Source organism: Bos javanicus, chromosome 15, assembly GCF_032452875.1.
Source record: "Bos javanicus breed banteng chromosome 15, ARS-OSU_banteng_1.0, whole genome shotgun sequence".
Taxonomy (NCBI): domain Eukaryota; kingdom Metazoa; phylum Chordata; class Mammalia; order Artiodactyla; family Bovidae; genus Bos; species Bos javanicus.
In genome coordinates, this window is record NC_083882.1 from 78,908,653 (window position 1) to 79,047,401 (window position 138,749).

A 138,749-nucleotide genomic window follows, 5' to 3' on the forward strand; every position below is an offset into this window, starting at 1 on the left:
CTACTGTACTCCATTTAGAATAGCTAAAGTGAATAAGAGTTTCAAATACTGGTGAAAATGTGGAGCAAGTTAAATGCTTATGCATTTCAGATAAGAGTACAGGGTTAAAAAACTTTGAAAATAGTTTAGCAGTATCTTATGAAGTTACAGAAGCACTTCCCAGACTATTATGCTACAGAAACTGTGGTAGCAGTTTAAGCCTTGAAGTCAGTGGCAATTTGTTGTGCAGCATGGAAAATAATATCCAACAAGGTTGCTAGCTCTGGGTGACTAGGGTGTAGATACTGGCTCCAAAGCTAGTCCAGGGTACAAAGGTGTCAGCAACGGGGGGAAGATGCATTGTGGAACTCAAGCCTAACTCAGTTAAAGAATAACCATGCAGACTTGTGGGATTTTGGATCAAGACCATACTGTGTACAATCATACTATGCCTGATGGGAAACAGCCTCTGGTGTGTTATGCCTTCCTGGTAGAGTCTGGAAAGTGTTAGTCAGGTTGTCAGGAGCCTATGGAAAGCATCTGTTGCTGCTGTTTAGTTGCTAAATTGTGTCCAAAGCTTTTGTGTATCCATAGACTGCAGCCCCCCAGGCTTCCCTGTCCAAAATATTTCCCAGGCAAGAATACTGGAGTGGGTGGCCATTTTCTTTACCAAGGGTTATTCCTGACTCCAAGCAGGGTTAGAACCTACGTCTCCCTCTCTGCAGGTGATTTTTTTTTTTTTTAACACCGAGCCACCAGGCAAGACAGTTGGGTCTATTTGTGTGATATTTCAATATAGTAGAACCAATGGATTGATTGACACTCTGAGGTTTTAGAGATTTTAACGTGTTTCCAAAATGCATTTTCCGTTTTTAAGAGACTATATTATTTAACTGTATTAATATAAGCTTGAAAGTATGGATTGCTTATATGTAGAAGAAAACACAATTTAGTTTCAGTAAGAACATCACTGTTTCTGAAGACAATAATATTTATTTAAGTTAAGCAATTGAATCAGAGACCAAATTATATTGCTTATACCTCTCAAAACACATGCACTTCATACATAGACTGGGAAAGAAAAATCACACAATAAATATATATAATAACAGTTAATACTCTGAACATTTTATTTTATTTATCTTTTGTTTTGGGTTTTATTGTAGTCACCAAGTTTTCTTATTCAGTTCATGTATTTTTAATAATTATTTTAAAAGAAATTTATGAAATGGGCTATTTGAGGTGCCTTCTCCAGTGATTCAGAAGGAACTACCTTTTGCAAATTGCCACATGAAAAAAGCATTCAAGCTAACCTATTGATGTGTGATATAAAAATAAATAGCTCAAGAAATACTCCAGGATCTAAATCAAACAGCAATCATTGGAAAACTTGAAGATAGAGCTTTATTTTCTTCAATGTCCATTTATGTTTTCCAAAATGTGAAAATTCTTGTGGTGACTCATGACCTCTGCCTTTTCGATGACCTTCAGTTTGAACATAATGATAGAAGTACTACGGCCTCTAAAAATACTCCTCCTGCTTTTTAAAATAAATTTGAGTGCTGTTTTCATTTAATGTTATATTACTCTCACTAAACACAGCACAGACCTTCAGAATGGTGGAATTGTGAAAAACATGTTTTTATACAACCCTATAGAAAATGTTTGTCTCTAACTCTAAACTAAATTCAATTTCTGTCACTCATGATCAACTTCAAAGCTAACTCATCACTAGCAGGCTGTGTTAATTCAAACAAGTGTCTTAACTCATATATGCTTCCATTTCCCTTTGTAAAATATGAGATTGCTTGTTTTGAAATTCAAAGTATTTCTTTTCCAAAGTCTTATTTAGTGGTCAACACTAAGGTACCAATATTTTAACACAATGTCTGCTGCGCAATAAATGAGATATCCATGTACTGTCATCATTATCATTGTTATCATTTTATGATCACTGTCTCAGATTTTCTCCAATAACAATTCTGTGGTTTGCTGAAGGAAATCAGAGTGCCGGAGCCATGTTCACCCTCTTGGGCTTCTCAGAATACCCTGACCTCCAGGTTCCCTTGTTCCTGGTTTTCCTCACCGTCTATGCAGTCACCGTGGTGGGGAACCTGGGCATGATCATCATCATCAGGATCAGTCCCAAACTCCACACCCCCATGTACTTTCTTCTCAGTCATTTGTCCTTTGTTGATTTCTGCTATTCCACCACAGTTACACCCAAACTCTTGGAGAATTTGGTTGTGGAAGACAGAACCGTCTCATTCATGGGATGCATCATGCAACTCTGCTTGGCTTGTATGTTTGCAGTGGCACAGACATTCATGTTGGCAGTGATGGCCTATGACCGATTTGTGACCATTTGTAAGCGTGGCCGAGAGGAGCTACCCCACATCTGAGGTCAGGGGCAGAAGCCGGGAGGACCCCAGGCCCAAAGGGCAGTGGCCAAAAGGAGTTACACCACGTCTGAGGTCAGGTGCAGCAGCAGAGAGTGCCAGGCTGCGACGGCACACGAACGGCCCAGAGGAGCTATCCCGTGTCTGAGGTCAGGGGGTGCGGCTGAGAGGAGCTACCCCTCACCCGAGGTCATGGGTGGCAATGAGAGGAGTTACCCCACATCCGAGGTCAGGAGTGGCAGCTGGGAGGAGCAACCCCACGCTGGAGGCCAGGGGCGGCCAGGAGGTCCAACCCTGCATCCAGGGATCGTGGCTGTGCAGGCGCAGGAGGGCCTAAAGAAGCTATCCCACGCTGAAAGTCAGGAACGGTGGCAGTGAGGAGATACCCCTCATCCAAGGTAAGGAGCAGTGGCTGTGCTTTGCTGGAGCAGCCGTGAAGAGATACCCCACACCCAAGGTAAGAGAAACCCAAGTAAGATAGTAGGTGTTGCAAGAGGGCATCAGAGGGCAAACACACTGAAACCATACTCACAGAAAACTAGTCAGTCTAATCACACTAGGACCACAGCCTTGTTTAACTCAATGAAACTAAGCCATGCCCGTGGGGCAACCCAAGATGGGCGGGTATGGTGGAGAGATCTGACAGAATGTGGTCCACTGGAAAAGGGAATGGCAAACCACTTCAGTATTCTTGCCTTGAGAGCCCCATGAACAGTATGAAAAGGCAAAATGATAGGATACTGAAAAAGGAACTCCCCAGGTCGGTAGGTGCCCAATATGCTACTGGAGATCAGTGGAGAAATAACTCCAGAAAGAATGAAGGGATGGAGCCAAAGCAAAAACAATACCCAGTTGTAGATGTGACTGGTGATAGAACCAAGTTCTGATGCTGTAAAGAGCAATATTGCATAGGAACCTGGAATGTCAGGTCCATGAATTAAGGCAAATTGGAAGTGGTCAAACAAGAGATGGCAAGAGTGAATGTCCACATTCTAGGAATCAGTGAACTGAAATGGACTGGAATGGGTGAATTTAACTCAGATGACCATTACATCTACTACTGCGGGCAGGAATCCCTCAGAAGAAATGGAGTTGCCATCATGGTCAACAAAAGAGTCCGAAATGCAGTACTTGGATGCAATCTCAAAAATGACAGAATGATCTCTGTTCGTTTCCGAGGCAAACTATTCATTATCACACTAATCCAAGTCTATGCCCCAACCAGTAACACTGAAGAAGCTGAAGTTGAACGGTTCTATGAAGACCTACAAGACCTTTTAGAACTAACACCCAAAAAAGATGTCCTTTTCATTATAGGGGACTGGAATGCAAAAGTAGGAAGTCAAGAAACTCCTGGAGTAACAGGCAAATTTGGCCTTGGAATACGGAATGAAGCAGGGCAAAGACTAATAGCGTTTTGCCAAGATAATGCACTGATCATAACAAACACCCTCTTCCAACAACACAAGAAAAGACTCTACACATGGACATCACCAGATGGTCAACACCAAAATCAGATTGATTATATTATTTGCAGCCAAAGATGGAGAAGCTCTATACAGTCAGCAAAAACAAGACCAGGAGCTGACTGTGGCTCAGACCATGAACTCCTTATTGCCAAATTTAGACTTAAATTGAAGAAAGTAGGGAAAACCACTAGACCATTCAGGTATGACCTAAATCAAACCCCATACGACTATACAGTGGAAGTGAGTAATAGATTGAAGGGCCCAGATCTGATAGATAGAGTGCCTGATGAACTATGGAATGAGGTTTGTGACATTGTATAGGAGAAAGGGATCAAGACCATCCCCGTGGAAAAGAAATGCAAAAAGGGCAAAGGCTGTCTGGGGAAGCCTTACAAATAGCTGTGAAAAGAAGAGAAGTGAAAAGCAAAGGAGCAAAGGAAAGATATAAGCATCTGAATGCAGAGTTCCAAAGAATAGAAAGAAGAGATAAGAACGCCTTCCTCAGCGATCAATGCAAAGAAATAGAGGAAAACAACAGAATGGGAAAGACTAGAGATCTCTTCAAGAAAATTAGAGATACCAAGGGAACATTTCGTGCAAAGATGGGCTCAATAAAGGACAGAAATGGTATGGACCTAACAGAAGCAGAAGATATTAAGAAGAGATGGCAAGAATACACAGAAGAACTGCTCAAAAAAGATTTTCATGACCCAGATAATCACGATGGTGTGATCACTGATCAAGAACCAGGCATCATGGAATGTGAAGTCAAGTGGGCCTTAGAAAGCATCACTACGAACAAAGCTAGTGGAAGTGATAGAATTCCAGTTGAGCTATTCCAAATCCTGAAAGATGATGCTGTGAAAGTGCTGCACTAAATATGCAAGAAAATTTGGAAAACTCAGCAGTGGCCACAGGACTGGAAAAGTCAGTTTTCATTCCAATCCCAAAGAAAGGCAATGACAAAGAATGCTCAAACTACTGCACAATTGCACTATCTCACACGCTAGTAAAGTAATGCTCAAAATTCCCCAAGCCAGACTTCAGCAATATGTGAACCGTGAACTTCCTGATGTTCAAGCTGGTTTTAGAAAAGGCAGAGGAACCAGAGATCAAATTGCCAACATCCGCTGGATCACGGAAAAAGCAAGAGAGTTCCAGAAAAACATCCATTTCTGCTTTATTGACTATGCCAAAGCCTTTGACTGTGTGGATCACAATAAACTGTGGAAAATTCTTTAAGAGATGGGAATACCAGACCACCTGACCTGCCTCTTGAGTAATCTGTATGCAGGTCAGGAAGCAACAGTTAAGAACCGGACATGGAACAAGAGACTGGTTCCAAATAGGAAAAGGAGTATGTCAAGGCTGAATATGTCACCCTGCTTATTTAACTTATATGCAGGGCACATCATGAGAAACGCTGGACTGGAAGAAACACAAGCTGGAATCAAGATTGCTGGGAGAATTATCAATAACCTCAGATATGCAGATGACATCACCCTAATGGCAGAGTGAAGAGGAACTAAAAAGCCTCTTGATGAAAGTGAAAGTGGAGAGTGAAAAAGTTGGCTTAAAGCTCAACATTCAAAAAACGAAGATCATGGCATCTGTTCCCATCACTTCATGGGAAATAGATGGGGAAACAGTGGAAACAGTGTCAGACTTTATTTTTCTGGGCTCCAAAATCACTGCAGATGGTGATTGCAGCCTTGAAATTAAAATACGCTTACTACTTGGAAGGAAAGTTATGACCAACCTAGATAGCATATTCAAAAGCAGAGACATTACTTTGCCAACAAAGGTTCATCTAGTCAAGGCTATGGTTTTTCCTGTGGTCATGTATGGATGAGAGAGTTGGACTGTGAAGAAGGCTGAGCACTGAAGAATTGATGCTTTTCAACTGTGGTGTTGGAGAAGACTCGAGAGTTCCTTGGACTGCAAGGAAATCCAACCAGTCCATTCTGAAGGAGATCAGCCGTGGGATTTCTTTGGAGGGAAAGATGCTAAAGCTGAGACTCCAGTACTTTGGCCACCTCATGCGAAGACTTGACTCATTGGAAAAGACTGTGATGCTGGGAAGGATTGGGAGCAGGAGAAGGGGAAGGCAGAGGATGAGATGTCTGGATGGCATCACTGAGTCGATGGACGTGAGTCTGGGTGAACTCCGGGAGTTGGTGATGGACAGGGAGGCCTGGCATGCTGTGATTCATGGGATCGCAGATGGACAGGACTGAGCAACTGAACTGAACTGTAAGCCTCTACTCTACACAGTGGTCATGTCCCCAAAGCTCTGTGCATCGTTAGTGGCCTATCCCTACATGTGGGGTGTAGTCTCCTCCCTGACACTCACCTGTTTTCCCCTGGAATTATCCTTCTGTGGGTCTAACATCATAAATAATTTTCTCTGTGAGCAGTCTGCCATTGTCTCCATCTCCTGCTCTGACCCCTTCATCAGCCAAGTGCTCTATTTTGCCACCGCCATATTCAGTGAGGTGAGTAGCCTGGCAATTAACCTCACTACTTATGTTTCCATTTTTGGCACAAAGGACATTATTTTCTTGTCTGTTATACACAGAGTTAGGAGAAAATCAAGTTGTTTTACTGTATGTATGATTTTTTTCTATTTTCTGTTTCTATACCATACATAATATTAGCTAGAGGTATTTTTGTAGATGATCTTTATCAGGTTGAAGGAATTTTCTTATATATCTTGTTTACTGCTACATAGGTAATCATTTTTTTTTCTTTCCATCTGAGTCATTGTTTATTTTCCTATCATATACTGTGATATTTTATTTTCTAATATTTCACTCAGTATTTCTGTCAAGAAGTACATTAGTTATCTTGATCTATGTTTTCTGTTTGTTTGTTTGTTTATAGCATCTTTGTCTGGTGTTGGTGCTGATGGTTGTTGATTAGTTACTAAGTTGTATCTGACTGTTCTGCAACCCCATGGACAGTAGCCTGCCAAGCTCCTCTTTCCATGGGATTCTCCAGGCAAGAATACTGGAGTGGATTGCCATTTCCTTCTCCAGGGGATCTTCCTGATACAGGAATAGAACATGTGTCCTCTGCCTGCAGATAGATTCTTTACCTCTGAACCACCAGGGAAACCCATGAAACACCAGAGATGGACAAAAACTCAGAAAATGAACCGAAATATTGGAGGTGGCCCCTCCTCACTGTCAGAGATACCCACACGCTTTCTTTCGTGGTGTGCCTCTCTGCCTTGCTTCGATCTTAACTAAACAGTTTCTTTGTGTGCTCTCCCACTTGTTTTGCTATGTCTCTAAAAATAAACTTCGTACCTTCATTTACAATTTTTGACTCCTTGAGAAATGCATTTTTTACTGGGGGACAATATATATATATATATATATATATATATATATACACACACACACACACACATATATGTATATATACAATATATATAAAGACTATATATATATATATAAATATATATATGTATACTTATGGCTGCCAGTAACCTGCATCTCAGCTATCAGTTTTTAAACTATGGAGTTCACACATTCTAAACTAATTAATCATTTTCAGGTTTTGCACATTGCTGATTGAGTTGTCTTTGCCTCTTCAACCAAATCCTGAGCTCCTGAAGGTCAGGAAGCAGGCCAAAGAATTCTATCATTGTGCTTGCACTACGCCGGGTTCTAGATATTTGTAGCTGAAAATCAAATCCAGAAATCTTTGGTTTCTATCATAGAGGTTTCTTAGAACCTCTGTCAGAAGCTCCTGGGAAATCAGTTGAACTCACGGATATTTGGCAGAGAAACCCAGGAATGTTCATTTTAAACAAGCGTCTTGGAATATTCTTATGTACATGGATGTTTGGGAATTAGAGAGCTGTCAAATACAAATAAACACAATCCTAAGTACATATTTCACACAAGGTATAGGCAAGATAGTAACAGCATCAAGTTTAAATAACATTTCCAGTTTTATTTCTTCCTCTAGCCCCTCCTCCCCTTCCTGTCTGAATCATCCTTCTGGAGCAAAATTCTAATCAAGTCCTTCCTTCAACGGACACCTTCCCAGTTGTGAGACTATAAAACCCATGATCATAAACTTATCCTTTAAGAATCTTAATGGCCCAGATGCAAAATGACGTAACTTTTTAACTAAGAGCACAAACTCTGGGGCCAGACTGACTGAATTCAAATCCCAATGCCTCCGGTTTGACTATGAGCTATATTAATGGGATGAAGAAAAAGTGTTGCATATATCTCTTATTGCTCTGTTTATTCAAATATCCATGCACGTGTTTTTGTGCTATTTATTACTTAAATGCTTGACAGAATTTACCATTTAATAGTATGGGCCTGCAGAGAAGGCAATGGCACCCCACTCCAGTATTCTTGCCTGGAAAATCCCGTGGACAGAGGAACCTGGAAGGCTGCAGTTCATGCGGTCGCTGAGGGTTGGACACGACTGAGCGATTTCACTTTCACTTTTCACTTTCATGCATTGGAGAAGGAAATGGCAACCCACTCCAGTGTTCTTGCCTGGAGAATCCCAGGGACAGGGGAGCCTGATGGGCTGCCGTCTATGGGGTCGCACAGAGTCGGACACGACTGGAGTGACTCAGCAGCAGCAGCAGCAGCAGTATGGGACTGAGATTCTCCTTACAGGAAGATTTTGAACTGAAAATGCAATTTCATAGGAAGGTAGAGGCTATTCATATTTTGTATTTCATCTTTGGTAAGTTTATTTGTATGGTTCCAATGATTTTCTACATCAACTAAGTAGTCAAATTTTTGGAAGAAAATTGTACATAATACTCCCTAATTATTATTTCAACATTGACAGCATCTGTAATGAAGTCCCATTTTTTTCTTGAGTAGCAATTGTGTTATGATCTGTTATTTGTAATCCATTTATCTAACAGATGATTGATTTTATGTATCATTTTAAACATCAGAATTTTAGTTTTGCTCAATCCCTTTTTTCTATTTCACTGTCCATTTTATATTTTGTTGATCACCATTCTCATCTTTTCCTCCTATTTATTGTGAGATTAAAAACTATGTTTGCTTTTTTATCTTCTTAATATGGAATCACAGATCATCAGATTTCTTCTCTTAAGTAATACATTCAAGCAAGTTGGTGCTATTTTAAATAGAATGAGGTATTAATAGAGAGAGTACAAAAATATTGACCTCATGAGTGACAAGTAGAACTCTAAACTAGTCCTTAAAATTCCCCACCATTTGGTGTACACATATCTTCAACTAGGCATTCAATTACATATTAATCTGGGAGCTGCTAGCAAATAATTTTAAATTATAACTAGTTTAAATCAGTTGATCATAAGAAAAGAAGACTATCCTGATTGGTGGGTCTCATATAATCTGATGATTTGTTAAAAATGCTTGCTGCTGCTGCTGCTGCTAAGTCGCTTCAGTCATGTCTGACTCTGTGCAACCCCATAGATGGTTGCCCACCTGGGATTCTCCAGGCAAGAACACTGGAGTGGATTTCCATTTCCTTCTCCAATGCATTAAAGTGAAAAGGGAAAGTGAAGTTGCTCAGTCGTGCTTGAATCCCTCTTTAAAGCAATGCATGAATTATAAGAGGGTGTTGAAAGAGAGGTTTGAAGTGTGAGAGTCACTTGAATGGAGAAAACAAAGAGGATATCTAGGAGTAGATTCTAGGAACTGTGAATAACCCCAAAACAGATGTCAAGGAAACAATACCCTATTCCTACAACTTCAAGGAACTGAATTATTCCAACAACATGAATAGCTTGGAAGAGAACCAATTTCTAGATGAAAAACTTGATGACACTTTGATTTCAGCCTTGCGATAACTTGAATAGAGGGACCAGGTGCATTGTGCCTAACTTCGGGCATACAAAATTGTGAATTAATAAATGAGTGTTTTTCAAGCCACTGAATCTGCAGCAGTTTATTATGATGAAATAGACCTTTCATATACCACATAATTGATAGGTTTTATCAATTGCATTATTTAAAAATGTATATTCAACAAGTTTTAATAAAACAGGGAAACACTGGGATACAATAATAACTGCAAATGGCATAATATTATATTTCTATTCAGTGTGATATTGAATGTGTTTTTTACAAAAATGTAGATGTCCAAATAAGAAAACTTAGAGGAAAGACTGAAATAAACATAACACAGAAACAACACTATGAATAGTAATTGTGATTTTCTCTTTCTGAATTTTGGAATTCACATCGTCTATGATAAATATAAATATAAACAGGCTGATTGCTAGTGTTATTTTTCTAAGTTGAGAAGATAAACATGCTCAAGCTTCCTATATGATTAAATGATTAAAAAAAAATTATACTCTAAATGAGGAGTATGGGATTTTCTTTAAATTGTCTTGTTTGCAGCTCATGGAAAACACCCCAATCACAATAGTCTGGGGTGTGAATCCCCAAAGTCATTCAGGTAGACATAAACATACAGCATGTTCCCTGAGTTTAGTCACAAGTACGGCTCACCCTCGGGAGTGTTTCTATTTTTTAGTGAGAACAAAACGTAATTTTCTTGATGACTTTACTGAAATATACTTTGGAAGAGGTTCCAATAGTCTTATTAGAAGCTGCAACAATTTTAATTAAATGTAAGTATTTTTGTTAAACACTTTTCAAGATTTTTATTTAAAGAAGTCTTCAGTAATTCACTCTGTATAATTCAATCTATAAAGACTACATGGCTTCTGGTGAGTTGTTTAAGTGATTTACTTTAATTCTGATGTGGGAAACTCTGAAATTAATAATGTTTTTGGCAGAGAAACACCTATGCAACCCTAGTAGCAATGAAATGGTCTTCATTTAATTCATTTCAGGGGAAGACTACAAGATATTGAACTTATTTGTTATATCTTTAAGATTCATGGGACACATTTAGTTTTGAACTTTACTTATACAGCTGAATGAAGTCCTTGATGGACATTCAAGTAGTAGTATTAGTTTTCAATTAAAAATTAAAAAAAATAGAGAAATATTAAAAACAAATCTGTAAAACTGTAGAGAAATATGCCAGACTTTGCATTAAATTTTTTGAGTTTAAAATCATGCAGGTGAAAGCAAGTTGGAACAGTACAGCAAACTTGAGTTCTGAATTAAGCCCCAAAGTAGTCTGAAATATGTTGCCTGGTATTTGGTATTAAAAGGTAATAATGATTTTATATACCAAAAAGAGTGTATTTTGTGCACAAAAATAAAAATTGCTGCAGTGAGTAAAACAAAAGAAGTAGCTATCAAGCAGTCTAGATACTGCAGTGATACTTTGCATTCTAAGTCTCTTCAGTCCTTTCTGACTCTTTATAAACAACCCTATGGACTGTAGCCTGCCAGACTCCTCTGTCCATAGGATTTCAAGCAAGAATACCAGAGTGGGTTTCCATACACTCCTCCAGGGGATTTTCCCAACCCAGGGCTAGAACCCCTGTCTCTTATGTCTGCTGCCTTGGTAGTTTAGTTCTTTTAGACATCACAGAAATCCAGACAGAAGAGTTCAGATTATAGGTAATTTGTATGGAGATGATTTTGAATATGGGTAAGCATTTGAGCATGATTTTAAGAAGATTGAATGAAAATTAGTCCTGAAGGATGGCTGTAGGTAGGGTAGATAAAGACAGCTGCTGAATAGAGGTGTGGTGGGTAGCAATAAAGATGGGAGTGTATTTAGAAGAATATGTTCATTTTGCCCTGATTACATTTTTCACAGCCTTAACCTTGGATGGAAAGGAAATCATAGAGATACAGACAAGGACGGGAAAAATGGACAAAATAAAGCTTATGCCTTGATGGCTTGAGACATTAATGGAAATATGCAGCTAAGAAGGAAACATTAGAAATTAGTAAGAAAAATATTTCCTCTGTGTATGCATTTTTTTCTACTTCTTAGTCACTATTTGAACCACTTCAGACTTCGTAAAATTATAGATGGTGCTACATTGTAGAATATTTTGAGGTTATATATTTCAAATTCAAATTAAACATGAAAAACAACATTAGAAATATAAGAGAAGAAACTATCTTTGGTGGGGGCCATTTATTACATGTGAAATTAAAGTCTTAAATGTTTTAGGAAATAAAGTTGGATTCCCCTTATAGCTCAGCTTGTAAAGAATCTGCCTGCAATGCATGGGAACCCAGTTTGATTCCTGGGTCGGGAAGATCTGCTGGAGAAGGGATAGGCTACCAACGCCAATATTTATGGTCTTCCTTTGTAACTCAGCTGGTAAAAAATCTACGTGTAATGTGGGAGACCTGGGTCAATCCCTGCTTTGGGAAGATCCCCTGGAGAAGGGAGTGGCTACCCACTCCAGTATTCTAAACTAAATTTGATGTGGGGCAATTATTACATGTGAAATTAAAGTCTTAAATGTTTTAGAAAATAATTCAGTAATTTAAGTTATATTTTATACATAATTGTGTAGTAAAAACAAATTTTTAGAATTATATTCTAAAGGTAGGGTTTCAGAGAGCTTAACTTGTCAGAGACATAATAATAAGTGACTGAGGTTTAATTTGAAGGCAAGTTGACCTGATTAAAGAGTCTAGATTGTTAACAAGACATCATTCATATTCTCTAGGAGATACAATATGAGATCTTTTACCAAGGGTTGGCCAGTTGGTAAAATCATTAGGAAAGGTAAACCTGAGGCTTCTCTGATGAGATGGGTGCTGAATCTCTAAGTTGTATGACTTGCGACTCCATGGACTGTAGCCCGCCAGGCTCCTCCGTCCATCAGATTTCACCAGCAAGGATACTGGAGTGGGTTGCCAGTTCTGTCCCCTGCGGATATTCCTGACCGAGGATTGAACTCATGTCCCTTGCCTCTCCTGCACTATCAGGAGGATTCTTTACCACCACACTAATGGGGAAGCCTCTCTTTGATCGGAGAGCACTAAGGAAAAGTGAGAGAAAAACAGGACATCTTGAGCAGTTAGAATGGCCTGAGCAAACATAAGAATTTGCAAGTGCAATCAACAAGTTCAATTAAATGAAGCTAAAGAAAGGAATTATCCATGTAGAAAAAAGGGAGACAGAGCTGAGAAGGTTGAGAAAATTGAAACAAAGACAAATTATGAGTCACTGTGACACTCAGTTCTCTCCAGTCCATCCTCTCCTTGCCCCTCCATCAGAAGCTGACTTGCACTCTCCACACCTGTAGACACATGGTATACCGTTTGGGCTCCAACTGTGTCTTATTTGCATTCCTGGGAAATTCCAGACTTCACCACTGCAGACCAGTCCCCTGTCCAGGCTGGGTAAAAAATACCCTCTATTTCTGTCATGTCTGGTTGCTTAGGGTGAACTCTCTGGTTTTCCCTGGCAGGAACCATAATGATGGACATGAGAAATCAGAGTGCTGGAATCACCTTCATCCTCTCGGGCTTCTCAGAATACCCGCAGCTCCAGGTGCCCCTCTTCTTGGTCTTCTTGGCCGTCTATACTGTCTCTGTGGTGGGGAACCTGGGTATGATTGTGATCATCAGAATCAATCCCAAACTTCACACCCCCATGTACTTCTTTCTCAGACATCTCTCCTTTGTGGATTTTTGTTACTCTTCTGTAACCACACCCAAACTCTTAGAGATCTTGGTTGCGGACACAAGGACTATCTCCTACGTGGGTTGCATGATGCAATTCTTCCTTGGTTGCACACTTGTGATTACGGAGACGTTCATGTTAGCAGTGATGGCCTATGACCGGTTTGTGGCTGTTTGTAACCCCCTGCTCTACACACTTGCTATGTCTCCTAAGCTCTGCAGCCTCCTGGTCGCTGGAACCTACACATGGGGTGGACTGTGTTCCTTGACTATCACGTGTTCTCTTTTGAAGCTGACCTTCTGTGGTTCTAATGTCATACATCACTTTGGCTGTGAGTATTCTGCCATCATCTCTGCCGCTTGCTCTGACTCTTATTTCAGTCAGATGACATGTTTTATCATTACTACTCTCAATGAGGTGTGTAGCCTCCTGATTATCCTTGCCTCTTATATTTTCATAATTGTCACAATCATCAAGCTACCCTCAGCTGGTGGACTCCGAAAAGCCTTCTCCACCTGTGCCTCCCACCTGACCGCCATCACCATTTTCCATGGGGTCATGCTTCTTCTCTATTGTGTACCCAACTCCGGAAGCTCATGGCTCTTCATCAAAGTAGCCACTGTGCTTTACACAGTAGTGATCCCCATGCTAAATCCCCTTATCTACAGCCTTAGAAATAATGATGTGTGGGAGACCATCAGAAAATTAGTCAACACCAAAATGTTTCTCACCCAATGTAATTTTGAGTGAGAAGAGAGATAGAGGAAAGCACTTTCTTTATTTTTATTTTTTAATATTAATTTATTTATTTTAATTGGAGGTTAATTACTTTACAATATTGTATTGGTTTTTTCATACATCAACATGAATCCGCCACAGTATACACGTGTTCCCCATCCTGAACCCCTGTCCATCCTCCCTCCTTGTAACATCCCTCTGGGTCGTCTCAGTGCACCAACCCCAAGCATCCAGTATCATGCATTGAACCTGGACTGTCAATTTGTTTCATATATGATATTACACATGTTTCCACGTCATTCCCCCAAATCATCCCACCCTCTCCCTCTCCCACAGAGTCCAAAAGACTGTTCTTTGTGCTTTATACAGTGTGTTGATGGTTATTACATTTTCCTTCGAATGTGTGCTTCTCCGCTGATTAGTGTCCTACTCTTTGTGACCCGTTCTCTGTCCATGGGGAATCTCCAGTCAAGAATACTGGAGTGGGTTTCCATGCCCTCCTCCAGGGGATCTTCCCAAGCCAGGGATGGAACTCATGTCTCCCAAAGTGCAAGTTGATTCTTTAGTGTCTGAGACACAATGGGATACAATCTCTTGAGAAAATTTTATATATATATATATATATATATATATACACACACACACACATACATATATATATCACATGAATATAATGTGATTTTTAAACTGTACTGTGATTTTAAAATCTCACCTTCAGTTTAAAAGAAAAAAAGAAATAAAATTATGTTTATGTCTCACATTCAGAGTGTTTTAGGCAAAATAAATAATGATCGTCTAATGCTGTCCATGGGCTTCCCTGTGGCTTAGATGGTAAAGAATCTGCCTGGAATATGGGAGACCTGGGTTGTTTCCCTGGGTAGGGAAGATCCCCTAGAAGAGGGCATGACAACCCACTCCAGTATTCTTGCCTGGAAAATGCCCACGGGCAGAGGAGCCTGGTGGACTACAGTCCATGGGGTCATAAAGAGTTGGATACAACTGAGCAACTAAGCACAGCACAGCAAAAGGCTGTCCACATTCTAAAATCCTCAGAATTTGCAAATGATTTCTGTTCCATGTCTTTTTTCTGTTTCTCTTCCTTTCCTTTCTCTTTTTCTGTCAAATTATGAAATGTGATAAATAGGTAGACAAGTAATTTTGTATAATCATCCTGTATGTTACTTTCTTCAAGAAATTAAAGACATTATCAGTTCTTCACAGCATATCTGTAAGCATTTTTCTAGTCACTGTGCCTCTCTGATGCCTCTAGAAGCAAACTCCATTGCGGTGTTCAGAGATTTTTCTTCTAAACAGAGAATAGGTTATGAGAATTAAAACTTAACTTTATCACTTTTTAAATTTGTATTATTAAAACTTTAGAGTATATTCCCTTATGTCTGGCTTTTTTGGCTCAGCATTTTGTTTGAAAAGAATTTTTAAGTGATTGACTGTAACAGTAGTTCCATTTTTGGTGCTGAAAAATTTCCACAAAATAAATACATTGATATGATAATATGTTTATTCATACTACTACTACAAATGGAATTTGGCTACTTCTTCTTCTTTATTGATGTATTATTTATTTACAGTGTTATAATAATTTTAGATGCACAACATAGTGATTCATTATGTTTTTAGATTATACACTATTAAAACTTAGTGGCTCAGTGGGTAAAGAACCTGCCTGCAATGCAGGCAATGCTAGAGATATGGGTTTGATTCCTGGGTGGGGAAGATCCCCTGGAGGAGGGCACGACAACCCAATCCCATGGGCAGAGGAGCCTGGTGGGCTAGAGTCCATGGGGTTGCAAAGAGTTGGACACAACTGAAGTGACTGAGCACAGCACAGCACACAAAGGATAATAGGTAAAACTTACGGCGCTAGACAGCGGTATCCTTGTAGCTTATCTATTTTATACAGAGTATTTTGTATAGTTTATACTCCAAAATTGCCCCTCCTCCTTTCCTCTATAAAGTCTGCAAATAATTGCAAGTCTCTCAAACAATTGTTGGAGAGAATTAAAGGGAAATATTGTGCATTGTGGGTGAGAATGTAAATTGGTATAGCCAATTGCATACTGTATGGAAAACAGTATGGAGTTTTGTACACACACACACACAAAAGGTAAAAATAGAACTACCATATGAGCAGCAATTTCACTCCTGGCTATTTCACCTTTTTTGTCTTTAATGGAAATGCTGCATGAACATTTTTACAGAAGTATGTGCTAGTGCCGGGGTCCAGCCCCGGCTGATCCAGAGTATTCGAAGGGGAGACGGCATTGGCGACCTATTCAAATGGTAATTAGAGATATAAAGAGTGATAGAATGAGGATAGCTCAGTAGGAAAATTCAGTGGAGAAAAGAGGCTGAGTAGCTTGGTTTACGTGGGAGACCAATAAAACTTGAAGACAAGAAGTTTGCACCACTTACGTAGGCCGCAGGCGCCCTCTCGAATAGCGGAAGGTGCCCCACCCTAGACACCTGCTCAAGTGGGTCTTAGAAGCCCAGGCATAATTAGTAAGCATGGTGGGTTCCGCGCTCCAGATGGAGACTTCAGCCAGAATTTAAAGGGAAGAATGACATGGGGAGACCAAGCATTGGTGAGCAAGGCCCATAGCTTTATTTTATATACCCTAAGTTACACATAGAGGATAATAGGGGATGCAAAGTCAGCAGTTTTTGATCCTTATCAAAAACCAGGGTTTCTTTCCTGCAAATTTATCGTATACAAATGGTTTAGGTGATTTACATCATCTTCTGGCCAGAAGGCCTACTCACATTTTATGACTCTTGACAAGGACTTATCAACAAAGACTTATTTTCTTTAAGAGTAATTATTTTAAGGTTTGGCGCCATCTTCCAAAGATAAAATTGCATTCCTATAGGGCGGATGTGTAATGGGTTTATAACAAAGGAAAGAATTTATTACCTTAAGGGTCTAAAGTTACTAACACCAAGGCCACTACTTATTTTTTCTACATACCAACTATTAATTAATACATATTCAAGGATACAATTCAGGGGATGTGAAAACTTGGCAGCAAGCATTGGCTCATCAATGAAATCTTTTACTAGTTTTATTCTGACAGTTTCTAACTCTCTGAGAGGGTGTAAGCTATTTGAATATCTTAAGCTTCCCCGTGCCTCTCAAGGCTGGGAGACCGTAAACATTCTTATGCATAGCTGTAGGAGTCCGGGTAAACTTGTCAGGCGAGTTAGAGAGCCATCTGAGGGGTTTGGATTTAAATACTCCTAATTGCCCAGGAACTTTATTAATTGGAGCTGTAAGTTAACTCTTTGACAGAGAGAGCGAGATGGTGGTGGGGAACAGCCCCCAGTAAAGTCAGAGATGAGAGCACAAAGCAATAAAGTAGGCAGACTCTGGGTTTTGGGGGGTAGATGCTCTAGAATATCCGGGGAGACTCCAGAGGCTCGATCCCGCCTTTGCATACGCCGAGCCTCCTTCTTCATGACCTTTGTCACGAGCGGAATGTCTCTCGCCGGCTCCCGGCATGCTAGATTGCACATGAGCACTCACTGTGGGAGGTATGCCCTGTCTCTGAGTGTTCTGGATGGAAGGGAGCTTGTTTCCGATATTGTGCTTGGTGCCATCAAACAATTTTCCAGTGTAGATGGATTCATTTAAATTCCAGCTATATTTTATGTGGGTTCTAATTATTGTCCATTCTTGCCAACATTTAATATGGTCATCAGTTCAGTTCAGTTCAGTCACTCAGTCGTGTCCGACTCTTTGTGACCCCATGAATCGCAGCACGCCAGGCCTCCCTGTCCATCACCAACTCCCAGAGTTCACTCAGACTCACGTCCATCGAGTCAGTGATGCCAGTCTGTGAGTAGGGGTACTTCATTTTGGTGATGAATTCAATTCCACTTTACTAATGTAGCTGAATTCCTATAATTTAGTTATTAGTCATTTGATTCGTTTTACTTCTATGTGAAGGGCCTATTCAGGTTTTTTTTAAAACCTATTTTTCTATTATGTTGTTAATATTTTATTATGAAATATGTATTTCATTATGCATTGTAAATAAAAGTCCTTTGATGTGTGTATCATGAATATTTTCTCCTAGATTGTGGCTTGTCTATTCACTCTGTTGGTGATGTATTTAGGGGTACACATTTCCTTATGTTTAATGAATTAATGAATCAATGTTTATCAAACCATTTCTTTACACAGTGAAGTGCTTCTAATGTCTTATTTAAGCTCCACTTCTTAACACCAAAATAATAAAGTTATTCATGTTTTATGTGCTAAATTATCAAAAATTTCATACAGTATTATATTTATACTCTACCCCTCTATTATCAATTTGGGGTTTTCTTTTCTCTTTTTACATTGATTTTTAAATTTATTTCAAACAAAGAGTAAAGTTTGATGGAGCATGACTATAAGCTAATTTTATATTTTGACTTATTGGCCTACTTATTACTTATTGGCCTATATTTACCCCAGAAATACTTATTGAAAAATTCACTCATTTTAACACTGCTCTTGGTGCCAGAATATTCATAAAGTAAACGTCAGTATATCTATAGTTCTGTATGCTTCTAGGTGTTTTATAATCAGAACTGCCCTTAACTCATAGGCTTTGACATCACATTGAGCAACTCTTAAAAAGTTACTCTTAATCTTGCAGAGTGTTTAAGATATTCTTTATCTTTACCTGTTAAAACAAACTTTAGAATTATTCTTGTTTAGATTTAGCGTAGAAATACAGTCAAATTGTAGATTGATTTGCAGAGAATGATGTTTGCATCCTCAAGTCTTCTAGATCATAAGCATGCTACATTATTATGTTTATTTATATTTACTTCATGTTTTACAATATAAGATATATCATATTTTTTATAAAGTTCTTACATATTTTTAAAAATCTGGATGTGTGATTATTATTCATACTATTTTAAATGTCATTTGTAAAATGTGTATTGTTTTTCAATTAGGATTCGATGCATTTTGGCAACTCTAAAAATATCTCTTAATAATTTTATAATTTATTTGTAGATTATTTTGGATTTTCAACATGCATATCATACAAATTCTAATCAAATATTTTCTGGATATGTTGTTTCCAGTGTTATTCCTTTTATTTTTTTCTTATGTTTGGTTGACTAGATGAAAACATTAGTACAATTTTGAATAAACAGTAAAAGTGGGTATCCTTGACTTCCTCATCTAACAAGGAAAGTATCAATACTTAACATTTCATGCTTAAAATGTTAAGCAAATTTATCTCATGTATTTTTTTGTATGTGTCTGTTTGTTATATTTTATTTGTAGTGAGTGAATGTTGAATTTATCAACCTAATTTTCCTCATATTAGCTCCTTTAATATTTTGATGTGCTAAGTTATATTTATAAAAAAATTCTAATCAAAATATGTGTTTTTTCCTGAGAATATTACTATAAGCATTATATATTTATCTTTTCCTTAGTTGTTGGTTTAATGCATCAATATTTAATGTATAATTTAAAATTCTATGATCATTAGTAAGATTGTTCTGTAATTTTCTTTTATTGTCCTTTGCTTGTTAGTTTTTACCATCAAGAGTATATTTGTCTCTTAAAACAAAAATGGTAAGACAGTCTTATTATTCAATTCAGTGTATATTATGTAGAAATGAAAAACAGAGTGTGATAGGGAGATACACAAGGACAGTATTCATATCAAAAACACCTATAAGTTAATTGCTATTCAGTTCAATTCAATCACTCAGTTGTGTTCGACTCTACGACCTGATGGACTGCAGCATACCAGGCCTCCCTGTCCATCACCAAGTCCTGGAGCCTACTCAAACTCATGTCGATCGCATCAGTAATGCCATCCAACCATCTCATTCTCTGTCCTCTACTTCTCCCACCCTCAATCTTTCCCAGAATCAGGGTCTTTTCCAATGAATCAGCTCTTTGCATCAGGTGGCCAAATTATTGGAGTTTCAGCTTCAACACCAGTCCTTCCAATCAATATTCAGAACTGATTTCCTTTAGGATGGGCTGGTTGAATCTCCTTGCTCTCCAAGGGACTCACAAGAGTCTTCTCCAACACCACTTGCCTCCTGCAGGTACCTTATCACTAGCGCCACCTGGGAAGCCCTCTATAGTATGCTCAGTTCCAAATGCTCATAAGTGATTGTTCAAGTAGAGTCTGTTTTATACCATGCCAACCCTCACACTGAACTCAGTGACGTACAATATCCATACTGACATACTCACTGACATAATAGCTTGAAATATAAAAACATGAAACACCTTGTAAGGAAGTTAATAGGCTCCAAATATTGTAGTGCTCAATCCACTGTTAATAAATATATTTCTATTAAATCATGTATGTGCCTATTCAATACCACCTTCCAAGAAAATTCTTTTTTGAAAATCTAATGTAAAGAGATAATTACTCTTTATCCCCTTAATGTTAATTTTTTCCTTAGAAACAGATGATATGTTAAATACATGCAATAATTTATTTGTCTCATCCCTTTCTCCCTCTATACATTCCAAGAGAGTAGAAATTTCTGGTATTATTATTGTATATCTCTAATGCCTAGAAATTTACCTAGAAAACACATTTAGCCTTCAATGAATACTTGCTGGATGAATAAAAATTAAAATTTCTGACTAAATTCATCATATTTAGTACGGTGCTCACCTAGGTAAGGGAGCTTCTTTGGTGGCTCAGATGTCAAAGAATCCCCCTGCAATGCAGGAGACCCAGGTTCAATCCATGGGTCAGGAAGATGCCCTGGAGAAAAATGGCAACCCACTCCAGTATTCTTGTCTGGAGAATCCCATGAACAGAGTAGCCTGAGTACAGTCCATGGGGTCACAAAGAGATGGACACGACTAGGTGACTAAGTCTTCACCTGGGGAAGACTTTAGATGATGTCTCCTTAATGAACATAGTTGTCACATGAGATTTAAAAGCTAAAATAACATTAATGATACACTCATTGACTTTTATGAGTGCTTCTATTGCTGAGCACTGTAACTTGGAATATATTTCTTTGTCTAAGTTTAAGTCTTTAGCTGTAGCTGCATACTCTATAAACATTTGACTCTCTTGCAGTTTTCAGAACCACAAAATGACACTTCCATTATCAAAAGGGTCTTTCACAAATAGTCCTTTAATATAGTTTATTAACACTTGTTGTTGTTGCTGTTGCTGTGTCACTTCAGTCGTGTCCCACTCTGTGCGACCCCATGGACTGCAGCCTACCAGGCTTCTCCGTCTATGGGGTTCTCCAGGCAAGAACACTGGAGTGGGTTGCCATTTCCTTCTCCAATGCATGAAAGTGGAAAATGAAAGTGAAGTCGCTCAGTCGTGTCTGACTCTTAGCGACCCCATGGACTGCAGCCTACCAGGCTCCTCCATCCATGGGATTTTCCAGGCAAGAGTACTGGAGTGGGGTGCCATTGCCTTCTCCCTTATTAACACTGGTCATGTTCAATTTAGAGATCTTGCCCTTTCTAAGCTAATACAGATTTCAGAAATTCTGAAGAGTTTATTCAAAATTCTCCAAGTCAGGCTTCAACAATACATGAACCGTGAACTTCCAGATGTTCAAGCTGGTTTTAGAAAAGGCAGAGGAACCAGAGATCAAATTGCCAACATCTGCTGGATCATCGAAAAAGCAAGAGAGTTCCAGAAAAACATCTATTTATGCTTTATTGACTATGCCAAAGTCTTTGTGTGGATCACAACAAACTGTGGAAAATTCTGAAGGAGATGGGAATGCAGACCACCGGACCTGCCTCTTGAGAAACCTGTATGCAGGTCAGGAAGCAACAGTTAGAACTGGACGTGGAACAACAGACTGGTTCCAAGTAGGAAAAGGAGTACGTCAAGGCTGTATATTGTCACCCTGTTTATTTAACTTATATGCAGAGTACATAATGAGAAATGCTGGGCTGCAGGAAGCACAAGCTGAAATCAAGATTGCTGGGAGAAATATCAATAACCTCAGATATGCAGATGACACCACCCTTATGGCAGAAACTGAAGAAGAACTAAAGAGTCTCTTGGTGAAAGTGAAAGAGGAGAGTGAAAAAGTTGGCTTAAAGCTCACCATTCAGAAAACGAAAATCATGGCATCTGGTCCCATCACTTCATGGAATTAGATACGGAAACAGTGGAAACAGTGGCTGACTTAAATTTTTTGGGCTCCAAAATCACTGCAGATGGTGATTGCAGCCGTGAAATTAAAAGATGCTTACTCCTTGGAAGGAAAGTTATGTTCAACTAGACAGCATATTAAAAACAGAGACATTGCTTTGCCAACAAAGGTCTGTCTAGTCAAGGCTATGGTTTTTCCTGTAGTCGTGTATCGATGTGAGAGTTGGACTATAAAGAAAGCCGAGCACCAAAGAATTGATGCTTTTGAAGTGTGGTGTTGGAGAAGACTCTTGAGAGTCTCTTGGTCTGCAAGGAGATCCAGCCAGTCCATCCTAAAGGAGATCAGTCCTGGGCATTCATTGGAAGGACTGATGTTGAAGCTGAAACTCAAATCCTTTGGCCATCTGATGTGAAGAGCTGACTCATTTGAAAAGACCCTGATACTGGGAAAGATTGAGGGCAGGAGGAGAAGGGGACGCCAGAGGATGAGATGGTTGGATGGCATCACCAACTCAGTTGACATTGGTTTGGGTAAACTCTGGGGGTTGTCGATGGACAGGGAGCCCTGGTGTGCTGTGGTTCATGGGGTCGCAAAGAATCGGACACAACTGAGCGACTGAACTGAAGTGAAACTGAGGGTGTTTGTGTCACTCAAGAGCTTTACTACCATTATCTACTTCTCTAGTCACAGATTTGAACGTTGGAGTTTGTCCTTGCTTACTTCATTTTGAATCTTTTCCAAAATCACTTTTTCCATCAGGCACGTCTCTGTTTCCAGGGATATCAGATCTCTTAGGGTTTCACTCTTTTGAGGAGCACTTAAATTCTTGTCTTGTTCCTTATCTTTGAGGGAAAGATTTTACCTTTTCATTATTTAATGTGATGTAAGTGGAGTTTGTCACATATGCCCTTTATTTATGTTGAGATAGGTTTCCTCTCTAGCTGGTTTGCTGAGAATTTAATCATGAAAAAAGTTTGAATTTTGTCATTTGTTTTCTGCATTTATTGATATGATTATATTACTTATACTTGTGTTTGTTAATGTGGTATATCACATTATTCAATTTGCACATGTTGAACTGTCTTTGCATGCTTGGAATAAATAACACTTGATCATAGTGTGTGATCTTTTCAATGCAGTTTTGAATTTGGTTTTCTGATATTTATGTTCATCAGGAATATTCACCCTTTATTTTCATTACTTGTTGTGTTTTGTCTGGTATTGAGATCAAGGTAATGCTGGATTCATAAAGTGAGTTTGAAAGTACTGCCTATGGTTCTATTTTTTTTTTTTTTGGAAAAGTTTAAAAATTATTAATTCTTCAAATGTTAGAATTCACCAGTGAAGCCTTGTGGTCCTGGACTTATCTTTTTTGGGGACCTTTGGATAACTGATTCAATCTCCTTATTAGTAATTTGTCTATTCGGATTTTTTATTTTTTCATTGTTCAGTCTTTGTAGAGTGTTACACTCTAGGAATTAAACAATTTCTTCTAAGTCATTTGATTTTTTTTGGGGGGGGAGAGGGATGTATATTGTTCATAGTAGTTTCTTATGATCCTTGGTTTTTGTGTAGTATCAAGGGTCATATCCCTTCTGCCATTTATAGTACTATTTATTTGAGACTTCTCCCTTATTCTTGATAAATTTAGCTATTTTTTACTCCATTTTGCTTACCTTTTCATAAGTACAGCCTTTATGTTGATTTACTTTTTCTATTTCATTTGTTTTAACTCTGATCTTTGTTTTTTCTTTTCTATTACTAACTTTTGACTTAGCGTGTTCTACTTTTCTAGTTCCTTGGGGTATAAAAGGTCTAGCTTTTTTTTTTTTTTCTTCTTCTTAATGTAAGCATTTTTTCACTGCAAACTTTTCTCTTAAAGCTGTGTTTTTTGTAATTTGTTATTGTACTCTAATTTTTGGCATTATATTTTTCTATTTCCATTTGTCTCAGTATACTTTTTAATTCTTTTTTGATTTCTTCTCTGAACTACTGGTTGTTCAGGGATATGTTTAATCACCATACATTTGCTTTAAACTTATTTCTCTAACTGATTTCTAGTTTTATACTGTTGTGGTTGGGAAAGTGTTTGATATGGTTTAAATTTTCTGTGGCATTCTTGAATGAAGGTCTTACTGTCAGAGTCAGATGATCTGGAGACATGTCAACCCTTAAAGTGTTAGTCACTCAGTCATGTCAGACTCTTTGTGACCTCATGGACTGTAACCCACCAGGCACCTATGTCCACGGAATTCTCCAGGCAAGAATACTGAAGTGGGTAGCCATTCCCTTCTCCAAGGGATCTTTATGACCCAGGGATCAAAGCCAGGTCTCCTATATTCCAGGCAGATTCTTTACCACATCCCTAGGATAGTCATAAAAGCTGAAGTATATCTATGTGTACCAGTTCCTTCCAGGGAGATACTGGTAAATTGAGGTGGGAGGACCTCAGACAATTGAATAAGTCAATTTTAATTTTATAATTCCATTTATAGGACTTAAAATATTCTTACCTTTAGTTCACATCCACTAGATCTCATAACAGCCAGTTTGTATATCAAATGAATCTTTAGATGCCCTGACTTTATTTTTTGGGGCTCCAAAATCACTGCAGATGGTGTCTGCAGCCATGAAATTAAAAGACACTTACTCTTTGGAAAGAAAGTTATGTTCAACCTAGATAGCATATTCAAAAGCAGAGACATTACTTTGCCAACAAAGGTCCGTCTAATCAAGGTTATGGTTTTTCCTGTGGTCATGTATGCATGTGAGAGTTGGACTGTGAAGAAAGCTGAGCACCGAAGAATTGATGCTTTTGAACTGTGGTGTTGGAGAAGACTCTTGAGAGTCCCTTGGACTGCAAGGAGATCCAACCAGTCCATTCTGAAGGAGATCAGCCCTGGGATTTCTTTGGAAGGAATGATGCTAAGCTGAAACTCCAGTACTTTGGCCACCTCATGCGAAGAGTTGACTCATTGGAAAAGACCACGATGCTGGGAAAGATTGAGGGCAGGAGGAGAAGAGGAGGACAGAGAATGATATGGCTGGATGGCATCACTGATTCGATGAACGTGAGTCTGAGTGAACTCCGGGAGTTGGTGTTGGACAGGGAGGCCTGGCGTGCTGCGATTCGTGGGGTCGCAAAGAGTCAGACATGACTGTGCGACTGAACTGAACTGAACTGATACAGGGTAGTCAAATAGAGAGAAATTACCTAACAAGATTACACATTTATATTCTCTAAATTAGCAACAATCCACGAACACTCCATTTTTCTTGGACAATATATCTCAAAAAATGATTTCTACCATGTTTCTGCTGATAAATAATAGTTTTAAAATATTGTGTGTAAATTGAGAAAACATAGCACAGGTGAAAACCCCTGAAGTCTTTTATTTAAAAACAAAAACAAAAACAAAAAAACCTCTTCATAAGTTCTTTCCAGTATGATTCTGTATAAGAGGTCAATGTCTCACAAATGCCCCCTGTGGTAGCCAGAGAACCTTCTTGGGCTTTAATTTCATTCTGAAATGTTTTTGCACAAAGACACTCTACAATGATAGCTAGAAGATCTAAGAAACAGTGTTTTTTTTAAACTTTTGCAACTGTAATAAATAAGTACATGAATTTTACATGCTTCTTCAAATATATGTATTGTTTAGACATGTTGATTCAGTGCTTTAGCATCAGATTCTAGAGCAGAAACCAACAAAATAGATACATATTAAGAATGTATCCAGATGAATGCTCTTTACTTCTAGTGTGATATGTATCTTCTTTATAAATCAGTACCCTGGTATTCACAACCATTTTATATTCTTTCTTAAAATTTATTATATATATGTATTCAAGCCACACACCATATCTTCAGTTAATTTTTATTTTGTTAATTATTTATGTCTAATAAACACTCACAAATGTTATCTACTCTTTTTATTCCTTCCTTTTTCTTTACTTAATTCTCTCTCTCTCTTTCCTTCTCTATTTGTGTCCCAAACATTAGGTAAGTCCTTTGGATAATACAGACAGAATACAGAATCCTTGAGCAAAGATTGTTCACAACCTCATACTGTAGGCCATGATTTCAAAAACAGGACACTATTAAATAGAGTGATTAAAGAAAATGGTTGTTTGTGAACTATAAAAAGGAACATTTAATCAGAGCTAAGAAGGGGAGGAGTTGATAGCTAATTATTAAAGAAATCTATGCAATTTACCAAAGCACTGTAAATTGCTTTCAGTTTTGGATTTCTTAATTCTAAAAAGGTGTGTGTATGTATGTGTCTGTGTGTTCAGTTGCATCCAACTCTTTGTGACCCCAGGGACCACAGCCTGCCAGGCTCCTCAGTACATGGAACTTTCCAAGCAAGAATATTGGATCAAGTTGCCATTTCCTATTCCAGAGGATCTACCTGACCCAAGGGTTAAATCCAACTCTCCTGCATCTCTTGCATTGGCAGGCAGATTGTTTAGCACTGAGCTACTGGGAATCCCCTGAAAAGTTATGTTGTTGTTGTTGTTCAGTCACTCAGTCGTGTCCGACTCTTTGTGACCCCACGGACTGCAGCACACCAGGCTTCCCTGTTTGTTCTTCACCATCTCTCGGAGTTTGCTCAAACTCATGCCCATTGAGTTGGTGATGCCATCCAACCATCTCATCCTCTGTCGTCCCCTTCTCCTCCTGCCCTCAATCTTTCCCAGTATTAGGGTCTTTTCTAATGAGTCATCTCTGTGCATCAGGTGGCCAAAGTACTAGAACTTCAGCTTCAGTTTCAGCATCAGTCCTTCCAGTGAATTTTCAGGATTGATTTCCTCTAGGATTGATTGGTTTGATCTCCTTGCTGTCCAAGGGACTCTCAAGCATCTTCTCCAACACCACAGTTCAAAAGCATCAGTTCTTCAGCGCTCAGCCTTCTTTATGGTCCAACTCTCACACCCATACAGTTCAGTTCAGTCACTCAGTCATGTCCGACTCTTTGCAACCGCATGAATTGCAGCATGCCAGGCCTCCCTGTCCATCACCAACTCCCGGAGTTTACTCAAACTCATGTCCATCGAGTCAGTGATGCCGTCCAGCCATCTCACCCAACTCAAGACCTCTATAAGTGTCAAATTATCTTCCTAGAATAATTTCCTTCCCAAATTTTTGGATCTGACAATTAATATCTCCATTCAAGAAAACCTTTATTCTGCACACTATGTTTTGACATTTGTTCCTAGATTTTTAACCCTACTTTTTTTTTTTAATTAATGAAAGTCTTAAACTTTACTATGAATTGTATGTGTGGTTAGTTAGTAAATGTTTCTTTATTCATCTAGATTATAACGTCCATTTTTATACAAACTAATGGGTTTTTAAAGAAATGTAAAGCACTTAGAGGCAGACAAAGAAGAATTAAATAGTTGCTAAATATTAATACACTTAAAATAATAATGTTTGAATGAATGGATACACAGAAAAAGTATGATAGAATTTGAAGAGCCAGGAAGTTTTACACAGAGTTTCATAGATAAGGTCAAGACATATAATGAAGCATGACAAGTTTTGAAAACTGCAACAATTTCCTATGGCTGAGCTTTAGTATAGATACTCATTTATTAAATAATTTGATAAAATTATATTTCTCGTGTATCATACCATATAATTTTGCAAAAATAATAACTACTATATGTCTGTGTATATGTGTTATATAAATCTTTGAAACCATCTTTTATTTTTTAGTTTTCCTAGGGCATTTTTCACATCCTTGTTACGTAGGCTATAAATCAGGGGATTTAACATGGGAATCATAAGGGTGTAAAACAATGAGGTCATTTTGTCTTGATCTAAAGAGTAGATTGAACTTGGCCTAAAGTACATAAAAAGCATAGTTCCCTGGAAAATTGCCACAGCAGTTAGGTGGGAGGTGCAGGTAGAGAAAGCTTTGAACCTCCCCTCTGCAGAATGGATCTTTGAGACTGCAAGGATGATATAACAGTAAGAGATAAGAACTCCTGAAATTGAGCTCAATTCAATAACACCAAAAACAATAAATACTGTCAATTCATTGACTTGTGTATCAGAGCAGGAAAGAAGGTAGAGTGGAGGTAAGTCACAGAAGAAGTGGTTAATCTCATTTGACCCACAAAAGCATAAGTGGAATGCTAATGTCGTGTGGATCAAAGCATCTGTCATTCCCACAAGGTAAACCCCAGCCACGAGCAGGGAGCACACCCCACTGGACATGCTGAGCGCATAGAGCAAGGGGCTGCTGATGGCCTTGTATCGATCATAGGCCATCACTGCCAGCAGGAGACACTCAGAATCTGCAAAGGTACAGGCAACCAAGAACTGTAGGGCGCAGCCATAGAAGGGGATTGGTTTGTTCTTGGCCAAAAGGTCAACCAGCATCTTGGGCCCAATTGCTGTGGAATAGCAGAGGTCACAGAAAGAGAGGTGGCTGAGGAAAAAGTACATTGGCGTTTGCAGCTGGGGATCCATTCTAATCAAAATTATCATTCCAAGATTTCCCAGAAGATTAATGAGATAAACAACTAGCAACATGGCAAATAAGGTCACTTTCACTTCCAAATCACTGGTAATCCCCAAGAAAATGAATTCAGTCACAGAGGAGCAATTTTCTTTCTCCATTCTTTAATTTTTCTTATCTAAATTTTTGACAAAATGATCAGGAAAAGTATAGATAAATGTATGGACATCTGCAGAATATCTGTAAAGGAGAGCACAGTCTCTTTGTGTAACTGTCATTTTATACTCAGAAAATTACCCAATAATGTACTTACTTTTTGAAGGAACATTTTTACCTACCTGGAAAAATAAAAACAAACAACAACAACAAAAAACACTATATTACACATTGAAAAAGTTTTATCTAAGTCTGCATGTCATTATGATGTATATAAAACTCTATGAGTTTTTCATTTTCCTAGGTTTTTGCCTTCTTATCTCTGGAGGTATAATTGGAAGAATTAATGTCTTATTTTATGTTCAAAATACCATAGAAGAAACACCAGTGTTTGAGACCTGGCTGTAAGTTATAGGATTAAGCATTTTCCATCTCTGGAAATAGTCATTTGGGCACAAAAATTTGTTACCATTGTTATGTTTCTCAAAATACAGCTCAGATAATGTTGGTTTGAAATGATTTTCTATACATTCTAGAGCATATCAGCAACTATTCATAATGAAAATTATGTTACCGTCCTGGTCTAAGTTACCTTCAGCATTTGGTAGACATAAAATAAGCATTATTGGCCTTTACTATAGAAACATGTTGCTCCTTTGTCACAATTCTCATCACTGATCTCTGCTTCGCCCTGGTGCCAGAGGATCAGAGGATGGATCCCTTGACCAGCCAAAGAAAAACGATACAAAGAAGTGAAAACAACAGAATTTAACACACGCACTTGTGTCTCTTTGATTTTAATTGACTTTTATATTAAAAAGAAAATGAGATGAGGTATAATAAACACTTCTGACATGTACAGTGTCCTCCTTGTGTGTATGTATTTGCATGTGTCATGTCTGCATGTATGCACGTCTCTGTTGATATAAGAATTAGCATATTGGTGACAGATTTTCTTTAAGTATATATTGGCATATGATTTACATGGAGTTAAGTTTGCAAATATTGCTATTTATAGTGTTCTGACTATATTATTTTTTAAATAAAATTTTAAAAACTATGTATATGCTTCCCCAGTGACAAAGAGTAAAGGCTTTCCCGTGAATCTAAATTAAAAGTAACTAATTAAACAATCATTTTATAGATGCTAGAGACAGATTCTTCCAGTTCTGAGAAGATAATATTTTCTGACTTTTAAACTCATGAGTTTATTATATTGAATTGGTAGGCATAAGTAATTAATTGATAAATCTCTCATTTTTAAATGCTGTTTTTCTCCTATATTCTTACATCTGGAGATTCAAGAACATACCTGGAATGAGCAGGTCTTTCTGTCCTTGCTACTGATGTCTAAAAAATAAACAGCTAACCTTTTATTTTGCCAGGTAGGATTTGGGGACTTAAGTCTCTGAAGCGTCCATCCTCTGGCTCAGTGTTTGCTAACATTTGGTTAATTATATTTTCTGCTTTGTATTTCCCCCCATGAAAACAGTAACAACCTTTGCAAAAATTAAGCTTTATTTCTTCACTATTGTCAACGTATTGATCTGACAGTATGAAAAATACAGATTATGTTTATTTTAAGCTGCACAGTTACACTGAATCTAAACTCTCCTTACCTAGTCAAAGCAGAGATCTGATGAATTACAAGATTTCCCAACTTAGTAATTTACATCTTCCTATTATTCTTTTTGTTTCTTCTTTTTTGAAATATTCACCTTCCTCATGTCATTTAGGAATATTTCCAGTAATAAAAGTATATGAAGAAATGTCAAAGCAATGCATGAATAGCCAACAGATTTAAATAATCAGTACCTAAAATCAATTCATTTTGATGAATGCAATGATTTGATGTAGTTTGTGGGAATACTTGGATTCCACTAATGAACTTTATAAATGAAAAGTGGGGGAAATGTACTTGTTTTACACCTGCACTATATCTTTTTAGAACAAAGATTGACTCAGGTGTTAAAGCTTTTTTATGACTCATAATTTCCTCTCTTATTAGAGAGGCAAAAACAAGATATCTGCACTAAAGAGAATTGATGATGCATTTAAGTCCTCTTAGGCTTCAAAATCACTGCAGATGGTGACTACAGCCATGAAATTAAAAATTGTGCCTTGGAAGAAAAGGTATGACTAACCTTGGAAGGAAAGTTATGACCAACCTAGATAGTATATTGTAAAGCAGAGACATTACTTTGCCAACAAAGGTCCATCTAGTCAAGGCTATGGTTTTTCCAGGGGTCATGTATGGATGCGAGAGTTGGACTGTGAAGAAAGCTGAGCACTGAAGAATTGATCAGTGCTCACTGATCAAAAACACCACAGCTTTTGAACTGTGGTGTTGGAGAAGACTCTTGAGAGTCCCTTGGACTGCAAGGAGATCCAACCAGTCCACCCTAAAGGAGATCAGTGCTGAATGTTCATTGGAAGGACTGATGCTAAAGCTGAAACTCCAATACTTTGACCACCTGATGCGAAGACTTGACTCATTGGAAAAGACTCTGATGCTGGGAGGGATTGGGGGCAGGAGGAGAAGGGGATTACAGAGGATGAGTTCGAAGGATGGCATCACCGACTCGATGGATGTGAGCTTGAGTGAACTCCAGGTGTTGGTGATGGACAGGGAGGCCTGGCATGCTGCAGTTCATGGGGTCGCAGAGTCGGACATGACTAAGCAACATAACAGCAGCAGCAGCAGCAGCAGCAGCAGGCATAAAATATTTTACTTACAAATTTATTTTCCCAAAACAGTAGCTATTTGTTCTAGAGTCTTGAAATCATTACCTGGAAACCTTACCTGAGATGAGCAGGTCTTGGGTAGCTGAATAAGCAGATAGGCTTTTATTTTACCAGGCACACTGGGACTTAAATCCCTCTGCTAGTGTGTCTAGGTTTTGACAATATGCAAATACATCATTAAATTTATTTCTGCTTCTGTGTATCCCCCTGTGAATTCAGAAATAACTGGGCAAAGTCTGAACTTTTATGCTTCAATATTGTTACCAAATTAATCTATGGTACGAAGAAGACTGCAAAAAGTACGTAAGGTATTCCCCACAGTTACGCTCTATCTGCTCAAAAAGATGCAAAACTTGAGAGTTGTGAGTTAAATTTTATTGGGGGAAAAATGAGGACTGCAGCCTGGGAGACAGCATCTCAGGTAGCTCTGAGAGATTTCTCCAAAGAGGCACTGGGAGAAGGTCAATATATGAAATTTTGATGAAGGGAGAGTTCTGTGCAATCAAATGCTTATTTTACAAATGGTTTTCTGCTGGTTACAAGGAGCTAATGTCTCGTGAAGGGATTTAGTGATTTTTCTAGATATTAAGGGATGCAAGGATTAGGATCATAAAATCAGTTTCTGAAAATCAGTTCGGTTCAGTTCAGTCGCTCAGTCGTGTCCGACTCTTTGCAATCCCATGAAACGCAGCACGCCAGGCCTCCCTGTCCATCACCAACTCCCAGAGTTCACTCAAACTCATGTCCACCGAGTCCGTGATGCCATCCAGCCACCTCATCCTCTGTTGTCCCCTTCTCCTCCTGCCCCCAATCCCTCCCAGCATCAGGGTCTTTTCCAATGAGTCAACTCTTCGCATGAGGTGGCCAAAGTACTGGAGTTTCAGCTTTGCATCATTCCTTCCAAAGAAATCCCAGGGCTGATCTCCTTCAGAATGGACTGGTTGGATCTCCTTGCAGTCCAAGGGACTCTCAAGAGTCTTCTCCAACACCACAGTTCAAAAGTATCAATTCTTCGGTGCTCAGCTTTCTTCACAGTCCAACTCTCACATCCATACATGACCATTGGAAAAACCATAGCCTTGACTAGATAGACCTTTGTTGGCAAAGTAATGTCTCTGCTTTTCAATATGCTCTCTAGGTTGGTCATAACTTTTCTTCCAAGGAGTAAACGTCTTTTAATTTCATGGCTGCAGTCACCATCTGCAGTGATTTTGGAGCCCTCAAAAAGAAAATATCTAACATCTAAAGACCAAGTTCCACCAGTTTCCCTGGGGCACAGAGTGCCTCCCTCTGCACCCTGAATTCCCCTTGGGGGTGTCACAGACCAGCAGCTGCTGCAGCACAGGGTTCAGTCTCCACACAAGCAGATGGCAAACACCCTTGTTGTTGCTCAGTTGTTGGCAAAGATTTTTGTCAAGTGCTAATTCGTAGTTGACACCTTCATAAATATTCTCCTTCTTTAGTCAGAAATAAAATAGATCCTTCTTTTCCAAATTCTTTGGATTGTTCATTGTGTTTTTGAAGCATTCTCTGAAACTACCTCATGTGGAGATATTACTACACTTTGATCATATTTATTTTTATTTAAATGTTACATATATATAAATATATATGCATTTTCATATAACTAGTTCTTTGGGTTTAAATATATTTTCAAGGTTGCTCACCCATCACCATTATCTCCTTCTGGAACATTTGCGTCAATGAGACACTCATGCTAGTGTCTGTCACTACCTCTTCTTCCCTCCCCCAGCTCTGGCAACCACTAGTCTGCTTTCTGAGTCTAAGTAATTGCATATTCTGGCCATCTCACGTAAAAAGAATCATGAAATAATGTGTGTCTATGTGTGTGTTTCTCCTGTCAGATTTCTTTTCTTCAGTTAAATGTCTAAGGTTAAATCATGTCGCTGAATGCATTGGAATTTCGTTTCATTAAATGGCACTACAATATTGCATTTTATAGATACAACACGTTTTATTGATCCATTCTTCAGACAGATGGATGTTGGCTTGTCTCTACTCTTAATCTATTATGAATAATGATGTTTTAACATTTATGTCAACTTTGCCTTTCTAGGCAGCCTTCAAAACCAAACATCAGCTTATTCCCATCCTTCAATCTCATACTGACAGCTTACAGTGAACAATTTCGGAGTTGTGATCTCCAAAGAAGATTTAGCTTCAGGACCAGGGACAAGGCTTGATCACGCAGAGCTTTTGTGTGGCAGAAGTTTTATTACAGTGAAAAAAGACAGAGAAAGCTTCTGACATAGGCATCAGAAGAGGGCGGAGAGTGTCCCACTCACTAGTTTTAACAATCCCTTATATACTTTTACCAAACCCATTCCCCAACATACATCTTAAATTAACAAAAAACATGTATAATATCATATAAGAAATGAATCACCAGTCCAGGTTCGATGCAGGATACAGGAAGCTTGGGGCTGGTGCACTGGGATGACCCAGAGGGATGGTATGGAGAGGGAGGGCGAAAGGGGTTCAGGATGGGGAACATGTGTACACCCATGGTGGATGCATGTTGATGTATGGCAAAACCAATACAATATTGTAAAGTAAAATAAATAAATAAATAATAATAATAATAAATTAAAATAATAATAAAAAATTAAAAAATAAAACTAGAAATAGAAAGATATTACCAGACCCATTCCCACAACATAGGTTTTAAAATAGCAAGATTAGTCAGAAGGTTCTTATTAAGAAGGAGAAACATGTCCTTAAGCAAGATACATTGTTGTTACATAATCATTCAGTTCAGTTCAGTCACCCAGTCGTGTCCGACTCTTTGTGACCCCATGAATTGCACACACCAGGCCTCCCTGTCATCTCCAACACCTGGAGTTCACTCAAACTCACATCCATCAAGTCCGTGATGTCACCCAGCCATCTCATCCTCTATCGTCCCCTTCTCCTCCTGCCTCCAATCCATCCCAGCATCAGAGTTTTTCCAATGAGTCAACTCTTCTCATGAGGTAGCCAAAGTACTGGAGTTTCAGCTTCAGCATCATTCCTTCCAAAGAACCCCCAGGTCTGATCTCTTTTAGAAAAGACTGGTTGGATCTCCTTGTAGTCCAAGGGAATCTCAAGAGTCTTCTCCAACACCACAGTTCAGAAGCATCAATTCTTCAGCGCTCAGCTTTCTTCACAGTCCAACTCTCATATCCATGCATAACCACTGGAAAAATCATAGCCTTGACTAGACAGACCTTTGTTGGCAAAGTAACATCTCTGCTTTTGAATATGCTATCTAGGTAGATCATAACTTTCCTTCCACAGAGTAAGTGTCTTTTAATTTCACGGCTGCAATCATCCTCTGCAGTGACTTTGGAGCCCCAAAAATAAAGTCTGACACTGTTTCCCCATCGATTTCCCATGAAATGATGGGACTAGATGCCATGATCTTAGTTCTCTGTATGTTGAGCTTTAAGCCAACTTTTTCACTCTCCTCTTTCACTTTTATCAAGAGGCTTTTGAGTTCCTCTTCACTTTCTGCCATAAGGGTGGTGTCATCTACATATCTGAGGTTATTGATATTTCTCCTGGCAATCTTGATTCCAGCTTGTGCTTTTTCTAGTCCAGCGTTCTCATGATGTACTCTGCATATAAGTTAAATAAGCAGGGTGATAATATATAGCCTTGACGTACTCCCTTTCCTATTTGGAACCAGTCTGTTGTTCCACGTCCAGTTCTAATTGTTGCTTCCTGACCTGCATGTAGGTTTCTCAAGAGGCAGGTCAGGTGGTCTGGTATTCCCACCTCTTTCAGAATTTTCCACAGTTTATTGTGATCCACACAGTCAAAGGATTTGGCATAGTCAATAAAGCAGAAACAGATGTTTTTCTGGAACTCTCTTGCTTTTGCCGTGATCCAGCAGATGTTGGCAATTTGATCTCTGGTTCCTCTGCCTTTTCTAAAAACAGCTTGAACATCTGGAAGTTCACGGATCACGTACTGCTGAAGCCTGGCTTGGAAAATTTTGAGCATTACTTTATTAGCGTGTGAGTGGAGTGCAATTGTTTGGTAGTTTGAGCATTCTTTGGCATTGCCTTTCTTTGGGATTGGAATGAAAACTGACCTTTTCCAGTCCTGTGGCCACTGCTGAGTTTTCCAAATTTGCTGGCATATTGAGTGCAGCACTTTCCCAGCATCATCTTTCAGGATTTGAAATAGCTCAACTGGAATTCCATCACCTCCACTAGCTTTGTTCTTATTGATGCTTTTTAAGGCCTACTTGACTTCACATTCCAGGATGTCTGGCTCTAGATCAGTGATCACACCATCGTGATTATCTGGGTCATGAAGATCTTTATTGTACAGTTCTTCTGTGTATTCTTGCCACCTCTTCTTAATAAATCTGCTTCTGTTAGGTCCATACCATTTCTGTCCTTTATTGAGCCCATCTTTGCATGAAATATTCCCTTGGTATCTCTAATTTTCTTGAAGAGATCACTAGTCTTTCTGATTCTGTTGTTTTCCACTATTTCTTTGCATTAATCACCAAGGAAGGCTGTTTTATCTTTTCTTGATATTCTTTGGAACTCTGCATTCAGATGCTTATATCTTTCCTTTTCTCCTTTGCTTTTGGCTTCTCTTTAGATCCCAATAGTAAAATATGACCAGTACTCCTGTGGAGATATTGTTGAGGCAAAGCTTCAGTTCAGTCAGTCACTCAGTTGTGTCTGACTCTTTGTGACTCCATGAATTGCAGCATGCCAAGCCTTCCTGTCCATCACCAAATCCTGGAGTTCACTCAAACTCATGTCCACTGAGTCGGTGATGCCATCCAGCCATCTCAGTCTCTGTCATCCCCTTCTCCTCCTGCCCCCAATCCCTCCTAGAATCAGGGTCTTTTCCAATGAGTCAACTCTTCTCATGAAGTGGCCAAAGTATTGGAGTTTAAGCTTCAGCATCAGTCCTTCCAGTGAACACCCAGGACTGATCTCCTTTAGGATGAACTGATTGGATTTCCTTGCAGTCCAAGGGACTCTGAAGAGTCTTCTCCAACGCCACAGTACAAAAGCATCAATTCTTCGGCGCTCAGCTTTCTTCACAGTCCAACTCTCACATCCATTCATGACCACTGGAAGAACCATAACCTTGACTAGATGGACCTTTGTTGGCAAAGGAATGTTTCTGCTTTTGAATATGCTATCTAGGTTGGTCATAAGTTTCCTTCCAAGGAGTAAGTGTCTTTTAATTTCATGGGTGCTATTACCATCTGCAGTGATTTTGGAACCCCCAAAATAAAGTCTGACACTGTTTTCACTGTTTCTGCATCTATTTGCCATGAAGTGATGGGACTGGATGCCATGATCTTAGTTTTCTGAATGTTGAACTTTAATCCAACTTTTTCACTCTGCAAAGCTTAAACCACAACTAATTTTTAATAGTTCCCCATTAAAATCCAGAAGGTGATAAGCTTGTTTCAAAAGAATTTTACTATCATCATTTGCTTCTCTGTTACACATACAGTGTATATAGCATTGTCCTTGATCACCTAATTCTATTCCTATCTTTTGTAATTTCTCCCTCAGTTACTTCCATTTCTTACAGGGTATAAAAATCCCTTGAGTTACATTTTGTTCTGTCAGAACCTTGCTATAGCTTTTTAACAGGGCTGCTCCTCAAAACCATGAGTACTAGCACCATTTTTGATCTACTCCCACTCAACAACTGAAACCTGAATTTGGGTAGCTGCATTATTATTACAAGCTGGATAACCTGATATATCTCACAATGGGATTTGTGTTTCATTAAAAATGAAGATCTTAAATAGCTTAAAAGCTTGTCTTAAGGAGAAAACATATTCCTCAGATATAAGCAAGTGAGGGAAAAAAAAAAAAACTATACTTCGAGTTTCCCTGGTGCCTTGGTGACACTAAAGCAATTCTGTGTAGGCAAATACTACCCAGATCAAGATCTTCTTCAGAATGTAATTATCTGGTCCCCAAATCATAATGATATAAAACGCATTGCATGGTTCTGAACTGAAGTACATTGTAGCTCTCTCCTGCTTTGAGAAAAACTAGGAGAGCCAGTGGTTGTATAAAGACAGTGCTGTTCTACAAACAAGGCAGCAGTTTTAGTAACATAAAGATTAATAAGACATTGAGAGACTCTAGACAGTATGCACTACATGAGTTTCATAAATATATAATGAACACTTGTACATGAAACTTTTCATTTTAAAAATAAAAATTAACAGTCTTCTACAATCTCATAGTGAATGTACTGTGTTTATAGAAAGCCATTTTTAGAGTATAATATACACATTAAAAAGGCATTTTCTAGGTTTAGAAAAGGTAGAGGAACAAGAGATCAAATTGCCAACATCCATTGGATCATCGAAAAAGCAAGAGAGTTCCAGAAAAACATATATTTCTGTTTTATTGACTATGCCAAAGCCTGTGACTGTGTGGATCACAATAAACTGTGGAAAATTCTGAAAGACATGGGAATACCAGACCACCTGATCTGCCTCTTGAGAAGCTCATATGCAGGTCAGAAAGCAACAGTTAGAACTGGACATGGAACAACAGACTGGTTCCAAATAGGAAAAGGAGTATGTTAAGGGTGTATATTGTCACCCTGCTTATTTAACTTATATACAGAGTACGTCATGAGAAATGCTGGGCTGGAAGAAGCACAAGCTGGAATGAAGATTGCCAGGAGACATATCAATAACCTCAGATATGCAGGTGACACCACCCTTATGGCAGAAAGTGAAGAAGAACTAAAGAGCCTCTTGATGAAAGTGAAAGAGGAGAGTGAAAAAGTTGGCTTAAAGCTCAACATACAGAAAACGAAGATCATGGCATCTGGTCCCATCACTTCTTGGGAAATTGATGGGGAAACAGTGGAAACAGTGTCAGACTTTATTTTTTGGGGCTCCAAAATCACTGCAGATGGTGATTGCAGCCATGAAATTAAAAGATGATTACTCCTTGGAGAAAAGTTATGACCAACTTAGACAGCATATTCAAAAGCAGAGACATTCCTTTGCCAACAATGGTCCGTCTAGTCAAGGCTATGGTTTTTCTAGTGGTGTTGTATTGATGGGAGAGTTGGACTATAAAGAAAGCTGAGTGCCAAAGAATTGATGCTTTTGTACTGTGGTGTTGGAGAAGACTCTTGAGAGTCCCCTGGACTGCAAGGGAATCCAACCAGTCCATCCTAAAGGAGATTGGTCCTGAGTGTTCATTGGAAGGACTGATGTTGAAGCTGAAACTCCAATATTTTGGCCACCTCATGCAAAGAGTTGACTCATTGGAAAAGACTCTGATGCTGGGAAAGATTTTGGGTCATAGGAGAAGGGGATGACAGAGGATGAGATGGTTGGATAACATCAGCGACTCAATGGACATGAGTTTGGGTAAACTCTGGGAGTTGGTGATGGACAGGGAGGCCTGGCATGCTGCAGTCCATGGGGCCACAAAGAGTTGGACACGACTGAGCGACTGAACTGATACACGTAGAAGGGTTTCCCAGGTGGCTCGAGTGGTAAAGAATCCTCCTACCAATGCAGGAGTCATAAGAGACTACGGTTCGATCCATGGGTTGTGAAGATCCCCTTGAGAAGGACGTGGCCACCTACTCCAGTATTCTTGCCTGGAGAATCCCTTGGACAGAGAAATTGGGCAGGCTACAGTCCATAGGGTCACATAGAGTCAGACATGTCTGAAGCAACGTAGCATGAATGCATTCATAAATATAGAAAATTTTAATCTAAAAATGTATACTGCAAGGAAACTTTCAAAAATGGAAAGATTCCTACACCCAAAACCAGAAAAAAAGGCACATTGCTAGATTCCCAGAAATTCTCCATGCAGCCACCAGAAATGATGTGCAATGTGATACGGTAGTTTGTATATTTTTGAAGTATACAGTAGTGAAATCATAGAGCTTTTGCTCTTTTATGTCTGGGTTTTTTTCATCAATATTTTATTTGTGAAATTTTTCTACATTATCATATTCAGAAGTCATTCATTCATTCTCATTGTTGTATAGTTTTATTACACACAGACTGTGATAACATTGCTTATCAAGGGTCAGTGAACCTGACTCATAATGTTTTATTAGAGCTGGGGCATACCATTTATTCATATATTATGGACAGGTGCTTTTGTGATACAGGGCAAAACTGTTTAGTTGTGACTAATATTTATGGCCTAAAATCCTAAAATATACACTATTAAATATTTCAAGGGTTTCCCAGGTGGTGCTAGTGGTAAATAACCCAGCTGCCAATGCAGGAGACATAAGAGACACAAGTTTGATCCCTGGGCTGGGAAGATTCCCTGGAGGAGGTCACAGCAACCCACTCTAGTATTCTTGCCTGGAGGATCCCATGGACAGAGGAGCCTGGTGGGTTACAGTCCATGGCATCACAAAGAGTCAGACACAACCGAAGCCACTTAGTATGCACACAAGTACTTCAAAGAAAAGTTTGTCAAGTCATGATCGAATGTGCTGAAACAAATTTGAACTGGTCCCATTTTTACATGATTTCAAATAACCCAATGATGAATATTTCTGTACATGTATTTCAGTGGACGTATTCATTCTTCACCTTGGGCATAATTCTAGGAAAGGTATTTGGGGTTCTCAAACATTTATGTCCAGCTATGGTAATAAGAGACTGTCATGGTGTTTACTAAGTGTGGTGGCAATTCTCAGTCTATTGTCAGTGTGTAAAAGCCACGGCTGATTCACATCCTCAGATACTGCACTTGGTTACACTTTGCCGTTTGGTCAGTCAGTTCAGTCGCTCAGTCATGTCCTACCCTTTGCGACCCCATGGACTGCAGCACGCAAGGCTTCCCTGTCCATCACCGACTCTCAGAGCTTGCTCAAACTCACCTTCATCAAATTGGTGATGCCATCAAAACATCTCATCCTCTGTCGTCCCCTTTTCCTCCTGTCTTCAACCTTTCCCAGCATCAGGGTCTTTTTCAATGAGTCAGTTCTTCACATCAGGTGGTATTGGAGTTTCAGCTTCAGCATCAGTCCTTCCAATGAACATTCAGGACTGATTTCCTTGAGGATTGACTGGTTTGATCTCCTCCTTGCATGATACAATTTCTAACATTTTATTTAAGTTTTATTTACTTCAGTGCTAAATAGTTGGATATCCACTTTTGGGATGAGTATGAGTTTCTGAATCTGAATAACAGAGTACACAATAGGGTCACATTTGAAAATGTTTGCCCTTCTGAAACTTATACTACTTAGATGGCTTTGTGTCACCACTACTTTGGGTTAAACAGACTACACATATCAAACAATTTCTTGTTTGAATATCAAGTGATTCTTTTTCTCTTTTTTTGTAATTTTCAAGTCCTTTCCAATACTGGGGGTGAATTTATACAGAAGTAGAATCATGTTTTATACAGACAGATTGTACCAGCTGGAAAGGACCTTAGAGATAATCTAGCTGAAGCCTCTATTTAACTTCAGGGAACCTGAGGGATAGAAAGGAACAGTGATGTGTTAAATTTAGAGTGGACTTGCTGTCTGGGCCATAGCATGTTTCTAACTAAAGAGAGAGATGTCCAGGGAGGTTAAACGTTGCTGCCTCTGGCTATAACACAGAACCTCCTATTTACTGGTGTACTGAACATTATTACTTCACAATTTATAATGAATATACTTGTGCAACCCATAATTAGTATGCCTCTATCTGTCCTCTATGTTAGACATTTACCCATATCTAACATTGATTTTGCCATATTTACACTTCTTTATTTCAGTGGCAAGGATGAAGGAAGAGGTCAAGATATATGACTATAATATTAACACATGACACACTCATTGATAAATTGCATTTGGATATTGATATTTACCATCACACACTGCACTGGTTGTGTGAGAAGAATGTGGTGTTGAAAGATTAAATGGGAAAAGAATGAAGACTATTGAGATAGACAGAGTGTTAACATACTATATTAGTAAACCAATAATTAATGGCAGAATATTGAAACCATGGGCTTCCCTTGTGGCTCAGCTGGTAAAGAATTCACCTGCAGTGCGGGAGCCCTGGGTTTGATCCCTGGGTTGGGAAGATCCCCTGGAGAAGGGAACGGTTACCCACTCCAGTATTTTGGCCTGGAGAATTCCATGGACTGTTTAGTCCATGAGGTGGCAATGAGTCAGACACGACTGAATGTCTTTCACTCACTCATTGACACCATATTTTATCTGACTTTAATATGTTCCAGTCAATGTTTTCTGCCATGTTACTCCTCATAAGCAACAGTTCAAAAGAAGTTTGAATAAATTAATAAAATATACCAGAAATAGAAACCTATAAACCTTTTATAATATAGCATAGCTATCTTATGGTGTTTTTAACATGCCGTAGTGTTTACAAATACCATCATGAAAGACAAAGGAATTTCATAGGCTTTATTTTTTCATTCTGAAATATTTTTATGTAAGGACATTTTACAATGGCAGCTGGAAAATTTAAGACCATCTGAGGCTTTTAACTTTGCAATTTTAATGTGTAAATAAGAGTGTTCTTCAGTAGTTTATGATATTTGAAATATATGATTGGATTGTAGCCTAGCTTTATCAGCAAACTGATTCAGTATTTTAGCCTTCAGGAAGCCATATCAAAGTCAGATGTAATAGTCAAATATTAAGATGTTATAGCTTCTTACTTGTAGTGCAATTAACAAATACATGTGTCTTTATAAGAATATTATCTTAGTGTCCATTACAATTTTATGCACCTTCCAAAAAACTGTTGTGTATATACATACAATATGTATACACTGTTGTGAGATATGTGTCTATGTGTGTGTGTGTGTTAAGATACTTAACAAATCTTCAGTTAATTTTGTGTTATTGAGACATAATGAAGTGAAGTCTCTCAGTCGTGTCCGACTCTGCAACCCCGTGGACTGTAGCCCACCAGGCTCCTTTGTCCATGGGATTCTCCAGGCAAGAATACTGGAGTGGGTTGCCATTTCCTTCTCCAGGGGATTTTCCCGACCCAGGGATCGAACTCAGGTCTCCTGCATTGTGGGCAGATGCTTTAACCTCTGAGCCACAGGGCTAGTCAATAGTCAAAAAATGTTGCCTACTGTTTTTAGGTAAATTCATGTTTATTTATTTTATATCCCAGGCAAAATTCAGTGCTTGGTTAGCAAGGATGGAATGCTAGTTCTTTAGCAAAGAATGCTCACAAACAGGTGATATAAAGTAATGCCTTAAAAGTGATTGTTTGTAAACCATAGAGAAGTGGGCATTTAACCAGGGTTGAAGATGAGGAGGAAGGAAAGAAATTATCTTGGAAGAAGTGCAGAAGAATTGGTAGTTGATAACAACAGCACAATATTGTACTTTAACAATTAGACAGCTGTTCTGTATGTCTTTAAAATCTAATCTTTAGACATCTTATTTTTATATAACTTTAACTTATATGCAGAGTACATCATGAGAAACGCTGAGCTGGAAGAAGCATAAGCTGGAATCAAGATTGCCAGGAGAAATATCAATAACCTCAGATATGCACATGACACCACCCTTATGGCAGAAAGTGAAGAGGAACTAAAGAGCCTCTTGATGAACGTGAAAGAGGAGAGTGAAAAAGTTGGCTTAAAGCTCAACATTCAGAAAACTAAGATCATGGCATCTGGTCCCATCACTTCATGGCAAATAGATGGGGAAACAGTGGAAACAGTGTCAGACTTTATTTTTTGGGCTCCAAAATCACTGCAGATGGTGACTGCAGCCATGAAATTAAAAGACGCTTACTCCTTGGAAGCAAAGTTATGACCAACCTAGACAGAATACTCAAAAGCAGAGATATTACTTTGCCAACAAAGGTCCATCTAGTCAAGGCTATGGTTTTTCCAGTGGTCATGTATGGATGTGAGAATTGGACTGTGAAGAAAGCTGAGTGCCGAAGAATTGATGCTTTTGTACTGTGGTTTTGGAGAAGACTCTTGAGAGTCCCTTGGACTGCAAGGAGATCCAATCAGTCCATCATAAGGAGATCAGTCCTGCATGTTCATTGGAAGGACTGATGTTGAAGCTGAAACTCCAATACTTTGGCCACCTGATGCAAAGAGTTGACTCTTTGGAAAAGACTCTGATGCTGAGAGGGATTAGGGGCAGGAGGAGAAAGGGACAACAGAGGATGAGTTGGCTGGATGGCATCACCGACTAGATGGACATGAGTTTGGGTGGACTCTGGGAGCCGGTGATGGACAGGGAGGCCTGGTGTGCAAAGAGTTGCAAAGAGTCAGATACGACTGAGTGACTCAAATGAACTGAACTGATTCAAATGTAATTGGCTAATACCATGTTTAATTATAAGTACACAATGTGATATATGTGTACATTGTGAAATGATTACCACAATAAGGTTGATTAACACAAGCTTCATCTCACAGTGTTACCATTTGGGTGTGTGTATAGTGAGGACAGTTAAGGTCTACTTTTTTTTTTTTTGATAATTTCTCAATTTTCCATTATTGTTAACTAGATATACCATATACATTATTTATTTATTTATTTTTAATTTTTTAGTTTTTCTTTTTTTAAATTTTATTTTATTTTTAAACTTTACAAAATAGTATTAGTTTTGCCAAATATTGAAATGAATCTGCCACAGGTATACATGTGTTCCCCATCCTGAACCCTCCTCCCTCCTCCCTTCCCATACCATCCCTCTGGGTCGTCCCAGTGCACCAGCCCCAAGCATCCAGTATCGTGCATCGAACCTGGACTGGCAACTAGTTTCATACGTGATATTATACATGTTTCAATGCCATTCTCCCTCTCCTACAGAGTCCATAAGACTGTTCTATACATCAGTGTCTCTTTTGCTGTCTCGTACACAGGGTTATTGTTACCATCCTTCTAAATTCCATATATATGCATTAGTGTACTGTATTGGTGTTTTTCTTTCTGGCTTACTTCACTCTGTATAATAGGCTCCAGTTTCATCCAGCTCATTAGAACTGATTCAAATGTATTACTCAGCCATTAAAAAGAATACATTTGAATCAGTTCTAATGAGGTGGATGAAACTAGATATACCGTATACATTTAGATTCCCCTAAATTATTCATCAAATAACAAAGTTTATACACTTTTACCAATATCACCAATATCCCTTACAAGAGGTAAGGGTCCTAGCAACATTCAACTCACTCACATCTTTTTTTTTTTTTGACTATAGCACTCAGCTTGCTGGGATCTTAGTTCCCTGATCAGGGATCAAACTGGACCCAGTTAGTGAAAGCACTGAGTTCTAATCACTGGGCTGTCAGGGAGTTTCTGAATTTGACCTTTTAGATTCTACATATTTGTGAGATCATATAGTACTTGTCTTCCTCTCTATTAATATTTCACTTAACACATGACCCCACAGTTATTCCATGTTGTAGAAAACATGACTTCTAAAAGACATAGACATGTACACTCAGTTCAGTCACTCAATTGTGTCCACCTCTTTGTGACCCCATGGACTGCAGCACGCCAGGCCTCCCTGTCTATCACCAATGCCTGGAGTTTACTTAAACTCATATCCATTGAGTCAGTAATGCCACTTTAAGATCTGAATAACTGTCAGATTCTCTGACTACAAACTTTTCATTTCCCAGATTGAATCTTTTTAAGATTTGACTGAATATCTCTATCCAAAGTATCTTTTTGAATAGTTTTAGATATTTTTGTTTTGAAATTATAGCCCTTTATGTTTAGGTCATGATGAATTTGAGGCCAATTATGAATTACTTGACTGTTTTTTTAAATTTGTTTTTAGTACTAACTTCCGTAGTGCAGAAACTATAAGATCTACAATAATATATAAAAAGGCTACAGGCTCAAAGATCACTGAGCAAATGCACAATAAATCTTAGTGTAATTGAAAACAATGTTTTAATTAAACACTGAACAAAAATTACTACAATGAAAAAGACAGAAAAGTTTTTCACATAGTCAAAGTGCTATACGCACACACACACACACACACACACATATAAATCCTTAAAACATAATGAAACAGGAGATGTGTGGGGGAAACAAAGTTAGGATTTAAAACAAATATCACCTTAAGAATTTGAGAAATTATTATTCTCATGTATCCTATCATTTAATTTTAGTAAAACAGTAAACAATATATATATATGAATGCATATGTGTACACAAATGCCTAATACAAATAACTAAAACCATTTATTTTTCAATTTTTCCAGGGCCTGTTTTACATCCTTGTTCCTTAGGCTGTAAATCAGAGGGTTTAACATGGGAATCACGAGGGTGTAAAACAATGAGGTCATTTTGTCTTCATCTAGAGAGTAGGATGAACTCGGCCTGAAATACATGAAGAGCAGAGTTCCCTGGAAAATGGCCACAGCAGTTAGGTGGGAGGTGCAGGTGGAGAAAGCTTTGAACCTCCCTTCAGCAGAGTGGATCTTCAAGACTGATAGGATGATATAACAATAAGAGACAAGGACTCCTGAAATGGAGCTTAATTCAATAAAGCCAAAAATCATGAATATCACTAACTCATTGAGCTGTGTGTCTGAGCAAGATATCAACAGGAGAGGAGGAACATCACAAAAAAAGTGGTTAATCTCATTTGACCCACAGAAGCATAAACGGAATGCTAATGTCGTGTGTATCAAACCATCTATCATTCCCACCAGGTAAACCCCAGCCATGAGCAGGGAGCACACCCCGCTGGACATGCTGAGCGCATAGAGCAAGGGGCTGCTGATGGCCTTGTACCGGTCATAAGCCATCACTGCCAGCAGGAGACACTCAGAATCTACAAAGGTACAGAGAACCAAGAATTGCAGAGCGCAGCCATAGGAGGGGATTGATTTGTTCTTGGAAAATAGGTCCACCAGCATCTTAGGGCCGATGGCTGTGGAATAGCAGAGGTCACAGAAGGAGAGGTGGCTGAGGAAAAAGTACATGGGTGTGTGCAGCTGGGGATCCATCCTAATTAGGGTGATCATTCCAAGATTTGCCAGAAGATTAATGAGATAAACAGGTAGAAACATTGTAAATAGGATCACTTTGTTCTCAGTGTTATCAGTAATTCCCAAGAAAAAGAATTCAGTCAAGGAGGAGCAATTCTCTCTTTCCATTCTTCTTAGATCTTGTGCAAACTTTTGAGAAAGTTATCAAGAAAATCACATATGCATGTTTAATGCTTCTGCACATCAAAAAAAAATCATAAGGAAGAGCATTTTTTTCCCTTAATTGCCTTTTTATACTTAGAAAATAATCCAGTCTTGTACCTACTCTTCAAAGACGCATAACTCTCTATTCTGCAATAATAAAAGGCATATGAGGAAGACCTTTGAGAACGTTTCAAGTGAATCTAGATGCCATTCATGAGGTTGCTACTTTCTTCAAATTCTTCTCTGAGCCTTATTTTTCTTATATCAGAGAGAAGAGCTGGATGATTTTACCTTTCTTCAATTCTTTAAAACCACATGGAAGACACGCCAGTGTTAGCAAGACCAGATTCAAGACTTCGGACTGAGCTTTCCCTGGGTTTAAAAATATTCACTTGAATAAAAAAAAAAAAATGATCACTATTTTTTGTCTCTCAAAAAGACATGACTGGTTTAAGAAGGTTCTTCTTAGTTCCATAAACAGTGAGTACATCACTGACTAGTAATAATAAAAATCATTATGTTACTGGTCTTAGCTTATTTTCTGCTTAGCATCTGGTGAGACATGAAATAAGTTATTACTGACCTGTTCCTAGAAATTTGCTATTGCTTTCCCATAACGCTCATTACCTCTTTGTGGAGAGGTGACCGTCTAGGATGACTCTCTTGACCAGTGGAAGAAAAGAGCTAAAAGGAAGTGAAAACAACAGAATGTACCACATATATTTACATCACTTTAGATTTTAAATGACTTTCAGTTTAATTGAATGTAAATTAGATGAGGGACAATAAATGCTTCTAAAATGCAAAGACCTTGCTCTCTCTGCTGTGTTTGTGTGTATGCCTGTGTATATATCTTAATGTAAGTGAAAGCAATGGACTTTTTCTTTAGACCTAAGTTAATAAAGTACGTGGTCAACATGGAGGATAATTTGTACATGTTTTTGTTTTTAATTGTGGTATGCATACTGTGAAACAAAGCACACCTTAATTGTTTTGTTTCTATAAAACAAAATACACTTTAAATTCATGTACAGTTGCTCATTGAAAAAAGGAGCAAAGACTTTTATGTGATCCAGCAGGAAAATAAAATTACATTATGAATGTTAACAAGTTCAGACAGATTCTTCCAATTTTGTGAAGAACATGGTATTTCTGCCATTAAATGCAGATTTTAGTGAGTATGTAGGCATAAAGTCCTTCACTTACAAACTCTTATTTTCCCCCCAATTTAAATATTTTCTCTTATTTTTCTTCAGTTAGGATCTGGAAACGTACCTGGAAAGAGCAGGTCTTGGGTAGCTGAACAGTAATGAGCATTTGGTCTTTTATTTCACCAGGTATGTTGGGATTTAAATCCCTGTGCTATGGCCCTCAGGCTTTAGTGTTATTCAAACACTTCATTAATTATATTTCTGCTTCCGTATATTCCCCTGGCAGAGGAAGACATGGCTAGATAGCATCACTGACTCAATGGATGTTAATTTGAGCAAACTCTGGGAGATAGTGGAGGAGAGAGGAGCCTGGTGCGCTGCCATCCCTGAGGCTGCCAAGAGTCAGACAGACTTTGAAACAGAACAACCACCACAACATTCCCCTGTGAATTCAGAAACAACTTAGCAGAAGAGGAGTTTTTGTGCTTCATTATTGTGTCCAAATTGCTCTATGGAAGGAAGGGTACTGCAAGTGATTTGTATGGTGTGTGTCAGCTACCCGGAAACTGTCTCCTCCTTCTCTAGTCAAAGAGGAAACTTAGTGAAATTCTAAAAGATCCCCCTTCATCCAACCCTTTTTGATTGTTCATTGTGTTTTTGAAATATTCCCCTTCACTGCCTCATGTTGGAATATTACACTTTGGACATATTTTCTTGTATCTTGAAGTGTAATCCTGCATCATAAAATCATCCTTCTAATGTATACAGTTCTTTGATTTTTAGTGCACTTTCAAGTTTGTTCACTTTTTACTACTATCTACTTCCAGAACATCTTCATCAGCCCACGAAGAAATCTACACCTTCTAGCTCTCACTCTCCTTTCCTTCCTCTCAAGCCTGGCAACTGCTAATCTTCTTTTTGATTCTATGTGGTTTCCTATTATTGGCCTTGCGTAAAAAGAGAATCATGCTGTGTGTGTGTGGGTGTGTGGGCTTTCTGTTAGGTTTATTTTCTTCAGTAAAATATTTTCAAGTTTCATCCATGTTGTTACATGTGTTAGAATTTTGTTTCATTATGTGGCTGAATAGCATTTCATGTTATGGATATAACACACTTTGGCAATCCATTTTTCAGAAGGATGAACACTAGCTTGTTTCTACTTTTCAGCTGATATGACTAATGACACTATAAACATTCCTGTCAATCCCTTTCAAGACAGCCCTCATTACCAAATACCAGCTTTTTCCCATTCTCCAGCCACATATCATCCAAGGACATTTCACTGATTTTGTGACTTCATCACATTGTCTAAAAAGTGCACTCTTTTCTGAATTATGTTTATTTTATTTAAGATTTTTTTTACTACATTAAAGGTCACAGAAATAAAATCAATGGTTGCTTTGTATTCCCTAAACTACATGGTACTAGTATTTGTAAAGGTAGTGGTTTCTAAATATTTATTGCTATGCATTTTTCACTATCAAATGAAGACCAAAGTATAATTGCAAGGATAAAAACATACTTGCTTTGGGAATTTTTCTATGTATAAAGATCATATGAGTGAAGATGTCTCATTTTAAAAATTGTCCATGGTGATGATTTTTGTTTTGCATTTCTTTTTTTATTTATTTTACTTTTTAACTTTAAAATATTGTATTGGTTTTTCCATATATCAACATGAATCTGCCACAGGTAAATCAACAGAGATCTATTATTTTTCTTAAAATAATTTGTTTACTATTTTTATATTAGTTATATATTGGAAATTATATATATATATATACATATATATATATATATATAAATATATATATAAAATTGGAAAAAAATATCTTGGATGTTACACTTTTATGTCCTCCTTAAGTCCTCCTAAACAGATAGCAATGGAGTTCTCCATTCTTCTAAAACATGGTCTACCATCTTGGTATCTGGTGTGATTGGGCTGCTTCCTAAGGTCACAGAAAGTAAAATAATGCCTTAAGTAGATGGTTGCTTGTGGAACGCAAAGAGACAAAGAAAGATGTTTAACCAGGGCTGAAAATGAGGAAAAAGGAAAGGAAATTATCTTAGATGATATGACACAGTGACAGCCCAATAATGTACTTTACCAAGGCTTTTCCCATTGCTCTTTGTAACCTAATTTTCAACTTCCTTTCTTCTTTTTTCCCCTGATTTATTCAGAACTAACTGTCAAATAGCATTTACATCCATTAGATATACAAAGTGATGATTTGAATTATGTTATGCATTGTGAAATGATTACCACACTAAAATTGGTTAACACATTCATCACCTCACATAGTTACCATTGTAGTGTGTGTATAGTGAGAACATTTAAGGTCTACTTTTGTAGTTAATTTCAAGCTTATAATATGGTATTGTTAGCTAGAGTCACCATGTGTATTAGATCCCCAGAACTTATTCATCAAATGTAATAGCAAAAAGTTTGCACACTTTGAACAGCATCACCCATTTCTCCCACCTTCCAACTCCTAGCAACCAATAATCTCTTCCTGTTTCTATGAGTTCATTCTACCTTTGTAGATTCCACATACACATGAGATCATACAGTACTAGCTTTTCCCTGACTGACATAGTTTACTTAGATTAAGATCCTTGCGATGATCCCATGTTGCAGAACACATGACTTCTTTACTGCTGAAGACAGGGGATTCTCTGTTTCAAGACCTGTCCAATTGTCACATCCTCTGACTACTATCTTTTCCTCACCCAAAATGGATCTTTCTTAGATAGGAGACGGAATATCTTTATCCAAAGATGCTTTTACTTTACACTAGTTTTAGATACTTTGCTTTTGGATTTACAGCACTCAATTTTTTTATTCCATGATGACTTTAAGTCTAATTATGACTTACTTGACTATTTAGTTCATTAGTGTCTAATACTAGCACCAGCTTAAGTTCATTAATACAGAATCTAAAAAATGTACTATAAAATATAAAGAACCTAAGTGGTGGAAGATTGCTCAATACATGTATAATGTCTTAGTGAAATTGAAATAATGTTTGAATGGAAAATTACTCCAGAATTAGCACAACTAGAAATGTCAAAAGCTTTTTCAAACATAGCATGTGCCTTATAGAAACTCTGGCTACATACTAAGCATAACATTTGAGGGCAACTGCAGTATCTCTGAAGAGTGGTGTTTAATACAAATAATTATTCATTTAAGAATTTGAGAAAAATTATGTTTCTCATGTATCCTACCATTTAATTGTAATACAGTAAACAATATACTATGTATGTATGCATATATGTACACATATGTAATACAAATAACTAAAAACATAGTTTATTTTTAAATTTTTCTAGGGCCTGTTTTACATCCTTGTTCCGCAGGCTGTAAATCAGAGGGTTTAACACGGGAATCACAAGGGTGTAAAACAATGAGGTCATTTTGTCTTCATCTAGAGAGTAGGATGAACTCGGCCTGAAATACATGAAGAGCAGAGTTCCCTGGAAAATGGCCACAGCAGTTAGGTGGGAGGTGCAGGTGGAGAAAGCTTTGAACCTCCCTTCAGCAGAGTGGATCTTCAAGACTGATAGGATGATATAACAATAAGAGACAAGGACTCCTGAAATGGAGCTTAATTCAATAAAGCCAAAAATCATGAATATCACTAACTCATTGAGCTGTGTGTCTGAGCAAGATATCAACAGGAGAGGAGGAACATCACAAAAAAAGTGGTTAATCTCATTTGACCCACAGAAGCATAAGCGGAATGCTAATGTCGTGTGTATCAAACCATCTATCATTCCCACCAGGTAAACCCCAGCCATGAGCAGGGAGCACACCTCGCTGGACATGCTGACTGCATAGAGCAAGGGGCTGCTGATGGCCTTGTACCGGTCATAGGCCATCACTGCCAGCAGGAGACACTCAGAATCTACAAAGGTACAGAAAACCAAGAATTGCAGAGCACAGCCACAGAAAGAGATTGACTTCTTCGTGGCAAAAAGGTCTACCAGCATCTTAGGGCCGATGGCTGTGGAATAGCAGAGGTCACAGAAGGAGAGGTGGCTGAGGAAAAAGTACATGGGTGTGTGCAGCTGGGGATCCATCCTAATTAGGGTGATCATTCCAAGATTTGCCAGAAGATTAATGAGATAAACAGGTAGAAACATTGTAAATAGGATCACTTTGTTCTCAGTGTTATCAGTAATTCCCAAGAAAAAGAATTCAGTCAAGGAGGAGCAATTCTCTCTTTCCATTCTTCTTAGATCTTGTGCAAACTTTTGAGAAAGTTTATCAAGAAAATCACATATGCATGTTTAATGCTTCTGCACATCAAAAAAAAATCATAAGGCAGAGTATGTTTTTTTTTCCCTTAATTGCCTTTTTATACTTAGAAAATAATCCAGTCTTGTACCTACTCTTTAAAGAGGCATAAATGTCTATTCTGCAGTAATAAAATGCATACGAGGAAGACCTTTGAGAACATTTCAAGTCAATCTAGATGCCATTCATGAGGTTGCTACTTTCTTCAAATTCTTCTCTGAGCCTTATTTTTCTTATATCAGAGAGAAGAGCTGGATGATTTTACCTTTCTTCAATTCTTTAAAACCACATGGAAGACACGCCAGTGTTATCAAGACCAGATTCTAAGACTCCGGACTAAGCTTTGCCTTTGTTTAACAATATTCACTTGAGTCCAAAAAAAAAATAAAAATGATCACTATTTTTTGTCTCTCAAAAAGACATGACTGGTTTAAGAAGATTCTTCTTAGTTCCATAAACAGTGAGTACATCACTGACTAGTAATAATAAAAATCATTATGTTACTGGTTTTACTTATCTTCTGCTTAGCATCTGGTGAGACACGAAATAAGTTATTACTGACCTGTTCCTAGAAATTTACTATTGCTTTCCCATAACGCTCATTACCTCTTTGTGGAGAGGTGACTGTCTAGGATGACTCTCTTGACCAGTGGAAGAAAAGAGCTAAAAGGAAGTGAAAACAACAGAATGCACCACATATATTTACATCACTTTAGATTTTAAATGACTTTCAATTTAATTGAATGTAAATTAGATGAGGGACAATAAATGCTTCTAAAATGCAAAGACCTTGCTCTCTCTGTTGTGTTTATGTGTATGCCTGTGTATATATCTTAATGTAAGTGAAAGCAATGAACTTTTTCTTTAGACCTAAGTTAATAAAGTACATGGTCTACATGAAGGAGAATTTGTACATGTTTTTGTTTTTAATTGTGGTATGTATACTGTGAAACAAAGCACACCTTAAATGATTTGTTTCTATAAAACAAAACACACTTTAAATTCATATACAGTTGCTCATTGAAAAAAGGAACAGAGACTTTTATGTGATCCAGCAGGAAAATAAAATTACATTATGAATGTTAACAAGTTCAGACAGATTCTTCCAATTTTGTGAAGAAAATGTTATTTCTGCCATTAAATGCAGACTTTAGTGAGTATGTAGGCATAAAGTCCTTCACTTACAAACTCTTATTTTTCCCCCAATAAATATTTTCTCTTATTTTTCTTCAGTTAGGATCTGGAAACGTACCTGGAAGGAGCAGGTCTTGGGTAGCTGAACAGTAATGAGCATTTGGTCTTTTATTTCACCAAGTATGTTGGGACTTAAATCCCTGTGCTATGGCCCTCAGGCTTTAGTGTTATTCAAAGACTTCATTAATTATATTTCTGCTTCCGTATATTCCCCTGGCAGAGGAAGACATGGCTAGATAGCATCACTGACTCAATGGATGTTAATTTGAGCAAACTCTGGGAGATAGTGGAGGACAGAGGAGCCTGGTGCACTGCCATCCGTGAGGCTGCCAAGAGTCAGACAGACTTTGAAACAGAACAACCACCACAACATTCCCCTGTGAATTCAGAAACAACTTAGCAGAAGAGGAGTTTTTGTGCTTCATTATTGTGTCCAAATTGCTCTATGGAAGGAAGGGTACTGCAAGTGATTTGTATGGTGTGTGTCAGCTACCCGGAAACTGTCTCCTCCTTCTCTAGTCAAAGAGGAAACTTAGTGAAATTCTAAAAGATCCCCCTTCATCCAACTCTTTTTGATTGTTCATTGTGTTTCTGAAATATTCCCCTTCACTGCCTCATGTTGGAATATTACACTTTGGACATATTTTCTTGTATCTTGAAGTGTAATCCTGCATCATAAAATCATCCTTCTAATGTATACAGTTCTTTGATTTTTAGTGCACTTTCAAGTTTGTTCACTTTTTACTACTATCTACTTCCAGAACGTCTTCATCAGCCCACGAAGAAATCTACACCTTCTAGCTCTCACTCTCCTTTCCTTCCTCTCAAGCCTGGCAACTGCTAATCTTCTTTTTGATTCTATGTGGTTTCCTATTATTGGCCTTGCGTAAAAAGAGAATCATGCTCTGTGTGTGTGTGTGTGGGCTTCCTGTTAGGTTTCAGTAAAATATTTTCAAGTTTCATCCATGTTGTTACATGTGTTAGAATTTTGTTTCATTATGTGGCTGAATAGCATTTCATGTTATGGATATAATACACTTTGGCGATCCATTTTTCAGAAGGATGAACACTGGCTTGTTTCTACTTTTCAGCTGATATGACTAATGACACTATAAACATTCCTGTCAATCCCTTTCAAGACAGCCCTCATTACCAAATATCAGCTTTTTCCCATTCTCCAGCCACATATCATCCAAGGACATTTCACTGATTTTGTGACTTCATCACATTGTCTAAATAGTGTACTCTTTTCTGAATTATGTTTATTTTATTTATTGAAGATTTTTTTTACTACATTAAAGGCCACAGGAATAAAATCAATGGTTGCTTTGTATTCCCTAAACTATATGGTACTAGTATTTGTAAAGGTAGTGGTTTCTAAATATTTATTGTTATGCATTTTTCACTATCAAATGAAGACCAGAGAATAATTGCAAGGATAAAAACATACTTGCTTTGGGAATTTTTCTATGTATAAAGATCATATGAGTGAAGATGTCTCATTTTAAAAATTGTCCATGGTGATGATTTTTGTTTTGCATTTCTTTTTTTTATTTATTTTACTTTTTAACTTTAAAATATTGTATTGGTTTTGCCATATATCAACATGAATCTGCCACAGGTAAATCAACAGAGATCTATTATTTTTCTTAAAATAATTTGTTTACTATTATTTATATTAGTTAGGAAATTATATATATATATACATATATATATATATATAAATATATATACAAAATTGGAAAAAAATATCTTGGATGTTACACTTTTATGTCCTCCTTAAGTCCTCCTAAACTGATAGCAATGGAATTCTCCATTCTTCTAAAACATGGTCTACCATCTTGGTATCTGGTGTGATTGGGCTGCTTCCTAAGGTCACAGAAAGTAAAATAATGCCTTAAGTAGATGGTTGCTTGTGGAACGCAAAGAGACAAAGAAAGATGTTTAACCAGGGCTGAAAATGAGGAAAAAGGAAAGGAAATTACCTTAGATGATATGACACAGTGACAGCCCAATAATGTACTTTACCAAGGCTTTTCCCATTGCTCTTTGTAACCTAATTTTCAACTTCCTTTCTTCTTTTTTCCCCTGATTTATTCAGAACTAACTGTCAAATAGCATTTACATCCATTAGATATACAAAGTGATGATTTGAATACATTGTGAAATGATTACCACACTAAAATTGGTTAACACATTCATCACCTCACATAGTTACCACTATAGTGTGTGTATAGTGAGAACATTTAAGGTCTACTTTTGTAGGTAATTTCAAGCTTATAATATGGTATGGTTAACTGGAGTCACCATGTATATTACATCCCCAGAACTTGTTCATCAAATGTAATAGCAAAAAGTTTGCACACTTTGAACAGCATCACCCATTTCTCCCACCTTCCAACTCCTAGCAACCAATAATCTCTTCCTGTTTCTATGAGTTCATTCTACCTTTGTAGATTCCACATACACATGAGATCATACAGTACTAGCTTTTCCCTGACTGACATAGTTTACTTAGATTAAGATCCTTGCGATAATCCCATGTTGCAGAAAACATGACTTCTTTACTGCTGAAGACAGGGGATTCTCTGTTTCAAGACCTGTCCAATTGTCACATCCTCTGACTGCTATCTTTTCCTCACCCAAAATGGATCTTTCTTAGATAGGAGACGGAATATCTTTATCCAAAGATGCTTTTACTTTACACTAGTTTTAGATACTTTGCTTTTGGATTTACAGCACTCAATTTTTTTATTCCATGATGACTTTAAGTCTAATTATGACTTACTTGACTATTTAGTTCATTAGTGTCTAATACTAGCACCAGCTTAAGTTCATTAATACAGAATCTAAAAAATGTACTATAAAATATAAAGAACCTAAGTGGTGGAAGATTGCTCAATACATGTATAATGTCTTAGTGAAATTGAAATAATGTTTGAATGGAAAATTACTCCAGAATTAGCACAACTAGAAATGTCAAAAGCTTTTTCAAACATAGCATGTGCCTTATAGAAACTCTGGCTACATACTAAGCATAACATTTGAGGGCAACTGCAGTATCTCTGAAGAGTGGTGTTTAATACAAATAATTATTCATTTAAGAATCTGAAAAAAATTATGTTTCTCATGTATCATACCATATAATTGTAATTAAGCAATTACTATGTGTGTAGCCATATGTACAGATATATAATAAAAATATTTAAAAATATAGTTTATTTTTAAATTTTTCTAGGGCCTCTTTTACATCTTTGTTTCGCAAACTATAAATCAGAGGGTTTAACATGGGAATCACAAGGGTGTAAAACAATGAGGTCATTTTGTCTTCATCTAGAGAGTAGGATGAACTCGGCCTGAAATACATGAAGAGCAGAGTTCCCTGGAAAATGGCCACAGCAGTTAGGTGGGAGGTACAGGTGGAGAAAGCTTTGAACCTCCCTTCAGCAGAGTGGATTTTCAAGACTGAAAGTATGATATAACAATAAGAGATAAGAACTCCTGAAATGGTGCTCAACTCAATAAAGCCAAAAATCATGAACATCACTAACTCATTGACCTGTGTGTCTGAGCAAGATAGGAACAGGAAAGGAGGTAAGTCGCAGAAGAAGTGGTTAATCTCATTTGACCCACAGAAACATAAGCGGAATGCTAATGTCGTGTGTATCAGAGCATCTACCATTCCCACCAGGTAAACCCCAGCCATGAGCAGGGAGCAGACCTTGCTGGACATGCTGACCGCATAGAGCAAGGGGCTGCTGATGGCCTTGTACCGGTCATAGGCCATCACTGCCAGCAGGAGACACTCAGAATCTACAAAGGTACAGAAAACCAAGAATTGCAGAGCACAGCCACAGAAAGAGATTGACTTCTTCGTGGCAAAAAGGTCTACCAGCATCTTAGGGCCGATGGCTGTGGAATAGCAGAGGTCACAGAAGGAGAGGTGGCTGAGGAAAAAGTACATGGGTGTGTGCAGCTGGGGATCCATCCTAATTAGGGTGATCATTCCGAGATTTGCCAGAAGATTGATGAGATAAAGAGGTAGAAACATTGTAAATAGGATCACTTTGTTCTCAGTGTTCTCAGTAATTCCCAAGAAAAAGAACTCAGTCAAGGAGGAGCAATTCTCTCTTTCCATTCTTCTTAGTTCTTGTGCAAACTTTTGAGCAAGTGTATCAAGAAAATGACATATGCATGTGTAATGCTTCTGCACATCAAAAAAAAATCATAAGGCAGAGTATGTTTTTTTTTCCCTTAATTGCCTTTTTATACTTAGAAAATAATCCAGTCTTGTACCTACTCTTTAAAGAGGCATAAATGTCTATTCTGCAGTAATAAAATGCATACGAGGAAGACCTTTGAGAACATTTCAAGTCAATCTAGATGCCATTCATGAGGTTGCTACTTTCTTCAAATTCTTCTCTGAGCCTTATTTTTCTTATATCAGAGAGAAGAGCTGGATGATTTTACCTTTCTTCAATTCTTTAAAACCACATGGAAGACACGCCAGTGTTATCAAGACCAGATTCTAAGACTCCGGACTAAGCTTTGCCTTTGTTTAACAATATTCACTTGAGTCCAAAAAAAAAATAAAAATGATCACTATTTTTTGTCTCTCAAAAAGACATGACTGGTTTAAGAAGATTCTTCTTAGTTCCATAAACAGTGAGTACATCACTGACTAGTAATAATAAAAATCATTATGTTACTGGTTTTACTTATCTTCTGCTTAGCATCTGGTGAGACACGAAATAAGTTATTACTGACCTGTTCCTAGAAATTTACTATTGCTTTCCCATAACGCTCATTACCTCTTTGTGGAGAGGTGACTGTCTAGGATGACTCTCTTGACCAGTGGAAGAAAAGAGCTAAAAGGAAGTGAAAACAACAGAATGCACCACATATATTTACATCACTTTAGATTTTAAATGACTTTCAATTTAATTGAATGTAAATTAGATGAGGGACAATAAATGCTTCTAAAATGCAAAGACCTTGCTCTCTCTGTTGTGTTTATGTGTATGCCTGTGTATATATCTTAATGTAAGTGAAAGCAATGAACTTTTTCTTTAGACCTAAGTTAATAAAGTACATGGTCTACATGAAGGAGAATTTGTACATGTTTTTGTTTTTATTGTGGTATGTATACTGTGAAACAAAGCACACCTTAAATGATTTGTTTCTATAAAACAAAACACACTTTAAATTCATATACAGTTGCTCATTGAAAAAAGGAACAGAGACTTTTATGTGATCCAGCAGGAAAATAAAATTACATTATGAATGTTAACAAGTTCAGACAGATTCTTCCAATTTTGTGAAGAAAATGTTATTTCTGCCATTAAATGCAGACTTTAGTGAGTATGTAGGCATAAAGTCCTTCACTTACAAACTCTTATTTTTCCCCCAATAAATATTTTCTCTTATTTTTCTTCAGTTAGGATCTGGAAACGTACCTGGAAGGAGCAGGTCTTGGGTAGCTGAACAGTAATGAGCATTTGGTCTTTTATTTCACCAAGTATGTTGGGACTTAAATCCCTGTGCTATGGCCCTCAGGCTTTAGTGTTATTCAAAGACTTCATTAATTATATTTCTGCTTCCGTATATTCCCCTGGCAGAGGAAGACATGGCTAGATAGCATCACTGACTCAATGGATGTTAATTTGAGCAAACTCTGGGAGATAGTGGAGGACAGAGGAGCCTGGTGCACTGCCATCCGTGAGGCTGCCAAGAGTCAGACAGACTTTGAAACAGAACAACCACCACAACATTCCCCTGTGAATTCAGAAACAACTTAGCAGAAGAGGAGTTTTTGTGCTTCATTATTGTGTCCAAATTGCTCTATGGAAGGAAGGGTACTGCAAGTGATTTGTATGGTGTGTGTCAGCTACCCGGAAACTGTCTCCTCCTTCTCTAGTCAAAGAGGAAACTTAGTGAAATTCTAAAAGATCCCCCTTCATCCAACTCTTTTTGATTGTTCATTGTGTTTCTGAAATATTCCCCTTCACTGCCTCATGTTGGAATATTACACTTTGGACATATTTTCTTGTATCTTGAAGTGTAATCCTGCATCATAAAATCATCCTTCTAATGTATACAGTTCTTTGATTTTTAGTGCACTTTCAAGTTTGTTCACTTTTTACTACTATCTACTTCCAGAACGTCTTCATCAGCCCACGAAGAAATCTACACCTTCTAGCTCTCACTCTCCTTTCCTTCCTCTCAAGCCTGGCAACTGCTAATCTTCTTTTTGATTCTATGTGGTTTCCTATTATTGGCCTTGCATATAAAGAGAATCATGCTCTGTGTGTGTGTGTGTGCTTCCTGTTATTTCAGTAAAATATTTTCAAGTTTCATCCATGTTGTTACATGTGTTAGAATTTTGTTTCATTATGTGGCTGAATAGCATTTCATGTTATGGATATAATACACTTTGGCGATCCATTTTTCAGAAGGATGAACACTGGCTTGTTTCTACTTTTCAGCTGATATGACTAATGACACTATAAACATTCCTGTCAATCCCTTTCAAGACAGCCCTCATTACCAAATATCAGCTTTTTCCCATTCTCCAGCCACATATCATCCAAGGACATTTCACTGATTTTGTGACTTCATCACATTGTCTAAATAGTGTACTCTTTTCTGAATTATGTTTATTTTATTTATTGAAGATTTTTTTTTACTACATTAAAGGCCACAGGAATAAAATCAATGGTTGCTTTGTATTCCCTAAACTATATGGTACTAGTATTTGTAAAGGTAGTGGTTTCTAAATATTTATTGTTATGCATTTTTCACTATCAAATGAAGACCAGAGAATAATTGCAAGGATAAAAACATACTTGCTTTGGGAATTTTTCTATGTATAAAGATCATATGAGTGAAGATGTCTCATTTTAAAAATTGTCCATGGTGATGATTTTTGTTTTGCATTTCTTTTTTTTATTTATTTTACTTTTTAACTTTAAAATATTGTATTGGTTTTGCCATATATCAACATGAATCTGCCACAGGTAAATCAACAGAGATCTATTATTTTTCTTAAAATAATTTGTTTACTATTATTTATATTAGTTAGGTACAAAATTGGAAAAAAATATATCTTGGATGTTACACTTTTATGTCCTCCTTAAGTCCTCCCAAACTGATAGCAATGGAATTCTCCATTCTCCTAAAACATGGTCTACCATCTTGGTATCTGGTGTGATTGGGCTGCTTCCTAAGGTCACAGAAAGTAAAATAATGCCTTAAGTAGATGGTTGCTTGTGGAACGCAAAGAGACAAAGAAAGATGTTTAACCAGGGCTGAAAATGAGGAAAAAGGAAAGGAAATTACCTTAGATGATATGACACAGTGTTGATAGCTGATAGTGACAGCCCAATAATGTACTTTACCAAGGCTTTTCCCATTGCTCTTTGTAACCTAATTTTCAACTTCCTTTCTTCTTTTTTCCCCTGATTTATTCAGAACTAACTGTCAAATAGCATTTACATCCATTAGATATACAAAGTGATGATTTGAATACATTGTGAAATGATTACCACACTAAAATTGGTTAACACATTCATCACCTCACATAGTTACCACTATAGTGTGTGTATAGTGAGAACATTTAAGGTCTACTTTTGTAGGTAATTTCAAGCTTATAATATGGTATGGTTAACTGGAGTCACCATGTATATTACATCCCCAGAACTTGTTCATCAAATGTAATAGCAAAAAGTTTGCACACTTTGAACAGCATCACCCATTTCTCCCACCTTCCAACTCCTAGCAACCAATAATCTCTTCCTGTTTCTATGAGTTCATTCTACCTTTGTAGATTCCACATACACATGAGATCATACAGTACTAGCTTTTCCCTGACTGACATAGTTTACTTAGATTAAGATCCTTGCGATAATCCCATGTTGCAGAAAACATGACTTCTTTACTGCTGAAGACAGGGGATTCTCTGTTTCAAGACCTGTCCAATTGTCACATCCTCTGACTGCTATCTTTTCCTCACCCAAAATGGATCTTTCTTAGATATGAGACGGAATATCTTTATCCAAAGATGCTTTTACTTTACACTAGTTTTAGATACTTTGCTTTTGGATTTACAGCACTCAATTTTTTATTCCATGATGACTTTAAGTCTAATTATGACTTACTTGACTATTTAGTTCATTAGTGTCTAATACTAGCACCAGCTTAAGTTCATTAATACAGAATCTAAAAAAAATGTTCTATAAAATATAAAGAACCTAAGTGGTGGAAGATTGCTCAATACATGTATAATGTCTTAGTGAAATTGAAATAATGTTTGAATGGAAAATTACTCCAGAATTAGCACAACTAGAAATGTCAAAAGCTTTTTCAAACATAGCAAGTGCCTTATAGAAACTGGCTACATACTAAGCATAACATTTGAGGGCAACTGCAGTATCTCTGAAGAGTGGTGTTTAATACAAATAATTATTCATTTAAGAATCTGAAAAAAATTATGTTTCTCATGTATCATACCATATAATTGTAATTAAGCAATTACTATGTGTGTAGCCATATGTACAGATATATAATAAAAATATTTAAAAATATAGTTTATTTTTAAATTTTTCTAGGGCCTCTTTTACATCTTTGTTCCTCAAACTATAAATCAGAGGGTTTAACATGGGAATCACAAGGGTGTAAAACAATGAGGTCATTTTGTCTTCATCTAGAGAGTAGGATGAACTCGGCCTGAAATACATGAAGAGCAGAGTTCCCTGGAAAATTGCCACTGCAATTAGGTGGGAAGTGCAGGTGGAGAAAGCTTTGAATCTCCCCTCAGCAGAGTGGATTTTCAAGACTGAAAGTATGATATAACAATAAGAGATAAGAACTCCTGAAATTGTACTCAGCTCAATGAAACCGAAAACAATGAACAACACCAACTCATTGACCTGTATATCAGAGCAGGAAAGGAGGAAAAGTGGAGGTAAGTCGCAGAAGAAATGGTTAATCACATTTGACCCACAGAAACATAAGCGGAATGCTAATGTCGTGTGTATCAGAGCATCTGCCATTCCCACCAGGTAAACCCCAGCCACGAGCAGGGAGCAGACCCTGCTGGACATGCTGACCGCATAGAGCAAGGGGCTGCTGATGGCCTTGTACCGGTCATAGGCCATCACTGCCAGCAGGAGACACTCAGAATCTGCAAAGATACAGAAGACCAAGAATTGCAGAGCACAGCCACAGAAAGAGATTGACTTGTTCTTGGCAAATAGGTCCATCAGCATCTTAGGGCCGATGGCTGTGGAATAGCAGAGGTCACAGAAGGAGAGGTGGCTGAGGAAAAAGTACATGGGTGTGTGCAGCTGGGGATCCATCCTAATCAGGGTGATCATTCCGAGATTTGCCAAAAGATTGATGAGATAAAAAAGGAAAAACATTGTAAATAGGATCACTTTGTTCTCAGTGTTCTCAGTAATTCCTAAGAAAATGAACTCAGTAAAGGAGGAGCAATTCTCTCCACTCATTCTTCTTTGTTCTTGTCTAAAGTTTTAGCAAGTGATCAAGAAAATGACACCTGGATGTGTAACATTTCTGCACATCTGCAAAATGTCATAAGACAGAGCATGATTTTTTTCTATATTTTTATATTTAGAAAATAATTAATGTCAGGTGTATGTATGCTTGAAGAGGGATAGCTGTATATTAAGCAGTAATAAAAATTATCTGGAATTGAGCTTTGAGAAATAGTGATGTAAATTTAGATATCATTCATGAGGTATGCTACTTTCTACAAGCTCTTCTCTGAGCATTATTTTCCTTATCTCAGTGGGTAGATATCGATAAATTTCACTCTCCTTATCTCTTCAAAATAATTTGTAAGAGACATCAGTGATAGAGAAGCCAGGTTTAAGACATGAGACTAAGAATTTTCTATGCTTGAAAATATTCACTTGAATACAAAAAATTATTAGAAAATATAATCACAAAATTTATGTTTCTCAAAATCACATGATCAATTTAAGAGTCTTTAACTTAGTTACAGAAACAATGAGTATAACACTGACTAGCATTAATAATGGAGAAGGCAATGGCACCCAACTCCAGTACTCTTGCTTGGAAAATCCCATGGATGGAGGAGCCTGGTGGGCTGAAGTCCATGGGGTCTTGAAGAGTAGGATAGGGCTGAGTGACTTCACTTTCACTTTTCACTTTCATGCATGGGAGAAGGAAATGGCAACCCACTCCAGTGTTCTTGCCTGGAGAATCCCAGGGATGGCAGAGCCTGGTGGGCTGCCATCTCTGGGGTCACGCAGAGTCGGACACGACCGAGGCGACTTAGCAGCAGCAGCAGCAGCATTAATAAAAAAAATTATTATGGTACAGATTTTAGTTTATGTTGCATTTAGTATTTGGAGATACATGAAATAAGTATTATTTACCTTTTTGCTAGAAATTTATAATTGCTTTCCCACAATGCTCATTATCTCTTTTTGTAGTAGTTGTAGTCAAGGGATGAATCTATTGACCAGTGGAAGAAAAAAAGTTAAAAGGAAGTAAAAGCAACAGAATGTACCACATACATTTGCATCACTTTAGATTTTAAATCTCCTTTCTGGATTCAATTTATGATAGGAACATATTTCTGTCTCAGTTTGTAAACACTGGACCTTTCAGAGATGGCTTAGTTATTTCAGCACCAAAGTATCAAATCAGTAGTAAAAAAAAAAGATTCAGCATAGCAGTTGGCAGAGGTAATTTGGAGGTAAATGGAGTCCATGAGTGAGAAAACAATAAAAAAGTGTAGGAATAATAGCATGCCATAAAAAAGAAATCTGAAGAAAAAGCCAAATGCTTTTTCTGGGTCATCAACAAGGATTTGTAGGGACTTCCTAGAGGAAGGTGAGCTTCCTGGGGCTGTGGGAGGCCTGGGAGAGAATTAATTAGGCCTGACCTTGGGGCTAAGTCGCTAAGTTGCCTTTCCCCTGTAAAATAACATCCTTCCTGTGGTTGGGAGAAGGCCGGGCCTGCACGCCTGACAAAGTTAAGGCAGTGGTGAAGGAAAGCGGGGAAAGGTTTAGCACGGGGATGGTTCTGTAAGAACAGAGGTTGATGTGGGCAACCAGCTGTCCCAGTTTGTCTGGGATTAAGAAGTCTCCTGAGTGCAGAGCTGTCACTGAGCCTGGACCAGGAAGGCATTAGCAGCCATATGTCTATTCATTGCCAGGTAGCTCATGCTCTTTCCCCTGAAATCTCAGATCCTGTTACCCCATATGAGCTTTCATAAGTATATCAGCAAATGTTACGCAACTCCCCAAAGTACAGGCATAGCTTGTGTAGTTGTGCTTCACTTTATTGGGCTTCTTGCATGCTGTATTTTTCACAGACTGAAGGATTGTGGCACTCCTTCATTGAGCAAGTCTACTGGCATCATTTTTCCAACAGCATTTGCTCACTTTGTGTCTTTGGGTCACATGTTGGTAATGCTCACAATATTTCAAACTTTTCATTATTACTATGTTTGTTATGGTGATCAGTGATCTTTGACGTTACTGTTGTGATTGTTCTGGTATTTTTTAGCAATAAAGTGATTTTAAATAATAAAAAAATCTCCTTTAATTTAATAAAATATAAATGAAAAGAGTGACAATAAATACTTCTAAAACACATAGACTTCTCCCTATGTTGTATGTATGTATTTATGTGTGTGAATGTGTATATACATATTTAATGTATCTGAGAATAGAGTATAAGTAATAGATGTTTTCCTTTAGTTCACTTCAGTTCAGTCGCTCAGTCATATCCGACTCTTTGAGACCCCCAGGGCATATGGTTCATGTGGAGATGAACTTGTACGTGTTTTTATTTTTACTGTGGTACCTACACTATTTTTTAAATAAAACAATATATACCTTAAATTGTTTTTTAATACTTACCAAATGATAAAAAGAGTGAAGGCTTTCCCATGAACCAAGAACAAAATGAAATAAAAGTAATTACGCATGGATACTAACAAGTTCATACTCATTCAGTTCTGAGAAGAAATATTATTACTAGCCATTAAATGCAGATTTTAGAGAATAGGAAGGCATAAAATATTGCATTTACAAAACTTTTTCTCAAAAAGTTAAGTATTTTCTGCTATATTCTTTAAGTTAGGATCTAGAAACCTACCTGAGATGAGCAGGGCTTGAGTAGCTGAACAACAACCAGTGTGTGTTAGTCACTCAGTCGAGTCCAGCTCTTTGTGACCCCATGTGACCCTCTCTGGCTCCTCTGTCCATGGAATTCTCCAGGCAAGAATATTGGAGTGGGTTGCTATTCCCTTCTCCCAGGGATCTTCCCCATCCAGGGATCAAACCTAGGTCTCTTGTACTGCAAGCAGGCGCTTTACCATCTGAGCCACCAGGGAAGAACAACAGGCAGATGGCCTTTTATTTTACCAGGTACGATGGGACTTAAATCCCAGTGCTACTGCCCTTAGGCTTTGATGTTATACAAACACTTCATGAATTATATTTCTCTTTCTCTATATTCCCTTGAGAATTCAAAACAACTTAGCACCAGCTAAGTTTTTGTGCTTCACTGTTGTTACCAAATTGCTCTGTGTTAGGAAGAAAACTGCAAATTTTAGGACTGCTTAACAGTTACCCTGAAACCATTTCCTCCTTCTCTAGTGAAACAGGAAACCTAAGGAAACTCAAAAAAAGGTCCCTCCCTCCATCACTTCTAACTTCTTCACATTATTCACTGTGTTTTTAAAAAAATTCTCTTTCATACCTCATTTAGGAGTATTACTACATTCCTATTGTATTTTCTTTTATATTAAAATATAATACTCATATCACATATACCATAAAATTCACCCTTTTAATGTATATAGGTTATTTTATTTTATTAGTTTTATTGTGTTTTCAAGGCTTTTCAGTCACCACTACTATCTACCTGCAGAACATTTTCATCAGTTCAGTAAGAAGCCCACACCTATTGGCTCTCATTCCCTGTCCCTGCTGACCCCAGCCCTGGCAACCACTTATCCATATTCTGACTCTGAGCAGTTTCTTATTCTCAGTCTTGCATATAAACAGAATTATGCAATATGTGTTGTATTTTTTCTTCTCTCAAGCTTCTTTTCTTCAGTGAAAAATTATCAAGGCTCATCCATGTGTCAGAATCAGGATTCTGTTTCATTGAAGGGCACAATAATATTTCCTTCTATGGATATTACACACTTACTGACCCATTGTTCAGTTGGATAAATGTTGGGTTGTTTCTCCTCTTTATCTGTCATGGATAATGATGCTATGTTATTCTTGTCAATGCTACCTTTCAAGGCAGCCGTCATCACCAAACCTTATCTTACTCCTATCTTCCAACCACATACCAAAGGATATTTCATTGATTTTATGTCTCCCTCACATTCTCTAAACTATGCACTTTTTTTCTGAGTTATGTTAATTTGTTCTTGTAAGAATGTCTGCTAAATTTAAGACCTCATAAATTACAGCAATGATTATTTTGTATTTTCTAAACTTAATGGCACAAGGATTTGAAAAAGTAGTATTTTCTAAATATTTGCCATTAAGTATTTATGACTATAAGGGTAGAAAATAGTGTGCTGTGCTTAGAGTTGCTCAATCATCTCCAACTCTGCAACCTCCTGGACCATAATCAGCCAGGATCCTCTGTCCATGGGATTTTCCCAGCAAGAATACTGATACTCCTCCAGTCTATCTTCCCAAAACCAAGGATGGAACCTGTGTCTCCTGCATCTCCTGCATTGACTGACAGATTCTTTACCACTGAGCCACATGGGAAAACAATGTAAAAAATAGCAGTATACCTGCTTTGAAAATTTTTCTACAGATACAGCTCAATTGTACAAAAAAGGTCTTAATGAGCTGGATAACCACGATGGTGTGGACACAAACTTAGAGCCAGACATCCTAGAGTGTGAAGCCAAGTGGGCCTTGGAAAACAGTACTATGAACAAAGCTAGTGGAGGTGATGGAATTCTTGCTGAGTTATTTCAAATCTTAAAAAGATGTTGTGAAAGTGCTGCATTCAATATGTCAGCAAAATTGGGAAACTCACAAGACTGGAAAAGGTCAGATTTTATTCCAATCTGAAAGAAGGGCAATGGCAAAGAATTCTCAGATCAGATCAGATCAGTCGCTCAGTCGTGTCCGACTCTTTGTGACTCCATGAATCGCAGCACACCAGGCCTCCCTGTCCACCATGCGATTGTGCTCATTACACATGCTTGCAAGGAAATGCTCAAAATCCTTCAAGCTAGGCTTCAACAGACATGAACTAAGAACTTCCAGGTGTACAAGCTGGCTTTAGAAAGGGCAGTGGAACCAGAGATCAAATTGCCAACATCAGTTATTCCAGAAAAAAATATTTACTTCTGCTTCATTGACTGTGCAAAAGCCTTCGACTGTGTGGATCACAATGAACTGTGATGCAAATACCATACCACATTACCTGCCTCCTGATAAACCTGTATGCAGTCAAGAAACAACAGTCAGGATTGGACTTACATCAAGGTTGTATATTGTCACCATGTTTATTTAGTTTGTATATGCAGAGTACTAATTTCCAGATAGGATGAAGCCCAAGCTGAATCAAGATTGCCTTAAGAAATATCAACAACCTCAGATATGCAGATGATACCACTCTAATGGCAGAAATGAAGAGGAACTAAAGAGTCTCTTGATGAAGGTAAAAGAAGAGAGTGAAAACATGTCTTAAAACTCAACATTCAAAAAACAAAGATTACGGCATCTGGTCCCATCACTTCATGGCAAATAGATGGGGAAAAAGTGGAAGCAGTGATAGATTTTATTTTCTTGGGTTCCCAAGTCGCTATGGACATTGAAATTAAAAGATGCTTGCTCCTTGGAAGGAAAGCTATGACAAATGTAGAGAGTGTATTAAAAAGCAGAGATATCACTTTGCTGACAAAGACCCAAACAGCTAAAGCTATGGTTTTCCCAGTAGTCATGTAAGGTTGTGAGAGTAGGACCATAAAAAAGGTTGAGGGTTGAAAAATAGATGCTTTCCAATTGTGGTGCTTGAGAAGACTCTTGAAAGTCCCTTCAACAACAAAGGGATCAAATCAGTCAATCCTGAAAGAAATCAACCCTGAATATTCACTGCAAAGACTGATGCTGATGCTGAAGCTCCAATATTTTGGCTATCTGCTATGAAGAGACCACTCACTGGAAAAGACCTTGATGCTGGGAAAGATTGAGGGCAGGAGGAGAAGGGGGTTACAGTGTATGAGATTGTTGGATGGCATCACTGACTCATTAGACATGAGTTTAAGCAAACTCAGAGAGATACTGGAAGATAGGAGAGCCTGGCATGCTACAGCTCATGGGGTCACAAAGAGTCCAACATGACCTGGCAACTGAACAATAATAACAATATTGGAAAGTGAGGAAAATGTTTGAAAATCATGTATCTATATATCTGACAAAGAACTTGTATCCAAACTTTATGAAAATCTCTCATAAATAATAAAAATCAAATTAATAAAATTTATGCAAAAGATTGGACAAATAATCTCACCAAGAAGATGTATAAATAGCAAGGTCATGTGTAACAGTTTGCTCAGCATCTTTACTTGTTAGGGACTTGACAATAAGGTAAATTAAAAATGCTGATCATGCCTAATTTTCTGTTTTATCTGAATTTTCATTTGGGATTTAACAGGAACAAAGATTATATTTTTATTTGTTTGGGCTACATTTCTATTTGTTTGTGTCATGTTTTTTTGTGTGTTTTTTTCTGTAAACCTAAGAAATTCACCAAGCTAAATTTCATATCATTAGTACATTTTTAATTTGGGAAAAAGATCCATAGGGACAATTGTTGATTCATTTTTAATGTATTGCCATTCTTGGTGTGATCAACCCAATACTCAGATATCTAATGTATTACTGTGGAGATATTGTTAAGAAAAGCTCAAACCACATAGCTAATTGCTAATAATTTTCCACTGGTTAAAATCAAGACACTGATGCATTTATGTCACAAAAGAATTTCAGTGTCATTATTAACCTCTCTGGCACATATTTGCTATATGTAGAATTGTCCTTGATTACCTAATTCTATTTCTATCCAAATTAATTTTCCCTCAGGTACTTCCTGATATTCTGGGATTCAAAAATCCCTAGAGTTGCATTTTATTCCCTCAGAACCTGACTTTAGCTTTCTAACAGCTCCTCAAAACCATGTAGACTATTGTGCCTTCAATCTGTTCCCACCTAGCCACTTAAAACTGAGTTTGGGTAGCTACATTACAATTGTAAGTTGGATAAACTAAAGTATTTCCCAAAGGGATCTATGTCTAATTAAAAATGGAGACCTTAAATAATTGGAAAGCATGTTTCAAGGAGAAAATATATTCCTCTGGTACAAACAAGTGAGAGAAAAACAATCTATACTTAGGGTTTCTCTAGTGCCCCTGGTGACAGTAAAATTGTGTGTAGGCAAATGTCTGCTCAGAAGGTTACCTTTTCAGGACACAGTTGTGTGTTCCTCAAACTTGGAGTATTGAGATGCAGAGTTCACTGCATGATCGGGTACCAAAGTTCATTATGTCCCACTGTTGGTGGGAGAAAGACTAGGAGAACCTGTGAACGGATACAGACTGTGCTGTTCTACAAACAGAGCAACGCTCTAGTAGCATAAAGATTAATTATGCACTGAGATAATCTATGACACAATGCACTACATCATTTTCACAAATATATCAACACTTATTTGCACAAGAAACTGTTAGATAAAAAATAATTAAAATTTAACAACCTGCAGTGAGCATACTTTGTTTATGGAAATTTTCTTTTTAGAGTATGATACACATAAAGAAAACATTCTTCTATAAAAGTATAATACAAGAAAATTTTCAATAATGAAAAGATCTTAATCCCAGAACACCAAAGATAAAACATGCCTAGTGTCTCAGAAACTGTCATCCCACCTCTATCACAAATTGATGTCCAATACAGTACTTTGTGCTTCCCTGATGGCTCAGTGGTAAAGAATCTGCCTGCAATACAGGAGACACGGATTCTGTCCCTGGGTCAGGAAGATCACCTGGGAAGAGGAAATGGCAACAAACTCCAGTATTCTTGTCTAAGGAACCCCATGAATAGAGCAGCCTTGTGGATCTATGGGATTGCAAAAGAGTCAGACAAGACTTAGCAACTAAACTACCACCACCACCACAATAATTTAGTTTTAATAGTTTGAGTTATATAGTAGTATAATCATAGATTTTGTATTTTTGTTTCTGACTTCTTTCACTCAATATTATTTTAATGAAATTTCTCTACACTTTTGTATCTCAAGGCAGTTCATTCATCCTCGTTGTTGTGTAGTTTTCCTAGGTATAAACTTACCACATAGTAATTTATTTAATACAAGAGCATGTGTCAGCATACATGACCTATAAGTTTTCAGTGGAACTAAACATACCATTTATTTACATACTATTCATGGTTGCTTTCATGATTCAGAGAAAACCTGAGGGTTGTGACGAAGTTTATCAACTGTGACCTCTAAAATGTACATTATTTAACACTACTGAAAAGTTTGTTAGGTCTTTAATATGTTGAAGAAAATTGAGTTTAAGAAGAGATTAGTTCTATATTATTATAAATAAAGCAATGAGGAATATTTTGTGTACATCTTTTGGTTGTCATAGTCACTCATTTCTTTTGGGTAACATTCAAAGAATTGCATCTTTCGAGTTGTATGACATGTACATGTCCAGCTATATTAGACCCCCCCTTAGAGATTTACAAAGTGTAGCAACAAGTCTTGTTCTACTGTTAATGTGAAAAGTCATGGTTGTTCCACATCCTCACCAAGAGTGTCTAATTCAAATATTTGCATCTTGCAATTTTTTAGATTGATTGGTTTGATCAATTTGATCAAACCAGTCAATCCTAAGGAAATCAACCCTGGATATTCACTGGAAGGACTGGTGCTGAAACTGAAGCTCCAATACTTTGACCACCTGATGTGAAGAGCTGACTCATTGGCAAAGACTCTGATGGTGGGAAAGAATGAGGGCAAGAGAAGGGGGCGATAGAGGATGAAATCGTTGAATGGCACCACTGTCTCAATGGACATGAGCTTGAGCAAACTCTGGGAGATTGTGAAAGACAGGGAAACATGGCGCTCCAGTTCATGGGGTCACAGATAATTGGACATGACTTAGTTACTGAACAATGAAGAAAAATCTTTCCGATCAGATCAGATCAGATTAGTCGCTCAGTCGTGTCCTACTCTTTGTGACCCCATGAATCACAGCACACCAGGCCTCCCTGTCCATCACCAACTCCCGGAGTTCACTGAGACTCATGTCCATTGAGTCAGTGATGCCATCCAGCCATCTCATCTTCTGTCGTCCCCTTCTCCTCTTGCTCCCAATCCCTCCCAGCATCAGAGTCTTTTCCAATGAGTCAACTCTTCGCATGAGGTAGCCAAAGTACTGGAGTTTCAGCTTTAGCATCATTCCTTCCAAAGAAATCCCAGGGCTGATCTCCTTCAGAATGGACTGGTTGGATCTCCTTGCAGTCCAAGGGACTCTCAAGAGTCTTCTCCAACACCACAGTTCAAAAGCATCAATTCTTTGGTGCTCAGCCTTCTTCACAGTCCAACTCTCACATCCATACATGACCGCAGGAAAAATCATAGCCTTGACTAGACAAACCTTTGTTGGCAAAGTAATGTCTCTGCTTTTGAATATGCTATCTAGGTTGGTCATAACTTTCCTTCCAAGGAGTAAGTGTCTTTTAATTTCATGGCTGCAGTCACCATCTGCAATGATTTTGGAGCCCAGAAAAATAAAGTCTGACACTGTTTCCCCATCTACTTGCCATGAAGTGGTGGGACTGGATGCCATGATCTTCGTTTTCTGAATGTTGAGCTTTAAGCCAACTTTTTCACTCTCCACTTTCACTTTCATCAAGAGGCTTTTGAGTTCCTCTTCACTTTCTGCCATAAGGGTGGTGTCATCTGCATATCTGAGGTTATTGATATTTCTCCCGGCAATCTTGATTCCAGCTTATGTTTCTTCCAGTCCAGCGTTTCTCATAATGTACTCTGCATATAAGTTAAATAAACAGGGTAACAATACACAGCCTTGACGTACTCCTTTTCCTATTTGGAACCAGTCTGTTGTTCCATGTCCAGTTCTAACTGTTGCTTCCTGACCTGCATATAGGTTTCTCAAGAGGCAGATCAGGTGGTCTGGTATTCCCATCTCTTTCAGAATTTTCCACAGTTTATTGGGATCCACACAGTCAAAGTCTTTGGCATAGTCAAGAAAGCAGAAACAGATGTTTTTCTGAAACTCTCTTGCTTTTTCCATGATCCAGTGGATGTGGCAATTTGATCTCTGGTTCCTCTGCCTTTTCTACAACCAGCTTGAACATCAGGAAGTTCACGGTTCACATACTGCTGAAGCCTGGCTTGGAGAATTTTGAGCATTACTTTACTAGCGTGTGAGATGAGTGCAATTGTGAGGTAGTCTGAGCATTCTTTGGCATTGCCTTTCTTTGGAATTGGAATGAAAACTGACCTTTTCCAGTCCTGTGGCCACTGCTGAGTTTTCCAAATGTGTTGGCATATTGAGTGCAGCACTTTCACAGCATCATCTTTCAGGATTTGGAATAGCTCAAGCGGAATTCTATCACCTCCACCAGCTTTGTTTGTAGTGATGCTTTCTAAGGCCCACTTGACTTCACATTCCAGGATGTCTGGCTCTAGGTCAGTGATCACACCATCATGATTATCTGGGTCGTAAAGATCTTTTTGTACAGTTCTTCTGTGTATTCTCACCATCTCTTCTTAATATCTTCTGCTTCTATTAGGTCCATACCATTTCTGTCCTTTAAGGAGCCTATCTTTGCACGAAGTGTTCCTTTGGTATCTCTGATTTTTTTTAGTCTTTTTTTCTTGAAGAGATCTCTAGTCTTTCCCACTCTGTTGTTTTCCTCTATTTCTTTGCATTGATCGCTGAAGAAGGCTTTCTTATATCTTCTTGCTATTCTTTGGAACTCTGCATTCAGATGCTTATATCTTTCCTTTTCTCCTTTGCTTTTCACTTCTCTTCTTTTCACAGCTATTTGTAAGGCCTCCCCAGATAGCCATTTAGCTTTTTTGCATTTCTTTTGCATGGGGATGGTCTTGATCCCTGTCTCCTGTACAATGTCACGAAACTCCATCCACAGTTCATCAGGCACTCTATCTATCAGATCTAGGCCCTTAAATCTATTTCTCACTTCCACTGTATAATCATAAAGGATTTGATTTAGGTCATAGCTGAATGGTCTAGTGGTTTTCCCTACTTTCTTCAATTTAAGTCTGAATTTGACAATAAGGAGTTCATGGTCTGAGCCACAGTCAGCTCCTGGTCTTGTTTTTGCTGACTGTATAGAGCTTCTCCATCTTTGGCTGCAAAGAATATAATAAATCTTTAGATGAATCATAATACTGTGTTTATTTACTGTTAACTTTTAATTTGTTTTACTTATTGGAGGGCTAATAAATTTGGATATCCACTTCTGTGAGGAGTCTATGTGATCCTGAATTTGAATAACAAGCCACACTGAATAGCCATGATTAAAAGCCTGTGGCTTCCTGAAACTCATTGTATCCCCAAAGCTTCATGTCATCACTATTGCAGGTTAATACTGCAATAATATTGCAGTCTAGATTAATAGTATAATTTTTTTTTGCTTTGAAATTAAATGATTTCTTTTTTTTTTTTAATTTTCCAAATTTCTAGTACTTTTCAATAGTAGGCATGGATTTAAACATCATGGATGGAGAAGCCTGGTAGGCTGCAGTCCATGGGGTCGCACAGAGTCAGACACGACTGAAGCGACTTAGCAGCAGCAGCAGCAGCAGAGTCATATGTATTTTGTAGACAAAGAGTGTATCAGCTGGAGACGACATTAAAGTTAATCTAGTTGAATTGTTATTTTACACAGGGGGCTCAGAGACATTGAAAAGAAGTTTTGTTTTAAAGTTAGAGTTGCACTGCTACCTGCATCATAGCACATTTCTAGAGAGAGATAACTGGGGATGTTAAATGTTGCTGCCTCTATATTTAACACAGAAATTTGCACTTATTGAATTGTGAACACTCATACTGCTTTATTTTTACAAATATAGTTATACAGCCAGTGACCCACATGTATCTCTCTGTTTTCTGCATTGGACATATGCTCAAATCTGTCATTGTTGCATCATATTTGTACTTAAGTATTTCAGTGGCAGAGGCTTCTTTTATGGCTCAACACTTAAAGAATCTACCTGCGATTCAGGAGACATAAGAGATGTGGGTTTGATCCCTGGGTCTGGAAGATGTCCTGGAGAAGGAAATGGCAACTCACTGCAGTATTCTTGCCTAGAGAATTCCATGGACAGAAGAGCCTGAAACATTCCATGGGGCTGCAAAGAGTCAGACCTTCCCCTAAATATGTTGTGTATGTAATGTATATACTGCAATATACATATATATTTATACTATTCCTCTGGTAATTTTTTACTGACATATAATTAACACCCAAAAATGTATGCAGTGTTTTAATTTATTAGGTGTCTGTTTATTTTCCTTTTGTGACCCAGACAACATGGAGTGTTTTGGATAACAGTATGGAATGCTCAGTCCTTCAACAAAGAATTCTCACAAATAGGATGAAATAACATAACACTTAAGTAGATGACTGTTCATCACAAAAAGACAGAGACATTAAAACAGGCATGAGAAGAGGAAACAAGGAAAGGAAATTATCATGGAGGAAGTGATGAAGTTGATAGTTGATTAAAAAAAAAAAAAAACTAAGTTGATGGCATCTAGCCCCATTACTGCATGGTGAATAGAAGCGGAAAGTGTGGAAGCAGTGACAGATTTCCTCTTCTTGGGCTCCAAATCACTGTGGAGGGTGACTGCAGCCATGATAGCAGAAGACAATTGCTTCTTGGCAGGAAAGCATTGACAAACCCAGACAGTGTGTTGAAAAGCAGAGCCATTACTCTGCCATATGGTCAAGGATATGGTCTTCCCAGTGGTCACATATGGTTGTGGGAGCTGGACTGTAAAGAAAGCAGAATGACAAAGAATTGAAGCCCTGGAACGGTGGTGCTGGAGAAGACTCCTGAAGGTCCCTTGGACAGCAGGGAGACCAAACCTGTCAATCTTAAGTGAGATCAACCCTGAATATTCACTGGAAGGACTGATGCTGAAGCTGAAGTTCCAATATTTTGGTCATCTGATGCGAACAGATCACTCATTGGAAAAATCCCTGATGCTGAGAAAGATAGAGCAGAAGGAAAAGAGGACATCAGAGGATGAGATGGCTGATTGGCATCACCGATGCAATGAATGTGAAGTTGTGCAAACTCTGGGCCATGGTGAGGGACAGGGAGGCCGGGTGTGCTACAGACCATGGGGTTGCAAAGAGTCGGACGTGACTGAGCGACTGAACAACAACAACGACAGCATGATGATGCACGATACTAATGTTCTGTCCGTTGGACTTTATACCCGTACTACTGTTCCATCCATTGGTCCTTATAGCCTTCTTTCCTTCCTTTTATCCAAGCTTTATCAATTAAAATTGACAAATAGCACATATAAGGTATTCAAAATGAAGATCTGATATATGTATGTGTTGTGAAATGGTCACCACTGTATGGCAAGTAAACAGTTCATTAATTCATAGAGTTAACGTTTAGAGTGTGTGTATGATGAGGACCATTAACATCTATTCTCCTGGCAAATTTCAAGTTTATAACATAGAATTATTATTTAGAGTCATCATATACATTAGATCCCCAGAACTTAAACACTGAATAATAGTAAGTTTGGCCATTATTACTCATTTCGCCCACCTTTGAGACCTTGGAAAAAACCACCAGTCTATTCTCTAATTCTATAAGTTTGAACTTTTAAAATTCAACATATATGTGAAACTATACAGTGTTTACCTTTATCTGTCTGCCTATTTTAGTCAACATAATGCATTTATGGTTCTTCCATAAGTGGTAAACAAAGCTTCTTGAATTCTACAAGACACAGTCTTGTCCCTCTCAAGACCCATCTAATTGTCAGATCCTCTGCCCACTATCATTTTGTCTCCCAAGTAGAATAATTGTTAGATCTAAGACTGAATATATCTATCAAAAGATACACTAGTTTTAGATTTTATTTTGGATTTACAATCCTCATTTTTTACTTCATAATGATTTTGAGATTTCTTATAAGTTATATAGTTATTTAATCAATTAATGCCTCTTATTAGTATTAGCTTATATTCATTTGTATAGAAAGTACAGTATATGCCATAGAACATAAAGAGACTCAAAGATTTCTCAGGAAATTCAATAATTCTTAAGGTAGCTGAAATATTATTCAAATGAAAGAATAAACCCGCAAAATTTAACAAAATTAGAAAATTCTGGAAAGTTTTCAACAAAGGGAAAGCACCATATGTAAATTCTTGATACATGAATCGAAGTATGCAATATTTCAGAACTAAAATATTTCTAAAACTTAGACTTTATAACAACAAATTCTCATTTGAACTGTTTAAGACAACTTTGTTTCTCTTGCATCATGCAGTATAAGTGATTATATATATATATATATATATATGATATAAACACAAAAACAATATGTGTGTACTTGTGACTATGAGAGTGTGTGAAATATAAATCTTTAAAATCACATTTAAAGTTTCAGTTTTTGCAGGGCCTGTTTCACATCCTTGTTCCTTAGGCTGTAAATCAGAGGGTTCAACATGGGAATCACGAGGGTGTAAAACAACGAGGACATTTTGTCTTCATCTAGAGAGTAGGATGAACTCGGCCTGAAATACATGAAAAATACAGTTCCCTGGAAAATTGCCACAGCAGTTAGGTGGGAGGTGCAGGTGGAGAAAGCTCTGAACCTTCCTTCAGCAGAGTGGATCTTCAAGACTGCTAGAATGATATAACAATAAGAGACAAGGACTCCTGAAATGGAGGTCAGTTCAACACAGCCAAAAAAAATGAATAATGCCAATTCATTGACCCGTGTATCAGAGCATGAAAGGGAGAGAAGTGGAGGTAAGTCACAAAAAAAGTGGTTAATCACATTTGACCCACAGAAGCATAAGCGGAATGCTAATGTCGTGTGTATCAAAGTATCTATAATTCCCAACAGGTAAACCCCCGCCATGAGCAGGGAGCACAGCCTGCTGGACATGCTGACCGCATAGAGCAAGGGGCTGCTGATGGCTTTGTACCGGTCATAGGCCATCACTGCCAGCAGGAGACACTCACAATCTATAAAGTTAGAGAAGACCAAAAATTGCAGAGCACAGCCACAGAAGGAGATTGATCTCTTTTTGGCTAAAAGATCCACCAGCATCTTGGGGCCAATAGCTGTGGAATAGCAGAGATCACAGAAGGAGAGGTGGCTGAGGAAAAAGTACATGGGTGTGTGCAGTTGGGGATCCATCCTAATCAAAATAATCATTCCCAGATTTGCCAAAAGGTTAATGAGATAGACAATACCAAACATGATAAATAAGATCATCTTGACTTCAGGCTTATCCGTAATTCCCCACAATATGAACTCAGTTAAGGAGGAGCAGTTTCCTCTTTTCATTCTTCTGTCTTCTTGTCTAAACTTTTGAGGAAATGATCAAGAAAATGATACACTTAAGGGAACCACCTTGGGGTGTTCACAAAATATCTGCAGGGAAGAACACAATTTATTTCTACAATGGTCTTTTTTTTTTTTTTTTTAATATTTTCAGCCTGGTGTCTCTAACATCAGTGTTTTTTGCACACTGTTTTGAAGATGTGATGAGATATCAGTTCATCCAAATATCCCTCTTGATACAAGGAAGGTAGTGCTCAGAGGAACTGAAGAGTTCATGACAACAACCAGTCAATCCCCAAAGGAAATCGGCCCTGATTATTCATTGGAAGGACCCGCTGATGCTGAAGCTGAAGCTCCAATACTTTGGCCACCTGTTGCAAAGAACCAACTCATTAGATTCATTCAACCAATTCATTAGAAAAGATCCTAATGCTGGGAAAGATTGAATGCAGAAGAAGAGGGAGCAGAAGATGAGATGGTTAGATAACATCACCAACTCAACTGACATAGATTTGAACAAACTCCAAGAGACAGTGAAGGACAAGGAAGCCTAGACTGCTGCAGTCCATGGGGTCACAAAGAGTCAGACACGACGTTGTGACTGAACAACAACAACACAGGCAGTAGCATACCTCAGAAATTACATCTAAATTTGCACAGAAGTTTCTCAACTGCCTATCTCAGATATTTTTATTATTATCAGATTGATAGCAATACCTCTTTAAAGAATGCCCATTGATCAAGTCATTTTCTGAGTGTGTGCCTGCATGCGTACTCTGTTTGACTCGTTGTGTTCTCATAGACTGCAGCCCTCCAGGCTCCCTATCCATGGGATTTTCCAGGCAAGATTCTTATCCCGTGGAGAGGGAAGCCTGGTGGGCTGCAGTTCATGAGATCACAAAGAGTGAGACAGAACTTAGCGACAGAGCATACACTCAGAAAATGACTAAGTCGGTGGGCATTCTTTAAAGAGGTATTGCTATCTATCCGATAATAATAAAAAAGACCCGAGATAGATAGCTGAAAAACTTTGTCTATTTCTAGATGTTCTTCCTAACTAAACTACTGCCATAAGCTCTATAATTTCTCTGAGCACTGTATTCTTTGTATCGAGAAGGATATTTAGATGAATTGACATCTTGTTACATTGCCAAAGCAGTGTGAAAAAAAACACCGATGCTAGAGACAGCAGGCTGGAAGTATATGAACAGCCATTTACTATGCTGAAAAAATTCCTTGGATACAAAATTTTATTTTCATTATCATGTTGCACATAAAACATAATTTAAAATATTTATTATTAGTTTTACAATCTATTAGTATACCATGCACTGGTAGCAATGAAAATAATTGTTATTGATCCTAGTCTTTAGTATTTAGTGAGACATGAAATAAGTAGCATTGAAACCTTGCTCGAAAAATTCATCACTGCTTTGCCACATGACTTATTACCTATTTATAGAGTTTCTGTTGCCAAAGGAGGAGTCTCTTAAACAACAAAAAATGCTAAAATGAAGTGAAAACCACAGAATCTAACACCTACTATTGCATCTCTTAGGACTTTAATGGACTTTTATATTATAAAAGTGGAAATAGGTTTAAGGGACAATAAATGCTCCTGCGATACATAGGTTTCTCTGTCTAGTATGTATGCACTATGTGTCTGTCACATGTTTGCATGCAGATTACATGTCTCTGACATACATAAAAACAGTGAGTGTGTAAGGAATTTTTTCTTTTGACCTTAGTAGCTATGGGGCATCACATGAAGATGAATATGCACATTTTAATTTTTAAATTCACCTGTACAGTATATTTTTAAATAAAAGAGAACAAACCCACCAAGCCCCCTTTAAATTCACCTATCTGCTACTCTGATTATAAAAGAAGTAATATCTTTCCTATAAACCAGAATCAAAATAAATTAACTTAATAGTTATATTATGGATATTAACAAGTACAGAATCTGCCAGTTCTGAGAAGAAAATATTGTTCCTGGACATTAAATTACAGAATGTATTCAACTGAGTAAACAGGTATAAAATGTTTTATTTATAAATTGATTTTCCCCCTAATGTGAATGTTTTTGTCCTATGTTCTTTAAATCAGGACCTCAAAACCTACCTGAGATGAGCTGGTCTTAGGTAGCTGAACAGATAGCAGATAGCATTTTATTTTACTAGGTACATTGGGATTTAAATCCCTGGGCCACTGCCTTTGGGTTTTGGTGTTGTACAAACATGTCATTAATTATGTTTCTGCTTCTGCATATTGGCTCATGGATTCAGGGACAAATTTAGCACAGGATGACCTTGTATACATCAATTATTTAGTGACCTTGTCACTAAATTAATCTAGCATAAGGGGGGCTTCCCTCGTAGCTCAATTGGTAAAGGATCTGCCTGCAATTCAGGAGACCCAGGTTTGATTCCTGGGTCAGAAAGATCCCTGGAGAAGGAAATGGCAACCCACTCCAGTACTCTTGCCTGGAAAATCCCATGGATAGAGGAGCCTGGCAAGCTACAGTCCATGGGGTCCCAAGGGTTGTGCACGACTTAGTGACTAAACCACCACCACCAAGGATTAAGCAGTATGAGTGAATATAGAGAGAAATGTTTCCATAATATATGATGAAAATATTTAAAAACCATACATTTGTATATACGACAAAGACTTGTATCCAAAATATATGAACTTTCATCAATAGTAAAAAAAAAAAAAAGAAAGAAAACAAAAAGTGAGCAAAAAAAAATTGAACAAATATTCTCAACAAGATGATAAATAAGCAAAAGGTTAATGCTTAAGAATTTCATTCTTATGTGAATCAATAGGTATTAAGGCAGTGGCATGGAGACGGCAGTGGCACCCCACTCCAGCACTCTTGCCTGGAAAATCCCATGGGCGGAAGAGCCTGGTAGGCTGCAGTCCATGGGGCCTCTAAGAGTCAGACACGACTGAGCGACTTCACTTTCACTTTTCACTTTCATGCATTGGAGAAGGAAATGGCAACCCACTCCAGTATTCTTGCCTGGAGAATCCCAGGGGTGGGGGAGCCTGGTGGGCTGCCGTCTATGGGGTCGCACAGAGTCGGACACGACTAAAGCGACTTAGCAGCAGCAGCAGCAGTAGCAGCAAGGCAGTGGCAATAAAGCCACAATAAGATAACATGACCTAAATGTTAATGGACTGAAATTAAATACTGATCATAACTAATGTTCTGTTTCATCTGAATTCTCATTTGCGAAATACACAGACTTTCTTATCAGTTTGGGTGTTTTCTCAGTTCTTTTCAATTTTTTTGTTTGTTTTTCTACTTTTTTTCTTATGAATCTGAGAAATTATTTATGCTAAAATTCATAAATGTAGTACATGTATAATTTTGTAAAAGTGATTCTCAATTTTTTAAAATGCCTTTATATATGTCATTGTCATTCTTGCCTATGAGGAGCTCAACACTAAAATGTCACCTGTAACCTGTGGAGACATCATTGAGGCAAATCTCAAACCACAATATGATTGCTAATAATTCCCCACTAAAATTAAGAAGGGCTCCCAGGTAGCTCAGTGGTGGATAATCCAACTACCAATGCAGGAGACTCAGAAGACAGATGCTCGATACCTGGGTCAGTAAGATCCCCAGAGGAGGAAATGGCACCCCACTCCAGTATTTTTGCCTGGAAAATTCCATGGACAGAGGAGCCTGGCAGGCTACAATCCAGGGGTTGCAAAGAGTCAGACATGACTGAGCATGCATACACACACACACACACACACACACACACACACATGTGCACACACATACACACACACAAAATCAAGAAACTGATTATGTTTCAAAAGCGTTTTGCTACCATTACTTCTCTGTTACACATATGGTGTATGTAAAATTGTTCTCAATCCCCTAATTCTACTCCTATCCACATTAATTTTTCCCTCAGGTACATCCCTATCTTTAGGGATGCAAAAATCCCTTGGGTTACATTTTGTTCAGCCAGAAGCAAGTGTTAATTTTTTGACAGGCCTGCTCCTCAAAAACATGTGGACTAACATCATTTCTATCTTCCCCCACATAACAATTTAAACCTGAGTTTGGGCAGCTACATTATAAATTGCAAGGTGGGTAACCTAAAATATCTCCCAATGGGGTTGGTGCTTCATTAAAAATGGAGATTTTAAGTAATCAAAAAACATCTTAAGGAGAAAATGTATGCTTCAGATACAAGTGAGGAAAAAAAAGTGATTAGGTTTTTCCTGGTGCCTCTGCTGACACGAAAACAATTTTATGTCGGCAAATACTACCCAAAGGTGATCTTTTTTTTTAATATAATGGTCAGTTCCTCAAACCTCGAGTAGTATGACAGAGAGCTCATTGCATGGTCTGGTATTAAAGTACATTTGAGCTCCCCACTGCTGTGAGAGTGACCAGGAGAGTCAGCGGGTGGACGAACGCAGTGCTGTTCTACAGGCAAGGCAGCGCTTTCAGTGATATAAAGATTAATAATGTACTGAGATACTCTGACACTTATACTCTACATCAATTTCATAAGTCTATATGAATAATCATTTTATATAAGAAAATTTTAGACTTAAAAATATTAATATTTTTATAATCTCATGGAAAAAAAATAAAGACAGTGATTTTAAAGTATAATATACATACAGAAAAAATTTCCATCTAAAAATGTAGATTGCAAAAAATCTTTCAAAAATGGAAAGATTCCTGCACCCAGAACCAAATAAAAAAAAAAAGTATTAGATTCTCAGAAACTGTCTCTACATCCATCAGAAATTGATTTTCCATATGATATGTGAGTTTGTTTATTTTTATTTATTTTTTTATATTTTATTTTATTTTTTAACTTTACAATATTGTATTGGTTTTGCCATATATCAACATGAATCCGCCCCAGGTATACACGTGCTCCCCATCCTGAACCCTCCTCCCTCCTCCCTCCTCCCTCCCAGTACCATCCCTCTGGGTCATCCCAGTGCACCAGCCCCAAGCATCTAGTATCGTGCATCGAACCTGGACTGGCGACTCGTTTCATATATGATATTATACATGTTTCAATGCCATTTTCCCAAATCATCCCACCCTTGCCCTTTCCCACAGAGTCCAAAAGACTGTTCTATACATCAGTGTCTCTTTTGCTGTCTCGTATACAGGGTTATCGTTACCATCTTTCTAAATTCCATATATATGCATTAGTATACTGTATTGGTGTTTTTCTTTCTGGCTTACTTCATTCTGTATAATAGGCTCCAGTTTCATCCATGTCATTAGAACTGATTCAAATGTATTTTTTTAAATTTTTAAGGTACATAGTAGTGAAATCATACAGATTTTACACTCTTATGTCTGACTTTTTTCACTCAAGATTATGTTTCTGAAGTTTTCCCATGCTCTTGTTTGAGGATGTAGTTATTCATTCTCATTGCTGTGTACTTTTCCAGCATACAAACTTATCATAAAGTCATTTGTCTAATCTAAAGCAGGAGTCAGTGAACTCGACCTGTTAAGTTTTATTGGAGCTGTGACACACCATTCATTCATGTATTACGGATGGCTGCTTTTGTGATAGAGGACAAAACAGTTGTACCAAGATTTTATGGTCTACAAACCTAAAATATACATTATTAAATACTTTCAGAAAAGTATGTCAAGTCTTGATCTAATGTATTAAAAGAAATGAGTTGCTTTTGATGTTACACTACTGTAATTAATACAATGGTGAACATTTCTATGAATGTCTTTTGGGTGCATATTCATTCTATATGCTTGGACATACTTCTAGGAATAATATTTTTGGTCTTAGGACATTTATTTGTTCAGCTATAGGAGACTCAGGCAATGGCACCCCACCCCAGTACTCTTGCCAGGAAAATGCCATGGGCGGAGGAGCCTGGTAGGCTGCAGTCCATGGAGTCGCTGAGGGTTGGACACGACTGAACGACTTCACTTTCACTTTTCACTTTCAGGCATTGGAGAAGGAAATGGCAACTCACTCCAGTGCTCTTGCCTGGAGAATCCCAGGGACAGAGGAGCCTAGTGGGCTGCTGTCTATGGGGTTGCACAGAGTCAGACACGACTGAAGTGACTTAGCAGCAGGAGACTCAGACATAGAATCTCACCGGGTGCAGTGTCAAATCTCAATCTACTGTCAGTGCATAAAACCATGCTTGTTTCACATCCTCAGTGTCAAGTCTCAATCTACTGTCAGTGCATAAAACCATGCTTGTTTCACATCCTCAGTGTCAAGTCGCAATCTACTGTCAGTGCATAAAACCATGCTTGTTTCACATCCTCAGTGTCAAATCTCAATCTACTGTCAATGCATAAAAACTATGCTTGTTTCACATCCTCAACAATAGGAGATTCTTGTTTACTATTTGGTGTGTAAATAAGTACTTTTGCCATTTGGTAAATGTCAACACAGCTCTTAACATTTTATTTCACTTCCATTTACTTCAGCACTAATAAAGTCGGATATCTATCTGCTTCTATAAGTGAAAGTTTGCAGCCTCAAGCCAGGAGCTACTCCAGAATTCATGACCTCCAGAGGAAAGGATTTTGATCTGGAGTCAGAGAGGAGGCTTGATCACTTGAAGTTTTTGTGTAATAAAGTTTTATTAAAGTATAAAGGTATAGAGCAAGCTCTGACATCAGAAGGGGGCAGAAAGAGTTGCTAGCGTTTACCAAGGAGTTATATATCTGTTGCAGAATCACCTCAAAACTGAGAGAGCTGTATCAGGCCCCTCTCCCACAACATGCAGTTTTGAGACAGCCCGGGGCACAAGGCGAGTCATCCCCGGCCATAAAACAATTGACATGAACCTTAAAGAAAGGAAGATTTCCAGGCTATTACATAGTTTCATTAGCACAGCTTAAGAGAACATTCCCATGAGTAAGACATAGGGATTTATGAGCCATTATCAGTTCAAGGTTTGAGAAAAGTTAAGTCCAGGCTGAACCAGGGGTCTTCCTGACAACACAAAATTTAAAACAAACCTTCTTTTAATTTTGTACAGAGAGGGAACAAACAAAACAAACAAACATCTGCCACTTGCATTCTATTTTCTCTGCTTGGGGATCCCTAGCCTTCCTGCCTGTTACCCTCTCATAAGGAGTCCATGAGATGTTGAACTTGGATAACAGGGCATGTAAAACAGCTGTTTTTAAAGTTTTTGGCCTCCTAAAACTCACACTGTCTTAATGGCTTCATGTAACTGACATTTCAGGTCAAGTGAGTGAGTGAAAGTCACTCAGTCATGTCCAACTCTTTGCAACCCCATGTACTATACAGTCCATGGAATTCTCCAGGCAGAATACTGGAGTGGGTAGCCTTTCCCTTCTCCAAGGGATCTTCCCAACCCAGGGATCAAACCCAGGTCTCCCTCATTTCAGGCAGATTCTTTACCAGCTGAGACACAAGGGAAGCCCTAGAATACTGGAGTGGGTAGCCTATCTCTACTCCAGGGCATCTTCCCGACCCAGGAATTGAACTGGGGTCTCCTGCACTGCAAGTGGATTCTTTACCAACTGAGATACCCGGCCTATATGTTCAGGTCAATTCTTTGACTGAATGTGAAGTGACTCTTTCTGTTTTTTCTTTATATTCTTTCCACTCATATGGATGGATTTATACCACAATAAAGCCATATTTTATAGAGGCAGATCATACCACCTGAAAAGAGCCTTAGAGGTAATATAGCTTAAACCCCTCTTCTACACAGGGTGATCTGAGGGGTATAAAGCAAGAGTGAGTATTTAGAGTGGTGTTCCTGCCTGGTTTATAGCATGGTTCTAACTAAAGAGAAAGACATCCATGGTGGTTAAAGATTTCTGCCTCTAGCTTTAACCCAGAGAAGGCAATGGCAGCCCACTCCAGTAACTTGCCTGGAAAATCCCATGGATGGAGGAGCCTGGTAGGCTGCAGTCTATGGGGTCTATGGGGTCTCGAAGAGTCAAACATGACTGAACAACTTCACTTTCACGCATTGGAGAAGGAAATGGCAACCCCCTCCAGTGTTCTTGCCTGGAGAATCCCAGGGACAGAGGAGCCTGGTGGGCTGCCCTCTATGGGGTCACACAGAGTCGGACACGGCTGAAGCGACTTAGCAGCAGCAGCTTTAACCCAGATCCTCCTACCTACCGGTGTGTTGAACATTACTGCTTTTCTATTTATAACGAGTATACTTGTACAGCCTGTAACAAGTATGAGTCTGTCCTCTGCATTAGACATTTACCAAATCTAACATTGCTTTGCCATGATTTAGTTCAGTTCAGTCTCTCAGTCATGTCTGACTCTTGGCGACCCCATGGACTGCAACACGCCAGACTTTCTTGTCCATTCCCAACTCCCAGAGCTTGCTCAAACTCATGCCATTGAGTTGGTGATTGCCATGTTTATGCTAAAGTATTTCAGTGGCAAGTATGAAGAAAGAGGTCAAGATATAGGAATTTGACTGTAATATTAAAGCATTACACATATCATTGATAAATTGCAATTGAACAATGATATTTTCCATGAGCCATTGTTGCATGTATGAGGATAAAGTGATGTGAAGACATTATAATGGTAAAGAATGAAGAATACTGAAATTTACAAGCTAGAATAAAGTTTTTGATGTATTGTTCCCTTTTTTTCACAGATTACTCTCAAGAAAGAAGAATCATTTTGCCCATATTCCTATCTGAGTTAGAAATTATTTTTAAAAAATTTCCATAATTTCTCATTAGTTTTTTCAATTTGAGGAGAGGAAACCTACAATTAACTGAATCAGTCAGTTCTATTTTTGGAATTCCATTTAATGGGCTTAAAATTTTCTTCTATTTATATATTCCCCACCAGATACAATATAATGGGGTAGTATTTATGTTGAATTAGTCTTTAGATGGTGACATAAAACTGATTATATATATGAGGATGGATTAATTAGATCCATGTTTATTAATCTCTGAATTAATAGTAGTCCATTGACACCCTATTTTAACTATATTTCTGACTATATTTGCTGCCATTTTGCTGCTCATCAGTTCAGTTCAGTTCAGTCACTCAGTCGTGCCCGACTCTTTGCGACCCCATGGACTATAGCCTACCAGGCTCCTCTGTCCATGGGATTTTCCAGGAAATAGTACTGGAGTGGATACAACAAGTCAAAAGAAGTCTAAGTGAATTGATGAAGTATGCCAGGAGTACACATATTTAAGTCTTTTCTATTATGCAAGAATCATCCTAATTTTTTCACTATGAGAATTTTTCTTAACATGGCATAGTGCTTTACAAATACCACCCTGAACAACAGAGGAATTATGTAGGCTTTATTTTTCCATTCTGAAATATTGTCACATAAGGTCATTTTACAATGGCAACAAGAAAATTGAAGACCATCAGAGGCTTTTAATTGTATAATTGCAATGGATAAATATGTCTCTTTCAGTACATTATGGTATTTTAAATACATGGTCACATCCTAGCTTTCTCAACAAACTAATTTAGTGCTTTAGCCTTCAGGAAACCAGATCAGAAGCAGATAAAATAGTCAAATAGCAAGAACTTAGAGCTTATTCTTTCTAGTGAAATTAATAAGCATGTCTTTATAGTATATTATCCTAATGTTTAAAACTATTTTATGGACCTTCCAAACAAACATGTGTATATGTGTTCAATATGTTAACCATATTCTGATATACATTTTTAAGCTACTTATCAAACCCTCATTTAATTTTGTACTAATGACATATAATTAGCAGTGAAAAAGTGTTGTCTTCTATTTTTAGTTTATTATATATTTGTTTATTTGATCTTCCAGACAACATGTAGTGCTTTGTTTATATAATGCAATGCTCAGTCTTTAGCAAAGAACTCTGATAAACAGGGTGATATAAAGCAATCTTTTACATAGGTGGTTTTTTGTAAACCACAAAGAGACAAAGAGGGGTATTTAATCAGAGCTAAGAGTAAGGAAAATGGGAAGGAAATTGGTGTGCAGAGAGTCACAGAAGAATCGATAGCTGATAATGAAGCACAATTATGTACTTTACCATGATTCTGTCCACTGTCCCTTAACTTCTTTTACTCTTTTTTTTAAACTGTATTCAGATAAAATTGACAAATAACATGCTTATGATATAGGGCATGAAGATTTAATATATGTGTACATTGTGAGATAATTACTACAAAAAGTTAGTTAACACATTCATCAATTTACATAGCTATCATTTTGAGTGTGCCTACCAAGAACACCTTTAAGAACTACTCTCTCAGCAAATTTCAGTCTTACAATACACAATTGTTAACTAGAGTTGCAGTGCACATTAGACCCCCAGAACTTATTCATCAAGTAACAGAAAGTATGTAAACTTTGATCATCACCCATTGCTCCCACCTTTCAGCCGATAGCAACAGCCGATCTACTCTCTATTCCTATGTGCTTGACCAGTTGGATTCTATGTGTTTGTGAGACCGTGCAGTACTTGTTTTCCTCTGTATGGATTATTCCACTTAGCATATGCCCCTCATGGTTCTTCCATGTTGTAGCCAATATAACTTCTAACAGGCATGGACTCGTACACTTCAAAATCTGAGTAACTGTCAGATCCTCTGCCTGCTATTTTTTCATCTCCCAAATTGAATCCTTTTCCGAATATCCAAAGATACCTTTCCTTTAGACTAGTTTTAGATATTTTTACTTTTGAATAATAGAGCACTATGTGTTATCTCATGAAGAATTTCAGGCTTATTATGAATTACTTGACTGTTTAGTTAATACATTATTAATACCAGCTTATATTTAGTAGTATTTAAGCTACAGGATGTATTGTAGTACACAAAGAACTGAAAAGCTCAAAGATCAATGAACAAAATGCACTACATATCTTAGTGTAATTTAAATAGTGCTTGAAAATTAACATATTGAAAAAGTCAGAAAAGTTTTTCCCAGAAACTAATACCACATACAAATTCTGGAAATATAAAGAAGCATGACAGGTGGGGGAAATAGAAATATACTTCAAATAGAAATTATGTTTCTCATGTAACCTCCCATTTAATTTTAATAAGTCAACAATCAGCATATATGCATGGATGTGTATGTGTGTACGTACATAAAATATACAATTTTAAAACCATTTATCCTTCAATTTTTTCAGAGTTTGTTTCACATCCTTGTTCCTTAGGCTATAAATCAGAGGGTTTAACATGGGAATCACAAGGGTGTAAAACAAAGAGGTCATTTTGTCTTCATCTAGCGAGTAGGAAGAACTTGACCTGAAATACATGAAAAGCATTGTTCCCTGGAAAATTGCCACAGAAGTTAGGTGAGAGATGCAGGTAGAGAAAGCTTTGAACCCCGCTTTGGCAGAGTGGATCTTCAAGACTGATAGGATAATATAACAGTAAGAGACAAGAACTCCTGAAATTGTACTCAGTTCAATGAAGCCAAAAGCAGTAAATATCAGTAACTCATTGACCTGTGTATCTGAGCAAGATAGCAATAGAAGAGGAGCAACATCACAAAAAAAGTGATTAATCTCATTTGACCCACAGAAACATAAGCGGAATGCTAATGTCATGTGTATCAACGTCTCTGCTATACTCACCAGGTAAACCCCAGCCATGAGCAGGGAGCACACCCCACTGGACATGCTGACTGCATAGAGCAAGGGGCTGCTGATGGCCTTGTACCGGTCATAAGCCATCACTGCCAGCAGGAGACACTCGCAATCTATAAAGGTATAGAGCACCAATAATTGCAGGGCACAGCCATAGAAGGGAATTGATTTGTTCTTAGCCAATAGATCCACCAGCATCTTGGGGCCAACTGCTGTGGAAATGCTGAGGTCACAGAAGGAGAGGTGGCTGAGGAAAAAGTACATGGGTGTGTGCAGCTGCGGATCCATCCTAATCAGGGTGATCATTCCGAGATTTGCCAGAAGAGTAATGAGATAAACAAGGAGGAACATGGTAAATAGAATAACTTTGGTCTTGGTGTTATCAGTAATTCCCAAGAAAATGAATTCAGTTAAGGAGGAGCAATTCCCTGTGTCCATTCTTCTTTGTTCTTGTGTAAACTTTTGGAGAAAATGATCAAGAAAATGATACTTGCATGTGCGACACTTTTCAGCATCTACAAAATGTCAAAATACAGAATATTTTTCTTGTAAGTATCTTTTTATACTTAGAAAATTATTCAGTCATGCACCCACTCTTTAAAGAGGCATGGCTCTCTATTCTGCAATAATAAAAAAGTCTCTGAGAAAGACCTTTGAGAAATTGGATGTAAATCTAGATGTCATTCATGAGGTTTTTTTTTTGTTTTTTTGTTTTTTTTTACTTTCTATAAGCTCTTCTCTGAGTGTTAGTTTCTTCATCCCAGGGAGCAGATTTAGAGAAATTTGACTCTTTACCTCTTGAGAAAAACCTAGAAGAGACACCAGTGTTAGAGAGACCAGGCCATAAGATATCGGACTGAGCATTTATGAGGGCTGAAAATAGTCACCTAGATACAAAGAACGATAACAATTTTTATGCTTCTCAAAAAAGCATGATTGGTTTCAGAGAATTTTATTTAATTCCAGAAACAGCGAGTACATCAATGACTAGTAATAAAAAATAATTATATTCCTGGATTTAGTTTATGCTATGATCAGTATTTTCTTGGACATGAATTAAGTATTATTGACCTGATTTTCTAGAAATTTATTCTTGCTTCCCCACAATGCTCATTACCTCTTTGTGGAGTGGCAGTTGTCAAAAGGTGAACCTCTTTTAACGAGTGGAAAAAAGAGCTAAAAGGAAGTGAAAACAAGAATTTATTGTATGATTCGCATCATTTTAGATTTTAAATGGCCCGTTAGTTACTAAAGTGGAAATAAGATGAGGGATAATAATGTTTCTAAAATGCATAGACTTTCCTCTTTGTTATATGTGTGTATGTGTATACAGGTTAATGTTTATAAGAATAGAATGGGAGCAATGAACTTTTTTTCCCCTCAGACCTAAGTAAACATGGCACGTGGTCCACATGGAGATGAATTTGTACATGTTTTTATTTTTACTGTGGTACCTACTCTATTTTAATAAAGAAAACATACTTTAAATTCATGTATACATTTTTCCAATGATTAAAAAGTAAATATTTCCTGTGAAGAAAAAGCAAAATAAAATAAACAGTTGCATTCTGGATATTAACAAGTTCAGATTCTTGTGATTCTGAGATCAAAATATTTCTAGCCATTGATTTCAGATTTTCATGAGTAGGCAGGCACAAAAATGTTATGTATTTTCTTCTATATTCTTTAAGTTAGGAACTGGAAACCTACCTGAGATGAGCAGGTCTTGGCTAGCTGAACAATAAGCAGATGGCCTCTTATTTTACCAGGTACATTGGGGCTTAAATCCCTGTGCTACTGCCCCTCTGTTTTGATCTTATGCAAACATTTCATTAATTATACTTCTGCTTCTGTATTTTCCCCTGAGAATTCAGAACAGGCTGCATTTTCATACTTCACTACTGTCATCAAATTGATCTATGGTAAAAAGAAAACTGCAAAATTTTTTTGTATGATGTGCTTCACAGTTATGAAATGGTTTTGTCCTTCTTTAGTTAAAGAGTAAACCTACTGAAACTCAAAAAGATCCTCCCTCCATTATTTTCATTTTGTTAGATTTGTTCATAGTGTTTGAGTCTCCTTCACATCTCATTTAAAGATATTACCACACTTGGTTCATGTTTCAGTATTTACTGAAATGTAATATGTACATTATAAAATTCACCCTTCTAATGTATACAGTTCTTTGTTTTTACTATATTTTTAAGGTTCTTAGGTTATCACCAGTATTTACTTCCACAACATTTTCATTATTACAATAAGAAATCCATATTTATTAGCTGTCACTTTCCCTTCCTTCCTCCTTGAGCCCTGGTAACTACTAATTTACTTTCTGATTCTTTGTGCTTTCCAATTCTCAGCCTCCTTTTTTTAAAATTTTATTTTATTTTTTAACTTTACAATATTGTATTGGTTTTGCCATATATCAACATGAATCCACCACAGGTATACACGTGTTCCCCACCCTGAACCCTCCTCCCTCCTCCCTCCCCGTACCATCCCTGCACGATACTGGATGCTTGGGACTGGTGCACTGGGATGACTCAGCCTCCTTTTAAACAGAAATATGCAACATGCTTTTTGTTTGTTTGTTTTTGTTGTTGTTATTCATCAGCCTTATTTTCTTCATTGAAACATATTCAAGGTTCCTCTATATTGCATATTTATCCTTCTTTGAATTTTTGCCACACTTCACCTGTTTTGACAAACAAAATTAGTGGAAATATTATAAGTCACTTCTGGGTCTTGTCTTGAAGAAGACAGTATGTGAAAGCCATGAATTACTATTACAACTAGCCATCTGATTAAGCAGTGTGGCACATTCTGAGATTACATGAACTGAAAGGGGAGAATTTGGGTTCATCTTTCTAGACATTTTCATCTAATGTCAATTATTAAAGTACTTGCAACCTAGCCAGTCTTTCCACTGAATATTTCATGCAACCTCAGTAAACACGGGAAAGAACAAAATAAGGAGTCAGTGGCCACTTTCTTAAGTTATTTAGTTTTGAAATACAGTTTATGTAGGAAGAGATAACTAGAACAGTGTGCAAAAATAAATCAGAGAAACACGCTTTTGAATATATATAAATGCATGTATATTCAAGGGTTTCTGACTGCCTAACAGAAGATGTGAGTTCGATCCCTGGGTTGGGAAGAGCCTCTGAAGTAGAAAATGGCAACCCACTCCAGTATTCTTGCATGGGAAATTTGGGCAGAGGAGTCTGGCAAGCTATCATCCATGGGGTCACAAAGAGTAAGACATGACTGAGCATACCTGGTCAGTGGTCCTTCTCAAGTTATTTAGTTTTGGCATGTAGTTTATGTAGCAAGAGATTAGTGGAAGAATGTGCAAAAATAAATCAGAGAAGCAAGCTTTTGAATATGTATATATATATATATATATATATATATATATATATATATATATAAATGCATGTATATTCAAAGATTGAGGAAAAATGTTTGAAAACTATCTATCTATCTATATATCTGACAAAGAACTTGTAGCCAAAGTATATGAACAGTCCTCATAGACATTAAGACAACAAACAATCTAATAAAAATGAACAAGTTTTTCAGGGAATGTTTAACAGGAGGATTCCTACGTGCCGTTTCTCATAAATCCTCTGTTCCTTAGTTTCTCTTGTCAGAAACCAGTGGAGTGGCAAGCTGCTCCCAGGACTGAGGTCGTGATGAGACAGGCTTGAATCTCCTTCAGTAATCCTTCTCTTTACGACAAAACTGCTTAGTCTCGATCCTCTTTCTTGAGATATGGACTGTCTCCTGACATTGTGACCATTATTAATCCCTTGTTCCCTTGGTAATGGTTGCTGTACATTTGGTTTTCTGATCTTTATCATTCTCAAAGAAATTTCTTGTACAACAGCCTATATATACTCACAGGAAGATCATTAAAGCACCTTTGCCCCATCAGAGCTTGGATCCCCATATCTTTCTTTCTTTCTCTCTCTCCCCCTCCCTTTGGCTCTCTCTTTCACTTTCTTATCCCTTTCTTTCACTTTCACTCCCTTTGGCTCTCTCTTTCACTTTCACGTCGACTCCAGACCACCAGGTTCCAGTCCACTAAAGGACCCCAACACAAATTAAGTCTCATCAAGAAGATGTACACAAAGAAACTCACTTCAGACCTAGAAACACATAAGAAACTCACTTCAGACCTAGAGACACATACAGACTTAAAATGAGGGGATATAAGAAGATACTCCACATACAAATGAAAATCAAAGGAAGCTGGAAAAGCAATATTCATATCAGACAAAATAGACTTTAAATTAAAGAATGTTAAAAGAGACAAGGAAAGACACTACACAATGACCAAAGGATCAATCCATGAAGAAGACATAACAATTGTAAATATATATGCACTCAATACAGGAACACTTCAATATATAAGGCAAGTGCTAATATCTATAAAAGGAGAAATTAGCAGTAACACAACAATAGTGGGGAACTTTAACACTCAAATTACACCAACGGATGGATCACCCAGGCAGAAAATTAATAAGTAAACCAAGTCTTAAATGACACAACAGACCAGATAGATTTGATATTTGTAGGACATTCCATCTGAAAGAAGCAGAATAAACATTCATCTCAAGTAAACACAGAATATTTTCCACAATAGGTCATATCATGGATCACAAACCAAGACTTGGTAAATTTTTAAAAATTGAAATAATAACAAGCATCTCTTTCCAATGACAATATGAGAAATCCATTACAAGATAAAGCTGTAAAAAACACAAACTTATGGAGGCTAAACTGTATGTGACTAAACAACCAGTATCACTGAAGAATACAAAGAGGAAATCGAAAAATACTTAGAGACAAATGACAACAAAAACAAGACAATCCAAAACCCAAGGTGCTCAGCAAAAACGGTTCTAAGAAGGTAGCTTATTGCAATACAGTCTTACCTCAGGAAACAAGAAAAATCACAAATAAACAACCTTACATTACACTTCAAGCAACTAGAGAAAGAATAAACAAAACCTGAAGTTAATAGAAGGAACCAAAACATAAAGATCAGAGCATAAATAAATGAAAAACATAAAGAAAATAATAACAAAGGTCAGTGAAATTAAAAGCTGGTTCTTTTAGAATATAAAGTTGATAAACCTTCAGTCAGACTCATCAAGAGAAGCAAAGAGAAGACTCAAGTCAATAAAATTAGAAATGAAAGACAAGAAGTAACAACTGACATTACAGATATTTTCCATCAGTCACTGGTGACGTGCACGAGGGATGTGTTATGGAAAGAAGAAGAAAAGTTAGTGATGAGGACTGAAGTAGACAGCCTAGAATACATCAGAGTCTTTTGATTTGCTGTTCCCTATTTTTGTGGAATTTCAAGAATTTTCATGGAATAGAAGAGTAACTCCATGCCATTGCCACAACTTGGATTTGAATTGTGAATTTCCTAAAAAACACTCAATTCTTCTTTAAGTTATCCAATTTCAGATGAGGAAGCCTATTGTAATCAAATGTTGTCTGCTTCAATACTATTTTTGACTTCCATTTAATTGGCTTAATTTTTTTTCATATCATATTTATTAGATCCAATAAAATGGACAAATATGTAGGTCACATCAGTCTTTAGATGCTGTAATATACATCTTTTTGGGGTGTTAGTTCTAAAAGGTCTTGTAGGTCTTCATAGAACCATTCAACTTCAGCTTCTTCAGTGTTACTGATTGGGGCATAGACTTGGATTGCTGTTATATTGAATGGTTTGCCTTGGAAATGAACAGAGATCATTCTGTCATTTTTGAGATTGCATCCAAGTACTGCATTTTGGACTCTTTTGTTGACTATGATGGCTACTCCATTTCTTCTGAGGGATTCCTGTCCACAGTAGTAGATATAATGGTCATCTGAGTTAAATTCACCCATTCCAGTCCATTTTAGGTCACTGATTCCTAGAATGTTGACATTCACTCTTGCCATCTCTTGTTTGACCACTTCCAATTTGCCTTGATTCGTGGACCTGAAATTCCAGGTTCCTATGCAATATTGCTCTTTACAGCATCATACCTTGCTTCTATCACCAGTCACATCCATAGCTGGGTATTCTTTTTGCTTTGGCTCCATTTCTCCACTGATCTCCAGTAGCATATTGGGCACCTACTGACCTGGGGAGTTTCTCTTTCAGTATCCTATCATTTTGCCTTTTCATACTGTTTGTGGGGTTCTCAAGGCAAGAATACTGAAGTGGTTGCCAATCACTTCTTCAGTGGACCACATTCTGTCAGATCTCTCCACCATGACCCACCCATCTTGGGTTGCCCCACAGGCATGGCTTAGTTTCATTGCGTTAGACAAGGCTGTGGTCCTAGTGTGATTAGATTGATTAGTTTTCTGTGAATATGATTTGAGTGTGTCTGCCCTCTGATGCCCTCTTGCAACACCTACCATCTTACTTGGGTTTCTCTTACGTTGGGCATGGAGTATCTTTTCACGGCTACTCCAGGAAAGCACAGCCGCTGCTCCTTACCTTGGACAAGGGGTATCTCCTCACCACTGCCCTTCCTGACCTTCAAGGTGGGATAGCTCCTCTAGGCCCTCCTGCGCCCACACAGCCACGGCTCCTTGGACGTGGGGTGGGTCCACCTGGCCGCCGCCCCTGGCCTTGGGTGTGGGGTTGCTCCTCCCAGCCGCTGCCTTTGGCCCTGGGCTTGGGGGCATGGAGTAGCTCCTCTCGGCCACTGTCCCGACCTCGGAATCTGGGTAACTCCTCTCATTGCTGCCCCTGACCTTGGACGTGGAGTAGCTTTTTATTATAGGGGACTGGAATGCAAAAGTAGGAAGTCAAAAAACACCTGGAGTAATAGGCAAATTTGTCCTTGGAATATGGAATGAAGCAGGGCAAAGACTAATAGAGTTTTGCCAAGAAAATGCACTGGTCATAGCAAACACCCTCTTCCAACAACACAAGAGAAGACTCTCTACAGGGACATCACCAGATGGTCAACACCGAAATCAGATTGATTATATTCTTTGCAGCCAAAGATGGAGAAGCTCTATACAGTCAGCAAAAACAAGACCAAGAGCTAACTGTGGCTCAGACCATGAACTCCTTATTGCCAAATTTAGACATAAATTGAAGAAAGTAGGGAAAACCACTAGACCATTCAGGTATGACCTAAATAAAATCCCTTATGATTATACAGTGGAAGTGAGAAATAGATTTAAGGGCCTAGATAGATACACTGCCTATGGAATGAGGTTTGTGACATTGTACAGGAGACAGGGATCAAGACCATCCGCATGGAAAAGAAATGCAAAAAAGCAAAATGGCTGTCTGGGGAGGCCTTACAAATAGCTGTGAAAAGAAGAGAAGCGAAAAGCAAAGGAGAAAAGGAAAGATATAAGCATCTGAATGCAGAGTTCCAAAGACTAGCAAGAAGAGATAAGAAAGCCTTCTTCAGCGATCAATGCAAAGAAATAGAGGAAAACAACAGAATGGGAAAGACTAGAGATCTCTTCAAGAAAATCAGAGATACCAAAGGAACATTTCATGCAAAGATGGGCTCGATAAAGGACAGAAATGATATGGACCTAACAGAAGTAGAAGATATTAAGAAGATATGGCAAGAATACACAGAAGAATTGTACAAAGAAGATCTTCACGACCCAGATAATCATGATGGTGTGATCACTGACCTAGAGCCAGACATCCTGGAATGTGAAGTCAAGTGGACCTTAGAAAGCATCACTATGAACAAAGCTAGTGGAGGTGATGGAATTCCAGTTGAACTATTTCAAATCCTGAAAGATGATGCTGTGAAAGTGCTGCACTCAATATGCCAGCAAATTTGGAAAACAGCAGTGGCCACAGGACTGGAAAAGGTCAGTTTTCATTCCAATCCCAAAGAAAGGCAATGTCAAAGAATGCTCAAAGTACCGCACAATTGCACTCATCTCACATGCTAGTAAAGTACTGGTCAAAATTCTCCAAGCCAGGCTTCAGCAATACATGAACCATGAACTTCCTGATGTTCAAGCTGGTTTTAGAAAAGGCAGAGGAACCAGAGATCAAATTGCCAACATCCGCTGGATCACGGCAAAAGCAAGAGAGTTCCAGAAAAACATCTATTTCTGCTTTATTGACTATGCCAAAGACTTTGACTGTGTGGATCCCAATAAACTGTGGAAAATTCTGAAAGAGATGGGAATACCAGACCACCTGATCTGCCTCTTGAGTAATCTGTATGCAGATCAGGAAGCAACAGTTAGAACTGGACATGGAGCAACAGCCTGGTTCCAAATAGGCAAAGGAGTACGTCAAAGCTGTATATTGTCACCCTGCTTATTTAACTTATATGCAGAGTACATCATGAGAAACGCTGGACTGGAAGAAGCACAAGCTGGAATCAAGATTGCCAGGAGAAATATCAATAACCTCAGATATGCAGATGACACCACCCTTATGGCAGAAAGTGAAGAGGAACTCAAAAGCCTTTTGACGAAAGTGAAAGTGGAGAGTGAAAAAGTTGGCTTAAACCTCAACATTCAGAAAACGAAGATCATGGCATCCGGTCCCACCACTTCATGGGAAATAGATGGGGAAACAGTGGAAACAGTGTCAGACTTTATTTTTCTGGGCTCCAAAATCACTGCAGATGGTGACTGCAGCCATGAAATTAAAAGACGCTTACTCCTTGGAAGGAAACTTATGACCAACCTAGATAGCATATTGAAGAGCAGAGACATTACTTTGCCAACAAAGTTTCATCTAGTCAAGGCTATGGTTTTTCCTGTGGTCATGTATGGATGTGAGAGTTGGACTGTGAAGAAGGCTGAGCGCCGAAGAATTGATGCTTTTAAACTGTGGTGTTGGAGAAGACTCTTGAGGGTGCCTTGAACTGCAAGGAGATCCAACCAGTCCATTCTGAAGGAGATGAGCCCTGGGTGTTCTTTGGAAGGAATGATGTTAAAGCTGAAACCCCAGTACTTTGGCCACCTCTTGCAAAGAGTTGACTCATTGGAAAAGACTCTGATGCTGGGAGGGATTGGGGGCAAGAGGAGAAGGGGACGACAGAGGACGATATGGCTGAATGGCACCACTGACTCGATGGACGTGAGTCTCAGTTAACTCCGGGAGTTGGTAATGGACAGGGAGGCATGGCGTGCTGCGATTCACGGGGTCACAAAGAGTCGGACACGACTGAGTGACTGAACTGAACTGAACTGAATATACATCTGACATTTAAATGGAGACAAATTAACTAGATTACATGTGTATTTACTGCACAATACCTGCCAATCCACTGATGCCCTGTTTGCCTTAGACTTTAATTTTCAGACAATATTTTCAGTTAGGCTGCCTTTTATGAGCAACAGTTTCAAAAGAATTTGGTGAACTGATAAAATATGGTAGAAATAGAAACCTATACATCTTTTATATAAAATAAATGTTTTTTAAGTTTATAGCTTTTTCCAAAATAAAAAGTTTTCCTAACATGCCATAATGTTTTTCAAATGCCCATAAATTTTTTTATCTCATGATGATTTTGTGGCTTGTTTATTACTAAACTGCTTAGTTCATTAATGTCTACTACTACTATCAGCTTAAATTCATTAGTATAAGTATATATTAGTATAATCTATAAGATGTGCTATAAAATATAAAAAACCTGAGTTCTGAAAGATCGCTCAGTAAATATTTGATTTACTTTATGACAAAACCTTTAAGACATTGCATAATGTTTTAGTGAGACTGAAATAATGTTTGAATGACAAATGAACCAAAAATTAACATAAGTAGAAAAGTCAAAAAGTTTTTCAAAAGCAGTAAGTTCCATATATAAACCCTGCCCACATACTAAGCATGATATCTGAGGAAACTTGCAATGTTTCTTAACAGTGAAGCTGTTCTTAGTCACTCAGTCATGTCTGACTCTTTGCAACCCCATGGATTGTAGCTCACCAGGCTCTTCTCTCTACAGGGATTTTCCGGGCAAGAATACTGGAGTGGGTTGCCATTTCCTCTTTCATTCTTAACAGTGGAGTTTAATACAAATAATTATTCACTTAGGAACTTGATAAAATTGTTTCTCATGTGTCATGCCATAAAATTTTAATTAAAAAATTACTATATGTGTGTGGTTGTAGCCAAGCCACATATGCATAGTACAAATATTTAAAAATATAGCTTAGCTTTCAGTTTTACTAAGGCCTCTTTTACATACTTGTTCCATAGGCTAAATATCAGAGGGCTTAGCAGGGGAATCACAAGAGTGTAAAACAAAGAGGTCATTTTGTCTTCATCTAGAGAGTAGGATGAACTTGGCCTGAAACACGTAAAAAGTAGCATTCCCTGGAAGATTGACACTGCAGTTAAGTGGAAGGTGCAGGTGGTAAAAGCTTTGACTCTCCCTTCAGCAGAGTGGATCTTCAAGACTGAAAGGATGATATAAAAATAAGAGCAAGGACCCCTGAAAGAGTACTAAGTTCAATAAAACCCAAAGCATGACCATCATTAACTCATTGACCTGTATATCTGAGCAGGACAGGGGAAAAAAAATAAAACAGAGGTAAATCACAGAAAAAAATGGTCAATCACATTTGACCCACAGAAACATAAATGGAATGCTAATGGTGTGTGTATCTGAGAAACTGGTATTCCCACCAGGAAAACCCCAGGCATGAGCAGGGAGCACACCCTGCTGGACATGCTGACTGCATAGAGCAAGGGGCTGCTTGACAACCTTGTACTGGTCATAGGTCATCACTGCCAGCAGGAGACACTCAGAATCGGCAAAGATACAGAAGACCAAGAATTGCAGAGCACAACCATGGGAAGACATCGACTTGTTCTTGGCAAATAGGGAGAAATATCAATAACCTCAGATATGCAGATAACACCACCCTTATAGCAGAAAGCGGAGAAGAACTAAAAAGCCTCTTGAAAGTGAAAGAGGAGAGTAAAAAACTTGGCTTAAAATTCAACATTCAAAAAACTAAGATCATGGCATTCTATCCCAACACTTTATAGCAAATAGATGGGGAAAGAATGGAAATGGTGACAGAGTTTATTTTCTTGGGCTCCAAAATCACTGTGGACAGTGACTGCAGTCATGAAATTAAAAGACACTTGCTCCTTGGAAGAAAAGCTATGACCAACCTAGACACCACGTTAAAAAGCAGAGACATTACTTTGTCAACAAAGGTCCATCTAGTCAAAGCTATGGTTTTTCCAGTAGTCACGTATGGATATGAGAGTTGGACAAAAAGAAAGCTGAGCACCAAAGAATTGATACTTTTGAACTGTGGTGTTGGAGAAGATTCTTGAGAGTTCCTTGGACAGCAAGGAGATCCAACCAGTCAATCCTAAAGGAAATCAGTCCTGAATATTCATTGAAAGAAATGATGCTGAAGTGAAGCTCCAATACTTTGGCCACCTGATGCGAAGAACTGACTCATTGGAAAAGACTCTGTTGCTGGGATAGATTAAAGGCAGGAGGGGAAGGGGACAATAGAGGATGAGATGGTTGGATGACATTACCAACTCGATGGACATGAGTTTGAGCAAGCTTTGGGAGTTGGTGATGGACAGGGAAGCCTGGTGTGCTGCAGTCCATGGAGTCCGAAAGGGTCAGATGCGTTTGAACAACTGAACCGAACTGAATTTTGAAATAGTGTTTATGTAGCAAAAGATTTGGAGAAGGCAATGGCAATCGACTCCAGTACTCCAGTACTCTGGAAAATCCCGCAGCGGAAGAGCCTGGTAGGCTACAGTCCATGGGGTTGCTAAGAGTCGAACACGACTGAGCGACTTCCCTTTCACTTTTCACTTTTATACATTGGAGAAGGAAATGGCAACCCACTCCAGTGTTCTTGCCTGGAGAATCCCAGGGACGGGGGAGCCTGGTGGGCAGCCGTCTATGATGTCGCATAGAGTCGGACATGACTGAAGCGACTTAGCAGCAGCAGCAGCAGCAGCAGCATAAGATTGGCCTTCCCTGGTAACACAGATGGTAAAGAATTCTCCTGCAGTAAGGGAGAGCTGGGTTTGATCTCTGGGTCTGGAAGATCCTCTGTAGAAGGGAATGGCAACCCATTCCAGTATACTGGCCTGTGAAATCCCATGGATAGAGGAGCTTGGGGGGCTACAGTTATGGGTCACAAAGATTCAGACATGACTGAGCAACTTTCACTCACTCACAGAAAAAAATAAATATAATCAGAGAGAAATATTTCCATAAAATAGAAAGTATTTAAAACCATTTATCCATATATATGACAAAGAACTTGGATCTACAATATACTAAAAGCTTTCTTCATTGGGGCGTGGAAACTTAAACAAAAAATGACCCCCACAAAAAAATAAAAATTAACAGAAACTGTCAAAAAAAAGAAGATACATAAGTAACAAGTTAATGCATGAGAGTTTGCTCAGCACCATTAGTTATTAAGGTAATGAGGATAAAGCCACAACACAAAAACATAACACAAGTGTCAAATGGACTGAAATTAATATACTGAGCAGAACAAATTCCTTAATTGATTGGAAATCTCATTTGGGAACTAACAGGGACTGGCTTTCTTATCAGTTTGGGTGTTTTTCTTTGTTCTTTTCATTTGTTTTTCTACTTTTATTTTCTACAAATCAGGGAAACCATTTAGCTTAAATCCATGTAATTATTTCATATTTAATTTTGGAAATGAGATTCTTAATGGCAACTTTTGACGTCTTTTTATATGTCATTGTTTTTCTCCATTCTGAGGATGTCAACACTGAAATACCAATTGTACTCCTTTGGAGCTATTGGTGAGGCAAAGTTCAAACCAAAACTAATTGCTAATGTTTTCCCAGTAAAATCAAGAAATTGATGCATTTATGTTTCAGAAGAATTTTACTATCATTCCACTTCTCTGTTTCACATTAGGTATATGTAGAATTGTTCTTGGTCACCTAATTATGGTGGTTGGTCACTCAGTTGTGTCTGACTCTTTGCTATCCTGTGGACTCTATTTGCCAGGCTCATCTATCCATGGGATTCTCCAGGCAAGAATACTCTAGCGGGTTGCCATTCCCTCCTCCAGGGGATCTTCCTGACTCAGGGATCAAACCAGGGTCTCCTGTATTACAGGAAAATTCTTTACTGTCTGAATCACCAAGGAAGCTCTAATTATACTCCAATCCAAATTAATTTTCCCTCAGGAATCCCTGTCTTCTGGGGTGCAACTATTTGTTGCAACAACTATTTTGTTCAGCCAGTACCCAGCTTTAGCTTTTTAACAGGGCTGCTCCTCAAACAGGGCTGCTCCTCAAACCTGCTCCCAGGTGCTGTGAAAATGAGGGGAGAGCTAGTGGGTGGATAAAGACAGTGTTGTTCTACAAGCAAGGTGGCACTTTTAGTAACATAAAGATTAATAATATACTGAGATACTCTAGAAAGTATGCACTACATCCATTACATAAACATATAATAAACCCTCTACAAGAAACTTTTAGAATTAAAAATTAAAATTAATAGTTTCCTACAATCTCATAGTAAAACTACAGTGTTTATGGAATGCCATTTTAGATTATAATATACACATAGAAAATTTTCATCTAAATCAGTACTATTTATGGAATTCCATTTAATGGGCTTAAATTCCCTTCTCTTTATATTATTCCCCCTAGATCCAATAAAATGAGCCAATATTTTCAATGCAGTCTTTAATTGCTGAAATAAATATATATCATAAGTGTGAAAGATGATTAATTAATGTGTTCATTAACTCAATTAATGGCAATCCATCGACTCCCTATTTTGCTTGACTTTATTTATTTATTTATTGGGGGTATGTTTCATTTTATTTCTTTTTTTATTTTATTTTATTTTTTAACTTTACAATATTGTATTGGTTTTGCCATATATCAACATGAATCCTCCATAGGTAAACACGTGTTCCCCATCCTGAACTTTAATACATTCCAGTCAATGTTTTCTGCCATATTTCTCCCCGTAAGTAACAATTCAAAAGACATTTGGCTGAACTGATAAAATATACCAGGAGTAGAAAATTTCAACCTTTTATATTATGCAATTATTGTAAGGTGTTTCCACTGTGAGAACTCTTCCTAACATGCTATCAGTTCAGTTCAGTTCAGTCACTCAGCCGTGTCTGACTCTTTGCGACCCCAAGAATTGCAGCACGCCAGGCCTCCCTGTTCATCACCAACTCCTGGAGTTCACTCAGACTCACGTCCATCGAGTCAGTGATGCCATCCAGCCATCTCATCCTCTGTTGTCCCCTTTTCCTCCTGTCTGCAATCCCTCCAAGCATCAGGATCTTTTCCAATGAGTCAACTCTTTGCATAAGGTGGCCAAACTACTGGAGTTTCAGCTTTAGCATCATTCCTTCCAAAGAAATCCCAGGGCTGGTTTCTTTCAGAATGGACTGGTTGGATCCCTTTGCAGTCCAAGGGACTCTCAAAAGTCTTATCCAGCACCACAGTTTAAAAGCATCAGTTCTCTGGCGCTCAGCTTTCTTCACAGTCCAACTCTCACATCCATACATGACCACTGGAAAAGCCATAGCCTTGACTAGACGGACTTTTATTGGCAAAGTAATGTCTCTGCTCTTCAATATGCTGTCTAGGTTGGTCATAACTTTCCTTCCAAGGAGTAAGCGTCTTTTAATTTCATGGCTGCAGTCACCATCTGCAGTGCTTTTGGAGCCCCCAAAAATAAAGTCTGACACTGTTTTCACAAATACCATTCTGAATAACAAAGGAATTTTGTAGGCATTATATTTCCATTCTGAAATATTTTCACACAAGGGCATTTTACAATGACGTCTAGAAAATTTAAGACAATCAGAGGTCTTTTAACCTTACACTTTTAATGGATAAATAAGAGTGTTCTTCAATACTTTATGGTATTTCAAATATATGTTTTTATCCTCACTTTCTGTGCTTTAGCCTTTAGGAAATCAGATTCAATGTATTTGAAGCATCAAATATCAAGAACTTATAATTTATTACACCTAGAGCAATTAATAAATATGTATGTCTTTATAAAAGTCTGTTAACTTTTGTCCACAACCATTTCTGCATCTTACCAAAACTGTTGTTATATGCATACAATAGTTATAGTCTATTGTGATATATAGGGCTTCCCTGGGGACTCAGCTGGTAAAGAATCCACCTGCATATTGTGATAAATATATATATATATATATATATATATATATATATATATATACACATATATATATATGGCACTTAGCAAACTCTCAGTTAATTTTGTGTTTCTGAGACATAAGTAATAGCCAAAAAAGGTTGTCTAGTATATTTTTTAAATTTTTATTTATTATTATTATTATTATTTACTTTACAATATTGTATTGGTTTTGCCTATATTTGCTTATTTGATGCTTCAGGCAACTGTCAGTGCTTTGGTTAACAAGGATGGAATGCTTTGTTCTTTACCAAAGAATGAGCACAAACAGTGTGATATAAAACAATGCTTTAGGTAAGTGGGTGTTTGTGAACCACAAAGAGACAAAAAAGGGGCACTAAGGGCTGAGAATGAGAGAGAAGGAAGGAAAATCATCTTGGAAGAAGTGCAGAAGAATTGATAGTTGATAACAAAACCATGATATTATATTTTAACAAATCTCTTTCTATATTTTCCGTAGGGCTTTATAATCTAATCTTTAGACTTCTTTCCTTCTCATTTTTTAATATACCTATTTCAAATGTAATTGATATATATATAGTTACATATATATATAGTTATAAGGTATATAATGTGATGAAGTGATATATGTATACTTTGTGAAATGATTATCACAATAAGGTTAATTAATACATGCATAATCAAATCTGTATGCAGGTCAGGAAGCAACAGTTAGAATTGGACATGAAACAACAGACTGGTTCCAAATAGGAAAAGGAGTACCTCAAGGCTGTATATTGTCACCCTGCTTATTTAACTTATATGCACAGTACATCATGAGAAACGCTGGACTGGAAGAAACGCAAGCTGGAATCAAGATTGCCAGGAGAAATATCAGTAATCTCAGATATGAAGATGACACCACCCTTATGGCAGAAAGTGAAGAGGAACTCAAAAGCCTCTTGATGAAAGTGAAAGTGGAGAGTGAAAAAGTTGGCTTAAACCTCAACATTCAGAAAACGAAGATCTTGGCATCCGGTCCCATCACTTCATGGGAAATAGATAGGGAAACAGTGGAAACAGTGACAGACTTTATTTTTTTGGGCTCCAAAATCACTGCAGATGGTGACTGCAGCCATGAAATTAAAAGACACTTACTCCTTGGAAGGAAACTTATGACCAACCTAGATAGCATATTGAAAAGCAGAGACATTATTTTGCCAACAAAGGTCCGTCTAGTCAAGGCTATGGTTTTTTCTGTGGTCATGTATGGATGTGAGAGTTGGACTGTGAAGAAGGCTGAGCGCTGAAGAATTGATGCTTTTGAACTGTCATGTTGGAGAAGACTCTCAAGAGTCCCCTGGACTGCAAGGAGATCCAACCAGTCCATTCTGAAGGAGATCAGCCCTGGGATTTCTTTGGAGGGAATGATGCTGAAGCTGAAACTCCAGTACTTTGGCCACCTCATGCGAAGAGTTGACTCTTTGGAAAAGACTCTGATGCTGGGAGGGATTGGGGGCAGGAGGAGAAGGGGACAACAGAGGATGAGATGGCTGGATGGCATCACTGACTCGATGGACATGAGTCTCAGTGAACTCTGGGAGTTGGTGATGGACAGGGAGGCCTGGCGTGCTGCGATTCATGGGTTCACAAAGAGTCAGACATGACTGAGCAACTGATCTGATCTGATCTGATGATGAGGACAGTTAAAATCTACTCTTTTAGCAAATTTCAAGCTTATAATACAGTATTGTTAACTGGAGTCATCATGTAGATTAAATCCCCTAAACTTGTTCAATAAATAATAGAAAATTTTTGCACTTTGACCAATATCATCCTTTTCTCCTGTCTTTCCGCCCCTAGCAACAACCAATCTACTCTCTACATCTATGAAATTTATTTATTTACTTAGGCTGCACCACAAGGCTTGCAAGGATCTTAGTTCCCTGACCAGGAGTCACACCTGGGCCTGGTCACTGAAAGCACCAAGTCCTATTCATTGGACTTCCAGGGAATTCCTGAGATTTACCTTTTAGATTCTATCTCTATGTGAGATCATGCAGTACTTATCTTCCTCTGTATGGATTATTTTACTTAGTATGTTGCCTTCACGGTTCTTCCATGTTATAGCACATATGACTTCTTCCAACAAACATGGGCTTGTATATTTCACAACCTGAATAACTGTCAAATCCTCTATCTACGATCCTTTCATCTCTCAAATTGAGTCTTATTTAGATTTGGCTGAATATCTCTATTCAAAGATGATTTTATTTTGGACTAGATTTAGATATTTTTGCTTTGAAATTATAGCCCTGTATGTATTATTTCATGATGAATTTGAGGTTATAATGAGTTACTTGACCATTTAGTTAATATGTTATTTGTTTTAGCTTATATTTAGTAGTATTTAAACTGCAAGATTGGAGAAGGCAATGGCAACCCACTCCAGTACTCTTGCCTGGAAAATCCCATGGACGGAGGAGCCTAGTGGTCTCCCTGCAGTCCATGGGGTCACTACGAGTTGAGCACAACTGAGCAATTTCACTTTTACTTTTCACTTTCATGCATTGGGGAAGGAAATGGCAATCCACTCCAGTGTTCTTGCTTAGAGAATCCCAAGGACGGAGGAGCCTGGTAGGCTGCAGTTCATGGGGTCACACAGAGTCAGACACGACTGAAGCGACTTAGCAGCAGCAGCAGCAAACTGCAAGATGTGCTATAATAAACCAATACAATATTGTAAAGTAGTTAGCCTCCAATTAAAATAAATAAATTCATATTAAAAAAAAGAATCTACATGCTCAAAGATCACTGAATAAATGCACAATAAGTCTCAGAATAATTGAAACAATGTTTGAATAAAAACTAAACAAAAATTAGCATAATGGAAAAGTCAGAAATTTTTTTTTTCATTTAAACTAAATGCCATGTAGAAATTCTGGAAAGATAATTAAACATGACATGTGAGAGGAACAATAATAGATTTAAGATTGAGATTTAGTGTAATACTACTTTAAGAAAGTGAAAAATTATGTTTGTCATGTATTCTACCATATAATTTTAATAAATAATCTGTCACTATATGCATGTTTATTCACATACGCCTAACATAAATATTTAAGGCAATTTATTTTTCAATTTTTGTAGGGCCCCTTTCACAGCCCTGTTTTGTATACTGTAAATCAGAGGGTTTAACATGGGAATCACAAGGGTGTAAAACAGCGAGGTCATTTTGTCTTGATCTAGAGAGTAGGAAGAACTTGGTCGGAAATTCATGAAGAGCAGAGTTCCCTGGAAAATTGCCACAGCAGTTAGGTGGGAGGTGCAGGTAGAGAAAGTTTGAATCTCCCGTCAGTGGAGTGGATCTTCAAGACTGATAAGATAATATAACAATAAGAGACAAGGACTCCTGAAATGGTACTCAGTTCAATGAAGCCAAAAATCATGAATATCACTAACTCATTGACCTGTGTGTCTGAGCAAGATATCAACAGGAAAGGAGGAACATCACAAAAAAGTGGTTAATCACATTTGACCCACAGAAGCATAAGCAGAATGCTAATGTCATGTGTATCAAAGCATCTCTTGAGCTACCCTGTAGCTCAGCTGGTAAAGAATAAACCTGTGATATAGGAGACCCCAGTTCAATTCCTGTGCCAGGAAGATTCCCTGGAGAATGGGTAGGCTACCCACTCCAATATTCTTGCACTTCCCTGGTGGCTCAGATGGTAAAGAATCTGCTTGCAATGTGGGAGACCTGGGTTTGATCCCTGGGTTGGGAATAAGCTCTTGGAGAAGGAAATAGCTACCCACCCCAGTATTCTAGCCTGGAGAATTCCATGGACTGTATAGTTCATGGGGTCACAAAGAGTCAGACATGACTGAGTGACTCACTTTCAATTGTTTCTGAAATATATAGACTCATCTCCATTGTGTTTGCATGCATTTATATGTGTGTCACATGTTTGCATGTGTGTGTGTCTTGGATAATATGTGAAAATTGGAATGTGAGTGATGTGTATATTTTTTAGACCTAAAGAATATGACATATTGTTCACATGAAGTTCAGTTTTTCACAGGTTGTTATTTGTAAGATGGAACCTCAACTACTTCTGAAATAAAGCAACAGGAACCTTCAAACTAATGTTTATACTTGGTTGTTGTTGTTGTTTAGTCAGTAAGTCATGTTTGGGACTTTAGCGACCCCCTGGACTGTAGCCCACCAGGCTCCTCTGTCCATGGGATGCTGTATGGTTCAATATCATCTGACCATGGTCAACATGAAGAGTAACAGAATACAGCCCAGTTATTTAACCTGTGCCATTTTGAAATAGTGTCTATATAGCAAACGAAAGCTGAAGCAGTATGAATAGAATATAAGCAGGGGGGAAATGTTTTGTTGGTTATTAATTATTCCTGTTACATAATTTTATGTGATGTGTATATATTTTGTATTATTATGTAATGCTATGTATTATTATGTAATATAGATAGATGTTAGATTTATAGATGAAGTGAATAAAATATTTGCAAAATATTGTTGCAACAAAGAATTTGTAGCTAGACTATACAAAAATGTTTATAAATAATAAAAACACAACCCAATTAAAAATAGGGACATGATTTGAACAGATACCTCACCAATAGATATATAAATGGCAATTAAATAATGACATAATAAATAATGATGATGAAAATAATAATAAACAGCAAAAATATAAGTTATAGAAATGTATTTTGCAATTATATGTGTCCTTTTATGTCCAGACTTCAAGCGAATGTTCTCTGTGATGCTTCCCAATGTCACATCAGTTGACCGGCCATTGAAGACACAGGTTATACACTCAGTAGCTCATTGCATTTCTGAGATATCAGAGAAGGATGTTCCATACTTTCAGTAATACTTACACACATAAACATTAAAGATATGGAGGAAAACAAATACTTGGCTTGTAATTAACCTTTAGTGTGCAAGATGCCACTTAGAAAAAGTTTTCAAATTAATTTGAATTAGATTGGGTATAGAAGGTTCTTGACTTGTTATTGGACAACACTTAAGAAAAGGTATTTGATTTTGTATTATTGCTTTCCTAGCATCCCTGCCTCACACCATCTTGTTGCACTATATGTATTTTAATCGATTAAAGAAATATGTGTATTTAAGATCTATCAAGTGGTTAAAATGATTCAAGCATGATTCTCAGCATTTAGTCCAACATGCAACAGTCACTGATGTAGGTACTATACTCTCCTCATTTTACAGGTCAGGCAATTGAGACAGAAAAATTAAGTAACTTGATCAAAGTGCAATTAACTAGTTGGGTACAAGAGCTAGCACAGAAACCAAAGGAATCTGGCTTCCTCTCTAATCTAGTAATTTTGTAAATGAAATCTTATTAATGAGATATTCTACCCATGAAAACACACAGAGACACAGTGTCTGAGGTTCTTTCTACATCTTTTAAGACAACCTAATACAATCTGCTCTAGAATTAACTCCCAGCTCCTAATGGCTGGGAGTGAGAGACTTTATTTTCTTGAGGCTCCAAAATCACTGCAGATGGTGACTGCAGCCATGAAATTAAAAGACGCTTGCTCCGCAAAACTAATACAATTATGTAAAGTTTAAAAATTAAATAAAATTAAAAAAGCAGAGACATTACTTTGTCAACAAAGGTCTGTCTAGTCAAAGCTGTGGTTTTTCCAGCAGTCATGTGTGGATGTGAGAGTTGGACTATAAAGAAAGCTGAGCACCAAAGAATTGATGCTTGAACTGTCATGTTGAAGAAGACTCTTGAGAGTCCTTTGGCCTGCAAGAATATCAAACCAGTCAATAAAAAAGGAATATTCATTGGAAGGACTGATGCTGAAGCTGAAGCGCCAATACTTTGGTCACCTGACATGAAGAACTGACATTGGAAAAGACTCTGCAGCTGGGAAAGATTGAAGGCGGGAGGAGAAGGAGATGACAGAGGATGACATGGTTGGATGGTATCACCAGCTTGATGGACATGGGTTTGAACAAGCTCCGGGAGTTGGTGATGGACAGGGAAGCCTGGTGTGCTGCAGCCCATGGGGTTGCAAAGAGTCAGACATGACTGAGTGACTGGACTGAACTGAATAGTTGGAAAACTATTCAACTATTACTTTGCAGCAATTTTGAAATTTTTAAATGTTTCCTTTATCTTGGGGCTATGAAATGTGTTTGGCTCTTTGAAAACAAGTGTTTGATAAAATGTTTGTGTGAGAAATTGTGTATACGCTGGCAAGGTTGTTGCAGGCTCTTAGCTACAATTTGTCCCAGGTATTGAAAGGGTAAGGAATCTGCTTGTCAATGCAGGATAAGCAAGAGATACAGGTTCCATCCCTGTGTGGGGAAGATTCCCTGGAGGAGGAAAAGGCAACCTACTCCAGTATTCTTGTTGGGATAATTCCAAGGACAAAAGAGCCTGGCGGGCTATAGTCCATGGGGTCACAAAGAACTGGACACGACTGAGCATACATCCAAATAGAGTTTGTAATCAGGGATTTAGATGAATCCTGGAGCCTTATATCTCAGGAGGAATTTATCTTTGGTTTTAAGACTTTTTTAGCAGCGTCTTTTACGTCTTTGTTTCTCAAACTATAAATCAAGGGATTCAGCACTGGAATGATGATGGTGTAGAACACTGAGATGATTTCATCAGTGTTGGGAGAATACAGGTAGCTGGGTCGTGAGTAAACGAAGAGCAGAGTTCCCTGGTAGATGGCCACGGATGTCAGGTGAGAAGCACATGTAGAGAAGGTCTTCTTCCTCCCACTGGAAGAACGGATCTTTAAGACTGAGAGGAGAATGTAAAAGTAGGAGATGATGATGACAATGAAGCAGATAATTTCCACTGAGCTGCCATATGTGGAGAGAAGCCACTCATTAAGTGATGTGTCTGTGCACGATAACTTAAGCAAGGGAGGGAGGTCACAGAAAAAATGATTAATGACATTTTTATCACAGTATTTCAGAATAAATGCAAAGGATGTGTGCACCAGGGAACTCATATTGCCTCCAAAGTATGACAAGACGATCAACCATATGCAGATGCCCTGAGACATCACAGCTGTGTACAGTAAAGGGTTACAGATGGCGACATAGCGGTCATATGCCATGGCAGCCAAGATAAAGGATTCAGTATCTGCGAAAGTACATAAGAAATAGAACTGCAGGGCACAGCCATGATAGGAAATGGACTTGTTATGAGAGAGGAAGTTGACAAGCATTTTGGGAACGATGACTGAAGAATAGCAAAGGTCTACAAAGGATAGGTTACTAAGGAGAAAATACATGGGGGTTTGAAGGTGCAGATCAACTCTGATTAACATCATCAACCCGATGTTCCCCATTAAAATCAGAGAGTACAAAGTCAGAAACAGGAGAAACAGGACAATCTGCAGTTCAGGGCGAGTAGGAAACCCTAACAGAATAAACTCAGTCACCAAGGTATAGTTTCCATCTAAAAAGTCCATATTCTGTGCTGTTTTCTTCTTATGAGAATTCTAACATCCTAAGATCCTATGTTGATGGAAAGAGAAAAAAAATAGATATAATTATAAGGTTATTTTATTGTTTCAACAAACAAGCAATAAAGTCAAGAGTCCCAGACCAAATCTCCTTCCAAATATAAATTCTGAGAAACATATTTCAGAATTTAGTAGCTTTATCCCATGTTTGATAGTTTTATTTTATTTGTTTAATAGCTAGTTCCACTGGAAGACATGTGCAGATAAATCTCATATTTCTTACTTTTTTTAATTCTCAAGTATAGTACTATAGCTAGTACAGAGGATTAAATGAATAATGAAGTAATAAATGAAATGATGCTAAGAGGAAAAATATATCTATTATTAAAAATATGTTAACTTGAGTACATGTTGTAACAATAACTCTGGAACAATGTACTCCTTCTGCCCAGTATTTGATAGTAGTGTGTTGTACTCTTGACTGTAAATAGGGTGGTGCAATGAGCTATACTTCATCTATTTAAAGAATAATAATGAAAGCAAAAGTGATATTAGTGAAATGAAAGCAAATGTCAGTAAACATCAGCTAACAGCCTGTTTTAGACAGGGATGAGTTTAAGGCAATTCCTTAAATCCTGTCAAGATACTAAGTCAAGGAGATTAAAATAATTAACTGCTTTTCTCTTTGGCATTCTTTATCATTCTTGGCTTCTAGTAAGCACAGCATAAATATTAGATGATTGAGTGAAGTGGGCAAAAAATTAGTAAGTTAACTTCTCATCTTTAAAAATCACTCTATATAGCCTTCTCACTAATTATATTTGTCAGCAAACACAAATAGCTGCCTTTAATTTTTATCCTAGTATAATTCAGGATGTTGAGTCTAAGAATTTTGTCAATTTCTGTTTCTATAATCTCAGAATTTTTCTGGAAGCAAGGAGAATTTGAACTTGACTTTGAAATATAAGATGTTTAATTGTAACTTGAAGGATGACTTGGAAATCTATAAAACAAGCAAGTGAAACCTCCAGTGAGCTTTGTTACTACTGCCACAGTCTGCTAGAACAAATGGTTGGGGTCATTCTCTCACTTATATAAAATTATTGAGACCGCTACAGGGCTAAGAACTTCATTGCTGTAATATCATCTAATCACTAAAAGTGTGCTATAGGATAGGCACAGAAAAATCTAAGAGAATTAGAAGGGTTAGGATGCTGTCTTATGTTATTACCTCAAAGAGTGTGAATGAGATGCAGTACCTTGTTAGGACAGTAGTTAATTTATTCTTATTTTGCCTGTTTTCAAAGTAATCAGAGTGTTCAGAAATGATAAGACCTACATTTAGAGTTAATAAGCATTTGGTTAGAATCTCATATTAACCACATGGACTGTATGACCTTGCACAATTATGTGTGTGTGTATATATATATATATATATATATCAAGAGAGAATCTGCTATACTTAATACATATATGTATATTATTATATATAACATTACATATATTTAAAATATTACTATAATAATGACAATAATATTTCACATGGTTTCTCTGCCAGGTTAAATTAGGAAAACTATCTATACTTTCTTGCTGTCTCACTTTAGATAAACTGGCACATAATAGGTAAAGAGTGAAGATTAGTTTCAATTACTCCACTGCTCTCAGCTCAGCAGTAAAGAATCCATTTGCCAACGCAGGAGATGTGGGTTCAATCCCTGATCTGGGAAGATTTCTAGAGAAGGAAATGGGAACCCACTCCAGTATCCTTGCCTGGAGAACCTCATGGACAGAGAGGCCTGATGGGCTACAGTCCATGGGGTCACAAAGAGTTGGACACGGCTTAACGACTAAACAACAACAGAAATAACCCCACTGCTCTCGCTTATCCCTAGCTAATAATTAGAAATACATCACTAGATTTTTTAAATAATAGTTATCATTTATATAATGATTGTGATGTGAAATACAATATTCTAAACACTTTACATATAATTTATTTAATTGTCACACAGAAATATACTAACAAAACTTCACAGTTAGTTGCTATCACTGTTATCTTTCTCTTACAGTTGAGGGAGCTAAAGCACAGAGAGCTGGAGAGCTAAGACGTGATGAAAATAGGATTGGAGCCCAGGTTCCCACCTCCAAAACTTCAAGACAGATTGGGTGTAAGATTCAAGACAGATTGGTAAGCTAGATTCTTACTATTGATTCCGTATGTTGCATGGGAATATTGAAACTTAATGTTCCAAGTCACTCCACAAGTAGTTGGCAGGTATAATTCAAATTCAGGTATGTGTGAAGTCAAATCTCATGAGGATAACCATGAAGGTGGTTAGAGAATTAATAGTGTGGCCTCCATGAGACAGGCTGTGGTGCGGACTTGCTGAAGGCAGGGCAGAACGACTCAGTTATTTACTAAAAACAGACCATTACTCTCGGGGACTCACAGCAAGCATCTGTCCAATAGACTAAGAAGGGTTTCCCTGTGGCTCAAGCCTTAAAGAATCTGCCGTCAATGCAGGAGAATGCCTACAATTCAGGAGACCTGGGCTTGATCCCTGGTCGGGAAGATTCCCTGGTGAAAGAAATGGCAACCCATTCTAGTATTCTTATCTGGGAAATCTGATGGACAGAGGAGCCTGGCGGAGCTAAAGTCCATGAGGTTGCAAAGAGTCGACAGGACTTAGTAACTAAATCACCTCTACCACCACCACCACCATCCATGTAGAGAAACGTGAATGTAGAGAAGAGAAGCATGAGGGGAAAAGTTGGAGATGAGAGTGAATCTTGGATTCTTGCTTTCAATGGGAATGATGAAAAAGATTCAATCAAACTGAAGTGATTCACTAAATTTTTCACAAGTATATAGCAAAACAGTGTTAGAACAGAAAATAAATTAATTGAAACCATCAGATAGCCAATCATGTTCCAGTTTATGTCTCTTAACAACAAAGCTTATTTAAACAAGGTGAGTGTCTCAGATCCCTGTAGAAACTATAGAAGAATGACACGGGTAGATCTATTTGTGGGTAATATGCTAATACATATGATTTTGTAACTATTTTGACACATGTCAGTGGTCTCAGATCCATAAAAGTCTATTTTTGCATCAGTAAAGCCAGTCTGGTAAACACAGAAGCTACTTACCAAAGAAGGAGACATTTTCCTATTACCCAGATGAATAATTTCACCAATAGGACCAAGGACTTTTATATACACTCCAAAGTCATTAGGGACCTAATAACTGAAGACTCCAAACATGTTCATTTCCAAGAGACTCCTAGGGAATAATTAGTAGGTTATTGTGAATTATTATTTTGAAACAACTTCATAATTATAATAGCAGTTCTGTTAGTGTTAGTTTGAAGAGGCAATTTTTACTCTCAGTAATATTGTGGGTTTTTTTTTTTTTTTTTCTGATACTTGAAATCCCACTAGAGTCCTGCACTCTAATACTGTAGTGGAAAGTGAAGTTGCTCAGCCGTGTCCGACTCTTTGCGACCCTGTGGACTGTAGCCTACCAAGCTTCTCCGTCCATGGGATTCTCCAGGCAAGAATACTGGAGTAGGTTACCATTTCCTTCTCCAGGGCATCTTCCCAACCCAGGGATCGAACCCAGGTATCCCACATTGAAGGCAGACGCTTTAACCTCTGATGCACCAGGGAAGCCCTAGAGGTTCTTTAAATAGTTCATATATTTTAAAATGTAGCTCTCATTTAAATTATTTCAAAAACCACCTGGAAGTTCCTAAAAATGTTACTTGATATCCTCAGCACTGAAATGTAATATTTTTTGTTTCACTGAAGGGTGAGTCCAGTGGAGGCTACTATAGAACCTGTTATCAGTAGGTGCTTTCTGAAAAGATGAAAGGACTTTATTTTTAAAAATTATCTACCTATCTATTTACTTTTGGCTGTGCAGGGTCTTCCTTGTGGTGGATGGCCTTTCTGCAGCTGCAGAGAGTGGGGGTACTTTCCGTTGCAGACCATGGGCTCTAGAACTTGGGCTCTAATATCACAGGCTCAACAGTTGCAGTGCATGGCTTAGATGGCCTGTGGCTTGTGGTTATCTTCCTGGACCAGGGATTGACCCCATGTCCTCTGCAGGGGCAGGTGGACTCTTAACCACTGGACCACCAGGAAAGTCCCAGAGGAGTTTTAAATAAGAGTCTTATGCCTGAGAGCATCAAAAGGAGGCAAAACCATCCCAGTTAATAAATACAGTTTTCCATCATCAACTTGATTGTTCTTATGTGCATTTTGTATGACACTTTCACTAAAACAATGATATTTCAGCTGCTCTCAGAAAAACTTGCAGAACTTTTGGTAATTACACCCTACTAGAGCACCCAAACCGGAAATTTGTGTGGCTACAAACACAGAGCTATCTTCCCTTCATAGCATTTGCCAAATATTAAATTGATTGGAAGTGGGGGGTTAAAGATATATCAAAAACCTCTGAAATACAAGAGTTGACAATTCTATATTACTTTGTGCTGAAGAGACTAAGAAAGCTCAAGTACTTACGTGAAAGTTCTAGATTGCCACACCCTAGTAAGAGGGGTGAACTGGAGATACAGTGCATGTTGCCAAAACCAAAAGAATCAGTTTTCTATTGAATGGAGCTTATCACTCTTAATTGTATCAGAAAAATAATTGAAGCTTCATTGATTTGAGAAATCCTGTAGAACATCTTTGTAGTCTATGGCATGCAATAAACAAATTACTAAGCATGATAACAGGGAAGATTTTATGCCCATACAAGAGGGAAAATGCCAAAAGCAGATACACATTGAATCAAAATTAGAGTTGGCAAGCAAGAATTTTAAAATAATTCTAAAACCATCCTAAAGAAAATTGTCAAAAAAAAAAAAAATTGAAAATGCCAAAGTTGGGAGACATTCCTCAAATGATTGGAAACCTTAGAAAACAAAATAGAATTTAAAAATACATCTAAATTGGCAACTTGTTGTATGGATTTATTGATATATTGAATTTTTAAAAGCAAAGAATTGGATGAAAAGTGACAAGGTCAAAAGGGTTTGTATTAAGGATCTTTGGTTTGAACTTGCAACTAATGTGGTTAAAGGAGGTTATCAGGAAAATCTATGCTACTTCCACTCAAATACTTAAATGCTCACCATGAACCAGCCTTAAGAAAGCAGACTTTCCTAGCAAATGCTCTTTCACATTGGTACTGCTTGAGAGGAATGAACTTAAAAAGTGTTTTCCATTTACCGTAGAGCCTAGAGTTCTTATATCTTTCAGACAATAGATGGCACCAGAGACAAATATCTAATCTAGTTAGTATGCCTCTGAATCAGTTCTGAAAAAGAAACTTTCAGTGTTCTTAAAGATTTTTGTGTAATTGAGATTTCCAATTATGTTAGTACTCTGTTTCTCACTGTGTATGTTTTTTTTTTTTTTTTTTAAGAAATTTAAATTTTCATTTAAGAAATACTCCCATTACTCGGTAAATTGATAACACTCCTCTCTGTGCAGGAAACAGTGACTCTCAGGTTCCAGTAAACCATCATCAAAAAAAAAAAAATGACCTGATTTTTCTCATCCTTGGTGTCAACATCCAGATATTCTTGTTGTTGTTTAGTCTCTAAGTCATGTCCATTTCTTTGCAACTCATGGACTCTAACCCACCAGACTCCTCTTTCCATAGAATTCTCCAGGCAAGAATACCAGAGTGGGTTGCCATTTCCTCCTCCAGGGGATCTTGCTGACCCAGTGATCAAACCTGGGTCTCCTGCACTGTAGGTGAATTCTTTATCACTGGACCACTGGGGAAGCCCAGATATCCCAATCAGATCAGATCAGATAAGTCACTCAGTCGTGTCCGACTCTTTGCGACCCCATGAATCGCAGCACACCAGGCCTCCCTGTCCATCACCAACTCCCGGAGTTCACTCAGACTCACATCCATCGAGTCAGCGATGCCATTCAGCCATCTCATCCTCTGTCATCCCCTTCTCCTCCTGCCCCCAATCCCTCCCAGCATCAGAGTCTTTTCCAATGAGTCAACTCTTCGCATGAGGTGGCCAAAGTACTGGAGTTTCAGCTTTAGCATCACTCCTTCCAAAGAAATCCCAGGGCTGATCTCCTTCAGAATGGACTGGTTGGATCTCCCTGCAGTCCAAGGGACTCTCAAGAGTCTTCTCCAACACCACAGTTCAAAAGCATCAATTCTTTGGTGCTCAGCGTTCTTCACAGTCCAGCTCTCACATCCATACATGACCACAGGAAAAACCATAGCCTTGACTAGACGAACCTTTGTTGGCAAAGTAATGTCTCTGCTTTTGAATATGCTATCTAGGTTGGTCATAACATTCCTTCCAAGGAGTAAGCGTCTTTTAATTTCATGGCTGCAGTCACCATGTGTAGTGATTTTGGAGCCCAGAAAAATAAAGTCTGACACTGTTTCCACTGTTTCCCCATGTATTTCCCATGAAGTGGTGGGACCAGATGCCATGATCTTCATTTTTTGAATGTTGAGCTTTAAGCCAACTTTTTCACTCTCCACTTTCACTTTCATCAAGAGGCTTTTGAGTTCCTCTTCACTTTCTGCCATAAGGGTGGTGTCATCTGCATATCTGAGGTTATTGGTATTTCTCCTGGCAATCTTGATTCCAGTTTGTGTTTCTTCCAGTCCAGCGTTTCTCATGATGTACTCTGCATATAAGTTAAATAAACAGGGTGACAATATACAGCCTTGACGAACTCCTTTTCCTATTTGGAACCCGTCTGTTGTTCCATGTCTAATATGGCAAGTCAGTAAAATACAATTGAATTAAAATTGAAGTCATGTTCTAGAATAAGCATCAAATTATTGCTTATAGTCTCACATATAGGGCTTTTCATGGGAAGCTGTGAGGCAAGTAGATCTCAATAGCCATCAGTCAGAATTTCAAATATTTATGTAGAGGTGTGTCAGACCGTAAAGCATCTGCTCGCGATGAGGAAGACTTGGGTTTGATTCCTGGGTTGGGAAGATCCCCTGGAGAAGGAAATGGCAACCTGCTCCAGTACTCTTGCCTAGAAAATTCCATGGATGGAGGAGCCTGGTGGGCTACAGTTTATGGGGTCGCAAAGAGTCAGACACAACTGAGCGACTTCACTCCCTTAACCACGTTCAAGCATGTATACTGTCCAGATGGTCTCAACATCAAGTTGCTCTCTCAAGACTGCTTGTGTGGTCTTTGAAAATATCTCTCACTGAAGGGGTGATGGACAGAATGTACATTCTATAGCCAAGGCAGAGGGTGAGGAGTACCCAGTTCCAGTTTGCCAGTCAACCAGATGTTGCCTTCTCCAGAGGACCTCCTCCCATGGTCCTAAATGGATCTGTCAAATGAATCCCTTTATGTGCATGATTCCTAAGTTGCTTCAGTTGTGTCCAACTCTTTGTGACCCTCTGGACTGCAGCTCACCAGACTCCTCTCTATATAGGATTCTCTAGGCAAGAACACTGGGGTGGATTGCCATACACTCCCCCAGGGTATCTTCCTGACCCAGGGACTGGACTTGCATCTCCTGCAGCTCAGCAGGCAGACTGTTTACTGCTGAGCCACTGGGGAAGCCTGAATTCGTTTCTACATCATGTCATATCCACATTTCCAGAAACAGTTGAATGCAGTTAATATCTTGAAAAAATTGTATGAGATGGCCGAGCTATTGAGATACCCTATGAGTAGTCAAGTAAAGGTGGCTTGTGTCCCTTTAGAGGTAAAAGCAAACTTCCTCTGAGAGGCAGTTGAAATAGGCACTGAACAGAGCATATTAGCTAAATCTACGGCTGCAAAATATTTAATACTTGCTGGTGGAATGAAGTCAGTAATGTCATTGTTATTGTCTGTGGAGCCTTCATGGTTGGGGCTATGGCATTAAGGTTGTGATCATATGGTGTCATTCATTATTTCCATTTTATGGACTGGCCAAACTGGGTTGTAAAATGGAGGACTATTGGGGGTTAATCACTCCTCTTCCTGAATCAACTTGAACTGGAGAAAGGGGATGGATGAAGGTCGAAGACAAAGCAAGGCCACAAACCAAGGGCATTGCGCGGCTCCTCGGTGCTGGTGGGGGGATGGGTGGGTGGGGGTTGGAGTCCTTTTCCCTGTTCCCTGAAGCTTGTACCCCAGGACTGGGAACACGCTGCCTCTGGACCAGCCTGTACTCTCTGAGCCCAGACAGCCTGACCAGAGGCAAAGTAAAGGTCCTCCTGCCTTTCTGGGGAGGCCAGGGCTGCTGGGGTCTCCATCACCTCCGACTACAGGAGGGTCCAACTTACAGCCATTCTCTCCCAGGTGAACCCCAGCCTGAAGCTGGGGCTGTGCAAGGCTAGCCCCCAGGAGGGAGCTTACACTACAAGCTGCCAGGGTCATCCTGGAGAGTCTGTTCCCCAGGGACGGGCTGAAGTGGCCTGTGCGGCTACAGAAGGATGGGGAAGACCAGAAGAGGAAGGGCTTTCTGCTCCTAATTACTAAAAAAAAAAAAAAAAAAAAAAATTTCCTTCTCCTTCAAATAGTTTGTGTATAATGAGTTTGAGTCTTAGATGACCTCATTTTATTTTACACTGGGCCATTTCAACTTTTCTAAATGTGTGCTTTAAAAGCTGTCCGTAGTCAGATATCAAATATGGAGTCAGACTCCTTGTTACATGTCTCTTGTCATGCAGCGTAGTATACATGTGCAGCTGACCAGTCATATCAGCTTAATTCCTGCCAGTAAAATTTTTGGATAATGGCCTTCTTTCATTTTGTGATCTGTCAATGAATATTGTTGTTGTTTAATCCCTAAGTCATGTCTGACTCTTCTGCAACTTCATGGAGTATATCCCGCCAGGCTCCTCTCTCCATAGGATTCACCAGGCAAGAATACTGGAGAGGATGGCCATTTCCTTCTCCAGGGGAGCTTCCCCACCCAAGGGTTGAATGCTTATACCCTGCTTGGCAGGTGGATTCTTTACCACTGAGCCTCCAAGGAAGCCTGTCGGTGAATATAAATATATACAGATACATATGCACTGCATATATACTTTACGTATTTACATATAAATGTATAAAACTCTTATAACTCAGTAGTAAATCAACAGCACAAGTACAGTGCTAGAACACAATGTGAGCAGATAATTCATCAAAGAAGATATAGAGATGACAAGTTACACCACGAAAAACTCAGTGTGAAATTACTGAGTTTGATTAGGGAAATCAAAATTAAAAAATGAAATATCACTAGACATGTTCAAATTGAAGGAAAAATCTAATAAAAGCAAATTAACAACAACAAAAAAAAGAATGCACAGATAATGCTGCTGAGGATTCAGAACAAGTAAACATCTGTGCATTTCTCGTAGGAATGAAAAATTGAGACAGCTTCTCTGAAGGTTTATGGTTCATTATAAAATTAATTACACACAATTATTATAAAATTATAATAAAACAAAATAATACAAAATATAAAATTATACATTATACAATTAATTACACACTTCCATTTATCCAGAAGTCTCACTTTATATAGAAATGAAAACTTGTATTTACACAGAAATCAGTTACCAAACATTCAGGGCAACTATTACAGTGACATTCTGGAAACAGCCCATGTGTTCTTCATCCAACAAATGGGTAAACAAACTCTGGTACATTACATAGTGTGAGACACTACTAAGAAATATAAATAAACAAACCATATTGATGCAGTCAGCAATATGCTAAATGCTTTATGCAAAGTGAAAATTCAGACTTAAAAGGCTTTATGATTCCATTTTTATGACATTCTGAAGAAGGCATATGAAGAGAGGACTGGCCAGCTGGTGGTAAATTGTTAGGGTATTAACTGCTGCTGCTGCTGCTAAGTCACTTCAGTCGTATCCAACTCTGTGTGACCCCAGAGACAGCAGCCCACCATGCTCCCCTGTCCCTGGGATTCTCCAGGCAAGAACACTGGAGTAGCTTGCCATTTCCTTCTCCAATGCATGAAAGTGAAAAGTGAGAGTGAAGTCGCTCAGGTTGTCTGCTTGAAAGTTACACAGTCGTGTCCGACTCCTAGTGACCCCATGGACTGCAGTCTACCAGGCTCCTCCTTCCATGGGATTTTCCAGGCAAGAGTACTGGAGTGGGGTGCCATTGCCTTCTCCAGGGTATTAACTAGAGAGACAAAAAATGAGAACTTTGGAAAGTTATCAAGCTGTTCTGTATTTTGATCATGTTTTTGGTTACATAACTCTGTGGATTTGTCAGACTTCTCAAAAAGTTTACAACAAAAAAATACATTTTCATTTGCATGCAAATTTAAAATGTTATAGAATATATTTTAAAATGCTATCAATTAATGAAAACATCACTATGGTATTATACATGTCCATTCCCTTGATCCAGTCTAAAGAGGACCTTTTATCTTCATTTACCAATCAATCAACTTTGACAACTACGTTGCCATGGTCAGCCTGTGGGTTGAGAAATAATCTCAGTTAGATGCTGGCAGGAGGTCTTTGTCATTCCTGAGTCACTTGTTTGTCACAGACACTCTCATACACCTAGTCGATACAGTTTGCAAACAGAAACACACAGATGATGACAGTAAATAATGTGAGAACAAAACACGTTTGTTATGTCACAATTGTTCCAATGATACATGCACAATACTGTTAAAATTGTGCTATATTTCAAATACAATAAAGTGATCCTTTCCAAACTAGAGGACAACCCATCTTCTTTATAGGCTATTTATAAATATTTAATTAATTTAATTTTAATGATAAAATTTTAGTCATAGGAACTTATTATCATGATTGTGTGAACATTCAAAGGAAAGGGAGATTGAAACGTAACTATAGGTCAGTACCAATATAGGTATTATTAATCAGAAGCAGAATATATTAAGAAAAGGTGGCAAGAATACACAGAAGAACTAAATACAAAAGATCTTCATGACCTAGATAATTACGATAGTGTGATCACTCACTTAGAGCCAGACATCCTGGAATGTGAAGTCAAATGGGCTTTAGAAAACATCACTACAAACAAAGCTAGTGGAGGTGATGGAATTCCAGTTGAGCTATTTCAAATTCTAAAAGATGATGCTGTGAAAGCAATGCACTCAATATGCCAGAGAATTTGAAAAACTCAGCAGTGGCCACAGGACTGGAAAAGGTCAGTTTTCATTCCAATCCCAAAGAAAGAGAATGGAAAAGAATGTTCAAACTACCACACAATTGCATTCATCTCACATGCTAGCAAAGTAATGCTCAAAATTCTCCAAGCCAGGGTTCAGCAGTATATGAGCTGTAAGTTTCCAGATGTTCAAGCTGGATTTAGAAAAGGCAAAGGAACCAGAGATCAAATTGCCAATATCTGTTGGATCATGGAAAAAAGCAAGAGGGTTCCAGAAAAAATCTACTTCTGCTTTACTGACTATGCCAAAGCCTTTGACTGTGGAGATAACAACAAACTGGAAAATTTTTAAAGAGGTGGGAACACCAGACAATCTTATCTGCCTCCCGAGAAATCTGTATGCAAGACAAGAAGCCACAGTTAGAACTGGACATGGAACAACAGACTCGTTCCAAATCAGGAAAGGAGTATGTCAAGGCTGTATATTATCCCCCTCCTTGTTTAACTTATATGCATGCAGAGTGAAGTGAAATGAAGTGAGAGTCGCTCAGTCCTGTCCTACTCTTTGGGAACACATGGACTGTATACTCCATGGAATTCTCCAGGCCAGGATACTGGAGTAGGTAGCTTTTCCTCAACCCAGGGATATAACCCATGTCTCCTGCATTGCAGGTGGATTCTTTACCAGCTGAGCAACAAGAGAAGCCTGAGTACATCAGGCAGAATGCCAGGCTGGATGAAGCACAGGCTGGAATCAAGATTGCTGGGAGAAATATCAATAACCTCAGATATGCAGATGACACCACTCTTATGGAAGAAAGTGAAGAAGAACTAAAGAGCCTCTTGATGAAAGTGAAAGAGAGTGGAAAAGTTGGCTTAAAACTCAACATTTAGAAAACTAAGATCATGGCATCTGGTCCCAACACTTCATGGCAAATAGATGGGGAAACAATGGAAACAGTTACAGACTTTATTTTTTTGGGTTCCAAAATCACTGCAGATGGTGACTGTAGCCATGAAATTAAAAGACACTTGCTCCTTGGAAGAAAAGTTATGACCAACCTAGACAGCATACTAAAAAGCAGAGACATTACTTTGCTGACAAAGCTCTGTCTAGTCAAAGCTACGGTTTTTCCAGTAGTCATGTATGGATGTCAGAATTGGACCATAAAGAAAGCTGAGCACCAAAGAATATATGCTATTGAACTGTGGTGTTGGAGAAGACTCTTAAGAGTCCCTTGAACTGCAAGGAGATCCAACCAGTCAATCCTAAAGGAGATCAGTCCTGAATATTCATTGGAAGGACTGATACTGAAGCTGAAACTCCAATATTTTGGCCACCTCGTGCGAAGAGTTGACTCATTGGAAAAGACCCTGATGCTGGGAAAGACTGAAGACAGGAGAAGGAGATGACAGAAGATGAGATGGTTGAATGGCATCACAGACTCGACGGACATGAGTCTGGGTAAACTCCGGAAGTTGGTGATGGACAGGGAGGCCTGACGTGCAGCAGGCCTCAAAGAGTCTCAAAGAGTCGGACACGACTGAGCGACTGAACTGAACTGAACTGAATCATAAGCTGTGGAAATAACTTTCCCTACTCTGATTTTACCATTATTTCAAATAATGATGACAGGGTCATATTCTTTGTAAGCCAAATTTCAAATAAAATCTGCAAAGTCTGCACGTTCAACAATGCTTTTTAATATTAAAATCATATAAAAGTAGTAACAAACTGGATGACAAAATAAAACATTTTTTTAAATAGTAGATATTTGTGAAAAAATGCTCTAAAATATCTAGCTATAGGATATTTTAATTATGAAATCTACACCTATAGAAGCATGCGATTCTTTTCTTTAAAATAAGATGTCTTTTACTACTCTCCCTTTGACACCATGAGTATATTAAATTCTTGCAAAGTATTAATGAGATGTGTCTGTAGTCACAGATGATTATATTCATAGAAGTTCATATATCAGATGAAGGTGTGTTGAATACATACATAACAGAGGAAAGCACTCCTTAAGCATTGAAGTGCTCAGTCATAACACATACATTAAAATATCAAAATTTGCACTTCAGAGAAACATTTCCTACCACAGAAGAGCTTCTGCACCAGCTAAAAAGTCACTAAAGAGATACTATCTACTACCACCAAACACTATGAAACATGAATGTGTATTTTCTCCTTTAGAATCATATTCAAGCCTGTGCAATAAAACACATTTTTTTTTAATTCACATGGCAATACTTCTGGTGGGATGGTGTAGCTAGCCATGCGCTTTTAAATAAGCTTATACTCATTTTAATTTTGTTCTTTAAAAGAATGAAAGGAAAAAATAATAACTAAATGACTAGAGAAGATTAAAAACCAGTGATTGAACTTCTGGGACAGCAGTGTTCCACGATTTTGTAAAAGCTTCTTTACTAAGTAATACAAATATATGTAATTAAAAAAAATGATACTGATGAAACTTTGCAGGAAAGGAATGGAGACACGGATGCAGGGAATGGACTTACACAGTGCGGGCAGGAGAGAGTGAGATGAATGGAAAAGTAGCATCAACATATTTACACAGTCAGGTGTGAGATGGATAACTGGAGGGAAGCTGCTGTGTAGCACAGGGAGCCCAGCCTCAGGTGATGACCTGGAGGAATGGGGTGGGGGAGGGGAGGGAGGTGGGGGAGGGAGAGGATATAGGGATAATCATGGCTGCTCTGTGTGGTGTTGGAGAAGACTCCTGAGAGTCCCTTGGACTGCAAGGAGATCCAACCAGCCATCCTAAAGGAAAGCAGTCCTGAATATTCATTGGAAGGATAGATGCTGAAGCTGAAACTCCAATATTTTGGCCACCTGATGTGAAGAACTGACTCATTTGAAAAGACCCTAATGCTGGGAAAGATTGAAGGCAGGAGGAGAAGGGGACGACAGAGGATGAGACGGTTGGATGGCATCACCGACTCAATGGACATGAGTTTGAGTAAACGCTGGGAGTTGGTGATGGACAGGGAGGCCTGTCGTGCTGCAGTCCATGGGGTTGCAAAGAGTTCGACACAACTGCAAGACTGAACTGAACTGAATTGAAAAATACAGTATAAAAAGAAGTGGTTAACTTCTAAACTGGGAAATGTAGAGATCTTTAAAAATTTCTCTGATAACCCTGTGGCCAGTATTTAAAGCATTTTTAAATAAACTCATCACACTACTTTTTTCAGTAATAATTTTCTCGGTGCTGCAATCACATCCTTGTTCTGAAGGCTGTATATCATGGGATTGAACATAGGAGTCACTATGGTGTAGAAGAGAGAGAGCAGTCTGTCAGTTCCTGCAGAATGTCTGGATTTGGGCCTTAGGTATACAATGGCAGCAGATGCAAAGAATAAAAGCACAACCAACAGGTTAGACGAACACGCGGAGAAGGCTTTGGCTCACCCTCTGGCTGTTGGCAACCTCAGAATAGTGGAAATGATTTTGCTGTAAGAGGAAAGGATCAACATAAAAGGTACAGCAACAAACAACAGAGCTACTGCATAGACTGATAGCTCATGTGCAAAAGTGTCTCCACAGGCCAGCTTCAGAATGGGGGGAATGTCACAGAAGAAGTGGCTAATCTCATTCGAATGACAGAAATGCAGAGAGATCTGGCACCTTTGCCCTATCTGCACTGGGATTCCACTGACCCAGGAGCCCACAGTCAGCTGGAGGCACGTCTTTGGGATCATGACAAGGGGATAGTGCAGAGGGTCACAGATGGCCACACAGCGGTCATAGGTCATCACTGCCAGGAGGAAGCACTCAGTGGCCTCCAGCATAAGGAAGAAGCACACTTGGGTGGCACAGTCCAGCACAGAAATGCTTCTGTCTTGAGTCCAAAGGTTGACCAGAATCCTAGGGAGAATGTCGGGCACATAACAGATTTCCAAGAAGGAAAAATTTGCCAGGAAAAAATACGTGGGTTTGTGCAGTGCTGGGTCAAGCCAAGTTATTATTATTAAGAGACTACTCCCAATTAAAATAATGATGTAAGTGATGGTGAACACCCCAAATAATATCCCTTGGCGGTTTGGAAGATCAGAAAACCCTGGTAGTGCAAATTGTATCACTGTGGACATATTGTCTTCTGCTTGCATCTCCTCATATTTCATCTGTGGGAATGATTCAATCAGAGGGGTACTGTCATTTCATTTTTATTGACTCTTTTTGTGTGTGTGTATAAACTAGATTATATGTTTTCTTACTTTTCATTTCCCTATAAAAACCAAACTTATAATGCCAGGTGCTCTAAAAGTACAGAGAAGTATACTTTTATTTATGTATTTATTTATTTTTCCTGTGTAAATTTTATTTTATTTTTTTTTGCAAAGAATTTTTTTTAACTTTACAATATTGTATTGGTTTTGCCATATATCAATATGAATCTGCCACAGGTGTACACGTGTTCCCCATCCAGAACCCTCCTCCCTCCTCCCTCAACTTCAGTCTCTGTTTTCTCTACCATATATTATTGTATTTCTTTGATTCTGAAGACATGTTATTGCAATTGTGCTATTCATCTGAACACTTAAAAATTCAAATTGAAAATTATGTTCAATTGTAACAATGATTTAATGTTTCAACAGATATGCTATTTTCACCTCTCTATTCTGTTTTCCTATTATCAATTCAAAATTAATTTTATTGTTCCTGTACATATTTTGTAAGCCACTTAAAATTATTTTGGGGATAAAGATAGTTAATTTTTAAAATGATGATCTTTCAGTGGTATTTCTAAATCCTGTTTGTCTTTGACATTAGGCATATGTAGCTCTTTTACTATAAAACCAAATTAATGAGCTGACCATTGAGTATTATGTGATACTATTTATTTTTAAAAGGGTGTATTTCAATGTAATGTCTATGAAAGCAACAGTCATAGTTTTTTTTTTAATATATAATTTCTGTTTTTATTCATGCATTTATTTTAGTTTGGCCACATGGCATGTAGGATCCTAGTTCCCAGACTAGGGATCAAATCTGGACCCTTGCAGTGGAATCAGGGAGAGTCAACCACTGGACTAACAGGGAAATTCCAGTAGTCAAAATTTTTAATTCAGATTTTCCAACTTGGAGAAAAGAATCATTAAGCTGATCTTTCTGTCCAGGAACACCCAAGAGATAAGAAGTAGGTATCTCTGGCCCTTATGTTCCAGCTAGGAGTTCTAACTAGAATGCTCACCCCTCACACACTTACTGCATGAAAGAAACATCAGCCACAATTCATCTCTGATCTTCCTAAATTACTCACATCCTTGATAATTGTTCTGCTAGCCCCATTTAATCCATTCATTCTTGTGTGTTTTTTTTGTTTTGTTTTGCATTCTTGTGTCTGTCTGTTTATGTGAATGAGAATATGTTGAATTGAGGTTGCCCGTCTTTGTTAAGTACTTGTCCTTTACTATAGCTAGATTTTAAGATTCTTATGATATTCCAGATGTTCAAGCTCGTTTTAGAAAAGGCAGAGGAACCAGAAATCAAATTGTCAACATCCGCTGGATCGTCAAAAAAGCAAGAGTTCCAGAAAAACATCTATTTCTGCTTTATTGACTATGCCAAAGCCTTTGACTGTGTGGATCACAATAAACTGTGGAAAATTCTGAAGGAGATGGGAATACCAGACCACCTGACCTGCCTCTTGAGAAACCTATATGCAGGTCAGGAAGCAACAGTTAGAACAGGACATGGAACAACAGACTGGTTCCAAATAGGAAAAGGAGTATGTCAAGGCTGCATATTGTTACCCTGTTTATTTAACTTATACGCAGAGCACATCATGAGAATTCAGGGCTGGAAGAAACACAAGCTGGAATCAAGATTGCCAGGAGAAATATCAATAACCTCAGATATGCAGATGACACCACCCTTATGGCAGAAAGTGAAGAGGAACTCAAAAGCCTCTTGATGAAAGTGAAAGTGGAGAGTGAAAAAGTTGGCTTAAAGCTCAACATTCAGAACACGAAGATCATGATATCTGGTCCCATCACTTCATGGGAAATAGATGGGTAAACAGTGGAAACAGTGTCAGACTTTATTTTTCTGGGCTCCAAAATCACTGCAGATGGTGACTGTAGCCATGAAATTAAAAGACGCTTACTCCTTGGAAGGAAAGTTATTACCAACCTAGATAGCATATTCAAAATAAGAGACATTACTTTGCCAACAAACGTCCATCTAGTCAAGGCTATGGTTTTTCCTGTGGTCATGTATGAATGTCAGAGTTGGACTGTGAAGAAAGCTGAGCAGCAAAGAATTGATGCTTTTGAAGTGTGGTGTTGGAGAAGACTCTTGAGAGTGCCTTGGACTGCAAGGAGATCCAACCAGTCCATTCTAAAGGAGATCAGCCCTGTGTGTTCTTTGGAAGGAATGATGCTAAAGCTGAAACTCCAGTACTTTGGCCACCTCATGCGAAGAGTTGACTCAGTGGAAAAGACTCTGATGCTGGGAGGGATTGGAGGCAGGAGGAGAAGGGGACAACAGAGGATGATATGGCTGGATGGCATCACTGACTCAATGGACATGAGTCTGAGTGAACTCCGGGAGTTGGTGATGGACAGGGAGGCCTGGCGTGCTGCGTCATGGGATTACAAAGAGTTGGACATGACTAAGCGAATGAACTGAACTGAACTGAACTGATGATATTCTGTACATCTTTCTATGGAGTATATAGGTATATTTTCTCACAAAAGCAATTTCTTAATTTATTGAATAAATTAAAATGAATCAACTTGATTGTTTCTTTATAATAGTCCCCAAGATGTAAGTGAGGATTTCTACCCAAAATTCAGAACAACCTCCTGTACCCTCCTGTTTTATTTACTTATTTAATTCAGTGTAGACGGTAGTACTTGTATACTGATTAAAATTGCTTGTCGAAAGAATCATCAATCTTTTTAGACCAGTACAGTTCAAGTGTACCTTCTGTAGAGTGTGTGTGTGTCTAGAAATTATACTCTTTTCACCCACTCTTGTAGCAGTTGCAAATTACATCATTTTCAGTATCATACATAACTTCCATGGTATGTGTTAACTAATTTGAAAGTTCACAGAGACAAAGCCACTGCAAAGAAGAGACACACCTATATCCATATTCTCACAGTTTTAAGTGAGGACAAGGATAAACATTTCAGCTACAGAAGTGTAGACACACAAGTGGGGTAGCAGGAACAGTCCATCCAACACTTGAGCACCCTGGGGAATTCCTTTCCCTAGGAAAAAGAAAGCTGAACAGGAATCTATTTTATCAGCTACAATATTTCAGACTACTTATATGTATTTATATTTTACATATAGTATATATTAAGGATCAGAAGGTATTTAAACTTAACTCATTATTATAGAATTTTCCCAATGAAAATGTGATTTTAAGAAATATAAAAATGTTTTAACTGTGTCTTTAGAATGATCAGAAATGAGGGTCTGATAGGTGACATTATTAAGATATGATATTATGTGTATAAGACTATGAAACAGTGCCTATTTTTTTCACTACCTTATCCTAACATCCTTTTCCATGTTTATTCCCCTATTTAATTCAAATTAGAGTGTAATACTTGGATACTGATTAAAATTGCTTGTTGAATGAGCCATCAATATTTTCAGTTCAGTATGCATCACGCCCTACATTTGATGAGTTAACCTCTGCCTTCAAAAACTACCGTCAGTTGTTTTTTTTTTTTTTTAATTGAATCTTCTTTTGATATAAGGTCTTCTCTCATTTTTTGGACTTCTATCTAAATTATTCCTTTCTGTTGAAGTAGGATAGTACATTTTAATATCCCTAGGTCAAGGAGATTTCCTGGAGAAGGGAATGGCTACCTGCTCCAGTATTCTTGCCTGGAGAATTCCATAAACAGAGTAGCCTGGTGGGTTACAGTCCATGGGGTTGCAAAGAGTCGGACATAACTGAGTGACTAACACTTTCACTTTTTCACACAGGGTAGTACATTTGGAAATCATACGGAAACTCGGGTTCAAAAAATAGCCAGAAGAAGTAAAAAAAAAAAAAAAAAAAAACAGAACTTGCAATAAAAAATACCATGTTCTTAATTTACTGAAACCTTTTTTTATTCTTAACTTTGCTTTTCTTTGTCAAATGGAGCAAGATTTTATGAATCTTAAGTGGAATTATCAATGTAAAATCATATTTAAAGTAAGAAATATTAAAGTTATTCAAATCCTACCCAAGTTACTCTTAGTTTTATAAACTCAATCTCATCAAAATTTTCCTTCTCAAATCTTGCAATGTTTCTGCTGGTTTCCAACTTCTGGAATCTTTCAGATAGTACTACTACTACACTCAGAAAGAAGAGCCACAAAATTGTTCAGGTTATGTAGCCACTTTTGTTTTTATCCAAATAATTCATGTTTGCTTTTCTGGTCTTTCAACTGTGTGAGGATTATAATAAGCATGTACATCATGTAACATTAAAATGTATGTGGTGCTATTGAAAGCAGGTTTGTAAAATCGAATTGAAGATAGGAAGTAAAAGTCTAAAATTGGTGACTTCAGAAGTCTAATTCCTTGTGTACTGCCTTCCATGTGTTCACAAAGAGTCGGTCACAACTGAGCGACTGAACTGAACTGAAGTGAACTGAATTCCTTATTTGAAGTTTCTAAAGATTAAAATGAAAACATACCAAAATCTCTTTTGTATTGTCAGATTCAGTTACCATAAAAGTTATTTTTAACAAACAGTATTTGATGTTAATAGGGTGCAAAATCCTTTTAACAAAGTTCATTTGCTATCTTATTCCTTAGTTATATACATTAACTTTAATGAGATATCCCCAGGTTTAATGCATGCAAAAGTCTTAAATACATACTTAAAACATACCAATCACTTAATAAAGGTTAGTGTTTAAATGATTATGATAGTGATGATGTAGAGGTTGGTAAACTTTGATATAGTGGCCCACTATATTATAAAGTACTTTTGTAATTTTTTATTTGATAATATAATGATGTGGGTCAGAAAAGTAAAAAGGCTATCTGAATCAGGGTTTTGAAATAAAAGAATAATAACAACAAAAGTTTCCTTGCTAAATTTTCTGAAATGAGTGTTTTTTGCCTGATGCTACATATAAATAGGTACATTTCAAACTAAATTCTACATTGGACAAAAATGAATCATGCTTACCTGTTTAGATTGAAGCTAAATATAATGCTTACCTTTATTAATTGAGCTATTGAGTTAAAAGCTGATAGAACTGTGAAAGGTTTTTTTTTGGTAGTTAGGTAATTCTTGACACCAGGTATTTGATAACAGGCTTAACCACCCTCTAAAATATCTTCTATCTTCATAACAAATAGTGCTCTTTAAATAGGAATTATTCTTACTCTTGGGATCAACTTCTTCCCCAGGTCATTTTCTAATTGAACTAAACCTTTCTGCCTGTCACTCAAGAAGTTTGGTACAACAAGCAAAACCATACCTGTCTATACCACATGTTCTCTAAATTCTCTCTCTTCCTGGATTTTGTAATTACTAAGAAATATAAGCATTGTAAAACAATAATTTATGATGATATATTATTTTTATAAAATAAAGACGGTCTAAAAATACAGTCTAAATATACACTGTCTTCGGAGAAGGCAATGGCACTCCACTCCAGTACTCTTGCCTGCAAAATCCCATGGATGGAGAAGACTGGTGGGCTACAGACCATGTGGTCGCTGAGAGTCGGACACGACTGAGCGACTTCACTTTCACTTTTCACTCTTATGCATTGGAAAAGGAAATGGCAACCCACTCCAGTGTTCTTGCCTGGAGAATCCCAGGGACAGGGGAGCCTGGTGGGCTGCCATCTATGGGGTCGCACAGAGTCGGACACGACTGAAGGGACTTAGCAGCATACACTGTCTTAACAGGGAATTTTATTTCTCTTTCATTAAGTGTTCTGCAATAAGAAATCCAGGACTATCGGGGCAGCTGTGTCATCTTCAATACAGATCTTCCACGTCTCCATCCATATGAGCCGGGTAGTCCTCACCACCTCCCAGACTACAGGGGATGCAGAGGAACGTTCACTCACTCCTTTTCAGATGTACAAACCGGAAACAGAATACTGAATTTCCAGGCATGACCCCTCATATCAACATTAGTTACAACATCATGCTAAACTGGAAGAGAGGATGCAAATATTTCTAGCTGTGCTGCCGTGTGTCCAGCCAAGACTCCAATTTCTATCAACTTCCCTCAGTTGTCATAAACTATAACTTCGAGAAGTTACTATATTGTCTCCCAAGCCAAGAATGCCCCCAAGTTAATTGTGGCAACTCTCAGTACAGAGACTAAGGTAATAGAACAGTATTTTCTGTACCACACCCTACAAACAGACACACACAGACACAAACTCACAAAATACAATAGAGAAAAATATTAGATTTAACTATAGGAAGTAGGAATAGATTTATACTCTTATGAAGATTAATAGTTAAAGACATAGTTTAGAAATTTGATGCTCATGCAATGAAAGCTATTCAAGTGTTAATATGTACACACCAATTTTGAATTATACCATTCTGTGATTTGTTTTATTTTAATTCTAACAATTGAAATACATGTGTAGCATAATCTCAGTTTTGTTTTCATTTGCATTTTGATAATGACTAATGGGAGTGACTGTCCTTTATGTGATTATTTGACTTCTGCTACCTGCTTTAGTAAACTATTTAAGAGTTTTGTACATTTAGTGGACATTTAGATTACTTCCATGTCCTGGCTATTGTAAATAACAGTCCAATGAACATTGGGGTGCATGTATCTTTTTGAATTATGGTTTTCTCAGGATATATGCCCAGTAGTGGAATTCTTGGGTCAATGGCAGTTCTATATTAGTTTCTTAAGGAACCTCCATACTGGTGTGCACAGTGGCTGTATCAATTTAAGTTCCCACCAACAGTACAAGAGGGTTCCCTTTTATCTATACCCTCTCTAGCATTTCTTGTTTGTTTATTTTTTGATGATGGCCAGAGAGCTAGTGGGAACCTGTTTTAAAGCACAAGGAGCTCAACTCAATGCTTAGTGATGACCTAGATGATGGGATGTCAGGGGTCGGAGGGAGGGAACATATGTATAGATATAGCTAATTCACTTCATTATACAGTAGAAACTAGCGCAATATTAAATAGCAATGATACACCAATGGAGAAAAAAAATCTCCTACATTTGATGTTAGATTGCTTCTTTTCTTCCTGTTGGCTTTGAGAATTATTTGCATAATCTTTCTATATATTTCTAATTTGATATATACAACTTTCAAATGTTTTCCCTTTTAGCTTGTATTTTCTATTTGGGCTTCCCTAATAGTTCAGTTGGTAAATAATCTGCCTGCAATGCAGGAGACCTCAGTTCCATTCCTGGGTGAGGAAGACTGCTGGAGAAGGGATAGGCTAACACCTTCAATATTCTTTGGTTACTCTTGTGGCTCAGCTGGTAAAGAATCCCCCTGAAGTGTGGGAGACCTGGGTTCAATCCCTGGGTTGGGAAGATCCCCTGGAGAAGGGAAAGGCTACCCACTCCAGTATTCTGGCCTGGAGAATCCCATGTACTGTATAGTCCACAGGGTCCCAAAGAGTAGGAAACAATGGAGTGACTTTGACTTTCACTTTATATTTGTGAAGGCAATTGGGACAACTTACTCTTCCTTTAGAGACCTTTTATAAACATTTTGCTGACTTTATCTTGATAAAATTTTAGATGTAGGAGCTTATTAAGACTGTATGAATATTCATAACAAAAATAGATTGAAAATAAGTGCAGATCAGTACAGATACAGGTATTATTAATAATATCTCTTGAAATCATTTTTATCTTTGGGCTACTATTTCAAGTAATGATGAAGGAGTCATAGTTGTTGTGAACCAAGTTATAAGAAAATGTGCAAAGCCTGCAGGTTTAACAATGCTTTTACATGTTAGAATTATACAACAACAAAAAATAGATTACAAAATGAAATATTATTTAAAATGTATGATATTTGTCAAACAACTGCTTTCAGATCATCAAATATCTAGCTGTGGAATATCATAATTATGAAAGCCACACTCACAGAAACATACAATAGTTTTCTTTGAAATATCAGTAGGTCACTCCAGGGCCTTTCTTACTACTCTTCCCACTGACTTGTGAATATATTACATTCTTACAAGATGCTTATGAAATGCATCTATATTCACAGGTGTCTATGTCCACAGAAGTTCAGACATCATATGAAGTTGGGTTAAATGCATGCACAGAAAAGGAAAACACACTTCCCTTGGAACATCCAAAATGTCAGTTATAACATACACATTAATGGTGCCAAAACCTGACATTCAGTTCAGTTCAGTCACTCACTCGTGTCCACTCTTTGTGACCCTATGAACCGCAGCACGCCAGGCCTCCCTTGTCCATCACCAACTCCCAGATTTTACCTAAACTCATGTCCATTGAGTCGGTGATGCCATCTCATCCTCTGTCGTCCCCTTCTCCTCCTGCCCTCAATCTTTCCCAGCATCAGGGTCTTTTCCAATGAGTCAGCTCTTCACATCAGGTGGCCAAAGTATTGGAGTTTCAGCTTAAACGTCAGTCCTTCCGATGAACACCCAGGACTGATCTCTTTTAGGATGGACTGGTTGGATCTCCTTGCAGTCCAAGGGACTCTCAAGAGTCTTCTCCAACACCACAGTTTAAAAGCATCAATTCTGTGCTCAGCTTTCTTTATAGTCCAACTCTCACATCCATACATGACCACTGGAAAAACCATAGCCTTGACTAGATGGACCTTTGTTGACAAAGTAATGTCTCTGCTTTTCAACATGCTGTCTAGGTTGGAGAAGGCAATGGCAACCCACTCCAGTACTCTTGCCTGGAAAATCCCATGGACCGAGGAGGCTGGTAGGCTGCAGTCCACGGGGTCGCTAAGAGTCGGGCACGACTGAGCGACTTCACTTTCACTTTTCACTTTCATGCATTGGAGAAGGAAATGGCAACCCACTCCAATATTCTTGCCTGGAGAATCCCAGGGACAGAGGAGCTTAGTGGGCTGCCGTCTATGGGGTCTCACAGAGTCGGACACGACTGAATCAACTTAGCAGCTAGGTTAGTCATAACTTTCCTTCCAAGGAGTAAGCAAGCGTCTTTCAATTTCATGGCTGCAATCACCATCTGCAGTGATTTTGGAGCCCCCCAAAATAAAGTCTGGCACTGTTTCCACTGTTTCCCCATCTATTTCCCATGAAGTGATGGGCCAGATGCCATGATCTTTGTTTTCTGAATGTTGAGCTTTACGCCAACTTTTTCACTCTCCTCTTTCACTTTCATCAAGAGGCTCTTTAGTTCTTCTTCACTTTCTGCCATAAGCGTGGTGTCATCTAAATATCTGAGGTTATTGATATTTCTCCTGGCAATCTTGATTCCAGCTTGTGCTTCATCCTGCCCAGCGTTTCTCATGATGTACTATGCATATAAGTTAAATAAGCAGGGTGACAATATGTAGCCTTGACATACTCCTTTTCCTATTTGGAACCAGTCTGTTGTTCCATGTCCAGTTCTAACTGTTGCTTCCTGACCTGCATACAGATTTCTCAAGAGGCAGATCAAGTGGTCTGGTATTCCCATCTCTTTCAGAATTTTCCCCAGTTTATTATTCAGCTGTTAAAAATATGAAATGATTCCATTTGCAAGAACATGGATGGACCTAGAGATTGTCATACTGAGTGTGGTCAGACATAGAAAGAGAAATATCATATTATATAATTTACTTGCAGAATCTAAAAAGAAAAAAAGTGACAGATACACACTGCTGTATTTAAAATGGATGTCCAAGAAAGACCTGCCTATTGCACAGGGAGTGCTCCTCAATGTTATGTAACAATGTAAATGCGGAATTGTTTGAAACAGAAAAGGTATATATATAATTTAATCATTTATTTTACACATGAAATGTGAACTTGGGCACAGCACTATTTCCATGGTGCTGTGATTCCTGCTTTCCTAAATTTCAGAAACAAAACTACTATTGTTTTCTCCATCTAGATCATCATCTTTGTCATCTCTATCATCATCCTAGGTTACATTAGGGACTATATATAAAAGTATATAAACATACTAAACATTTAACTAGAAGGTATATATACATATAGACACTATGATAAACCGCATAAGTAACTAAACCTAGTACATCATCTTTACAACCTAAATGGTAAAGGAAGCAAATGGACTGAGAAGTGAAACATAACCAGCTTCAAAACAGGAGCCAACATTGCCTTATATACATGTGTACAATTATAACTAAAATAGCAAAAGAGCATAATTGTTAAAAGAACTTTCAGCCAACGTATTCTCTAAATGAGTTGCTGATTGTGCTTATGTGCGTGTGTGTGCTCAGTTGTATCTGACTCTTTGTGAGCACCCACCAAGCTCCTCTGTTCGTGGAATTTTACAAGCAAGAAGATTGGAGTGAGTTGCTCTTTCCTATTCCAGGGGAACTTCCTAACCCAGGGATCAAACTCGTGTCTCTTGCATCTCCTGCACTGGCAGGCAGATTTTTTACTACCGTGCCATCTGAATGGAATTGGGAGGATACCTGTTAATGATTCTATTGACAGATGCTCATTTTCCTGGTGAATATCAGTTCAAAGGTTTAAAAATTATATCACTTAGAGTAGGTTAAAAATATAGAGGATTAGGCAAGGCACACTAATGTAAATGCAATTGTGGAAGCTTTGTGTAATTCTGAAAATAACTTCTAACATTTTTTCCACATTAAAAGCACATATATTTCCCCATCCCCGTGGCGGATTCATGTTGATGTATGGCAAAACCAATACAATATTGTAAAGTAATTAGTCTCCAATTAAAATAAATAAATTTATAATAAAAAATAATAAATGCAAAAAAAGAAAATAAAAAATAAAGTACTTATTATCAAAAAAAGCATCTATATTTTATTTTTAAAATATGAATTAGCATAGGGGTAGTTTGGAAGGCAGTGATGAAAAAGATGAAATAATTAAAAGCAGATTATTTTGGGGCCAAAATTGCTACATAGAATATAGAAATATGTACAAAGTAAAAGTGTTGAGACAAACAGGGAGATCCTTCTATAATGTGCAGTTAGGAAAAGTACTCAGTACATGAAAATTTTTCTTTTGGTATGATGATTGAAGTAATTCCTCATGAGGGTATAGTGGGCTAAATAGAAATACTCCTAGTGTCTATTGATTCTTT

General features: G+C 38.0%; 9 protein-coding genes and 2 pseudogenes across 11 annotated transcripts; 1 reads left to right on the forward strand and 10 right to left on the reverse strand.

The window, feature by feature from the left end:
* The first annotated feature begins 13,201 nt into the window (after positions 1 to 13,201).
* On the forward strand, positions 13,202 to 14,158 carry LOC133261062 (olfactory receptor 1165-like). Its single transcript, XM_061439642.1, has one exon. The coding sequence runs from the start codon at positions 13,202 to 13,204 to the stop codon at positions 14,156 to 14,158; it is 957 nt and encodes a 318-aa protein (XP_061295626.1).
* A 13,810-nt stretch (positions 14,159 to 27,968) lies between these two features.
* Positions 27,969 to 28,961, reverse strand: LOC133261064 (olfactory receptor 5W2-like). The gene has a single exon (XM_061439643.1). It carries the CDS (start codon positions 28,911 to 28,913, stop codon positions 27,969 to 27,971), a length of 945 nt encoding a protein of 314 aa, XP_061295627.1. The 5' UTR covers positions 28,914 to 28,961.
* A 16,893-nt stretch (positions 28,962 to 45,854) lies between these two features.
* On the reverse strand, positions 45,855 to 46,948 carry LOC133261436 (olfactory receptor 5W2-like). The gene has a single exon (XM_061439917.1). It carries the CDS (start codon positions 46,782 to 46,784, stop codon positions 45,855 to 45,857), a length of 930 nt encoding a protein of 309 aa, XP_061295901.1. The 5' UTR covers positions 46,785 to 46,948.
* Positions 46,949 to 51,271: 4,323 nt separating this feature from the next.
* On the reverse strand, positions 51,272 to 52,348 carry LOC133261437 (olfactory receptor 5W2-like). Its single transcript, XM_061439918.1, has one exon. It carries the CDS (start codon positions 52,202 to 52,204, stop codon positions 51,272 to 51,274), a length of 933 nt encoding a protein of 310 aa, XP_061295902.1. The 5' UTR covers positions 52,205 to 52,348.
* Positions 52,349 to 56,670: 4,322 nt separating this feature from the next.
* On the reverse strand, positions 56,671 to 57,621 carry LOC133261439 (olfactory receptor 5W2-like). The gene has a single exon (XM_061439919.1). The coding sequence runs from the start codon at positions 57,601 to 57,603 to the stop codon at positions 56,671 to 56,673; it is 933 nt and encodes a 310-aa protein (XP_061295903.1). The 5' UTR covers positions 57,604 to 57,621.
* Positions 57,622 to 62,038: 4,417 nt separating this feature from the next.
* On the reverse strand, positions 62,039 to 65,728 carry LOC133261440 (olfactory receptor 5W2-like). 2 transcript variants are annotated; one of them, XM_061439920.1, is made up of 2 exons: positions 65,717 to 65,728; positions 62,039 to 62,959 (listed from the first exon to the last, which is right to left on the reverse strand). In XM_061439920.1, exons 1-2 carry the CDS (start codon positions 65,726 to 65,728, stop codon positions 62,039 to 62,041), a joined length of 933 nt encoding a protein of 310 aa, XP_061295904.1. The 2 variants fall into 2 exon arrangements, with proteins under 2 accessions (XP_061295904.1, XP_061295905.1); XM_061439921.1 differs by lacking the exon at positions 65,717 to 65,728 and having other exon boundaries at positions 62,039 to 62,974.
* Positions 65,729 to 77,202: 11,474 nt separating this feature from the next.
* Positions 77,203 to 80,933, reverse strand: LOC133261441 (olfactory receptor 5W2-like). 2 transcript variants are annotated; one of them, XM_061439922.1, is made up of 2 exons: positions 80,921 to 80,933; positions 77,203 to 78,134 (listed from the first exon to the last, which is right to left on the reverse strand). In XM_061439922.1, the coding sequence occupies exons 1-2, from the start codon at positions 80,931 to 80,933 to the stop codon at positions 77,203 to 77,205; spliced, it is 945 nt and encodes a 314-aa protein (XP_061295906.1). The 2 variants fall into 2 exon arrangements, with proteins under 2 accessions (XP_061295906.1, XP_061295908.1); XM_061439924.1 differs by lacking the exon at positions 80,921 to 80,933 and having other exon boundaries at positions 77,203 to 78,227.
* An 8,309-nt stretch (positions 80,934 to 89,242) lies between these two features.
* Positions 89,243 to 90,178, reverse strand: LOC133261442 (olfactory receptor 5W2-like). The gene has a single exon (XM_061439925.1). It carries the CDS (start codon positions 90,170 to 90,172, stop codon positions 89,243 to 89,245), a length of 930 nt encoding a protein of 309 aa, XP_061295909.1. The 5' UTR covers positions 90,173 to 90,178.
* Positions 90,179 to 99,899: 9,721 nt separating this feature from the next.
* On the reverse strand, positions 99,900 to 100,566 carry LOC133261065 (olfactory receptor 5W2-like; annotated as a pseudogene).
* Positions 100,567 to 111,432: 10,866 nt separating this feature from the next.
* On the reverse strand, positions 111,433 to 112,377 carry LOC133261443 (olfactory receptor 5I1). The gene has a single exon (XM_061439926.1). It carries the CDS (start codon positions 112,375 to 112,377, stop codon positions 111,433 to 111,435), a length of 945 nt encoding a protein of 314 aa, XP_061295910.1.
* A 14,321-nt stretch (positions 112,378 to 126,698) lies between these two features.
* On the reverse strand, positions 126,699 to 127,649 carry LOC133261444 (olfactory receptor 10AG1-like; annotated as a pseudogene).
* Positions 127,650 to 138,749: the final 11,100 nt, after the last annotated feature.

Bases quoted from the DNA above. Each gene is read 5' to 3' on its own strand.
- LOC133261442 (XM_061439925.1), bottom strand. From the start codon at position 90,172: ATGGACACAGGGAATTGCTCCTCCTTAACTGAATTCATTTTCTTGGGA.
- LOC133261064 (XM_061439643.1), bottom strand. From the start codon at position 28,913: ATGGAGAAAGAAAATTGCTCCTCTGTGACTGAATTCATTTTCTTGGGG.
- LOC133261436 (XM_061439917.1), bottom strand. From the start codon at position 46,784: ATGGAAAGAGAGAATTGCTCCTCCTTGACTGAATTCTTTTTCTTGGGA.
- LOC133261439 (XM_061439919.1), bottom strand. From the start codon at position 57,603: ATGGAAAGAGAGAATTGCTCCTCCTTGACTGAGTTCTTTTTCTTGGGA.
- LOC133261443 (XM_061439926.1), bottom strand. From the start codon at position 112,377: ATGGACTTTTTAGATGGAAACTATACCTTGGTGACTGAGTTTATTCTG.
- LOC133261437 (XM_061439918.1), bottom strand. From the start codon at position 52,204: ATGGAAAGAGAGAATTGCTCCTCCTTGACTGAATTCTTTTTCTTGGGA.
- LOC133261062 (XM_061439642.1), top strand. From the start codon at position 13,202: ATGATGGACATGAGAAATCAGAGTGCTGGAATCACCTTCATCCTCTCG.